A 144,179-nucleotide genomic window follows, 5' to 3' on the forward strand; every position below is an offset into this window, starting at 1 on the left:
TACACAAAAAATACAAATCGAGTAAATCGCCTGCAGACTACTCGGCTTTCTCTCAGTGTAGGGCGAGAGTAAAAATCGAGACGGCTCGAGCTCATGATCGGTATTGCGAAAGGATACAAAGCCATCTGGCGGCGGATCCGCGGGCCTTTTGGAGTTACGTGAAATCCAGGAAAAGCAATTCGAGAACAAATAAGTTAGTAAGAAATGGTCGGCAATTGACCGAGCTCGAAGCCGCGAATGAGTTCGCTCGATATTTTTACTCTGTATACAATCCGGAGCCGCCGGAGCTGAGCGTGGGGGCGGCGAGCGCAGCGGCGTCGTCGGCGCCGGGCGCGCACGTGCAAATCACGCGGCTAAGCCCTGGCGACGTACGCCGCGCGCTCGACCGCCTGCCGCCCAAGCGGTCGGCGGGTCCAGATGGTATACCAGCATATATTTTCAAGGACTGCAGTAGAGTATTAGTTGAGCCTTTGACACACTTGTTTAATACGTGTATAGAAACCGCGCAGTTTCCCGAGCGCTGGAAGCTATCGCGTGTTGTGCCGGTACCGAAAGGCCGGGGTGGCCCGGAACCCAGCGATTATAGGCCAGTGGCGATCCTCTGTACTCCAGCTAAGGTTTTTGAGTCGGCCATTCATCGTGACCTGTATACTCAGGTTTGTAGCCAGTTGAATGACGCTCAGCATGGTTTTCGTCCTGCGCGAGGAACGACAGGAAACTTACTGGACTTAATGACGCATCTAGTACCTGCTGTAGACGCTGGTGAACAGGTAGATGTGGCATACTTTGATTTTAGAAAGGCATTCGACACAGTCGACAATGACATTCTCTTGTCAAAATTGGCTGAAGCAGGTTGTGCCCCGCATACCCTGGCTTTCTTTGCTAACTATCTGCGGGATAGATGCCAGTATGTGGATTGTGGCGGATGCTTTTCTGAATCGTATTTCACGAGATCTGGAGTGAGTCAGGGCAGCAATTTAGGTCCTCTTCTGTTCATTTTGACTTTGAATGACCTACCTGAAGTTGTAAAAAAAACGATAGCCTTACTGTTTGCTGATGACCTTAAAATCATAATGAAAATAATAGAGGACGCTGATCACATAAAATTGCAGCAGGATATTGACAGGATTGTGAAGTGGTCCATAGACAATAAGCTGTACTTCAACACGACTAAGTGCTGCGTATTGTCGTTCAGCCGCGCTCGCTCACCTCGTCAGCATCAATACTGCATAGAGGGAACACCACTAAAACGTGTCACTGAAATTAAAGATTTAGGAGTCAGCTTCACATCCGATCTAAACTTTAAAAAACATGTAGTTGAAGTATGTAAAAAGGCTTACCGCAATTTAGGGTTTCTGCTACGGCAAGCGCATCACTTCTCTAACATCGCAGCTTTGAAAGCCCTCTATGAGGCTCTAGTGAAAAGCCACTTAGAATGCAATGCCGTCATTTGGTCCCCGTACGAAGACAAGTACATTAAAATGCTAGACCGTATCCAGAACAAATTTGTGCGTTTCGTATACCTCAAGAGGTACGGGGTTTACCCAGGTTACCCTTTACTGTATCCAACGCTATTTGTTCTGGGTATGGTCGGATATTACAAATTAGAAGCTAGGAGGGAAGTAGCTTTAGCTACTTATGTAGTTAAAGTTTTGCGCGGTGAAACGCACAATCCAGCTGTGCTGCAAGGAGCCAGACTGAGTGTGCCGGACGGGTACGCGGAGCGGCGGCGCCGACCGCCGCTACTGGAGGTGTCGCGCGCGCGCACCAACCTGCTGCGGATGGCCCCGCTCACGCGGGCGCTGCGGACGCTGAACACGGTCGCAAACACGGTCGATTTGTTTACGTGCTCATTGAATGAGTTCACCAAAGTCACATATTGTGTAGCAAGTAAGCTAGAATATAATTTTATGTAAGTAATAGTAACGCTCTATTGTATTAGGTTTTAACCTGTAATGATAGTTGTGATTTGTAATAAATAAATAAATAAATAAATAAATAAATAAATTTTAATAAAGGTATTATTATATTATTGAAGGTCCAATCTTTTTTTAGCTATATCTCCTTTATTTTATATTTTTTTACTAAAATGATAAGAACTAAATTTGTTGTAAATTTAATTTTCTACATTTTGAGATCTTACAATTTTCATTGTAAAATCAATATTTACGGAGATAAATGTAAAAAACAAGTCAAAGTATAATTTCGCTTGTATGTCAATTATTATCGAATTTAGCGAAAATAATTGTAAAAACAAAGTTGTAGGTTTGATCCTTATGAATTTTTTTAGAAATCAATATTTAAGCTCCTACACCTATGGTAAATGTACCGGGACCCAAGCGATTGGATAAAACTGAAATTGGATATTGCTGATCATGAATTAGACCTTTTAACAATTACGGCACAACCTACACCTGAATAATTATTAAAAAATGGCCAAGTGCGAGTCGGACTCGCTCATGAGGGTTCCGTACCATTATAAGGCAAAGATAGACAAAAATTTGTGCTTTTTGTATGGGAGCCCCCCCTAAATATTTATTTTATTTTAATTTTATTATTAATTATTAAAGTACAAATACAATTAAATATTTTATGCGTATTTTAATTAATTATCATAGTGCTGCTATTTTTGATAAAAAGCAAAAAAGGCGACTAAAATCCTGTTTGTTATATGGGAGCCCCATCAAATATTAAATATAATATGTTTTTTAGTGTTTGTTGTTATAGAGGAAAACAAAATACATAATATCTGAAAATTTCAAGTCTCTGCCTATCACCGTTCTTGAAGCCTGGAGACAGACAGACGGACAGACAGCGAATTCTTAATTTTAGTTGTGGTTAATGTAAAGAGCTACAAGTTTATTTCTGTTTTTTTTTCTGTATTTGACAATAATCGCGATACAGGTCGAAATTATACTTTGACTTGTTTTTTGCAGTTATTTCCTTAAATATTGATTTCACAATAAAAATTATAAGGACTAAAGTTGTAGAAAATCAAATTTTCGACAAATTTGATCCTTATCATTTTCTTGAAAAAATAAAGGAGATATAGCTAAAAAAGATTGGACCTTCAAACCAATATGGCGGCTAACGCACACGTCGTGGCTGGTCGAGTTTTCGAATTTAAGCTATTTGTGACTTCGTCTAAACACTGGTGCAAAAAAAATACTGACTATAATTAATTTAAAAAAAAAAATCTAACCTTACTGGGGTAACTGGCTACTTTTTATATTGATAACTGATAAGTGCATTTGTTAAATAAATAATAGTAAATTATTACAACTCGAGACTGACGGCGACCATTGTTTGTGCGACGGGATAGCGATGGACGTTGCCATGGTGCCATACGCATTAATTTAGTCACTTCAATAGTATGGGCGAAATACTTTATATGGCAAAACAACGTTGCCGGAACTGTTAGTGAATATTATAAATGCAAGTCTGTCTGTCTGTTACCTCTTCACGCTCAAACCGCTGAACCGATTTTGCTGTGATGAATTGTTTGATGAATTGTTAAATATAAAACCAACAAATAAACATCACAATTTATTTAGCGACTAACAAAACATAAAACATCTTTTATACAATTATTATTATTTAACTGTTTATATACAAAACAATGTGTATAGGGAAACAAAACATTGTATGACTATAATATTTCCCATGATGATTGATGAGACTAGCTTTATAAGTCCATGCGGTTTGGCTCCACAGTGATATCACAGGCAATAGTACGGTACCTATGTAAAGATTGTATACAGTGACATACACCTCCATTGTGGGTATCGCAGACAATAGATTTTCAATTGTTATACGGCAGCCGGCTGCCGCTTGGAGATTGATGGGTTAATAGCAGCGCGGTAATTAGTAAGTAATAGCGATAATGACAAGGTCAAAGATTAGCGAATTTTGTTTATAAAATAAAGAAATCACGGTAAAAAATAAGTGTTCCCAAAATTTCAGCTTGATAGCATTTGTAAGTTTTTTTTTTGTTATGCGCCTTCAAAGTTGGATATTCATTATTCAAGTCGAATTTTTTTTCATAAAATTTCTTAATATTTGTGTACCATTCGATAAATTATGCAATTAAAAGCAACTTTCGTTATGAAACAACTTTTATAAACGCAATATTTAATATAAGTCCCTATCGAACAAAGTTCTCTCCCGATGCGTACAAGCTACGAAAGAGTGACGTCATACTTTCGTAGCACTTTGTATGGAGCGTTTCGGGCAGGTCTATTTTATAAGATGTTTGAATTGTCATATCTTGGTGAATTTTTAAGCTATCAGAGTCATTATTTCAGCGATGTTTCTATTTTTACGGGTCTTTCAATTACCAATTAGAAAAAAAAATAGTCATCATGCCTATTGCTTATGATCTCGCGATGTAGCCAAAGCCAAACTTACATTTTTCATCTCACCTTTAGGCTTTAATAGTCATACAGCGTTATGTTCTCTGATAGGTTAGAGTTGGACTGACAAAGGCTAAACAATAATGTAACTAAAATATATGTACACACAGCATATCCCTTTTAATAAAAAAGGGTAGTCACAAACTTAAGCCTAGATATTTTATATTATAGTAGTGATTGAAATCGCATAGTTATAAATCTAAGCATTATCAATTTTTCATTACTTTAAATCTCAATATTTGGCTTTGAGAACTGTATTAAATACTAATAGAACTTCTGATACAAGCTTTCTGGTACAAAATAGCATTTAAATTTTTGTATGTCTATACAGCACAAAGCACAAAACACAAATAACATTAATATAAATGCTTTATTAGATATTCTAAGCTAGATGATGTTAGAGATCTTAAGTATGTACTTATATCAAACTTCTGGCACAAACTAAGTACAGTACTCCAAAATTAATAATGCGCATGAATGACCGTGAATAATGACCGTGTTACAATTAAAGCTACAGGAATATCACGACGAACTTTTACTAATACATGTATCTTAAACGCAATGCAATTAGAAAATGCAATATCGTCTACTGTCGCTCTGGAAATACGACCGTTGCTGAAAAATTTTGATAACTTCTATGCGCATTATCACTTTGGGAGCACTGTAGTTGCTGTTTAAAAATTCTAGTTTAATGCTAGGCTGCTTCTATCATGACAATATTATACATTGAGAATAATACAGTTTGTAATATAAAAATAATGTTTTAGTGCTTTAAAAACTACCACAAACGTAATATTAACATAATCGTCTCTGCATATTATTATTCACAAGATTAGTCAGGAGAAAAGAGGACTATATTATATTTCAGCACTCAAACAATATCAAAGATTGTTGGAGTGCCGTCACTCTGTTATTGTCTTTTTCTATCTTCGTACTGTATAGCTCGATTTTCAGAAATAATTTCCCTTTCTCTAGTCAATATTCCATCCAACTGGTTCGTGAAAGCATCGAAGGAGAATTTACTCTCAAACCTCTTCCTACCGGCTTCACCAAACCTGGGACCGAGCTCTGGGTTAATTATAAAGCTAGCCATCGCTTCGGCAAACTTTTCTGGATGAGGCTCGCACAGGTAGCCCGTTACTTGGTCTACTATTGTCTCCGTCGGTCCTCCACTATTGACTGCTATTACGGGCTTACTGTAATACATCGCTTCTAATGGGACTATACCAAAATGTTCATTAGACGGGGTATAAACTAAAACCTTGCAGTGATAAAGCAGCGAAACCTTCTCCACATCTTTCGGTGATTTCAGAAAGATGACTTTATCCTCTATGTCGAGTTCTGCAGTGAGATCTGTAAGCTCCATGAAATGCTCCATGTTTTCTAGATTTATTGGGTCGAAGCCCCCAGCCATTATTAATTGGACTCTGTCCCATTCAGGCTCATTTATAAGCTCTTTCAAATGGCTCAAAGCTTTTAGAGCTAAGCCTAGATTCTTCTTTCTCTCGTACCTATTGATTGAGAGGAACACAAACTTGTATGTACCCACTGGAACTATTTCCTTCAAGGACTTTGGTGGGGTAGATTTGAAAAAGTCTGTATTAATAGAAGGATAGCAGATGTCAGGGACATCCTTTATTTTCTGGAATGCATCTTTGTATACTCTAGCTGTGTATTTGCTATTCACGAGCACTTTGTCGGCATGAGACGTCGATAACTCCTCCAGCCAATTCAGGGGTGCTCTATACAACTTTTTTAAGAAACCACCTTCAGACGTCAGCAATTTGTCTGGATGATGACAGTAAAAGACTACTCTGAAAGACCCCCTAGCCAACTTCAAAAATGGAATGCACAGGGATATTAAATCACAGAATATAAGAGTTGGTTCTTCGTTTGGAATAACGTACCAGGCTAAGTACATAGCGGCATAGACCATACGAGTATAAGCGCATAGAGCCTGAAATCTTCCGAAAATAGAACGTGGTATCCAATCGCCTATAACGTTAACTGGAAAGGTCCCATCTCTTGTTTCGGCAAAACAGTGACCAGGATCGTGATGATTCGTATAAAAGGCTACTTCGTGGCCTTTGTTTTTAAATGCCAAAGCCGCATCAATAACCAACCGTTCTGCACCTCCTATACCCAAGTCGGGATGAAGAAAGAATACTTTAACCATTTTGCGAAACTTCAATACGCATAATCTTCAGTCATTGACCAACTCGAAGAAGGTAATACGATATATAACAAGTAAGAAATACAACACGTTGCTCAATATTTTCCAATGAATTAGGGATAATTTTCAAAATTTTGCAAAACGCAAACACGACCACGACTGACGAAAGATCAAATTTGACATTGACGCACAAGTCAAAGCATTGACGTTTATTTTTTTTCAAGTGGTTTTTTTTACTAACAAAACCGGAAAAGATCCGGAATCTTCACTAGCGGAAGCGGAATCTTCTTAGATATGTTACGCTCAAAGACCGAAATCGCTCAATGAGCGAAAAAATGGCTCACAAGCACAACGCGTTGTGGTCACAGAGAAACAGCCACGACGCGTTCTGGCAATCACAAAAAGACCATAACGCTAAATTCGTGTCGTGGCTGATATATGCTATTCGTTTTTCTTGATTTGTTCTTGATTGATTAATCGTCCATAGGTATGGAAGATTATATTTGAATTACCACGCGTACTACAAAATATTTTTTCCTTTACTGAATCACTGCATAACGTGTTTATCATGGGCGTACCCAGGTTCTGGGCCAGGGGGGGGCGACTTACCCAGTTTCTGGGCCAGGGGGGGGGGGCAAATTATGCAGATTCTGGGTCAGGGGGGGCAAATCAGATTTTTTATAAGCTAGGTGTTTAAGAATAAAAAATTAATAATTTTTAGTTTTAAAAATATTGTATTGCAAACAAAATAAATGGTAAAAACTCGTTTTATTATTTTAATTTTTATAGATGAAAGTACTAGATAATATACTTAGTAGGGACGTCAACATGATCCAGGGGGGGGGGGGGGCAGCTGCCCCCCTCTGCCCCCCCCTCGGTACACCCAAGTCCATACTATCCGTACTAATATTATTACTGTCTGTCTGTCTGGCGCAACGTGTTATTGTATTGTATCAAATAGTAGTATTATATTTAAAATTTAATAACTACGTTGCGCCATACATACAGTAATAATATTAGTACGGATAGTATGGAACTATGGATATTTTATAAATAATAATGATAAACACATTATGCAGTGATTCAGTAAAAGAAAAAATATTTTGTAGTACGCGTGATAATTCAAATTTATAATCTTCCATACCTATGGACGATTAATCAATAAAGAACAAATCAAGAAAAACGAATAGCTTATATCAGCCACGACACGAATTTCGCGTTATGGTCTTTTTGTGATTGCCAGAACGCGTCGTGGCTGAACCGCTGTGACTACAACGCGTTGTGAGCCATTTTTTCGCTCATTGAGCGATTTCGGTCTTTGAGCGTAACAGATATACTACTCACAAAGTCACCATTCACCAAGTCAAACATACAGCATACCGAACATTTAAATAAAATATTATATTTAGAAGGAAACCGTTGCGACTTGCGACACCCAGCTGCACCTCCTGCACCACTCAGGAGTCGCGTGACGCGCCTTTTGGTAATTCGGCGTATTCCAATTTCCAGCTACAATATATTTTACGAGATGATGCCTGTTTGCAATAATATTATTAATACTTTTCTCGAAAAAGCTAGAATATTCAATAACTTTGGCTTGGCCTTGCTCCAATAGTTTATCATTTCCTGCGAAGGAATAATTCGCTTTCGACCATCAGTGATGGTCCACTGACCATCACCAACCCATCAGGCCACTAATAGTCAGTGAAGTCCTTTTTAGGGATCCGTACCCAAAGGGTCAAGTAAATAAAAGCAATAATACGGTAGAAGAAACCAAGGCATTTATTTCTTATTACAACTCATCTTTTCTTTCAATCTTCACTAAGTCTACATGGAATGTAAGTGTTGCTGACTTTGGAATCTTGGGAGGTGCACCAGCTTCCCCGTACGCCAACTCCGGTGGAATCACTAGTTTCCTCTGTTCTCCCTCACACATACCAATCAAACCCTGGTCCCATCCTTTGATGACTTGTCCGGAACCAAGGGTGAATGTTAACGGGTTTCCCCTAGGGATAGAGCTGTCAAACTCTGTGCCATCTTGTAAAGTACCCTGTAAAAAATGTAATTAGCATCTTTTCAGTATATAACTACTTTTAAAAAGTTAAAGTTACAAAAATAATGTATAACCTTCGTGCGCGAGTCTAACTCGCACTTGGCCGACCAAGTGCGAGTTAGACTAGCGTACGAAAGGTTCCGTACCATTATAGAGCGAAAGTTAGAAAAATGCGGTTTTTGTATGGGACCCCTTAAACATTTATTTAATTTTAATTTTATTATTAATTATTAAAATACAAATGTAATTAAGAATTTTCCGAGTATTTCAAGTGCCTACATTTAGCCATTGTTGATTACAAGCAAAAAGGCCAAAAAAATCATGTTGTTTGTATGGGAGCCCCTAATAAATATTAATTTTATTTTGTTTTTAGGGTTCCATACTAAGACTTCAATGTCTGTCCGTCTGTCTGCCTCCAGGCTGTATCTTAAAAACCGCTATAATAGCTAGACTTCTGAAATTTGGACAGATTGTGTATTTCTGTTGCCGCTATAACAAATACTGAAAATAAAATAAAATAAATGTTTAAGGGCTCCCATACAATAAACCTGATTTTTTTGGCATTTTTTGCTCTATATCAACAATGGCACCAGGTAGGTACTTGAATTTTTCATAAAGTCCTTTATTATATGTGTACTTTAATACAAAAACACAATTTTTGGCCTATTTTTCCTTTATAACGGTACAGAACCCTACGTGTGCGAGTCCGACTCGCACGTGGCCGATTATTAGTAATAATTATTGTTATAGAGGCAACAGAAATACACAATCTGTGAAAATTTCAGAAGTCTAGCTATAGCGGTTTTTAAGATACAGCCTGGAGGCAGACGGACAGACATTGAAGTCTCAGTAATAGGGTCCCGTCTTTACCCTTTGGGTACGGAACCCTAAAAATATAATCAGAGCCTGCAGGATGTAACTTAGCAAATATTTTACATGGCAAAATAATATGTAATAATAATTATTGCTAACCGTATAGTGCATATGCAGAAGATCTCCCTTTTTGCTTTTGATAGGACATTCTGCCGGCCGCTTCTTCACTCCAATTTGCAGTTTCTTAGGATTAGTATTACTGCCTATCACAACATAATTGATAACGCTGAAAAGAACTATCAAGAACAGCAAAACTTTACAGTAGGTGTGTATAGATGGTGCCATTTCGATGTTAATTTCACAACAGTTATTAAGATTACCGTATTTTTGTATAACTTTCAATAATAAAAAATAATACTAATTTACTTAAAAATTAAAATAAAGGTCCTTTTCGCCCTTTCCTTTTGTAAACCACAGATTACTAGTCTATTGTTGTAAACCTACTGTTACTTGAACCTACTTTATAGAATTTATACGTCCGCTGTTCTTCGTTTCCTTCTTTTAATTTATTTTAACGGTCTGTTAAGCCATAGGGGCATATTACACTGTCAATAATATTTATGGTGTAAATTACACTTTTAATTTCTTCATTTTCATAACAGACTTTATAGCGTGTAGGTACCTAATTTATTATATTAGTATGTATGTGATGATGATTAAACTTAAAAAAATATTTTTTTGTAATATGGTACCTATTTAATATTTTTTAGTGTTTTACTATATTTTTTTGTGTTTAAATATTTTGTAGTAAATTTTTACGCAGGAATCTAGGTAATTTCTATTTTAAACTGAAAAATAACTCAAACAATATGTTAAATATTTTCGTATGAGAAAATGATTTTGGTATTACCGTATGTATGAGAATGTCGATGGCACCCGGCCCTTGTATTTTGTACGGTGTACCCATTTCATTTTGACCGCGCGCTTGCCGCTTGCTAGGGGGCACTAGGGTAATGTTTGCACAGGGGCGCCACATGTGCTAGAGACGGCCCTGGTCAAATAGCTAGTAGTAATTGATGCTAGGATGATATGCATACTTGATCCTAGTAATTATTGATGTAATCATCCAAATCGTCGCCATGGAAACTAAACTCTAAAGCCCACAGTGGGTGGAGACTAGAGTTAAATGGATAAAATGAAGAACTATCGCTTACTTGAAATTGAATAAAAAAAGTGTATCATTGAAGTCACTTGTCGGCTGTCAGCTGACAAAAATTGCCAAAACTGTCAAAATTGGGAACACATTTGTATTGTTTGTTGTAATTATTAAGTATCTAATTTGTTGAAAAATCTCATAAAATAACTTAAAATAATTCAAAAACGTATAAAATTATAATTCAAGTCAAGTGAGTCTATAAAATGCCCAACGAGGCGCTAAGTGGAGCGTCGTTTATAAATTCTGTCGGCACATCAAATTCCGAGGAGAGTAAACAAAATGTCGACAGTTCTTTAGAGATTCCTTTAATAGATTCCGAAATCAATAAAGTATGTTTATCACAGCACAGTGACACGGAAATACAGGTACATATAAATGCCGATGATATTATTTGGAAAGCACTAAAGATAAGATAGTGATGATTTAACTATAAATTATTGATTTCCTTCGACTATACTTGCATTTTGTTAGACCTAGCTCCTGCCCATGGTACATGTTAAGTTTTTACATAAGATCTTCGTGTTACGTTAGTAACATAGAATATCATTGATCTTTGTAGTAAACTAACCCAAACCACACAAAATATTGGTCTGAGTTACAGAATTTCAAACTTGGTTCTGTACATCCACAGATTTACTTGTTTAATTTTAAATTTGTTAAATTCAATTACGATTTGGAAATCTACTTGTCTCATTGCTATTTTGCCTCAAAATAACTGATAAAGACATTCATTTATCTATCTTATTGTCAAGCCACTTTTCTAACATAGTATCATCTTATAACATTGTGGTTCTTTTAAAATCTCAATTATTTTGTTACTTTAGTTTCAGATGGAAATAAAATTGGAACTAGAAGAAAATTATGAAAAGGAAGATTCTCAGGATGATTTTAATAATGTAGACTTTGCCTCCACATATTGTGATGTTGTGATAAAAGAAGATAATGAATGTAGTCAATCAGGTAACAGTTATTATATTAACAATGTTATTTTGTAGTATAAATGACTTTAAAATTCAATTATCAATTATATTAAATATTTATAGTGTACAATTCAAAATATATGACTAAATCTTGAATTTCAGATCCGAAAACAACAGAACATTGTTTGGAACTAAAAGAGTGTAACGGTATGGGGATAAGTAAATTACAATACATGATTGACGTTAATATAGTAAGAGAAGAATTAAAAAAGGAAATCAATAATGTTAAGGAGAGAACAAAAAGAAGAGAAAAATACAACTATTTGTGTGATATCTGTCCGTACAAAGCAAAAACAGACAATGCTTTGGCAAATCATAAACAGCTACATAGTAATCCCAGTGATGCTACATTGTTTACCTGCAAATTTTGTCCGTATGTTACAAATCATAGATCATACATCATTTTACATGAAAGAGTGCACACTGGAGATAAACCATTTGCCTGTAATATATGTGATATGAAGTTTTCACAGACCAGATCTCTCAGCCGACACAAAAGAGTCCACATGGGGAAGAAACCGTTTATTTGCGACGTTTGCAACCGCCATTTTGCTCAAAAATACAATTTAGTCAAACATTTAAGAACCCATACAATCGTTAAACCCTACAAATGTGATATGTGCAGATATAAATTTACGGACATTGATAGCTTAAACGCTCATAGGCTTACGCATACTGAGGAGCGGCCTTTTATGTGTGATCTCTGTCAACACAAGTTCACTAGGAGAAGTTGCTTGATTGAGCACATGAAAGTACATTCCGGAATAAAACCGTACCAGTGTTTGAAGTGTGGTTGCAGTTTCTCAAAAAAAGTGAATCTAGATAATCACAATAGGATACATACGGGGGAAAAACCGTATATGTGTGATGTATGCAAAAGATACTTTTCTCAGCGGAGTAATCTCATAAGCCATCGACTGAACTCTCATCCAGACGCTAAACCGTTCACCCCAGAAGAGGGCAAACTGTTCTTGCAGAGACCCCGAAAACCAAAGTCGAAGAAGCCTAAATTGCCACCTGACGTAAGACCTTTCCCGTGTGAAGTTTGTCAGCGCAAGTTCAGACAGAAATGTGATATGCAGAAACACATGCGGATACATACAGGTGAAAAGCCTTATGCGTGTGATATTTGTGACATCAGGTTCACTCAAAAGTATCATTTGGTTACGCATAAGAGAACACACACGGGGGAGAAGCCTTATACTTGTGATTTATGTAATCGGCAATTTACACAGAACAGTAATCTGAATGTCCACAAAAAAACACATGCTCGGGAGGTGGTCGAATTCTTGGAGAGTTTGTAGAATTTGCTCACCAGACACTAAGGCTGGTATAAATAGTCAGTACTTAAGATGCGATCCGGTCTCAAGACGCGATTCGGCTCTGTGATTGGTCCAAATTTTGATAGCCAACCAATCACAGAGCCTGAACCGTGTCTTGAGACCGAGATGTATCTTGAGTACTGACTATTTATACCAGTCTAAATGCTTTAACCCGTCAATTGTGGAAAAACGAGACACAATAGAATTTCTATTGTGTTTTGTCACCGCCCACCGGTGACCGTATGGGGCTTGATGAATTAAGCTAAGTAAGTTTATTCTGTTATAAGATCAAAAGTGGTCTAAAGAAGGGGTTTAAATAGACATTGTCATATTATTTTTAAGTAATACAAATAAGAATGGAATTTGCTTGTATTGGTTATTTAATTCTATAAAGTAAGTTATTTTTTAAGTAAGTATTTATATAAATACATTAAAATGAATAATAAATATTAGAAACATAATTGTCTTATTAAATTCTTCTATTAAACTTTTGAGTCCGGGGGTTGTCATTGATAGTTCATAGCATCTGCTTATTTATTGAATAAAAAAATTGACAATCTGCTTTGGCATGGGCCTACCCAGGTTCTGGGCCAGGGGGGGCAAATCAGATTTTTTATAGTATATGATCTGGCTTCCTCGACTACTGCTTTTATTGAGCAGAATATTAGTCATATTTTGAACGAATTGGAATATGTTCCAAATATTTCTTTAAATTAGATAATAAGACAATGGAGGAAATCTCTTGCAGAAATAAATTACCTTTAAATAGTCAAAATCCTACCAATTTAATAGATTCAAATATAGTAAGTGAAAATAATTGTAATTTAATTAATCTGGTGCATCAGAATTTACAAGGTATGGTAGGTAAAGAACTTGAAATTGAGTTATTTTTGAAGGAATTTAACATTGATATTATGTGTATATCTGAACATTGGTTTAGATCACATGAACTCATTTTCAACTTCAATGATCACCAGATAGCAAGTTCGTTCAGTAGAGAAAATGCCATTAGAGGCGGCTCTTTAATATTAATCAGAAACTCTGAATGAGTCTCTCTACTGAACGAATAATAGAAGTGGCCTGCATAGAGCTGAACCATCTAATAATTGTAAGCGTATACAGGCCTCCATCAGGGTTATACGAATCTTTTGAAGTAACTATGGAACAAATTTTGTCAAAAATATGTGCATCTAACAAAAAGGTTATTATATGTGGCGATTTTAACATTAATTTATTAGATTTAACCTCAACTACTGTTAGATTCACATCTTTATTTCAATCGTATAACCTTTACAGTTTGTTTCAGGAACCAACAAGGGTCTGTGAGACTACAGCCACTTGTATTGACAATATATTTACTAATCTTATTCCAGACAAAAAAGAAATAATTAATAAGCTAAGTTCTGATCACTGTGGACAAATAGCCTCTTTTAATATCAAATGTGACAGTGATGCGAAGAAAAATCTTGTGTTTATTCCTGTGACCACAAAACGTATTGAGCAATTTAGAAGTAAATTAAATTCAAATATCCATTTATTGGACAGCTCACATAGCTCTGATGAAGCTTTTAATAAATTATTTAAGGTGATAAGAACTCAATTTAATTCAATATTTACTTCTAAAACGGTTAGAAACAGTAATAAAAAAACTAAATTTATTAATTGGGCAACAAAAGGAATAAAAATAAGTAGGAAAAGATTATATGACTTATATGATGAAAGGTGTATTAACAATAGTGAAGTATTTAAAGCATATGTTAAAAACTACTCAAAAACCTTCAGAAAAGTTTGTAAAGCTGCTAAAGCCCTATATATAAAAAATAAAATTAAAAACTAAAAATAAAATCAAAACAACATGGCAGGTAATAGCGGGTGAGACTGGAAATGTCACCTGTCGTAGCTCTGATTTTGAACTATACTTTGAAAATAAAAAGATTACTAATGATCAAGAAGTTGCGACGGTCTTTGAAAAGTTTTTTGCTGACATTCCGGTCTCAACGACAAAAAATTTAAATTCTTCGTCTGAAGCTGCCGAAAAGCTACTCAGAGACAATGTAAAGGAATGTGATGTCAATTTTAAGTTTAGAGAAATTAACCCCAGAGATATTATTGATACCTTTAAATTGTTGAGTATCAAAAATACTGCTGATCTCTGGGGCATGTCCACAAAAATTATTAAATCAATAATTGACATCGTAGCTCCTCATTTAGCAATGATTTTCAATGACTGTATAAAAAATGGTGTTTTTCCTGACTTAATGAAGCATAGCAAGATTGTTCCTTTATTCAAAGCCGGAACTAAATCGGATCCCACGAATTTCAGGCCTATATCAATTCTACCGACCTTTAGTAAAATATTTGAAAAAATTATTTTAAAACAATTACTAGTACATTTTAATTCTAATAATTTATTACATGATAATCAATACGGATTTACTAAGGGTCGATCCACAACGGATGCTGGTATAGGACTCCTTTGCAGTATTTTTGAGGCTTGGGAGGAGTCGCAGGATGCCTTAGGTGTTTTTTGCGATCTCTCCAAAGCCTTCGATTGTGTTGAGCATGCTACATTGATCAGGAAATTGCGCCACTACGGAATTAAAGACTCTGCTCTCAGCCTTTTGACTTCTTACCTTAAAAATAGGACTCAAAGGGTTGAGGTTAATAGTAAAAGGTCCAAAGGAACCAAAATAGAATTAGGTGTCCCACAGGGATCTATATTAGGCCCATTTCTTTTTCTCATCTATATAAATAACTTACCTTATCTAGTTAAGGATAATAATAATGAGATAGTGCTTTTTGCTGATGACACTTCACTTATTTTTAAAGTGAAGCGACAACAGTCGAACTACGACGAGGTAAACAGTGCTCTCTCAAAAATAGTACATTGGTTTAATGTTAATAACTTACTTTTAAATTCTAGTAAAACAAAATGTATAAAGTTTACTTTGCCCAATGTTAGGCAAGTCCAAACCAATGTAGTATTAAATGATGAGAAGATGAATTTGGTAGACAACACTGTATTCTTAGGTATTACACTTGATAGTAAATTACAGTGGGGTCCTCACATTGTTAATCTTGCAGGTAGGCTCAGTTCTGCAGCATATGCAGTCAGAAAAATTAGGGAAATTTCTGACGAAGATACGGCACGATTAGTATATTTTAGTTATTTTCATAGTAGGATGTCATATGGAATCCTTTTATGGGGAAACGCTGCCGACATTAATACAATATTTGTGCTGCAGAAGCGAGCCATACGTTCTATTTATAAAATGTCTGCTATAGAATCTCTGAGAGATAAATTTAAAGAAATTGGTATTCTAACTGTTGCTTCTCAATACATTTTGGATAATGTAATATATGTTAGAAAAAATATAAGTAAATTTAAAGTTAAAAGTGACATTCACTCTAGGAATACTAGAAATAAGCACAAGCTAGATATGCCGGTGATCAGACTTAGTAAAGTCAGTAAATCTTTTAAAGGTCAATGTATACGCCTTTACAACAAAATCCCAGAAAACGTTCAAAATCTTTCCATTAATAAATTTAAAAAAGTAGTTAAAGAACGTTTGTGTGCCAAAGCCTATTATAAGGTCAATGATTTCATAAACGATGGCACACCTTGGGAGTAGGATGGCTTCTTGCAAGGCTACTTCTTCATTATTATAGGACTTACAATTATGTATATGGATATTGTATATAATATTTAGTTACAAAATTGTAAACTTTATTTTAAAAGATTAATTTTTTTCTCACTTTTTTTGGTAAAAAAGTGGGCCCCGTGCGAGTTTCTTACGCCGGTTCTTCTCGCCGGGTTAGTTCCCGAACCGGTGGTAGGCATCATGTAGGACTTTCTGAAAACATTTATTTTAAATTTATTCAGAAATAAAACAATTTTGATTTTTGATTTTTTTTGATTTGATCACCAAATGCATTTGGTGATCATATACTATACTTGGCGATCATTTACTTTATTTGGTGATCATTTAAGTATATTTGGCGTTCGATAACAATTTGAAGTGTAGCCGTGACTAAAATAGCTGGTTTAAGTAACTACATTTAAATGTAGTAAATGATCACCAAAATAGTAAATGATCACCAAAGCGAGCAAATCAATGCGATATTTCTGTCCAAATAAATCACTACAATTGACAAAACTGTGAACAAAAAAATTGGCCAAGTACGAGTTGGACTCGCGCACGAAGGTTTCCGTACCATTATAAACCAAAATGAGGCCAAAAATTATGCTTTTAGTATGTGAGCCCCCCTTAATTTTTAATTTTATTTGAATATTATTATTAATTATTAAAGTACAAATATAATTAAGAATATTGTGAGTAATTCAAGTGCCATTTATTATTGATTACGAGCAAAAAAAGCCAAAAAAAATACATTTGATATATGGGAGCCCCCTTAAATATTTACATATATTTTATTTTGTTTTTAGTATTTGTCGTTATAGCGGCCACAGGAATACACAATCTGTGAAAATTTCAGAAGTATAGCTATAGCGGTTCTTGAGTTACAGCCTGGAAACAGACGGACGGACAGACAGACAGACATCGAAGTCTCAGTAATACGGGACCCCCGTTTTTACCCTTCGGGTACGGAACCCTATAAAGTATAATAACTCCGTATTATGTTATATTCAGCAGTTTGGACCTGAAAAGATAACAGACGGACACCTACCCTTTCTAATAATTTAAAATAATATTAGCATGAATAATGAGAGTTTTACATACTACATAATAAAGTGATTATAAATGCGAAAGTCTGTCTGTTTGTCTGTACTCTGTAACCTCTTCACGCCCAAACCACTGAACCGATTTTGCTGTGGTATGGAGATACTTATACGTCTTACTGATTATTAAATTATTATTATTTATTTACGATAGTCAAATGACGAGTTGTAATTATTTGTTTCTCATTTTAAAATTAAAATATAGTTTAAATTTGGTTTTTATTATTTACAATTTCCCGGTTAGCAATATTTTTTTTGGTTCATTTTTCTTTAATAGAATAGCAAAATGGAATACTTTATTTATAATTTTACATTATAGTGCTAGTATGATGTTGGTGATCATTTACTAATTTTGGTGATCGTTTACTACTTTTGGTTTTAAAATTATTTATATTTGGAGTAATTTTACATAATTTATAGCATAGCGAGATGTTAAATCTTTGGTGATCATTTTACATTAAAATGCTAGTAATATAATGTTGGTGATCATACTATTTTTGGTTTTAAAATGATTTATTTGGAGTCATTTTACTTAAATAGGATAGCGATATGTTAAGTATTTCGTTATCATTTTACATTAAAATGATAACTGTCTGTATTTTGGTGATCGTTTACTATTTTTGTCTATGAAATGTTACTATTTCTGGTGATCAGTTAATTATAAGCCATTTTTAATGTGTAGTATTGGTCGGATCTAAGTGGTCGGATATTAACCATTAGATATTCGTTATCATGCACAAGTGTAGGAAAGTGATGCAATATCCAGGTAAACATGCTATTTTGTGTTCCCTCCAAAACTCCATCGAAAGTTTCAGTAAAGCGTCTACCACTTTACTGAATCGACCGACTAGACTTCTTGACTTTTACTTATGCTTGACTAGACTTTAGACCTGACTAGAGTTGTAAATTGACCGTCACGTTATATCTGACAGACGGTCAGATTCGTCATTTATGGTCATTTATTCATTTTGACCGTCATTTTTGGTCATTTATTGTCAGAAACGTCAAATATGTTTTTTCTTTGTAAGTTCTACTCTCTTCAGCTAAATTCTATAAAAAGACTGGTATTATGGTAAAAGACCGGTATTAGAATCTTTACATCATAACAGACGTCGTTCATCTCCTGTAATACACAAACACTGAATATAAAGTGGTTTTGGAAACAAGTCAGTGAGTAACATTTTTTCACCTTTTCAGCTTTTCAAGCCCTTTCATTTAATATATTATTATGAGTGGATGTGCTACAGCTTGGGTATGACTTACATACATTATTATTTTTTAACAAAAAATTAAAACCGACTTCCAAGGTAAAAACATAAGTAATATTCGTAAAAATAATCTAAAAAAATCAAATAATTTTTATTCCTTAATATAGTGCCGTCTTCAGACTTCGCCTAAACCTCAACTATTTTTGTACTCAATCTTCGTACTTTTGAAGTCGCTACCAGGCCGGAAAAGTTCTGAGATCCTTGATATAGAACTTACGCTAAGATAAGCTGGTACCGACTTCAAAAGTACGAAGATTGAGTACAGAAATAGTCGAGGTTTAGGCAAAGTCTGAAGACGGCACTATAATAAGGAATAAAAATTATTTGATTCTTTTTAGATTATTTTTACGAATACCTTGGAAGTCGGTTTTAATTTTTTGTTAAAAAATAATAATTTTACACTTTTTAGTTACCTATGAGACCACAAGGCTATATTACTTATAGCTTGTTGTCTTAGAGTTGTACAATGTACATATTATTACTAGCGGTCGCCCGCGGCTCCGCCCGCGTGGATGTCGGTTACGGCTGCAAAAAGCCTACCCAGGAAAGACTCGGTCAGCAAAATGATTCGGTCAATTCATAGACTCTAATGCTGACATCGACGACGCGGACGCATCATTATTCGAAGGGATGCCATATTACATATAGTGCACACTGCACAGATTGTCTTCCTCCCGCACGCGCACCCCCGCTTGGTGACGCCCACTATCGTTATATTTTAATTTCGCCATAATTTCAAAACTAAACGTCCGATTTTAATCATTCAAAGACCAAATGTTATCTACATTAACTGTACTTAGTGATGAAATAATTTATTTTCATAAGGATTAATAGCATAAGTAAAATAAACGCGTTTAAATGTAGCCCAAAAAAAACAAGATTTTTAAATAAAAAAATGGTTATTGTGCCTCACTCGACATATATAAGTATAGTGTGTCGCGTACTTTTTTGTAGATATTTATAGGATCTACAATTACTTAGAACATTTTATGGTTCTATCTTTTATAGTTCCGGCAGCGTACGCAAAATAAGTAACTTTTTTGGTTGATTTTACACCTGGCGTCCGAAAATCCCAAATATCTTACGAAACCCAATTTTTTCCAAAATAAAATTTACTTAGCCTATGTTCAGCAGAAATAATGTAGAATTCATTGGCTTTTGTTTGGAGTAGTTTAAATAAAGCCAAAATCCTCGAACTTGAATCTAAAAGGATTCAAAAGTTCTGTTGGGTAGCTTCGGAACCAGGGTACATCCTGGTGCAAAATCTTACTTTTTGGTAGTATATGCCTGAAACACATCAGAAAAAATCGCAATCACTATATGTTTCCATATAAATTTTGAGGAGTTCCCTCGATTACTTATGGATCCCATCATCAGGTCTCCACTTTTATGAACAAGGTACCAAATTCGAGTCAAACTCTTTACAACACAAAAAGAATTTTATAAATCGAACCACAAACGGCTGAGTAATCGTTGAACATACATAAAAAAAAAATAAAAAAAGATACATATAGCCGAACGTATTACCTCCTCCTTTTTGGAAGTCGGTCAAAAATGCCCCATTTTCTTTCAATGGTTTTCTATTGATATTCTATTGTCAAATTGCATAATCGGTTCAGCGGTTTCGGCATGAAGAGGTAACAGACAGACAGACAGGCAGACAGACAGACGAACGGACGGACAGATCAGACAGACAGACACTTTCGCATTTATTATAATATTAGTATGGAAGTAGGTATAATTTTTTTTCACTCTCACTTTCACTTTCACTATGGTCACTTTATACTAAAACGTACTGCACCTTAAATTTTTAACTGAAATTTTAATAAAAAAAATAACGGATGTTTATTGTTTTTCGTGTAATTCCGAAATAATATAACCCGCAAAGTCTTAAACGGTGGGGCAAAATTTAAAATACTTAGATAATTTAGAAGAAAATCCAGATGATTCCGACACAGAAACGGACTTCCTCATTTTTGCCGATGCCTTAGAATTTGAGATCCAAGGAATCGACAGGAGTTTATATATTTAGTTGCTAGTTACCAACTTAGTCGCTTTAGAAAGTTAGTAGGTATCATTTTACATTCATAAAGTTGTGAGTATGCTCAAAACTTAATTTTTTTACAAAATTATTGTCACACCAAGTAAAACGTACCTACTAATTATTATATCTGACCTATCTGACAATAAATGACTTTAAATGACGGTCACTTATCGTATGTGACGGTCAGTTTACAACACTAGACCTGACCATGACCTGACTATAAAGAAAAACGATGCTGAAAATTGTATGGTTAAAAGTGAAAAGTGGCCATGGTTAAATAACCGAAGTGCCATAATAAGAAAAAAACTCAGTACTGACATCTGTCATATGTCATTTTGACAACTGACAGCTGTCAAATCACAAATTATCAAATTCTCATTTCTCATTGCTGCTGTTTTTCATTGACAAATTTTATAAAAATACCTACGTGAAAAATACAGTGAATTAAGCGTAGCGCGCATAATTAAAACTGGAAACCATACAAGACATTCCACTTTAACATAATTTATTAGTTGATCCGGTTTTTGATTACGATATAATAGTAAGTAAAAATTTTAATTACTCATACCTACAGTATCTTTGTTAATTTTGTTATTGTTTAGATTTAAGAAGTGAATCATCGATTATTTTTTATATATGTTGCGTTACTTACATTTAGGTACTATTTATCCTATATATTATACACATTTTAATACTAGTTATGACTACAATAAGTGAAGCGTAAAAATTTCACAATGTTGAGTGTATTACTCATAACTTTCCGTTGTGAAGCTTTAATTGCAATTCCTATATCATTTACGCACCGCCACCAAACTTTTATTCATTATTTATTTTGTTTTAGCCTTATAAGAGGCTTTTATAATCTCATATTATAATTGAATACATATTTTTTTCAAAAAACTCTTATTACCCTCTTTTTACAGTAAATCTTTCACCATGGCTGAAAGAGAACCCATCAGTGGTTCGAGTCGAGATTATGGAGCTATAGCCGCACCCCCAACAGTGGGGTTCGCAGACTTTAGTCCCACTGAGCTATACAATCTGAGCGAAGGCATAGCAAGTAATGTCAGCAGTATACACAGTGGCCTGCGATCACTGGAGAAGATGATGAAACAAATTGGTGGTCCCAATGATAACTTGCAGCTGAGAGATAAAATGTGTGTGCATATTTATAAAGCTTATGTCATATTTCGTTTTTATTACATAATTTTTTAGCTCCATTATCAATGGAATCAATTCAGTGCCGTAAATAGGGCGGTGCCACCTGTGCCCAGGCACAGGGCGTAGACTCTGGGGGGCGCAAGAATGGGCAGGCCAGACAGATCCTTATTTTTTGAATTGCCCTGATAAGTTCCCGCTGCGTCCCAGAGATGTTTCCCAATGTAGTAAAAAAATATCCATAGCCGAACATATAACCTCTTCCTTTTTGGAAGTCGATTAAAAAACAAAGGTGCAGTTTTATAGAAGCTCGCACAGGGCGCAAAAAAGGCTATTTACGGCACTGAATCAATTGTGCTGCATTTGCAGTAACTATGAACTGTAGCTTTATAATAAGACTATTAATGCTATATTTAAATTCAGGTAAAAGCTAACTCGGAAAAGAACTCCAATTATCTCAAAAAAAACCTTAAAACTTTTCAGACATGATACACAGCAAAATGTCAATGGATCCGTGTCAGCCACAGCCCGAGATTTACAGAGACTCGGTGTTGTGGTGAGGAGAGGAGACAAGCCCCAGAAGTTGCAGGTGGAGAGGCTGACTCAAGTGTTCAGAGAAGCCCTCGCTAAATACTCATCGGTGCAGAAGGTATTGAGTATAATCTATGCATCTATACATCTATACATACATACATATAAATAAAATTGGAGTGTCTGTTTGTAATATTAAAATAACCGTTTTTTACTACATGCATATGAATATTTAGACGGTACTTACACCAAAATAACAATTTTTAGAATTTTTGTCTGTCTGTATGTCTGTCTGTTTGTTCCGGCTAATCTCCGAAATGGCTGGACCCAATTTGACGGGACTTTTATTGGCAGATAGCTGATGTAATAAGGAGTAACTAAGGCTACTTTTTAACCGACTTCCAAAAAGGAGGAGGATATTTTTTTACTTTTTTTATTTTTTACCTATGTATTTTACATTTTGTTGACGCGGACAAATTCGCGGGTAACAGCTAGTATTATATATATTTCTAAGGCCTCTTACACATTGCGACTTTTAACAGCGATGCAGTCGCGCGTTTTTGAAACGCGCGATAGCATCGCGACACCAGCAATATTTGTATCGATGCTGTCACGCGTTAGTATCGGTACAGTTGCGCGCTAGCATCGATACACACGCGCGACACCATAGATTTTTGCATTGATTTTGCTTCTGCATCGCGAGAGCATCACTACTGTGTCGCGACTATATCGATGCTTACAGTAGTGCAAGGGGAAAGGTGGACCATTTGCGACTGCATCAATGCTGCATCGCGACTGCATCGCTGATAAAAGTCGCAGTGTGTAAGGGGCCTTACTTTCACCATCCTTTCTAAGTAGTTTAATCATATTATGATGCAGACTATATATCTTTCATTTCATTTATCGTCGCATAAATAATTAAATGTAATTTTTTTTGTTTAGTTTTTCTATGCATCAACAATAAGGCTACTTTATGCCTGTTTTCACCAAGTGTCTCCTAAAGCTAAGTGGCCCTTAGCGGTATTTTAGGGTCATGTATCTCTTAATACGTTCAGTGCCACCGACTCACCTGGAGAGTTCACATAAATTTGATTCCAGTGCCGACGACTCACCTGGTGAGTCCGCCGTACAATGTAGGCGGCATCCGAGAAGACATCACGAAAATCGTAGTGGTAAAGAACATGTTAAAATAGACACATTTTTTACGCCAGGACATAAGTAACACACAAAAATTTGTGAAATCTTGAAGGATAAGTTCAACTCCCAAGCGGCCACATGCAATAACAATACAATAGCTGTTGTGTCTAGTTTTCCCACGATCGAGGCCAATAGGGAACACTTAGTTTTAGGAGGTAGTTGGTAAAAACAGGTTTAAATGAAATAAATCACCATAAAAATACATTCTATCAACATATTAAATATTTTTACTACTGCATTCGTTATAATATATTATATATTGCTAATTACTTTATATACAATAAACATAATCATTTACATATCAATTTCCTGTTTAAAATGTTTGTATGTTTTTTTATTGACCTAACAAACTAAAATTAGTTGAATACAATAGAAAAGGTTGATTGTTTATGGATGTAACAAATTAATTTGAATAATGTTATTTCCTTAGCCAAATTATTTTACACATCAGTAGATTATTTACACAAAAGGAACCATAAATAGGCTATTTTATATTATTATAGTATTATAGTATTTATATTATTATATTATAGTGTCTATAAAACAACATTTGATATTATACAAAAGTGAAAGTCTTAAGGTGTTTCTTCACAATGGACAATGCTGGCCTACTACAAGCCATCGCCATTGTGTAGACAGGGCAATGGTGTATGATGGTGGACGATTTCTAGTCGTGGCGCGCATTGGCGTGGTCTGCAGTGGCCCATCGTGGGCCATTGTGTACTGGCTACTTTAAGGCTGCACTGAGTGAGATTTATAATAATTTCCACACCGGTTTCAGTGACGGTGGCCGGCTTCATTGAAACCGGGCCAGCAGGAGTAACTTTATAGTGTCCAAGTGCACAGTACATAAGAGCACTCTCTATTTCTTTTACTCTCATAACCCAGTGGGACGGAAGACCGACACGACTGACGAGAGATCAGGCGCAGGACCGACTTTTTACATGCCCATCCGACGCATGGATCATCTCACTTGTCAGACAATCAGCTGATCAGCCTGCATTGTAAAACCAAACTTGGAAATAACATGTTTCCAACGCGGGAATCGAACCTACGACCTCCGAGTCGAGAGCCTCGCTCTAAACCACTGGACCACGGAGGCGTTCAAGTGAAATTTAAATAACGATATTTGTCATATTAGCTCCATACATTTTCTGACAAATACTTCAATAAATTATTATAATAGTTAAGTGATCATTAAATCAGATCATCTCTCAGTGCGGCCGATTGAGTTTTAAGCGGAGGCTCTATTTTTTGTTTCTCTTTTAGCAAGTGTCAGAGAAGATGGCGGCGCATATGCCGAAGCAGCGAGCACACATCGACCCTGAGGCACTGGAGAGGCAGGCCATAGCTGATGATGAGGAGGCCTCGTTGATAGCCAATCAACAGGCTCAGGTATGAATTATGATGAGTTGGTTACTAAAAACTCTTGTAAGCGTCTAAACACACCATGCCGAAAATACGCGGCTGAAGTTCGGCATGATTACGCCTGCAATGTATTTTAAATTATCGATGACATACCATGCCGAAATTAAGTCGCGTTATATTTGCTCACGTAATCATGTCGAACTTCGGCAGCATATTTTCGGCCTAGTGTGTTTAAACACTAGAGCTGTTTTAATTGTGAAAAAGCAATAGCAATATGTTGTAACTTGTAAAGAAATTTTTAGCTGATGATGATGAAGCATCCGTGGCTTAATGTACAGACCTTTGGTTCATACTCGTAGAGGGTGCAGGTTCGATCCAGGGTGGAGGCGTGTACCAATGAGACATTTTCTGATCTCAATACCCCAGCCGCCACGTTCGGTAACATCTAAAAGGCCTTCTAGCTAAATGAAGTTACTTATCACCCCCCCCCAGGTCTCTACACGACGCCGCCATTTTTTTCTGGGTCCCACTGCCCACACCTCTCCCCTGTAGGCCTACAGCGTGCACATTTGTTTATACGTTATCGCCCACTTTATTTTTATTTTTATGAACGCGCAAACGGGTCATCTGATGGAAAGCAACATTCATCGCCCATGGACACTCGCAATATCAGAAGAGCTACAGGTGCGTTGCCGGCCTTTTAGGACGGAATGGGGTAATAGGGTAGGGGAGGGTAAGGAAGGGAATAGGGGAGGGTAGGGAAGGAAATAGGGTAGGGGTTTGGGCCTCCGGTAAACTCACTCACTCGGCGAAACACTGTTTTGCGCTGTTTCACGCCGGTTTTCTGTGAGCCCGTGACCCGTGGGCCGAGCCCGTGGTATTTCTCGATCGTCGATCCGGCCCATTCGTGCCGAAGCATGGCTCTCCAACGTGACCTAATTGTATATTCTATTTCTAGGCTCGTCTAGTCCAATTTGAGACGAGTATGCTGTTGGAAAAGGAGGCTTACATGAACAAGATCGAAGCAGACGTGCTTGACGTTAACCAGATAATGCAGGAGCTGGCTGAAATGGTCAACACGCAGGCGCAGGTTGTTGGTGAGTTATGTTGGTTTTTTATATAGGTTGTAACAAAACTAAGCGATTTAAGCTTCAGCATAGTAAAAGGAGGGGAAGTACGGGGCGTAAGTAAGGGGCGGTACCAGCCTCTAAAACTTGCCGAGATTTTGTTGTGTGCCGTACGTGGCGACGCATTGATACTATGGCGCACACATACAAGCCGCGCGCGGTGCCTTTGTATGAACTATGAAGATAACTTACTTCCCTTCCTTTTACTATGGCTTCGGCTATACCTACGCGTCAATGACGCGGAACGCGGCTCGCGATGCGGGAGCGTCTGCAACGCGAAACTGAGCGTGCACACCTGCGTGACTACGAGGAATTAAACACGTCCACATAATTGTGGACGTGTTTTATTCCTCGTATTAATTAGACTTGACCATAATTGGTCAAGTCTAATTAATTTAATATCATGATTCATGACACAATCTATCAAAACGTAAACAAATTAAAATAATCATAAACTAAAGAGTTGTACAAAATAATATAAAAAAGGTTTTAAAAAAGAAGTCTAGTTATGTACTCTACAAAACACACGTCTGACCACTTGACGCGCACGCTTTGCCGATGCGACCATCTCGCGTCGCGGTCGCGCATGTGTGCACAGCGCCATAAGATTACATGGGATGGGCAGCGTCCGCCGCGCGGTAGACGCTCCCGCTTCGCAGTCGCTTTGGTCGCGTAGGTTTGTTCGAAGCCTTAGGCCGTTAGGGTATATGTGTCCTTAAATAAAGTTCACTGTGATCAAACAAGATCGTCTAGGGGCCCACTTACCATCCAGATTCAAGAACCAATATACAAATACTCAATCCTATTTCCAGACACAGTAGAAAGTCACATAGAGGCGGCCAGCACGACGGTAGAAGCCGGAGTAGACGAGCTCGCGAAAGCGGCAGAACACCAGAGGAGTTACAGGAAAAAGATGTTCATTCTGATGCTGATTGGTATCATATTAGGCATAATATTCATTGTATGGATAGTCAAAGCGTTCCGGTAGATGGGAATGGGCGCTTCCATTTTTGAAATGGACGCAAACGACATGTGAGAAGGACAGGGATGTGTACCTTTCTTGGTCATATTCCGTTATCAGACAAAGATATTGTAAAAAGGCTCTTATGTCTATACTCATAAGGGACATATAACGCTTAAATAGGTGACAAGGAAATGAATAATAATATATTGTATATTTACCTTGTCATTTTCCGATATTGGACAAAATTTTAATATTATACAAGCGCTCATAAATCCGACCCATAAAGGTGATTTGTATACACACATCAAACGACATGGGCCTTACAATTTACATAGGTGTAAGAAGGACATGGATATGTATCTTCCTTTGTCATTTCCTAAAATTTTGATATTGTAAAAGCGCTGCTATGTCCAAAGCATAAGGGTGTTTTACAACATCTATGTTCACACTACTGAAGTCTTATTTCACCTTTCACTGATGTATTTCTACGTAATAGGTAAAATAGTGACTGCTTACAGGTGATATTATTTATTTCATATCTGTTTTTATTTTATTTATGAAATTTTATTTTTAATTCTATAAAAACAATTGTTAAATAACGTGTCTCGAAATTTAAATAATTAATTTGAAGTAGACAAAGTGTACCGTTTAAAAATATTTTTGTGGTCGGCTTCATAGAACAAGCATTTGTGTATCTTGCTCAGTTTCTGAGGTTTTCTTGACAGAAGTTTATCTATTCAACAGCTTTGTTGATTGGTTAATATTATATAAAGATGTACTCGGGGAATCGAGACAGTAGCGGTCATTGAATCTTTGTCAAAAAACTTGTCATTTTCTATATAAACCGCGATTGAAGTGTCAGATGTTCCTAGTCTAGGGCAATATCGTATTTTGCATAGCATAGCATATCACTTCGAACTCATAAAAATAATAAAAAGTTAGAGTTGTAGTTCTAAGAGTTACCAAGAGGTTTTCCGATGAATCTGTAATAATCTGTGTCTTTAGAAAAGGTCAATTTTATTCTTAAATATTCTAAATGCAGTGCGAGCATTTTTCATTTAGCGCCTAGACTAAAAAAAGTCAATGACCGCTACTGCCACGTTTCGCCGAGTACAGTATAGCCAATTAAAATTGCTAGTGAATAGCTAAACTACAGCATGCTAACGCTAAATAACCTCTAAACCTGGACATAAGAAGGTATTTCGCTACTATTTGATCTGTAACAGTAGTTTTTTTTATTATTTAAAGTAGGTAGCTGTTTAACGAGACTATAAACAAATATGTAACAACAGTTTATTATAATATAAGGCCCTCTTACGCCAGATTATTTATTACTTATTAAAGACATGAGTGATTGAAGTGGGTAAGTGACAATTTGAAAACTGACATTTTTTTGCATAAAAATAGGATTGTATGTATTTAGATTATTAGATAGATGATGAGTAGAGAGGTAGTTACAAGGTTTGTTCGAATTGTAAAGGAAAAAACTTGAGAGGTGTCAAGGGATACAATATAACTAACAACGCTAGTTGACGCACAGGAATGCTATCAACGCCCTCTGTCCCTACTATGCAGGTACTAATAAAAACCGGTCAAGTGCGAGTTGGACTCGCCCATGAAGGGTTCCGCAGCAGCAATAAGGTTTATTTCTATGAAATTAACAGGTTTTTTATTTATTTTTATATTTCAGTTGATTTAATGAAAGTTAAATTAAGGTTTACCATTTATGACGTATAAAAAAAACTGCTCGTTCAAACCAATTTTCGTTGGTAGTTTTTATAGTAATGTACATCATATATTTTTTTAGAATTATCATACCCCTACTTTAGAACTTAGAGGGGGGGGACACACATTTTACCACTTTGGAAGAGTCTCTCTCGCAAACTATTCAGGTTAGAAAAAAATGATATTAGAAACCTCAATATGATTGTTGAAGACCTATCCATAGATACCCCACACGCATAGGTTAGATGAAAAAAAATATTTTGGGTTTCAGTTGTACCTATTGTTTTCAGTTGTAACAAAATCTTAATGCGGTTTCCAGACTTCATCTACTTACAAAGATTCAATAGTATAGCTCTTATAGTTTCGGAGAAAAGTGGCTGTGACATACGGACGGACAGACAGACAGACAGACAGACATGACGAATCTATAAGGGTTCCGTTTTTTGCCATTTGGCTACGGAACCCTAAAAAGTGTCGAGGTCAAGTTTCGTTCTGTCTCGCCTCCTTTCGCAACGCCGAACGCTCCATAAGGAACTTCGTTCCAAAAATGTGTAATTGCTTTTATGTTGTAAAATGTTAGTTACTTCATCCTTTCAATATGTCTTCAATAATTGTGGAAATATCATGCCTTCTCTTTCATACATATGAAGAACGAGAGAGCATGATATTTTGTCTGAATCTGGCGCAAGTAGGGAATAAGCATGTGCTTGGCCTCATTGGTTGTTATTTTTAAATTACGTAATTATAAAGTTTATGTGGTTATTATTTATTTTATTTTTAAGTATGTGCAATTTCTGACAGATATGTAACAGTGCTTGGCATAATATGATATACACTGTAAAATAATGATTTAATTTGTTATTTTAATGAATAATTAATTTAAAAATTAGCTGCTCGTCCACTTAATCGAAATCGGGCCGTGCGGAACGTAAGCTTTTTGCATTATATTTGATTTCTGTAATTGAAGACGTAAGTGGATAATTTTGACGTTTCTTTTTACATACGTGAAGGCTTATGGTCAATTTATACCAGCGCCGAGTCGAAGCGCATCGAAGCGAATTACCAAAACTGAACATAACAAATTCAACCTTAACTCCAAAGCGTTAACCCACACATCACATCTGAGAATTTAAAAAGTCGTGCGAATTCGCCCGAATGTTGATTGGTCTCGCAGAAGTAATGTGTGCGTTACGCTCTGGAGTTAAGGATGAATTTTCTATGTTCAGTTTTTGGGAATACGCTTCGATGAGCTTCGACTCTGCGCTAGTATAAATTGACCCTTAGGGCTGGGATTATTAAAAAAATATAGATTTTGTGTATACTTTAGCATTACATCATATTTTTCCGGCCCTAAATCTTCTATTTATAAAAAAGAAACGAATATTTAAAAAATGTTAGGCACTTCGTCCACACATGTCTTTAATTGTATGGTTACAAATCACAATACATCATCAAATCGTAAATATTTAACTAACAGCGCGTAAGGAGCATACGGCCCGATTTCGATAAAGACGCGTAGCAAGAACAGTATTTCGTTATAGGATTAAGCTATAAATATATTATAGCATAAATGTAGTAATATATAGCTAATTTTATGTATAAATGAGATTTTTGTTGATTTTGAATGGACGTATTGATTGAATCATATAACGGTCTAATTTAGCTAGTTTTTCATTAATAATTTTATGAAATAAAAATATTATTGTCATTTTTTATTATTTTTTACCTCCAATGGTGAAACAGCACAGAGACCACTTAATCATCGGTGTTTTATATCAAAACAGAAAAAATATGGATCAAGGAATGAAAAAAAATCCAATAAAAATTATATACATTTATTCTATTTAAGGCTAATTACACATCAGCCTCTTCAAATAGAATATACAGAGAATTGACAAAAATAAATAAGACTAAGGGGGTTCGCTGCGTTAAGCGTGCGCCCGGCGCGACCACCCGCGAGGCGTACTTGTTTCATCCTATAGAACAGCGCTGCGTCCGTGCGCCGGGCAGCCGTGCCGGGCACGCTCAACGCAGCGAACGCCCTAAGGGTCGCGGTGTGACCTGACCCTAACCTTTAAGACTCCGGTCTGTTTTACAATCATAACGACCACTTGCACCCGTCAGTCGTGCCTTCTCTTTCTAACATATGGAGATCGAAAGAGATAATATAATATCAACCAATACTGGAACAAGTGGCAAGGTAATTCTTATTATTTTTATTAATAAAAATCTTTATTTCATAGTTTATGCTGATCAATGCTGCTATCCTTGTCTTTCAAGAGGCTTTTCCAACGTCTGAGACAAAGAAAGCAATATGGATTAGCGTTTGTCTCTGTCACTTGACATACAGAAAGAAAGTGACAAAAGATTACAACAGGTTTATAGAACATTTAAACATTTGCTAGCTACGGTAACCGTTTAAAAAAAGATTATTTCCAACTATTTAAATCTGATTCCCAATCTGGATATTTCTCTCTTTCCTTCTCTGTCGTTTAATTGAAATAGAACGATGTTTAGTTATTTTAGTATATAATAATAAAACCATAACTTCAAATTACATAAAATAGTTAAGTATTATGCATCCAACATTACAATTCAGGTAGAATTATTGCTTTAATTTGCTGGGTTTTTTTCATAAAATAGTATTGTTGCTTTACATAAGTTATTCAAATATTGCTTTAAAGATTATATAACTCGTATTAAATATTACTAGCTATTTGACCGAGCTTTGCTCGGTATTCGATAAAACACGAATAAAATGACATTTTTTGAAAATGATTCCTAGCTAGATCGATTTATCGCCCCCGAAACCCCCTATATACTAAATTTTATGAAAATCGTTGGAGCCGATTCCGAGATTATATATACAAGAATTGCTCGTTTAAAGATATAAGATATAGAAGGGGTTGACATAAAAAAGTTTTCAAACTAAAGGGCCATTATCATTCTTACAATGTTTTAATTTGGTGTCAGTATATTCTATCTCGTTCACACATAAAGGATAATATAATGCGTGTGAGAAAGAGACATACCTAGCTTGGCCCTCTGACCCCCTACCAGATAAAAAAAAATTAAAAATCGTGTATACAGGATGTAACGAAACTTAAGTGATAATATTCTATACAGGCGACACATACACAATATGTCGCCTGTATACAATTCACTGTGAAAGTAGCAGCGCTGAATGAGCAACTTTTTTTTTAATTTTTGCATTATTAAATTCACGACACTGTGGCGCTTGCCCATACAAATCACTAAAATAAAATTGCTCTTTTAGCGCTGCTACTTTCACAGTGAACTCTATACAGAGGACACATACACACTATAAAGTATTGTAACTTTGTTTTGTTACACCTGCATAATATCCGCTTGTCCTTTTCTGACACATCGGAAATGTCATATAACAGAGAGAGACGGCTGCTATCTTTGTTAAGCAGTTACTATTTTTATTAGTAAGGGGATGAGAAAAATGCTTATTTTCACCTTTCTATTTAAACGCGTTGTATTATTTACCAATGTGGTAACAAGAATTTTTCAATTTACTTAAAATCTAATACAATTATTGTCAATTTACGAAAACGGAAAGATTGCGTATCGTAACAAATAATTTTTACTTATGGCAATTATATCTAAAATAATAATTTACATAATGTTCTTTTTTTAATATTTATGAACATTGTTACAGAAAAAATACGTATTTGGCCACATTTATGTAAAATGTACACTTTTATACAAATATTTGTTTGAAATTGATTCGTTGGATTCGTATCAAAATTTTAACGAAAGCTCGTCTTTATTGTAAAGCTATACAATTAATCTATTATATAAACTAAATGTAACAATAAATAAAAATGCATAATAGGTATGAAGATTCATATTAAATAAGTCTACATACACCAAAATTATATTTATTCGAGTACATTTCAAAATATTTGTCGTGGTCAAAAAATTTATGAATGTAGTGTATTGATAAATAAAGATATGCCCCGCCTACTTGGGTAGGTAGTGGGGAGAGTAGTAGTGATCGTCACGTAGGCGGGGCATATCTTTATTTATCAATACACTACAATAAAAAAAAATTACGAATGTTACAATATCCTATTGACTGCGCTATAATACCATTTTAAAAATATTGATACAAAAACTTAACAACACTGAAGAGAGACGAAGCGAATACATTTTTGAAAATATATTTTTAACTTTTTCAAAATATAAACAATATTTTTGTTAAAAATAATTAGCTGTTTAAACTTTTTTCTTTTCTTAATAAAATTAAGGGCCTAGATATCTTCTTTGCTTAAAGTAAAATTTGGTGTAGCCATTTCAAGAAAATAAAATAGGGTGGATATTCTCAAGGCGAAATTTAGTGTTGCCATTTTAAGAAAACAGATTATATTTTACTAAAGTACAGAATATACTATATATTATTATACATTCAAATTTCAATGTTTGAATTCAAAGATGCAGTTGGATATGGCAGTGTTCGTTTTTTAAGCTGTACTTATAAAATAACATAATATTATTCTTTTACTTTTATACAAACTATTGTTACTTTCAAATAAGATTAGTATTTTGTTATTTTACTGACCATTGTCATGGCAAGCTTATATTTTTACAAGTATGTTTAAAGTATTGTATTTGTTGTCTTATGCCAAAAGATGGCGCTATTCGTTGAAAATGTTTCTAAATTCTTAAATTATTATTATTATAGGAACTGGTGTGAATAGCAGAAAATAAATAAAAGAAAACATTTAATAACATTCCCATTTTATCTGATCCAACGACATTCTTCAAATTTTATATTTGTTTCGAAAATATTACGTTATAATATAGCAATGAGGATTTTTGATTCCATTTGCCACTAAGGCCAATTTAGACCGCAACGCAACGCGTACATGCATTCCTAAATTTGTATTGAATTGACAAATTCAACGCAACGGTGAAATGCAACGAATCTATATATTAATACGTCAGCCAAAAACTTTGTATCCCTTTTGACGAAAAATGGGGAAACGTAGGTGAATTAAATTTTGCACAGTTATAGTTTATATGGTGAACGAGTGCATTGAGCTAATATTTTTTTGAAATTATGCTTTATCATACATTTTTTTAACAAATAAAACATTACACACACTACAACACACACACTAGGAAAAATTACAGATTTTTGAGTGACAAGCCTATACATACGAATTATACTCTTTTATTTATGGTTGAAGTCTGTTGACAACAAGGTGACAAATTGAAAATGGATTATAGATTTTTTATTGAATCTTAGATACTATTGGACAATGCTTACACGGCCAGTCTGAGATCAGCTGAGTCCCAGAGACAAGAGTTGAAAAAAATATGATAAAGTCAATATTTTTTTACAAAATATAGGTAATGTCGTTGAAGCTAAGGATCGCCCAATGGTCGAATTTCGACCACTGGCCGATCTCTAGTTTGTATAATTCGTTGCGGTCTGAATTAGCCTTTAAGGTGGCTTTCAGATCTTTGCCACTAGGTTTTACGCCGTCGCCGGCGGCAGCGTGCGCGTGGGTCGATACACAAAGAGATACTCAGTAGAGATACCTATAGTGTGTGGCATAGAGTAGCATTTTATTTGACTTTTTATCAGTCGCGGTCGCTCGCGGCAAAGATCCCAAAGCCACATTAACGCCTCTACTCCACCGACGCTGCGAACTACGAAATATCTGCGAAACCAATGCGAAACAGGAATAGAGCGAGATGCAATATAACGCATTGTCGTGTGGCTGATAAGACAGTAAGTCGGTTCGCCGCTGTTTTGCAGTTCGCTGCGACGGTGGACTAGAGAGGTAAGGGTCTATCGTGTCAATTAGACATATGAGACAGCCATATTGTGACAGTAGTTGATGCTCGCATCACCGTTGCTCAGAAATCCGTTTATCGCGAGGAACTGTACATTTTTACGGGATGAAAGGGTTCGAAATTGTTCCAATCGGCCACGGAAGATCAGGCACCACGGCTTGCCGCGGTCGATGCCTGAGTGGCTTTCCCTTTAAACATGCGGTGTGTGCATTGCCCAGCCATAACCGATCACCCATTAGTTTTTAAGTAGTTCAATGTTGTATGTTATAGTGGGTCATGTCAATTTGTTGTTATTCTTCTGTGTTATAACCTCTGGCTGTGCTCTGTACTTGTATGTTTAATAAAGATGTTTTTATTTATTTATTTAATCGGAAGCCAATTCCAGGCTTTGTGATTGATATGATTCCAGACGAGCTGGTATTTAATTCCAGAGAATACTTTAGGCATGGTAATTTGTTAAAAATTCAAAATTTTACATATTAATTCCAGATAATATTTATAGCTTGGGTTCCACGCATTGTATATATTTCAGATAAGCCGGAATTTAATTCCAGAGAATTTCAGATTTAGGCACGGTTATTTCTCCAACTTTCGTAATATAAATCCTACCGTATACTACCGCAGTTTCGCCTGCCTCTGTTGCCAGACGACGTATTTTGCGCAGGCGGTGTCTATCATTTGGTTCATGTGTTTCGTTAGTGTCGTCGCTAGCGGTGACAAATCTCGGAGCATTTTTTCCTGCGACAAAAAATAGATATTAACAAAAAGCTTAGTGTTGAATATGTAAGAAGCGCCCCCATTACTAATAAAAATCGTCAGATATCGCATATTTGGTCCACAACAGACTTGTAAAAAAAATGTTATTAGGATTTGAAGGACTCCTTAAAAAATAGAAACATTGGTGAAATAATGACTGTGTTAGCTTAAGAATTCTGCATATTATAACAAATCACACAACGCAGACCTTCCCAAAACGCTCCATTCAAATTGTTACCCTAGCAATGACGTCAGAGTTATGTATAATTTGTATGTGTCGCAGTCGACTGGTTAAAATAGCCGTTCAATCAAATGGCTAGCCCTTTGACTGAACAACGCCCTTCAATAACACGGCTATACGTCGTTTAGCCGACTTGTTGACTGCAACGTTCAACACTACAGCTACGACGAAGCTTAGCTTTTTCTTTAATGAAGTAAGGGGGCAAACGAGCAAACCGGTCACCTGATGGAAAGCAACTTCCGTCGCCCATGGACACTCGCAGCATCAGAAGAGCTGCAAGTGCGTTGCCGGCCTTTTAAGAGGCAATAGGGTAATAGGGGAGGGAAGGGAAGGGAAGGGAAAAGGGGAGGGTAGGGTAGGGGATTGGGCATCCGGTAAACTCACTCGGTTTTCTGTGAGAACGTGGTATTTCTCCGGTCGAGCCGGCCCATTCGTGCCGAAGCTTGTCTCTCCCACGTATAAAAATAGCAAAATAACTAAGGTAACCATTAGTTTAGCGTTATTATTACAAGAGCGTAATGATAACAACCAGAATAAATTGTATTCTAACTCATTTTGAACACAATTGCAATAAATACCTTGGTGATGCATTTCATTATCCCGTAATATCTCCTTAAATATTTGTTTAAATTTTGATTCACTCGTATGTGCCCTCATAATTTCTGTCTCTATAATATCACTTGAAACGTATATTTACGAAAAATATATTAATATAACCACAAAACACCGGTTACTTGACGCCATATTGTAAACAAAACGCACCTAGCGCCGCAGTGGCGAGCACTGAACTAAATCAATCAAACGGCGCTTTTGAATTAGCTGTAGTGTTAAACGTTTTGGAGCGACGCTAATATTTAATTAAAAAGCTAGACGTGTGATTGAATGGCGTTGTTCAGTAAAAGGGCTAGCTGTTTGATTGAACGGCTATTCAAACCAGGTGGCTGCGACATATGCATGTTAAATATTGCATCTATGAAAGTGATATAAGTTGCACAAATTATCGAATGTGTGTATGTCTGTGTGTGTGTGTGTGTGTGTTCGTGCGTCGGTGTGTTTGTGTGTGAGAATGAGGCTTTTTTTTTTAATTATTGTCAACTCACCTCGAACGGCCGAAGCCTCACGTTCCTAAACCTCAGCAGGGCTTCGTAGAACTTCTCTGCCCGTTGGGCGGCGCCCTCGGGCTCCGGCGCGCCGGGCTGCGGGAAGCACCGCCACAGCTCGCGCAGGACTTCGCCCCCCGACAGATAGATTCGCTGCAGCTCGCTCTTCACGTCCGGTGGTATTAGTTCTGTGGGAGAAAATATATTCATAAAATTAAGGTAAGTATATAACAATCTCATTTGGAGACATATAAAGATTACTTAGCTTTAATTTAATGGCGGGTTTGTGGGAAAATGTGGAGTATGTGTCAAAATCTCCGTTAAAGTTAAGTTACTATTAAATATCTCTGTGAAACCGGTGCCGAAACGCTCTCAACTGTGGTAAATTTTTATAATTCCGCCATCTTTTTATGTACAATAAGGTACACTTATTGTACATAAAAAGATGGCGGAGGCACACAAGATAAAGAAAGGGCGTAAAATGGTGGTCGCTTACAAAATGGCGGTTCACCTACAAAATGGCAGACGCGTACAAGATAGCAGTCGTTTACAATATTGCGGCTGCTTACAAGATGGCGGTCACATTCAAGATGGCGGTTCCTTACAAGATGACGATCGCTTAGTAGATGGCGGTCACTTACAAGTTGTCAGCCGCGTACAAAATGGCGATCTCGTACAATATGGCGGTTTCCTACAAGATGGCAGCCGCGCACAAGATGGCGGATACTCACGCGCCATGCTCGCGGCGTGGTGGTGCCGCATGAGCGCACCGCCCGGGCTGAGCTCGCCGAGCGCCGCCACTGCCGCCGCCGCGCTCACCCGCGCCGGCCGCGAGCACTGCTGACCGCCGCTCCACGCCTGCACAAAGATGGTGGGCGTTTACAAAATGGCGGAAAAGGGTCAACAATATGGTTAACTTAATTTTTACTTACATAAGCCTTAACTATATTAACAGAGGAAACTAGCACTTTACAAGAGCTGCAGGTGCGTTTCCGGCCATTTAAAAGGAACTACGCTCTCTTCTTGTAGGTTTGCAGGTGGTATTGGTACGGTATCCTAAGAGCCTGTCCACACGGCGCGTTGCGTCGAGGCAACGCTGACGCAACGCGCCGTGTGGACAGGCTCTTAGGATACCTCAACGCAGCGCTGTTTTACATTCAAATAACCAAGGTGTTCACACTGCGTGCTGCGTCGTCGCAACGTACACATGACGGACAGCAGCCCCCGAGACGAAGCGGGAGGGGTTGATGTTAACGGCCGTTCCCAATATTTGATCTATCTCTGGTTTTGCCCTACTAGAGATAGGAATAGCTCACAATTGACATAAAGTCTAATGTGAGCTGTTCCTATCTCTAGTAGGGCAAAACCAGAGATAGATCAAATTTGGGAACAGCCGTAAGACTGCTTCGTAATAAGGCTGCGATGACGCAGCGCCCGTGTGGCTGGCTATGCGTAAAACGGCAGCGCGGCGTCGCCGCAACGCTGACGCATCGTGCCGTGTGGACTGGCTCTTACTTGACATATAGACACCAACGCTGAGAGGGGCGGTGGGTTACTCGTACTCGCACTGGATTGGCTGACCTGCGACGCCGGACCCAGTAGATACCTCTCCACCTGTAACAAAATGAAGTATTCCAATTTGACATGCGAATATGTCTTTGATAGCTACTACTTTTACTTATCGTCGTTGCGCCTGCCAAATCCTTTATATTAGGGGTTCCGAAACTTATTTTGTCTACTGCCCACTTTGAGAACAAATTTTAGCGCCCTCTTTGTCTTAATTTAAAATGAATCCAGATGAATTAAATCACCCCCCAAGCCTCTACATATTTTACAAGCTCCCATTTTTTTCTGAGTCCCACACCACCCCCCCTTGGACCTTCAGCGCCCACAAGGGGGCGTTATTGCCCACTTTGGTAAAGGCTGCTCTATATTATGTTTTTAGTCAAATTTTCAGGGGTAAACAATAAACTGTTTTATATAATTATGGTTGGTCTTATCATTAAATTAAAAATGCAGTATGGTGGCAAATCTTATCAGTTATTATGTATGAAGAGACCTTTAATTTATTGATAAATCCATCAATCATTCAAAATGTGCGCGCGTCACGTCGCCGTTAATTCGTGATAATGTGTAGTTGTTAAGTTTATATAATTTTTATGTATGTTAGTCATTAAGGTATGTATTGTATGGGCCTACGCAGCCTGATTTAAATAAAAAAATAAATAAAATAAATTAAAAAAAAATATTGTCTACACCTCAAATTTTACTAAAAACACATAGAGGATTTGGCAGGCGCAACGACGTTATATTACTTGTCATGCACTATGAAATGCCTGAATGAAAATTGTGACAATTAAAAAAAAACATATTTCATAGGCCCCTTACACACTGCGACTTTTAACAGCGATGCAGTCGCGATACTGTCGCGATGCAGCATCGATGCACAAATAGTCCACCTTTACACACTTGCGCTACTTTAAGCATCGATACAGTCGCAATGCTGTCGCGATACAGTAGCGATGCTGTCGCGATGCAGAAGCGGTGTAGCGATGCAGTATCGATGCAATCGCGATGCAGCATCGATGCAATCGCGATGCAGCATCGAATCTGTATCGCGTTAGCGAAAGTGTGGCAAACGTATTTTGGTCAGTCATTCGTTAACTACCACAGCGCGATGAGTTCGATTGAAACTGTTTTAATCACGCTCTCTGTATTATTACTTTGAAAAAAGAAACGTAAACGTAGAGGAAGTATTAAGTCCACCCATTTACAGTCCGCCCGCGTCTGCAATTCTGCATCGATGCTAACGCGCGTCAGGCCTGTCCCACTCGCGCGTTTAGGTATCAAGCTGTAAGTACCCCTTTAAAGGGGCAGATCACAAGGGACTCACAAGCGAGCGGTGACGCGCGCGCAAGATTTTTTCGTCGCATATATCTACGTACTGATTTAACCGCTGTGACAGAATCGTTATTAATCTGATAAATATGAACAATTGAAAAAAGTCAAAGAAATATTTCAATAAAGTAATTTAAGACTTTAAAATACAAAAAAAGATAAAAAAAATACACAAACAAAGCAAATAAACCAATTTGTTACAAATAAACCGCATACTACACATAAATAAACACAAGTTACTATGTTTAAGTTGTAAAAAATTCCTGACCAGCTCCTACACTATAATCAAATATAAAACTATCATAAAATATACGTTGGGTTACTAAAATTTGATTATTACTATATAAAAGTTTGCTATTAGTAGCTATAGTAATTAAAAGTAGATTATTTTATTTTATAAAAGGTGACAATCTTGATATCGTCAGAAAGGGTACCTCTTACGCGATAGAAAGGAAGCGCACATGTAGGCAAATATAATTGTAGGCACCTAGCACTGCGCGGTCGGAATTTGAACTTTATAGTATCGTAGCATGAGTTGTTATTTTTTTAAACGGGTGTCACGAGTTGGAATTCTGTTGGTACTACTAATATATATTCTGTGCGCGCGTCTGCATCGATACTGTCGCGCGTGTGTATCGATGCTAACGGGCAACTGTATCGATACTAACGCGCGACAGCATCGATGCAAAAATCTGTTCATTGCTGGTGTCGCGCGTGTGTATCGATGCTAACGCGCAACTGTATCGATACTAACGCGCGACAGCATCGATGCAAAAATCTGTTCATTGCTGGTGTCGCGCGTGTGTATCGATGCTAGCGGGCAACTGTATCGATACTAACGCGCGACAGCATCGATGCAAAAATCTGTTCATTGCTGGTGTCGCGCGTGTGTATCGATGCTAACGCGCAACTGTATCGATACTAACGCGCGACAGCATCGATGCAAAAATCTGTTCATTGCTGGTGTCGCGCGTGTGTATCGATGCTAACGGGCAACTGTATCGATACTAACGCGCGACAGCATCGATGCAAAAATCTGTTCATTGCTGGTGTCGCGCGTGTGTATCGATGCTAACGCGCAACTGTATCGATACTAACGCGCGACAGCATCGATGCAAAAATCTGTTCATTGCTGGTGTCGCGCGTGTGTATCGATGCTAACGCGCAACTGTATCGATACTAACGCGCGACAGCATCGATGCAAAAATCTGTTCATTGCTGGTGTCGCGCGTGTGTATCGATGCTAACGCGCAACTGTATCGATACTAACGCGCGACAGCATCGATGCAAAAATCTGTTCATTGCTGGTGTCGCGCGTGTGTATCGATGCTAACGCGCAACTGTATCGATACTAACGCGCGACAGCATCGATGCAAAAATCTGTTCATTGCTGGTGTCGCGCGTGTGTATCGATGCTAACGGGCAACTGTATCGATACTAACGCGCGACAGCATCGATGCAAAAATCTGTTCATTGCTGGTGTCGCGCGTGTGTATCGATGCTAACGGGCAACTGTATCGATACTAACGCGCGACAGCATCGATGCAAAAATCTGTTCATTGCTGGTGTCGCGCGTGTGTATCGATGCTAACGCGCAACTGTATCGATACTAACGCGCGACAGCATCGATGCAAAAATCTGTTCATTGCTGGTGTCGCGCGTGTGTATCGATGCTAACGGGCAACTGTATCGATACTAACGCGCGACAGCATCGATGCAAAAATCTGTTCATTGCTGGTGTCGCGCGTGTGTATCGATGCTAACGCGCAACTGTATCGATACTAACGCGCGACAGCATCGATGCAAAAATCTGTTCATTGCTGGTGTCGCGCGTGTGTATCGATGCTAACGCGCAACTGTATCGATACTAACGCGCGACAGCATCGATGCAAAAATCTGTTCATTGCTGGTGTCGCGCGTGTGTATCGATGCTAACGCGCAACTGTATCGATACTAACGCGCGACAGCATCGATGCAAAAATTGCTGGCGTGTAAGGGGCCATAAAGCAGGCAAATCATATTATTATGCTATGACTTCACGGTTACACGCGACCCATAGCTTGAAAATCCCTGCCCTAAAAGAACACACCTTAGACAATTTCAAGTCCTGCTTAGTATCAGTGTCCTTGTCGCCCAGGTCCTCGTAATGTATCTTCTCCAATATCCTCTGTTTCTTGTTGACCGGCTCCGACTCACTCTTCTCTTCTGTGTGTCTTTTCTCTACACCATTGGTATCTTTAACACCATTCTCTAATTTCTTGTTACTATTACTACTAGTGGAGTTTTTGTTTTGACTAGCTTTGAGCACCTGAAAAACAAGATATGGCTTTTATATTATCACTAGCGACGCGCCCCGGCTTCGCACGGGTATAAAATATAATATAGCCACTGAAAAAATGATTTAAATCGATTCAGCAGTTTTGATTTATATTCATTATAACTACCCGTGGCCCGCATTGGTCGGTACCGACGCAAAAGCTACGTCCCGCAATTTTTAAATCTGTAATATCTTCGAAAATATTCATTTGAATCATATTATGTTGTAAAGGGCCATAAAGATCTACATTAAATCAATAATGTATTTAAGGTATTTGGATAAGGATTAATGCTGTATTTATAAAAATTGCTTCGAAAATTAGCCATTATTTGTAGTAAAAAGTAAATGACAAAAAATGTTATTGTGGGATATCCATAAAAGATATAAGTACCATCGCGGAGTTTTCTGTAGACCTTTTCAATGTGTACAATATTTGGTACATTACTTTGATAAATCTCGTAGGGTTCAGCCTGAGTTTGCAATGTAAGCGGAAAAAAATGTAATTATTTATGACATCACATTAGAAACCCTAACAATAACAGTATTTCTCCACTATTTAACGAATGTTATTATACTTATAAACCTTCCTCTTGAATCACTCTATCTATTAAAGAAAACCGCATCAGAATCCGTTGCGTAGTTTTAAAGATTAAAGGGAACAAAGGGACATGAGAGGGAACAAAGGGCCATGAGGGAAACAAAGCGACTTTGTTTTATAATGTAGTGATGTATAAACATAAACAATAAACATGTATAGTAACACTAGGCCTTTGCATCCGTAGTGGATGATTTATAAAGTATTTTCAGAGCGAAGTAACCACTCCTCAAATACTGTAGTGCCTACTGCCTGCAGGGACAAGATTTAAATGTCCGTATGGTTGCCCAAGCACAGACGACATTCTCGCATCATAGTCGGCCTAGTCCAGAGGAAAGAACTAACACGTGTGGGACCAACTATGTGCGGGTTTCCTCACGATGTTTTCCTTCACCGTATGAGCGTCCGTATTATGTACCTGAGATCTGAAAATGTCTCATTGGTACACGCCTCCACCCGGGATCGAACCTGCAACCTCTACGTGTGCGAACCCACTAACACTCACGTTTTGCCGGCGACATGACTCGCTTCGTTCCGGAGTCTCCCCCGGAACCTCCGGTAGACCACATCCATCGGCCAGACTCCGGCGCCTCGAAAGTCGACAGACGATTCGTCGGTACTCTCACCACAAACGAGCTAAAGCTAACCTTGTGGTGATGCTGCAGACGCTCGACCCTAATGCTAAGTACTCACATACGGTTTTGCTCGATAGTTTTACTCGAAATCGAGCAAAAACCACCGTGTGGACCGCAAAACTCACAGCTCGAAGCTTCGCATCGAGCCAGTTTGAAGGCTCGAATCGAGCCGGCTTGACAAATTTTTGACACAGTCTCTTCCTTAGTTTTTATTATTCGTAGCTAATTTCCTTCGAACTGGAGTAAAACTATCGAGCAATGCTGAATGTGTGGACGAAAGCCCGAGCCGCGGTTTTTACTCTACGTGATTGCTCGATCGAGCAAAACCGTATGTGAGTACTTACACTATGGCGCAGTGTCGTCTTCTTCTGATAAACTTACCATTATAGAGTGTTGGTTGAACCGTTTGATCATGCTCCGGGGGATGGAGCAACCGTCTTTCTCCTTGTCTGTGGGCTCATCATCAGGCAATAGAGGAACTGGTTCTGTCATGTGCGGTAAATCCACCTGTAAATATATACAAAAAATAAATGCTACTTGCAATTACATATTTTGGTAGTCATAGAAAATAGGATGTATAAAAAACAAATAAACAAAGATCTGTTTTTCTCCCTAAAATCTGTGATTTTTAGGGTTCCGTACCCAAAGGGTAAAAACGGCACCCTACTACTAAGACTTCGTTGTCTGTCCGTTTGTCTGTCTGCCTGTCTGTCGCCAGGCTGTATCTCAAGAACCGCTATAGCTAGACTTCTGAAATTTTCACAGATTGTGCATATCTGTTGCCGCTATAACAAAATAATATTAATATTTAAGGGGGGCTCCCATACAACAAACGTGATTTTTTTGGCCTTTTTTTGCTCGTAATCAATAATGATAAGATGTAGGCACTTGAAATTTTCACAAAGGCTTTAAATATATGTGTACTTTAATAATTAATAATAATATTTAAATAAAATAAATAATTAACGGGGGCTCCCATACAAAAAACACAATTTTTGGCCTATTTTTTCTCTATAACGGTACGGAACCCTTCGTGCGCGAGTCCAACTCGCACTTGGCCGATTTTTTCTATTCTTTAATATTTCTACTTTAATTATACTAAGCCTTCAGGTATTGATAGATATTGTACAGTGTACATATTATATGCTCTTATCCCTTAATTCGCCAAGCGATCTAAAAGTCGTGCACGTCTATAACTTACCGTTAAATCTAAAGTAGTGTGCTTCATGGCAGATGCGATGGAGTGGTCGTCCATTTTTGCACATTCCCCAAACAAGTCTTTACTAGATGAAGAGGCTATGCGATCCCTGGGCAAAAAAAACATCAAAATGAACATAAACTGAACAAGACAGTACTTCATATTTTTAGTAAAAGATGGCCCCGTGCGAGTTTCTTTAACAGCGTTGCCAGAATGTTACTTTTGTAACATTTTACGTTACTTTTGACCCTTGCATGTTACATTCATGTGACATGACTAAAGATGTTACTTTTACGTTCCTTTTGGTACTTAATTGAAAAAAAAAGATGTTTGAAACCAAAAATGCGAAAACGGAACACACTAAGTTTTATTGAGTTTTGTCGTTACAGCTGACAAGGCTTTAAATGAACGTGGCAAAAAAGGAACTAACGCTGCCATCATACAAAAACGCCATTTTTGACAGTTCTCCTTTATCAGCAACGCCCCGCCCACGTTTATTTAATTAAAGCCTTGTCGCACCTTAGTTTTAAGTTTTGTTTATTGATCTTGTTTCAGTTCATCTCTATATTATTTATAGTATGTTTTCGTGTATTCTGGATCACCCCCCCCCCCCCCCCCCCCCCCGGCATTTTATTATATATAAGTAATACGAAATGTTACTTTTCCCCTCATTATGTTACTTTTCGCATGACAATATGTAACTTTCGAACATACAGTTCTGGCAACACTGGTGGTAGTTTCTTCGTTCGACTTTCAAAAAGTGTATCATGATACCCATTTTGAATAAAAAGATATTTTATTTATTTATTTATTTTATATCTCAAAATAACAGGCTATAAGGGTATAAAATGGCCTATACCAGCTAACATTGACAAAATTTATTTTTTGCACTCATTATACTTTAGCTATAACTAAATATTGTGCTTTTAAGACTATTGTGTAGTGCCGCGAGCGTAGAAAATAGGTATTTGGAAAACCATTCTCTGTCACCACAGCGCTCGGCCCCCGCGCAAACGTGCGGTAGAGAGAGTTGCAGCTCGGCTGTGATTCTGGGTATTTTTAGACAAAAATCGCGTTTCGGGGCATAACGTTTTGCATCTCCTACACTGTACTAAAACTAATATTTTTTGGTATCAATCTTTTCAGCAGAATCTAATCTTCAAAACCTAGATTTCAGAAGCTCGTAACTTTCAAACTAACAAAAATTTTGATAAAAGGAAAACATAGAAGCATAGTTTTCACTAGAGGCAATAACATAGTGAAAAATCGTTGAAATCAGATAAGTTTTAGGGGTAGCAAAACGTTATGGCTTTTTAACAACAAAACGTTACAACAAACTGAAAAGTATGATTCACTATAACTACTGAGGATCGACTACCGGGTCCATCTACATACGTAGATGGACCCGGTATTCGATCCTCAGTAGTTGTGTTGAGGCTTGAGGGTTAATTTATTTATCTGGGTGCATTTTAAATTAAAACAAAGGGGCGCTAAAACATTATTTGTGTACGGAGATCCAAACTTATTTTGTTTACCGCCCAGGTAGACAAAATAAGTTTGGATCTCCGTGCCAAATTTCAGCAAAATCGGTCCAGCGGTTTAAGCGTGACAGACAGAGAGACACACTTTCGCATTTATAATATTAGTATGGATTTTATAATATTTGTGGTTTCGGATATTATGATGGAGGGTCGACTCACGGCACCCCTCTTGTGTACCAGGGCGCCGCGGCGCACACTTTGGGAACCCTTGTTATAGAGCATCTTTAGCAAATAAAAGATTAATATTATTTGTTCTTTAAATCTACTCTTGTAATATAGTATTCAATTTGAGTTGTGTTAGCCTATAAAGTTTCTGAGATATTTCATATAGGAATTGAAAATGTATTCTGTAATAATAATAAGTATAAAAATTACCTATGAAAATAATGTGATTGAAAAAACTTTGTCCAAAACTCGGCTTCCGTCATTTTGTTTGGAACATAATCTATGTGTTTCTTCCTAACTGCTGGGTATGTTTTGAATATCGCATCTATAATATCTTGGGTTAGGTTATATTTTAGTCCGTTACACCCATCTGTCTGTGGCTGTATGTCCGCTAGAAATGCTCCTGAGACACCTAGAATTAAAAAAAACTTTTAACACTAAATTAGAGTCCTTTGCTAGTGTAAAAGTACACTGTGAAACAAAATATGTATCGGTTACTACATTAAAACCATATAATGTTACATTTGACATTCTAGTACCCCTACTAGAGCCCAGAGTGCTATTTGTGTAGTAACCCGAGCGTCATGGAGATCTATTAGGTTTTTTAGATTAGGTGAGACTAATAAAATAATAAGAGCGTTTTTTTTATTTAAGAGGTGAGGTCAGAAACTGCAGCTATTTTAAAGTTATGAAAAAGAAAATATATTCAGAAAATTGCTTATTTAGGTAAATTATAACAAGATTTTAGACAAGGACTAAATCATGTTCCCTAGATCAAAAAAAAAATGGTTGACTATGGAACCCTAACCAGTTATATAATTTAAGAGTAACATTGTCCTACAAATAGAACAATCCATATTTTAGGACCATCAAATCAAAATATGTATTAAATCCTTTCTATCTGTTAGCTACCACTTTCGAGAACTTTCGCAGAGGAAATTGTTGTTCGTCTAATTAAAATGAAGCTACTCACGAAAAATTAGCTTGATAGTAAATAGTAATTAAAAATAATCTTCTAGGGAACCTGTACTATTTAATTGAGTGCAACAAAAAAAACTAGTTAGGAAAATATGAAGTTTTATTTTTCTATATTTTAAAATGTCTCTAGTCTCTACAGGCCCACCTTACCTTTAAATCCTCAGTGCTTTATGTGGTTACCCCAATGAAGCTCTTTGGGGTATGCTTAACATCTCCTATCTTAATCTGACAGATCAGATGATTATTCAATAATATTTGAAAATAACTTTTTTTTCAACCCACCACGTTAGAAATCTGATTTCTATACCATGATAACTAGACAATGTCGGAAGTCTATACAAGCTTAATCTGACATGCTCGAGCAGGTCGCGAAATCCATTCTTGGGCTCCCCTACTATTCCTTTGTAGACTTTATATATATAAATAAAATAAAAAACTTACCAGCCTCTTGTTTAACATTAGTTGATTCAGTATAATGTTTCAAAGTTGGTGTATTCCAGTATTCTTCACTATTTATTACTTTTGTTATAACTAAATCTTCATACAGGTGCTTCAGTATGGGATGTAATGACAATAACCTAATATCAGAAAACAAAAGATTTAGGTCACATTAAATCATTCAAATGGTAAAAAAAAAGGCTTTGAAATGATTGGCGATAACTAACTTAAAGCTTTAATACCTGGGACCGTACCACGAAAACGTTTTGAGACTCAAACAGTCGTACGAGAATTCCACATCCTGCTCTAACAACGTCATTTCTTGTTTGCTCGAGAAGGACGCGGCATTCTCATTTGATTGTTTAGTCTCAAAACTATTTCGTGGTATGGCTCCAGGTTACAATAACACATGGAATCTGTGTATAAAATTTAGAATTAATACACGAAATAAGCATTTTTTTTTTGATAATAGGGTTAAAAAATATCTATTAAAAATAAATTATTTAAAATTCATTTGAGTCCATATCTTAAACATGGCGTCATCTAAAACTTAGTTTAATCCTTCGATCGTTGATTCTTGTAAATCTATTGTTATTCTATTGTGTCTTGTTCACTAGTGAGCTTATGGAGCTTGGTGGGTTAAATCAACATCAACATCAACATAAATATATATAATATATATTTTTAAGATTTCATAATAGGCAAAATATATAGAACACAATCAAAAAAGATTTTTTTAAAATATTTGAACAGCAAATACAGTATTTAAATACCTGGATTTCATCTCCAGCTCCCCATCAATCTGTCTTTTGAACTTTGGCAGGAGGTTCTGAAGCAGCATCTTGACCTTGTCACGGTCACTGGACTGTGCTTCAGCCCCTGCGGGATTAACAAAGTGGAACGTGGAGCATGTTCCATCGTGTAGGACCACTTGTAATTGAATCTTCGGTTTTCCGGCTGGTGAGATTTTTTGAGCTGGAAAAAGTTATTCCATAAGTAATATACACTGTTTAAAGTTCTTCCACTTAAAAGTTCTTTAGGTCCAGCATTACTGGGCCTGTACCACGAAACCGTTTTGAGACTCAAATAATTGAACGAGAATGCCGCATCCTACTCTAAGCTGGAGCTGGACGCGGCATTCTCGTTCATTTGTTTGAGTCTCAAGACAGTTTCATAGTAGGCCACCAGTTTACAACTGCAGTTGTGAAAAACCTTTAAACAGTGTTGACATAAAAGAGCAATAAAGTAGATTATGGTATTAATTCTCTACAATTTAAATAACATGTTTTTATACTAAACAAGAACCTGTTTTATGTAATTTAATGAGATTTTAATAAACTTTTTGCACTTTAACTGACTCACCCAGTCTAACTGATTTATACTAGTACTTACTTTTAATATCAGCATATTTGTGTGAAACAGCTACAGTATCACGGTTTTCTAACATCCAAGCTAGCCTTTGGTTCATAACATATAACGTCCCATCACCTTTCTTGTACCTTACATGGCTAACACTCAACAACACATCTTCCGAAGATGTAGTCATGTTGTGAAATTTTAATATCTCTTATTTTAAACAGAATTTTTTACATTAATATTCCACAAAAGTAAGTAATTGTTTAGTTGTATGAAAAACTTGTAGTGAAAGAGTTATATGAAACCCATTTAGGAGTACTTTAAACTCTTAAATACAATACTTTGTTATTTTCAACAAAATACAGAAAAGCTTTAAACATAAACAGCTTATTTGTTAATATTTCTGTATTATTCTGTAAAACTGAAATCACAAAAAGCACATCGTCAGGCAAACCATTTGCGGTTTCGCTGCAACTGACACAATGTCAATGTCAAATTCGCCAGGCAATTTTTTTTAATGCCACAGTAAAAGTTAAAACTAGAACTTTTCTGTGCAAAACATTTTTTTTTGTGATACACATAAAAAATACAAATACAAATATATACAATGTTATAATAATAAAAAACTCAAAGCAGATATGTTACTACCGCGTGCGTTTTGAAGCTTCAAATACGACCCAATTGGGTCGTCTTTTATTTAGTCTGTCTCTTTTATGTAAATGGCATTTCGTATCTTTTGTTTTACTTATCTGTCAAATTTGTCAATGCTGTTCGGAAGAGATTTAAGCCGGAAAATAGTATGAACGTAACAGATCTGTATTTAAAGTAGAATATCATTGAATATATATATGTCTGTCAAGAAAGTGAAGAAATTAAAAAGAGGCAACATCATAGTGTCCTTCCTTTCTTCTTAGCGCTTTATTCCACTTGTCCTAGCTAGGATCCTACATAGGAGACTAATTAGAAGCTTCTTATTCCACTTGTCCTAATTTAGTGACTAAATTAGTTGTCATTTTGGTCAGACGTCTTCTTAATGGCTCTCTATCAAAGCAACAAAAAATTGGTCTTCTCATAGGCTTAGCTGTTGGCTCAATGAAAATTAAAATAAATAAAAGGCGAAAAAGGTGGTTGAAAGAATTTTTGCCCCACGTAAAATTATGAATTATGAACTTTCTGAACTACTTGGAACCAGCAGACTTAAGAAATTACAGTCGGGGCAATTTAATAGGCCACATTTGACATCTGTCAGAATAATCTCCATAGTGAGGTAAGCTGCTTAAAAACATCGACCAAAACGAATAAATCGATACGGACTTGAAATAAAATATTTGAATTTTATATGTTATTTATAAAACCAAAAACGAATTCCTGTCCTATTATTACTTTTTCTTTTGTAAATTCAAGGAGCAAAATAAGACAAGTACATAATTTACTAGAAAAATTGCATTTATTCACTTGAAATATCAAAACTGTTAAATTTTGTATTATTATTATTCATTTCACATGAATATGTGTTACTTTTCACAACGTGGTTATGAATTTATGGGGATATATCGTTACAACTAATCAATGCATCTGATTCTACTTATTCGCTTTCGATTTTTAGAGTAACATCCCTAGAGTTTAAAAAGAAAAAAGGTCAGCTGACGTAACATTGTACCGACGTTTAGTTCTTTAAATCATAATTTGTTTTTTATGTTAAAAATTGTTTATCAGTGAAAATAAATAGTAAAAGAACTCGTATTGGTTATGTTTATAATAAATATGTAATCGTTATTAGAAAAAGTGAATAAATTGTGCAGTAATAACAATGACAAAATATTTATTTTTTTATGGCGTCGTTACAAGGCTACCAGGCTCAATTTTGTTGAACTGTCAAATGTGGCCTATTAAATTGCCCCGACTATACCTACAAATGGACTCCAATTTCCAGATCATAAAACATAATATACAGTCTGTCAAAAAAGTAATGAAATTAAAAAGTGGCAACATCTGTATCGTAGTGTCATCCCTTTCAAATCCATCAGAAAAAAGGGATGACACTACGATGCTGCCACTTTTAAATTTCATGACTTTTTTGACAGACTGTAAATTTTGTGATAGGTTCAGCTAAATAAGAACTACAGCTTGGACAGGATAGAAATTATAATTATTAAAGTTTAAACAAATAGAAAATCTGTACAATATTATGTAGGAAGCAAAATAATAAATCATAAGAGACAATGTCAGATTACAGATAGCAATAATAGACAAGTAAAAACTGCAGCCATTCTCAATTTAAATAAACTATAAAAAGGTATTCGTGCCGTGTTCGTCACAAATTGACTTTAGATTTAGCAGTCCCCACTACAGATAAAAGGTTGAAACCATCTGGCAGCACTGATTTAGTCAGTTAGAAGCCACATTTTTTCCGATTTAGAATCCTAGCTACAATCCTAGCTTTCCAAATGTTATTCCACTTGACTAAATTTTTTAGGATCCTAGCTAGGACTTCCTAGCTAGGATCCTAAAAAGCGCAGCCTAAGATTGAAGGTCTGTTAAAAAAGTGAAGAAAGTAAAAAGCGGCAACGTCGTAGTGTCAGATCGTTTTTCTGACTGACAGAAGTTTCCTTAGGACTTTTTATTATTCGTACATGAAACATTTAAGTATGAACGTAATGATGTACATGCATATCATTATGTTCATATTTAAATTATGTATTCAGTAATTAAGTTATTACTACAGACGTATAATACTTCACAGTTCACACCCACGCGAGACGGCTCAACAGGCCACGGCCCACGGGCACGGGGCGGTGCACTGTGCACGCCGCATGGGCCCACCGCGCCTCACTTGCACAATTTTATTCCTCCATAAAAATGAACGCACTATTTGTGAACGCATGTTTAATAGACCGCCATTTTAATTTTTTATGGTGGCAACATCGGACATTGACAATCCAAAATGCAATCATGGCGCACGGGGCACTGTGTTTGTAGAATGCTGAGAAGTTTTTACGTAAACACTTCGTTGTTTTGCATCGAAATTGTTAAATGTCTTACAACAACTTATCCATAATTTTTAACATTAATAGTTATGTATACATGTGTGACCCAAATACAAAGTTTCCACTTGTTCGCAATATCGTCTCTGTACCATTAGACACTTGCAGGTAAGAAAATCATGAGATTTGCTGTTTTAGCTTTTGTATCGTATTTACAGACGTGTACTTGATACACGATCATGTTCAGTGCCATCAGCAAATTCTAGAGGTTATATTTAAACATGGTTATACCCGTTTGTTATTGATATATACGTTTGTTCCAGATAAGTTGCTTGGTGTCATAATGTCAGAGGCGTACGCCCGTGAGATACTGCGAAGGAATGTTGCGCAAATTTGTCAAACGATAGGATGGAACGGCATAAACTCAACTCCACTTGACATTCTAGTACATGTATTAGAAAAATATATCAGCACATTGGGGACCCAGGCCAACAGATATGCTGAGCAATTTAATAGAACTGAGCCAAATTTACATGACCTAGGGCTAGTGTTTCGTGATCTACACATCCAGTTGCCGGAATTGACTGAGTACACCCAGTCTGTGCCTCCTGTACCACCTCCAGTCAAAACTGAAAGGTTTCCTAAGTATAAAGAATCTAATCTAAACTTTCTCAAACCAGGCAGTCATGAAGTTGTCACGAGACCTATGCACGTTCATGAGCACCTCCCTCCCATGTTTCCTGAAAAGGAAAGGGACACCCCACTGGTTGCAGGTACCGTTGAAATTAGGCAAAATGGTATTGATAATGGTGAGAATAATACTAGTTGTACAAGTCCAGAAATATCAGTTACGGACAGTCCAGAAAAACCAAAAGACATATTTAAGCGACCCACAGATCCTGTCTCTTTGCCAAATAGCAAGAGGCCAAGGTTACGAATGGATGAAGAGGAGAGAACTAGAGAAATAAGTAGTGTCATGATGACCATGTCTGGTTTCTTATCACCTGCACGGGAAGGTAAACTGCCTGAAGCCAAGCCTCCTACCATTATATCTGAAAAGCACCACGATAGACATAAGGTAAATTCACATTCTAATCCTATGAAAGTGCCCCTAATAGATAAAAGTGACAAGAAATCTAAGAAGAATAAATTATTAAATGGTAAAGTAATGAAAAGTAAAAGGAAAGATAAAAGTCACAAAGGTGAGAGTAGTAAATCTAAGGATAATAATAAATTGGACAGGTATCCACCTGGATATCCTATTAAAAATAAAGATGTACATCCAACACATCATAATCATGTAACAATGCCAGCGCCACGAGTGCCTCCTACGAAGTCCATGCCTCCTCCGCCGATACCTTCTATATCTACAGTACCAGAACCATTAAGACCTGTGATCAAACAAGAACCAATTGATGACTTGCGTCATGTATCAAAAATCTCAAAATTGGCAGAAGATGCCATACCTGTTCCAAGGAAAATACCTAAATCAAAATCTCCTTTGGTAGCAAATCCACATGCAACATATAAAACTTTACCTCAACATCCAATTTTACCTGAAGTGGCAATAAATAAACAAGTCTTGGATGAGGAGGAAAAGCTGGCGTCTCAGCCAGATAGATCAAAAATCAATATATTTAAAAGAATATCGAACAAATCAAAAGAAGACAAAAGTGTTTCAGAACCTGTCTCAGATAAATCACAGTCTGAATCTGCTATTCCAAAGGTTCACAATTCTTCAAGTGAACCACAAGATAGTCAAAGATTAAAAACAGCGGAACCAGTAATGAACAACAATAATAGTCCTGTAGATTTGTCCAAAGAAATAGACATTAGAGCTCATGAAGTGATTGATATTGACGATGATTCATTGGATATGCATCCTGTTCCACCCAGACCATCTCCAGCTGAATTCAAACCTGGATTAACCATAAACAAATCTTTGCAAGTACCTTTTCCCAAAGATGTAGCTAGTGTAAGTCCAAAAATAAAAAAGGAAAAGAAGCATAAAGAGAAAAAGGATAAAGCAGCAAAATTGGAAACTAAATTGAAAAAGCAACAACAACAGCTTGCATACGAAATGGTTATGTCTGACAAAAAGAAATCTAAATTAGCAAATGAGAAGGTACCAAAACAAGGAAGACCAAGAAATGAGTCAAAGTTGCCGCAAATGCCTCCTGGTTTTCCATTTTTCCCTGGAATGCCCTCTGGAAGAGGGTTAATGCCTGGTCCTGGGCTAATTCCTGGAAACGACTTCCTAGCAAATTTAACCAATAATCCTGCATTAAGAGGTTTGCCACCACATAATTTATTAACAAATCCTTTTGCATTAGGTGCATCTGGCCCTGGTCTTATACCAGGACCAAGTTTTTTACCGGGTATTCCCAATCATCTCATGCCTATGGGTAATTTTCCTCATACATCTCGTTCATCATCCGAAAAGATATCTCCAATGTTTCGCCGCCCTAGCTTAGAAGTTATACCTGTTGATAATAAGGAGGATAGGGGTATGCATAAGCCAACTTTAATGAATAGGGACAGAGACAGGCATGATAAGCACAAATCGGCAACCATTCCAAATATTTTACAAAAACAAAAGTTTAAATCAGGTAGAGACCATAAATCTATGTACAAAATGCCACCAGTGCATCCTGATATAACTATAGAATTAAATCCTCCTAAAGTAGAACCCCCTAGACAGGAATTACCTAAACAACCTATTCCAGAACCTGCAAGGCTCCCATCACCTCCTCCTAGAGAAGTCTGGCAACCTATCCAAGCTCCTGAACCTGAAAAAGAACCTGAACCCATACAAGTTCCTCAGCCACTGCAAATAAAAACAGAAAGTCCAGATGTTTCCCATCACAGAAGAGAAGACGAAGAACATTCAGAGAAGAAAAAAGATAAATCACATAAAAAAGAGAAGAAGGACAAAGATGGTATAAAAATTAAGAAGAAAAAAGACAAAAAGGATAAAAATAAAGATAAATCAGAGAAACGAAAAGATAAAGAAGAAAGGCAAGAGATAAAAGAAAAAATTAAAAAAGAGAAAAAGGAGAAAAAGAAGGATAAATCAGCTGATGGTTTAGTGCCCAAGCTTACATTGAAATTGGGTTCATCCAATTCTAATTCGCCGATGCCACCCAGTTCCCCAGATATCTATAAATTAAACATTAAACCCGTGGTCAAAAAGGAGGATGAAGAGAGTTCTTCTGTAAAGGATGAACCAATGTCGAGAGAAAATAGCAGATCGCCTGAACTCGCACAGATATCTGCTTTAGTAACGAGACCACCCAAATCTAAACATTCGAAACACAACCACACATCAGAAGCTGATGTTCCATCATCGTCACCTCCCTCTGGGTCTCCGCCAAGGAAAAATCGTCCTCCATCAAGTCACTCCAAGTACAAGAGGATATTATTCAAACCCCTGTCAAAGAAGGGTCAAGCAGAAAATCTTGATGAGGAGACGGCTTCAATATCGGAAGAAAAACCGGCGGAGCCACTGCCCACACCTTACTATGTGGACGAGCATGGAAACAAAATTTGGGTGTGCCCACCATGCGGGAGACCGGACAACGGCTCTCCAATGATTGGTTGTGATGGTTGCGATTTTTGGTACCACTGGGTTTGTGTGGGTATCACTGAGGAACCCGGCGTCACGGAGGATTGGTTTTGCAAATCGTGTCTTGCGAAGCGCGCCGCAATGGTATTGGCGGGCGTTACCACCGGCAAGAAGCGGGGCCGAAAACCAAAAGGTGAAAAAATCAGAGACTGTCATTGACCGTCGGAACATTTTGTTGTTACTGCGATTAGTTTTAATATATCTGTTCAGTGGACATGGTGTAAATGGATTGCAATTGTTGATGGATTATTGTTGAATGATATCATACAGATACGTTTTCATCTTTCATAATGTTATATTTAGGCTAGAATTAAGTATAGATAATATTTGAGTATTGACATAAAATGTTGAACATGATAGTGTAGGTACTTGTAATAATTACCATCATTTTTTAATTATTGTTAATTTACTTTTAATTTCACATTCGTATAGATCAAGTTCGCGATAGGGGCGTGTTATACACGACTCGCTTGTAAACATAGTTATAATATAAGATTCTTTTTATATTGTACAAAAAACTGAATTTACTTAAGAAATTGGTGATGTATAAAGTAATGTAGTGAATATTTAATTACAGAAAGAAGGCTGGATGTTTCTTCAGCTAATATTTGAATATTTTCATATTATAATTTTAATATAACCCTGTTTTTTTTGTTGTTGTTCCTTCTAATTGATGTACAGGGCTAGCACAATCTCCCATTTTTTTAGCATTACAAACTAAATTATAATTATGCTCGGACAAAATCGATGGAGTGATGGTGCTCGTCCTAAGTGGATACATGGAGAGGAGGAAAATGTAAAATTTGATTTAGCCAGTGGCCAATTAAATCTATTGGTACTCTAAAATGTAGTGAATTATTTGAATCCTTACTGTGTTAAGTGAAAAACTTTAGTAGCAGAACATACTTTTATTTAGAAAAAAGCTTACACAACAAACAAATGCAATCAACGTTGTGATTGAAACTGATTATAAATATATTTTTATAATACAATTCAATGTCTACTATTGTAAATTACGATCCTATCATTTTCAGACTAAAACATCAAACACCCTTCAATAATCAGAGGTATTCTTTACATAAAATATTAACAGTGAACCTTAATGTACATCAGTTTTTACTAGGGACAGTAGAATCGTCAGGGTTACTTTTCGGCTTTTCTTTGTTCCAATCTTTAAGACCTTCGGGTAGAGTTGTATCTTCATCTAAGGAACCAGTGCCTTCAACAAATTCTTCATATGTACTCTTCTCTGGGAAGGGCCTCGCTCCTAAAAGTTCAATCATGTCATCTCTACTTAAAATCTCTTGCTTTAGTAATCTCTCAGCTACTTTCTCTATATCTGCTCTATGTTTAGTCAGTAGGTCCTTTGTATGTTGGTGAGCTGAATTGATTAATTCCCTCACTTCAGAATCTATAAGCTCTGCTGTTTTTTCCGAGTATGGTTTATCAATCACCATTTCACCCGGTTGTGGCATATCAAAAGATACATTGCCAACCTTGGCGTTCATACCATAATGAACAATTTGTGCATATGCACTCTGTGTAATCTTCTTCAGATCATCCTGTGCACCGGTTGTAATTCTGCCAAAGAAGATTTCTTCGCTCACTCTACCACCTAACGTCATGCACATTCTGTCAAATAGCTGTTCCTTGCTATATAAGTATTGTTCTTTGGGTAAGTACTGGGCATAGCCGAGCCCTTTTCCACGGGGGATGATCGATACCTTCAGTAGTGGGTCAGCATGCTGCAGAAACCAGCCTGCAACAGCATGACCTGCTTCATGGTAAGCTACAATCTTTCTCTCATCAGGCTGGAGTACATTAGATTTCTTCTCCATACCGGCTACCACTCTTTCGATGGCTTGCTCAAAGTTTTTCATAGTGATGTCATTTAATAACTCCCTTGCAGCAATCAAAGCAGCTTCATTACAAACATTTGCTATGTCAGCACCTGTGAAACCTGAATACGATATACAAGTCAAATTATTAAATAGAAAATTACATTATTTAGCCAAATTTTATGAGTACTAATACTAAAGTAGTAAAAATGTTTTAGTTTGTTATTCAGTATTCAGGTATTACATTTTTGTTTCTATAGAATACCTGTTTAGTAAAATATAAGCACATGATTTATACAGCAATAAAATGTTTTTATTGACACAATGATATATTAATTTATAAAAAGTACCTGGCGTTAAGGCAGCCATTTTTCTGGCTAAGTTTTCTTTATTTAATGTTGTCTTTAGTGGTTGCAAATGTACTTTGAAAATAGAAGCTCTGCCTTTTATATCTGGAGCTGGCACAAAGATTTGTCTGTCAAATCTGCCAGGTCGGAGCAATGCCTTGTCAAGGATATCCACACGGTTGGTTGCTGCAAGCACAACAACATTTGTTGTCGTGTTGAACCCATCCATTTCAACGAGGAGTTGATTTAATGTGTTCTCCTGCTCAGAATGACCTCCAAAGCTACGTCCTCCTCTCTTCCGTCCCACAGCATCAATTTCATCAATGAAGAGAATGCAAGGTGCATGTTTCCTGGCCATTGAGAACATGTCTCTCACTCTCGATGGTCCAACACCAACAAACATCTCCAAAAACTCCGAGCCAGATACTGTTATGAATGGTACATTGGCTTCACCAGCTGTGGCCTTAGCCAGCAGGGTTTTACCTGTTCCTGGAGGGCCTGTTAATAGAGCTCCCTTTGGTATTTTAGCTCCCAAATCTATATACTGTTGGGGGTTCTTTAAGAAGTTAACAAACTCCATAATTTCAATCTTTGCTTCCTCACAACCGGCTACATCTTGGAACTTTACACCAATATCAGTGGGGTTGACCACTTTAGCAGTAGATTCCATGACACCACCAAACAGACCACCCCCTTTTCTGCCCCCACCACCCATCATATTTGCAGAACGTCTCATCATATAGATTAAAAATCCAATGATCAACAATGTAGGCAAGATTCCCGTAAGACTTGATGCTTCAACTTCAGTCTTATAAATAACAGGTACAAAGTTTGGTGGGTCCACATTGATTTCGATTTGTGCGTTTTCTAGGTTCCTTTCAAATGAATCTACACTTCCAATAGCAAACCAGATTATTTTTCCTTCTAAAACGGACCCCGGTTGTAGCCTCACTCTGACCCATTTTTTGTTGATCACCTCGAGCCTCTCTACGACACCTTTGTTTAAATACTGGTTCACGAAATCTCTCCAGCTTATTTCTCTGTACCTTAATTCGAAATAGGCTAGGGAACCGAGAAGAGCCATCACTCCCATAGCACCAAACATCATCCACTTTTCTCTGTCTGGGCCATCGTATCCACTCCTACTCGATCCTCTGCTCCCTCCTGTGCCTCCAGAGAACATATTGTTCATATTCCATTTGTCCTGCGATAAACTCGGCTTCGAGACAGGTGGTGGTGTTTTCGAAGGAGGCGGCTGTGCATCTTTCTCTGGTGCTTTTGCTTGTTTCTGACTGGCGCCCGGCTGAAAATATTTCTCAAATCCTTTCGGTGGCTTCTTACAGAACTCGTACCATTGATTCAAAACGGAGTCTAAAGCTGGTACACCGACAGGCTGCAGTTTATGTCCTTTGAAATGTAATTTCGACAGTTGGGACTGTGTTAATCTGAGCCCTTTCCACATCTTTATAATATATTGTATTTTTAATAAATAATTTTGTAACTTTTGTTTCGCAACAAAAATTTTTATTGAGTCACAAAAATTGTCTCGAATTTTTATTTTTTATCCATCCAATAAAAACATGGTTAGGCTATGGTTAGGCTTCGGTAATCTGTCAAAGTCACAAGTCACAGAACGTCATGGATTAATATGTACAGAATGTAGGCTTATGATGCAGAACGTCTAGGTACCTGTTTCATGCAGAGGGACAGAAAACGTTATCAAAAATTTACCGTTAAATTTACCAAAACATTCGTTCCGTTATCGTTACAAATTACCGCTACTTTTTTGGTATCGTTAAAAAGTATCGATACTGTTTACCGGTATATTTATCGTTATTTCTTAACGTTACCATTGCTCTAAGCGCGACGTTGCCAGACTTCTGTGGTGGCAAAGTCGCGCCTCGCACAACGTATATGTCAATACGCTTATTCTATGGACTCGCGTACTGCATCGGGATTCGGGACACTCGTCGTCGTCACTCACCGTACTGCGCGGAGTGCAGACACGGGACAAGGAACTTGTAAAGCAAAGAAAGCAAAAAGTTTGTTTCTTTTTGTTTTGAGAGTAATAGTAAGTAATCTATAAAATTTGTCCTGACGGTTAAAACTGTTAAAGTTACAGCCACGAAATTTTGTGATTGGGGTTGTTTTATAAAGTAAACACTTAATAAGAAATGAATTTTGGAAACTTTGACCCGAAGGGGGTGAAATAGGGGTTGAAAATGTGTATAAAAGTCCGTCATTTCTCAAGTTAGAAACATGAAACTTTATTTTTGGGCTACTGATTAAAAATGAATGAATATATATTTAAGCGTTTTTGGAAATTCTACCCCTCCAAGGGGGTGAAATTGGGGTTGAAAGTTTGAATGAAAATCCATCATTTCTTAAGCTACCAACTTGAAACTTTATTTTTGGGCTACTGATTAAAAATGAATGGATACGTATTTAAGCGTTTTTGAAAATTCTACCCCAAAGGGGGTGAAATTGGGGTTGAACGTTTGAATGAAAATCCGTTATTTCATGAGTTAGAAATATGAAACTTTATTTTTGGGTTACTGATTAAAATTACATGGATACGTGTTTAAACATTTCTGGAAATCCTCCCCCCAAGGGGGTGAAATAAGGGTTGAAAGTTTGAATGAAAGTCCGTCATTTCTTAAGTTAGAAACATCAAACTTTATTATTGGGTTACTGATTAAAATTGAATGGATATATTATCTATACTAGCTGTTGCCCGCAACTTCATCCGCGTGAATGTATGTTATTAAAATCGAGATTTAGAAAATTGAACACCCATCTACGACTATTTTATTTTAATATCGTATGCGACATCAGATTTACACTGTAGGTTGTCTAGCATTGTAGTTCTTTCGTCTTGGCAGAAAAAACTCTCCCAGAGAACATGATGAGAGGTTTATTCAAACATACTGCCTTCGGTAGTACATATTCTACCATTTCTACCTATGTGCTCGAAAGATGCTAGTAACTTAGATCCTTAAAGTTTGACTTTAAAATTTCCATGGCCGGTAATGAATTGAGAATTTGAGATACACAGTGGTCAATATCCATCCAGGGTTTGGATAATCGCTTACGAATATTAGGAACAGTTTTAAAGATCGACCTTTGCTAGAATTGGTAATCACTTTGGTTGTTGTTGTAAATTTCGAGGAGTTTCTTCAAACCCATTACTTATCAAGTTACCGTTTATAGGGTTCCGTACCCAAAGGGTAAAAACGGGACCCTATTACTAAGACTTCGTTGTCGGTCCGTCTGTTTGTCTCCAGGCTCTGGCTCTAGCTAACTCTAGCTATAACGGTTCTTGAGATACACTCAAGAACCGTTATAGCTAGAGTTCTGAATTTTTTACAGATTGTGTATATCTGTTGCCGCTATAACAACAAATACTGAAAACAAAATAAAATCAATATTTAAGGGGCTCCCATACAACAAACATGATTTTTTTGGCCTCTTTTGCTCGATATCAACAAAGACAACAGGCAGGCAGTTGAAATTATCACAGAATCCTTAATTATATATGTATTTTAATAATTAATAATAAAAATAGAATATAATTAAAATTAAAGGGGGGCTCCCATACAAAAACACAACTTTTGGCCTTTTTTCTCTATAACGGTACGGAACCCTTCGTGCGCAAGTCCGACTCGCACTTGGCCGATTTTATTGTAAACATGGTATCAAATTCGGGCGATCTATACAACAAAAAAGAATTTTGAAAATCTGACCACAAACAGCAAAGTAAACATTAACTCCTCCTTTTTTTAAAGTTGGTTAAAAAAAGTATCTAAGAAGTAGACCAGGGATGTAAGGTATCATCATGCAAAATTTCATTGAAATCGGTACAGCGGATTCAGAGATTAGCCTGTACAAACAGACAAACAGACAGAGAAACAAAAATTTCAAAAACAGTTAAAATGTGTTCTACTACTCTTCTAACATGCCCCTGACATAGGCATACGTACAGTCACTCATTTACGCATGCCTATGCGTACACTCACTCATTTACTTAAAGGTGGAAGTTTATTTCGCAGAATATTGCTAAAAATAATAACAAATTAAATTTTAAACTATGGATTTCCGCAAAGTAACGCCTGATTCCATTAACTATCGTTTTTTCAAGTTTATTTTCAATAGTGACTGGTGAGTTTTTTGTCGCTGCTTTTTCCACAACTACCCAGAAAAAATTGTAATGTCAAATCTGTTTGACATGATTTTGACAAAAAGTAAATAAAAGGAGTCAAAATTTCACTTTTTACTTTGTCGTGGTACTACCTATCTTTAGTTGAAATAAAGTATTTGATAATATCATAAGCACCTAAAGTTTTAATAAATGCGGTTATGACTTGGACAGCAGTGTTAAGGTGTAAGAAAATAGTAACAGTGTGTTTGTGAAGTATCATTATGGATCCAGAGAGACCTGGGACTAGTATTAATCACGGAAAACGATCACGACCTATACTCCTGCAACCGAGTCCAAAGATCCCGAGACTGTCAGCTTACGCCGGTTCAACGTCGAGCGCCGTACTCAAAAATTCAAAAAAGTTCGGTCCAAACTCGCTGCAGAAGAACCTTGTAACATATAATACGAGTGACATTCCTGCCCCAGGGACTGTAGTCCCGGATAAGCACGTTCGAAAGGCTGGCCCGTACTTACTTGGCCCCAAATTGGGTCCGAGTCCTGTGAAAAGTATCGTACAATGTTTGGCCCGAAAAGAAAAAACAGATGAGTTTTATCAGATAAAAATTTTGACGCTCAGACATGAGGGCCAAGTCGAAACTCAGGACGACAGGCAGGGCAAGATGCTGCTGCATACAGAGTATTCATTGTTGTCGTTGTTGAAAGACCAAGATGGGGTTATCCATCATCATGGCCTTTTTAAGGTATGGACATCTTCTTGCCATTTTGCATCATCATAAAATTATGATTTATTCATCAATCTTTCATAGTAAAATATAATCTATAATAGCACTTTTTTACATACATGTAATACTAATAATATGTTTATTGATATCCCAAAAACTTACATCTTGTTGTATAGTATGCTTACATTACTACACATTTATATATTCTATACATGTAATATGTATAGTATAAAAGTATATATATATTTCTGTTGTGTGGTACCTGTAACACAAGTCCTTTAGGTACTTAGCATGGGGCCAGACTGAGATGATGTGAGATGTCCATAGTTTATTATTATATTATTATTTTTATTCTGACTTCAAGCTATAGAATGCCTGCTGAAGGTCAGTTAAATGCTCTTGGCAAAGCACTCCAGCCTTTTCTACTCTATTCTGTCTAGTGCTATTCTTCTCCAATTCATCAATCTCATCAAATAAATGTTGAAATTCCCCTCTACAAATATTACAATAATCAAACAGATGTTGTGAAATTGCTTAGTATCTTTTAGTATGGTGTAACACAACACAGTCATTATTATAATTTGTTTCAATTTATATTTGTTAAGACATTATCATAAACTTTGTCAGTACAGTCATCTGATTAATAAATATTTTGAGTTTGTATATATCATAGTATATTGATAATATTGACTGCATGTTCTTTATGTTAGTTCATTGTAGCTCATAATAGTTTCACAAAATTATATCATATTATGTATGAAGCAGCTGATTGCTAAGAGAAAAAAAATGTACTTAAGGGTGTAAAGTTATATCACTTAGTTTTGTTACACCCTGTATCTTATATCTTTAAACAAGTAATTCTTGTATATAAATATATAATTGTAATCTCAGAATCGGCTCCAACGACTTTCATGAAATTTAGTATATAGGGGGTTTCGGGGGCGATAAATTGATCTAGTGAGGAATCATTTTTAGAAAATGTCATTTTATTCGTCTTTTATCAAATACCGAGCCAAGCTCGGTCAAATTGCTAGTTTAAATTAATAAGTATAATATTCTATATTTCCCTACACAAATTTTGCCCAATGTTATGTAAATACAACATAATTTTTTAACCACTGTCAGTCTCTTTCATAGAAATATGTTCTAGTCCAGGGCTTCCCAAACTGTGCGTCGCGAACAATGTCGCATGTCAACACAACCAAATTAAGTTAGCGCTGCGCGCATTATGTCAATCATACATCCCGTGATTTCCGGGGAGTCTAAATCCCCGGTTTCAGAAGCTATGCTCAGAAAAGCAAACACAGGTTTCACATTAGCCAGCCTTGCTGTCTTTAATATCGTTCATAAATATCTCTTTTAATTTTTATACTTATTGTTTTGATTTGATCATTATTTCCTAATAAAAATATAAATATCCAAATAGTGTTTATATGATAACCTATGTAGGCTGGTTCTAAAATTAGAAAGCATTTTTGAAGGCTGGGTTGAGGGGCGTCGTAAAGAAATGGCAAAGTCCCAAGGGCGTCACAGTACTAAAGATTGTGATTTGGCGCCCCTAGAGGATGAGGCCCGTGTGCATTGCACACATTGCACATGTGGTAGCGGGGCCCTGTCTAGTCATTACAAACTGTTTCTCATTTTTCAGGATCATGCTCTAGAAGAAATGCCAAATCCAAATGGCCCAGGCTGCGTATACACTGGTAGAGTAAAACAAAGACTGTTTTTAGTATTAGACTGTGTTACCTCTCACCAGTTTAGTGAGAAGGGTAATGAATTGATCAACTTACAGCAATATGTTACTAAAGTGAAGAAAGTTCCAGAGAAAGAGGCCATACTAATATTTTATGATATTGTGAGGGTCGTGTCCAATTTACATAAGGTAATTCCTATTGCTTCCCATTTTGCTTATTCATGTTTTAAATGTTTTGAAACATGCATGATAATAAAACTACAATGCTAGGTTTTTTTAACTGCTCGCCATTTGTACTGCAGAATTTATAAGAACAATATATTTAATATAGAAAATGGTGAAGTAAATAGAAATATATAATCAACACCAAACTCATTTTGCAGGCTTAGCATGGCTACCATAGAAAGGTTTATTCTTAGGGTAAAGTAGACAAAGTGTTAAATTAAACTGTCAACAACTGTGTTCAACTGTGGCAGTGCATAGCCCGCTGCAGGCTAAAAAAAATTCTTTAAAGTTTAATATTAATATTTATATCAATTATTTACGTTTCAGAGAAATATAGTGCACAGAGATCTTAAATTAGGTAATATTGTATTGAACCAGAGGACTGGCCGGGTTGTGATAACGAATTTCTGTCTCGGCACCCATTTGGGTAGCGATAGAGATTTGTTGAAGGATCAAAGAGGTATGTTAAATTTTTAAAATATAGTTACACTAAGTTACACGGCCGTTGCGTCATCGTTGCGTCGACGCAGTGCTGCCGTTTGACGCGTAGCCGGCCACACGGGCGCTGCGTCATCGCAGCATTATTACGAAGTAGTCTTAACGACGTCGCTGCGTCGACGCAACGCTGACGCAACGCGCCGTGTGGTTTTTTTAGCTAATTGTTTGCCTTAAAAATCCCTTTCGAACTGTACATTTTACTGCCATATGTAAAAATGAATTGTCATCTATACTAAGTAGGTAATATTATAAAGCTGAAGAGTGTGTTTGAAATCTTTCAAAGTACTGGACCTATTTTTATGTAATTTGGCACAGATGCAGAGTAGACCCCGGGGAAGAACATAAGCTTCTTTAGCGGGAAAATGTACGCTTTCCGCGTAATTCCTTTGGTGGGCGGAGCCGCGCAAGTCAGCTAGTCATACAACATGTCTATAATTTTTTACGCCTCCGTGGTCTAGTGGATAAGAGCGTGGCTCTTGACTCGGAGGTTGTGGGTTCGATTCCCACGTTGGAAACTTGTTATCTCCAAGATTGTTTAGGTTAGGACAATGCAGGCTGATCACATGATTGACAAGTAAGATGATCCATGCGTCGGATGGGCATGTAAAAAGTCGGTCTTGCGCCTGATCTCTCGCCAGACGTGTCGGTCTTCCGCGTCACTGGGTCATGGGAGTAAAGGAATAAAGAGGGCTCTTGTGTACTGCGCACACACTTGGGCACTAAAAAAATACCCCTGCGTCAATGAAACTGGTCACCGTCACCGAAACCGGTGTGGGGGTTATTATTATGACTTATGTATATTTTTTTCCTTCATTTCAGGGTCCCCAGCTTACATATCACCAGATGTGTTGATGTGTAAGCCGTACCACGGGAAGCCGTCTGACATGTGGGCGCTGGGAGTGGTGTTGTATACCATGCTGTACGGACAGTTCCCGTTCTGTGACACCAGTCTCGCTCAGCTGTTCAGTAGGATACAGGCTGCCAATTATAATATTCCGCCGTGAGTACTTTCCTTACTAAATTTAACAAGGTACCTATAACAAAACTAAGTGTCAGCATGACATAGATAAAAAGATGATTTTACAATAAAACATTTACTTACTAAAGTTTTTACATTTAGTGCTTATTAACTATACTGTACTCGGCGAAACGTCGCGGTAGCGGTCATTGACTTTTTTAGCCTAGGCGCTTAATGAAAAATGCTCGCACTGTATTTAGAATGTTTAAGAATAAAATTGACCTCTTATAAAGCAAGCGCCCCAGCGTAACGAGATTCCCCATACGAAAGTGAAAAAAATATTGGTCTTTCAACGCTACTATTTTTACAGTGAACTACGAGGAACACGTACACACCCTAAAGTACTATCGCTTAGTTTTGTGACACCCTGTACATATGTGCGAAAAAGCGTCTGTCACCTTTTCACGCTTAAACGGCTGAATCGATTTCGATAAAAACTTGGCGTAGAGATACTTAGAGATACGCAAAAGGGCATAGGATAGTTGTTGTTGCGAAAAATAAACGGATGTCGCGATGAATGAATTTCGCGGCAACATAGTTGCAGGCGCCATCTTGTTACTTGTATAAGTTACTCGATGTTGATCGCACTGTAAGTTGTAGCCATACATTTTACCCCAATAAGAATCCGATATCCTTTTCCTGGCCTTAAAGGGTAGGGTAGGGGAGGGTAAGGGAGGGAATAGGGTAGGGCATTGGGCCTCCGGTAAAATGTGTGATTGTTAATATAAATCTTGATCGATTTCAGAGATGGCAACTCCGTGCAAGTTAGTGACAACACAGTGTTTTTAATTCAGAGGCTGCTTGTGAAGGATCCCAAACATAGATTGCTGGCTGATCAGGTATTTTTTTTATAATACTACGCACATTTTTCACAGGTCAGTTAATAAAGGCTATATCACACATATCAACTTGGAAAGGCATTGTAATTAAACTAGGAGTGTTTTTTAAAATGTCAGATACTTTAATTTGTATCTGGAGATTTTGTTGTAATCTAGTTGAGCCTGTCCTCACGGCCCGTTGCGTCAGCGTTGCGTCGACGCAGCGCTGCCGTTGCGTTGTTTTACATAAAAGTAACCAAGGTGTTCACAACGTACACATGACGGACAGCAGCCCCCGAGACGAAGCGGGAGGGGGTGTTGACGTCAAGACTGCATCGTAATAACGCTGCGATGGCGCAGCGGCCGACGGGTGTCACCGACTATGCGTCGGCGGTAGTCGACGGCAGTCGACGGCATGTGTCGGCGGCAATCGACGGCAGCCGCTGACAGTTTATGACGCTTGCAGGGGGCCTACCACGACCTTTCCCCCACGATTTTACAACAAAGTGTTCTGGAAATATGATAGATTATAATAACATTACCGTAATTTAAATATAATTTTACTAAAAGAAAACAGTAATGTAAAACATTGTTAAATCCGCTGTGAAATATCAACTTTTTTTATGATCGCTAGCTTGACGTTAAAGTAATCTTATATCTTTAAACGAGCAATTCTTGTATATATATATATATATATATATATATATATATATATATATATATATATATATATATATATATATATATATATATTTGGAATCTCGGAGTCGGCTCCAACGATTTTCATGAAATTTAGTATTTAGGGTAGGGTTTCAATCGATCTAGCTAGGAATCATTTTCAGAAAATGTTTTTTTATTCGTGTTTTATCAATAATCGATAAACTGAAAAATATGACTCTTCCTGACATCTATTGGCGAATAATAATACTATTATGTGAGCAACTAATTGTTTTAACGACCAGCAGATGGCGTTATTAAGTAACACGAAGTCAATGAGTGTTTGCTATACCGAGCAAAGCTCGGTCACCCAGGTACTGAATGCTTATCTGTCAAACGGTGTCGCATAGGTAAGCGTCCACAGGTCGGTATTGTACGCAACGGACGTCTCGTATAAAACTGATAAATTTTTCACAGTACGTTCGCTGAATCGGCAGCGTACGAATTTCCGGCTAGCCTAGTAAATGAATGCTCAAAAGGGGGATGTGGATAGAAAAGTCGAAAGCAGTAATTTTGACTTCTTAACCTTGTTTGGACTAATTGGAAGATAAACATACTGACTAGTCAGTATTCCGTACGCTGCCGATACAGTGGACGTACTGTAAAAAAAAATACGTTTGAATCGATCAGCGATCGAATCAGCGACCTTGACGTACGCGCGTATATTAATGGTTCCCGTATCGATCAGCTGATTGGCGTAGTTATTGATGTTTATGCCTACATTGCCGTCTTTACTCTATGACATGCACAGATTATACACAATACGTCAAAACGATAAAAGCTATGCAGTAGCTTATCAATAATAACATTTCTAGGTGCTAGACCAGCTGTCCAGTATAATAGCGGGGTACGTGACGGTACCCAACCCGCCCGAAGACCTGCAGGTGGTGCCGGACATCAAGCTGGACGAGGTGGACAAACCCAAGGAGGAGAAGGTGGAGCAGCTACCCACCACACCCGATAGTAACGAGAGAACGCCTAATTCTAGTGTGAGTTTCCATCTTCAGTCAAATAATTGAGAGGTGTCAAGGGACACCCGGATGGAACGAAGTTATATAAAAACGCCATCTATTAACGCCCAGGAATACTAACAACGACACTTTTGTGGAATTGTTATAAAATTTATTTAGACGTCCGGTAGATGTCGCTGTTTATTTTTAAAAACGTCATCTAGTTGTACAGGAATACTAAGTACCACTCAATATGCTTATCAACGCCATCTGCCCCTACTTCGCAGGTACTAAAAAGTGCCGAGGTCAAGTGTTGTTCCGTCTAGCCTCCTTTCGCAAAGGAGAAGGAACTTCGTTTAAAAAAATATAGTATACACGCTTCAAAAAGGGAGTTACAAACATACATCCAAAGCGTGTTAAAAATGAACAGCAGAATTTGATGTTAGGCTCTTAAATTTCGAGAACAGCTGAACCGATTTCGAAAATAATTTTTTGTTGTGTTTGTTATCGGACGCTTTTTTCGTCGAGATTTGCGCGTTCGTTTTCTGTTGAGATTATATTGTAATTGTAGAGAAACGTAGTTCCAAGTAGCTGGCGGCATCCGCTCAGGTGTGCTCATTGCTTTATAATAACATTTCTCCATATTTCTGTGTTGAGAAAGTCACAATAAGATCATGTTGACTGTGTACGCTACTATAGATGGCGCTTCACGTATTAAGCAGCATGTTGAAGCAATTCGCTAATACTAGATGGCGCTTTATGTACCGTAATATTATAAATTCCATAAAATACCAGATTATGTCCATACTTCCATACTAATATTATAAATGCGAAAGTTTGTCTGTCTGTCTGTTACCTCTTCACGCCCAAACCATTGAGCCGATTTTGCTGGGATGGGTATACTTTGAGTCCCGGGAAAGGGGACATAGGATACTTTTTATCTCGAAAGTACATATTTTCGAGATAAAAAGTATCCTATGTCCCCTTTCCCGGGACTCAAAGTTTTCGTGTGATAAACGAATTCTGATGCAACGGAGTTGCGGGCGTCATCTAGTTAAATATAATAATTATGTATTAATATTATGACATAAAATAACTTCCGAAACCTCCTATACGCCTTGCTCTGACACGATCTTTGTTATTTACACTTTCTAAACGAAAGTATATTTCCAGGACGAGCTCGGTGTATACTGCGTGCCGCTACCAGACTTTCTGGCTCTGAACTTTCCCTCGCAGAACCGAAGTCAAAGCATGATCATACCCACCAGCACCGAATCCACCAACCAGCGGCAGATCACAGTCCAACGAATCGGCAGGGACGGCAGACCACTGCTGCCATGCGAGATAGCCAGATACCAACACATGTTCACGAATAGGGAGTCAAGAAGTGAGAGGAATTCAGTGCCAGAAAACAGTGCCCGTCCGGAGAATGTCAGACTTAGGAACTTAGCTCAGCGGATACCCAGGTTGAATACTTCCAATGATATCAGACTTATACCTATGGAAAGAAGAGACCGGTTAGACCAGGAGTATGTGCTAAGGTTGCCGCTTCTAGACATCTCCAGGATGCAAAACAATAGGATAATGAACCCCGCTCCGGTGCATTCTGTGAACCCTGAAGCGGTTGTCAATAACCCTAGACCACCTGTAGATAATGTAGATATGGAGTATAACTGAAAGTATAAAAATTATTTACTATAAGATAAGTTGATTCGTGTTGGCGGACCTATGTTATTTGGTCGGACTACGAAGTTTGACGGCCTCTGTGGCTCAGTGCTCAAGCCGGTCGTGGATTCGGATCCCGCCGACGGAACAAATGTTTTCAATGTTTCTGGATGGATGTGTCGTATAATACAAATCTTAAATATATTATGTAAAAGTATTAAATATATTTCCGTTGTCTGGTACCCGTAAGTCGTAACACAAGTCCTTCAAGTACTTAGCACGGAGGGAAGCGTCCATACATATCACATTATTATTTTGTCAAGTCAAAAATAATCATGATCTGTCGGCTGGATTTGACAACCAAATCACGTAGATCAACTGTCTATGACCCATAAAGTTAATATACCTAGCGGAATAGAGAAACAAAGGCCTGAGCAAGAGAGATGTCACTATCAGTAACACTGCGTGGTAAAAAGAGACCTGTGATACATGACAGCAGCACTCTTTTTTTTTGACGTCCAGTCGGCACGTGCCGCACGTTAACAATTTTATTTCATAGAAATCATGTTCAATAATGCTTGTGTAAGTGTATACGTACACATATTTTTACACACTGATGAAACCAATTTCGGTTTCGTTTGACAGCTCGAGATTGTTGCTCTATAATTCCGCTAGGTATATTAACTTTATGCTATGACCTTAAGTGTCTAAACACACTAGGCCGAAAATACGCGGCCGAAGGTCGGCATGATTACGTCAGCAATGTGCTACGCATACAATATAACGCTACATAATTTCAGCGTGGTGTGTCATCAGTAATTTAAAATACATTGCAGGCGTAATCATTCCGAACTTCGGCCGCATTTTTTCGACCTAGTGTGTTTAGACACTGTTTCTTTGTTAGTCTTATCAGAGAAGTCGATTCATAGGCAGATGGAGGAACTACGTTTACCACTAAAATTGATTTGACATAACCCCACCAAATAACATAGCTTCGCTGTAGATTCATTTCTTTTTGATACTATCAGAGAAGTTGATTCATAGCAGACTTCAGGCAGATGGTACCAACGCGACGTAACTTGATTGTTTTATGTCAACAACCGACAGATTACGACCATAAGGCATCCATTACACGCTCATGCAAGCGACTTTCAATTCCGTCAATCATGAATTATGTTTGACTGATGGACGGACGAATGGTATTACACGGTCACTCAATTCTTTTCAGTTTTATGTCAGTCAAAGCCAAAATTTTCAAAGGTATATGTTTCTATTTTTTTTCCAATTTTGTCAGATGTGACAACACTCACTCAAAATTCGTGACTGATGGTTGCATGAAGCAAAAATCAAGATATCCAGTTTTGCGTCAATCAACTTCATGCAACCGTCTGTCACGCTCTTACACGGTAGGATATCAATCGGTTACAGCCATGACTGTGGTAAAACTGACAGCAAAACCTACCGTGTAATCACTGACCTCCATACAAGTTGTATAATGGAGGTCAGTGCGTGTAATGGTCGATTTACATGGGCAAGTCACCAGTCGAATCGCCTGTCCACGTCGAATCGCCACCCCATTTACACGGGTGACTAACGGGTCGATTTTAGTCACCCGGCAAGTCACAAGTCAACAGAAGTATTCGCAGCAAGCGATCGCTTGCGACTGAGCGTTTGCACGGTCGATTTTAGTCACCAGCCGCATGCGGCCATTGGCCGCACGACTTTGGGGCTTGCGACTTTAGCCGCATGCGGCGTAGTCGAATTGCCATTTATACGGTCGATTTTCGCCGTGCGGCGGAAATCGTGCGGCTTTAGTCACCCGCGTAAATCGGCCATAATGGATGCCTTAAATTGACATAATCTGACCAAATGACGTAGTTCCGTCAACTGCATGTCTGCCTGTGAATCAATGTCTTTAATCGTACATTACGACCATCTTGCTAATAGTCCTCGGCTAAGGTATATTTGATTGAACCGTAGTAATCTGCACAGATCTAGGTTAACATTAACCCTGAGTTAACCCAGACATAACAAGTGGGTATATATGCCAGACTGGGCATATTTGTAATTGTTTTGAAATATGCCTTCTCTTTTATACGAATAATCAGAGACTAACTGCAGCGCTCAGACACAATAATGAAATAAGAGACTTTAGGGCCGGGACACATAAACACGATACGACGTCGTGTCGTACCACGAAGCGACGTCGCGTCGTAGGAATCTATGACGAGCATCTTAAAAAACTACGTCGCGACATCGTAACGTGCCACGATACACGGCACGACGTCGCGTCGTAGAAACTCACGATGCGTCATCTTTGAATTTTGAATATCAACTGTGACACTGACACAGAAACGCTCGTCGTAGATTTCCCACGACGCGACGTCGCATCGTGGTACGACGCGACGTCGCATCGTGGTACGACACGACGTCGTATCGTGTTTATGTGTCCCGGCCCTTAGTGATGATTAAACTTCAATTTAATAAACATAAAAAGTTTAGTTAGAGCTGGCGCGCACAACGACTTTTTGCCGCGCGATTATTTTACCGACCTACAAAATTTCAAATAAAATGTCACTTTACGACATACGCTATAGGTTTCATTTTGCTCTACGCCACTAAAAAGCAGCGGTGGCATGGGTTGCTAGATCAATGTCGGTAGAAAATGAAACCTATAGCCTATGTAATAAAGTGACATTTTATTTGCATTTTTGTCGGTCGGTAAAATAATCGCGCGGCAAAAAGTCGTAGTGCGCGCCAGCTCTAAGTCGTTTCTGAGTGCTGCAGTTAGTGTGACATTTGATGTGTGATTACTGATTAGCTATAATCCAGATTTAGTGCCTCGTTTACTTGTTTTTTAAAAGCAATAAAAGTAAATGAATGCCAAAAATATATGCAATTTTATTCGTTCTTGGTATGAATTAAAAAGAAGGCATATTGTTTTGACTAACGATTAAGAGGTTTTGTTGAAATTGGCCTTCTTACTTATATAAGTAATTCATACACTGCCACCAATATAAGATTTGTAAATAAGTAATAAGATTAAAATGCAAAATTTATACATAAATACTGCAGGTCAGTTAACTAAAGCTGGCACGATCAACACATTTACATATTGCGCTTGAGTAATGTCTGTGAATAAGCGCGTGGCGTGACTTTGTACTGCATACGCATCATAAAAAGTCTGCCCGTCGCTCTCGCGCGCGGTCTATCTTATGAGCGTGAAGGGGACAGTTGTTGTTTTTCATTTGCTACTGTTTATAAATACAGCGTGATGTTACAAGTCAGTCACGTGTGATAGGCGCGCGGGCCTGGCGTTCGGAACCGTACGATAATTATCGTACACATACGATAATTTTGTGCCTACGTACGATGTACGATAGCATATTATTATCGTACGCAGATTGTACATTTTTATCATGATGCAAACATATATATTTTTAAACATACTGTATAGTGAAATTGCATAAGTGTGAGTACTGTGAACGTGCCAGCTTTAGTTAACTGACCTATAATCTTAGTAAAAAAATTGTTTAAAAACGAATACTATAAGTATACTTACATCTTTATCTGACTATAATAAGGTTGTAAAAAGGGAATGGTTTGTTTGTTTGCTTCCATCCGAAAATACTGGTAAATTTTGATGCAAATTGACACAAATATCGGGGAACAAATTTGAATTCCTGAAAAACCACGATATCCGTGGGAAAAGATTACGACGATCGCGAAAAGCATCTAGTATTTATAAGGTCCATGAGCCTCCGTGGTCTAGTGGTACAGAGCGCGGCTCTTGACTCGGAGGTCGTGGGTTCGATTCCCGCGTTGGAAACAATATTATGTTACTTCCAAGTTTGGTTAGGACAATGCAGGCTGATCACCTGATTGTCTGACAAGTAAGATGATCCATGCGTCGGATGGGCATGTAAAAAGTCGGTCCTGCGCCTGATCTCTCGCCGGTCGTGTCGGTCTGCCGTCCCACTGGGTTATGAGAGTAAAGGAATAGAGAGTGCTCTTGTGTACTGCGCACACACTCGGGCACTATAAAATTACTCCTGCGTAGTTGGCCTGGTTTCAATGAAACCGGCCACCGTCACCGAAACCGGTGTGGGGGCTATTATTATTATTATTTATAAGGTCCATGAAATCAGATTTAAAAAACCGAAAGACCTATTTTATTAATGTAAGTATGTAATTATATTTTTCAATATTTTTAACATTGTTTAGGGGCATTATTTTTATGGACTAAGTTTTTAATTTTTCATCACCGAGAATAATGTAGCTTTTAAATTACAATTGTATAATTAATTTCATTAGTATTGTTTTGTTTAGTTTTAGGTATACTCGAATTTATTTTTATTTTATGTAAGTAGTTAACAATATAATCATGTTTTCTTGATTTCATTTGGAATTTTATAAATTTTACGTAATAACATCATGAAATTGAGATAATATACGGGGTGTAACATTAAATAGTGATATTATTTTAGGGTGTATAATATTTATACAAATGAAAAAAAAATCTCTTTCAGCGCTACTACTTTCACAGTGAACTCTATCTAAGGGTCACATAAACACCCTAAAGTATGTATTATCATTTATCACTATTTTTTGTTACTCCCTGTATAGCCTGGTCAATGAACGCATAGAAGTTTGTCTATTAACCTATCGCTACTTGTCTCTTTCTTGCACATGCGAGAATATATTCCTATCTCGCTTCTTAAAACCTGTAGAATGGAGATAAATAATATTCGGGTGCGAGTAAATTTCTGAATGTTTAGTGCAGGCGCGGTCCGAAGGGGGGGGGGTCATGGGGGACATGACCCCCCCAAAACCTAAGGTCAAATTGAAAAATCTCAAAATCTTGCAAAATAATGTAAGAAAATTTCTAGCTATCCCCTAACCACCACTGCGTCCGACCTTAGACAGCTGTCAACCCAGAACCGTCCGAAGGCGCAGATAAAAAAATAATAATTGGTGTAGTGACTAGTGAGTGACCCCCCCCCCCAAAATTTCAGGCTGCGACCGCGCCTGGTTCAGTGAGTAGTGACCAAGCTATACCTAATTATACCGTGGCGTCTATTTTAACGAATTAAGATTTAAATCTTAATTCGTTAAAATAGTTGTTCTTTTACCGTTTTATACTGTGTGTCAGGACACCAGTGTCCGATCCTGATGAAGCAATAATATTCTTGTGAATATAAGAGTAATATGTAATTAAAATATGATGTGAATAGCACATGTTTTGTAAAGTCATCTAGCATTTTTTCTAAATAAAGGCTATATTTGATCGAATTTGTTTAAATGTATAGCGGTTAGAATAAGTAGACAATTTTTGTTATTTGTTAGACATCCAGTATGAAAGATATTACATTTATACTGAAACTTGTGGTTTTATTTTAAACATAATGCAATAATTAACAAAATATTATGAGTTATTCGTAAGTTCGTAACTAACAAACTAGGGTAACACAAAAATATTAATTAAAGAATGTCTTTTTCTTGCATGTTTGCATTGAAAAAAAAAACCTTTGATAGACTTATACTTTTATTATTAAGAGAGAGAAATGAAAAAAAAGTACGTGTAATATCTATATAGCTGTCTCCCTTACCTCAAGCCTATACCGCAGAACGCGATAGAGACAATTGCAGAAAATCAACGATTCGTTGTCCCGATTCCTTCTCCAAAACTTAACCGATTTAAGTACTTTTTCATTAAAGATTAAAGAAAGGCTTAAGCTGTGTTCCTATGTTTTATTTTTTTTGTATAATCTAGCCAAATCTGTTTTCTGGATGTTTGAACACAGCGGAAAATCTGGCCATTTTTTTGGGGTTTTTGAAAGTTCATATCTTATTTAATAATTAAATTATAAAAAAAAGAAAACATAGGGACATTGTATTAATGGCCGTAGATATTCAGGAAAAAAATTATAACTCTACTAGCATTATCCAGGGAGGAAACAGGGGACAACGTTTGTATGGAAAAAAGGGCGGTGTGGACTCCTCTTAAGGCGGTCAGTAGATAAAAATAAAAAAATTAAAATTGCGCGCTTATTTTCATCAAATTCGCTACGTATCTACTGCTCCAAATGTTGCCTGGTTCAACGTATGATCATGGTCATTTTGGTATAAGTCTCAACAGAGATAAAATATACACCATTAGATAGCTCTTAGTCAGTAGGTAAAAAAGTTACATGGCGCCCAGCCTCTAGCAACTGTACTTTTTGAAATATGTACAGTCAACGTACAAGGCCATCGTTACCGACGTGGTTTTTGTCGTCTATGTGGTAAGATTTAGTTGCGCTTATAAAGGTTAGATACGAATGTCTTGTCTGAGATATTGCACCTTAGATTTACGCTCACAGCTGTAGTAGTTAACCCCTCCCTCATACCCTCATACTGCTCACCCTGGCTTGGACGGCGGAGCAGGTAACGATGACAGAACAGAAAATATAAATAGAAGATAAGTGTGTAGACATAAGACTGTTTAAGTGTATAAATTGTTTTAAGAACTTAAATCCCTTAACTTAAAATCAGGGATAAGAGCATTATTAAAAAAAAAAACATCCCCGTTTGATGTGTAGGGACTAGGGGAGGTACCTTAAAAATATATATATTTTAAAGATCTTAAACACCATTTTGTCGGCATCATTAATATGTGCATTCGTGCCGAATTACAGCTTTGTAGGTACTATACTCTCTGAGAAAAACCGCGGACAGACAGACGGACGGATTGGCGGACAGATGAACGGACGGATAGACGGACACACGGATGGACAGACGGACAGACCGAAACTATAATATAAGGGTTCCTTGTTGACTACGGAACCCTAAAAATAATCATGTTATAATGTTACGTGATGTAAACAGTATGAAATGTATGAGCGCTGATGTCACTTTTAGACCCAATTTCACCAACCTCTGTTTGTTAAATCCTAACAAGGCATTACTTAACGGACCTTGGAAAATTAAACAGACTGTTAAAATACTTATGTCCCACAGTATAAATTTAACAGCGGATTAGTAAAAGCAATGATAAGTGAACAACTATCAATTCATTCATTCTTGTTATAAGGCGACGAAATTGCAATGTACAAGATTAATACGACATGTTTGCTGCAATGTAGTTGCGCCGTCATTGTACACGCCTACATATCGCGATATCGTTTGCGACAAGGAGCGTCAGGCGAAGAGCGCCCGTATGCGTAATATTAATTCGGGTGGATTTCGCAGTACGCAAAAATGTTCGATGGGCCATGTTGCATCGCAAGTATCAAACACTGATACGATATTATGTAGTAACGACACGGGGTTTAAAATCGTGGAACGTAAGAAACGCAAACCTAAAAACTTAAATATGCGCGGTACTTCTGTATCACAATGCAAAATCCAAGTTGCTGATCCCGAGTGCTCCATATACGTTTCGCGGGCTTTAAAGTCTGTCACTGAAAGTAACATTGAGGAATATATTAGAGACATGGGGGAAGAATGCATCAGCGTGGAAAAACTGGCTCAAAATAGGGAGACTTCCTTTAACTCATTTAAAGTGAGGATACCTGCTAGTAAAGCAAACACCTTTTTGGACGCAAAATTCTGGCCTGCGGGATTAGTATACCGCCGCTTTAAAGAACGTTTCCTAAGTACCGCTGCTTCGAAGAAATTATAATATGATGGACAAGGACATAACGTTGGCTACTTTTAACTGTCGCTCCGTGAAGCGGTCTGCTGAACAAATACGTACCCTAATTGATCGAGTCGATATCCTAGCTATCCAGGAGACATGGCTTCTTCCTCATGACCTGGGATTCATAAATGAATTAAGTAACAACTTCAGTGGATATGCGAAATCTGCTGTGGATACGTCGGTCGGTGTTTTGACGGGCCGCCCGGGTATTGCGCTAATCTGGCGAAAATCACTGTTTCCTAATGTGTCTATTGTATATTGCGCTAGTGATAGATTAGCAGCCATACGAATCAAGCTGGACAATCGTCACCTGCTCATCATCAGTGCCTACTTACCATATGACGAAGGAACCGAGGAGAGCCTGGCGGACTTCATTGATTGTTTAGGTGGTATTGAAGCGATCATAAGTGACAGTGATATTGAGGCTGTGTTCGTGTTGGGGGACTTTAATGCCCATGGTGACAGTAGGTTTGGCCTTGAGTTATCGGCTTTCTGTGCTGATCACTCACTTGTATGTGTCGACACGGAACTGCTGCCGCCAGACTCCTTTACACATATAAATGATGGAAGTGGGGCCAAGAGGTGGCTAGACCATTGCATTGTGACGGCGGCAGCGCGTGAGATAGTAATTTCTGCTAATATCGAGTATGGAGTGTATTGGTCTGATCACGTCCCTTTACTTGTCAAGCTTAAACTGTGCAAACTAACACAGAAAATTGAAGATTCTCAGGCTAACAATCCTCTGTCTGGTGTCTACTGGGCAATAAAACTGCTGATGAGATCAATAAGTATAAAAAACTTTGCTGTGATAATTTAAGTAATTTGAACCTGTTATCTAATTCTAGTCATATTTTAAACTGTGTAATCTGTAATGTTAGTAATTTATTTATTTGTAAAAAACATATTTATGTGCTTGATGAATTTTATGATAGTATTGTAAAATGCCTACAAGATGCTGCCAGACAGAGTAGAATACGCCGCGATGCACCGTTCAAGGGTAAGAAGGTTATAGGGTGGAACCACCATGTTCGTGAACTCCATCAAAAGGCACGGCATGCTTTTAACTGTTGGCTTTGGAATGGGAGGCCTCAGTCTGGGCCACTCTATGATAATATGACTAGTAGCCGGAAGATTTTCAAAAATAAATTGAAATGGTGCCAAAACAATGAAGAACAGATAAAGATGGATATTATGGCATCTCAGCACTCAGCCGGTAACTTTTCCAAATTCTGGAAATCGACTAAACGCCTAAATTATGTACAAAGCAGACCAGTAAGTATCAATGACGTTCAGAATCCATCTGAAATAGCTGATTTGTTTGCTCACCACTTCAAGGTAGACCCATTGCCTGTTTCTGATGACGTAGGGGATACTACACCGGTTGCTAAAAATGACGAAGAATGTTTCTCTGGCTTCAATTCTGACGACGTTGCTAAGGTGATCTTTAAAATGAAAAAAGGCAAATCTCCAGGTTTTGATGGACTAAGCCTAGAACACGTCCTATACGCAAGTGATAAGATAATCCCTATGTTGACAGATCTTTTTACAATCTGCGTCAACATAGGTTACCTGCCGAAAAATTTAATGAGGACTATGGTGGTTCCTATCCCGAAAACCAGAACAGGTGACCCTTCAAACCCTAAAAATTATCGACCTATATCACTAGGAACTATCATTGGGAAGATTTTAGAAAGGCTGATTTACCCTAATGTAAATAGGAGTGCTAAAATTGATGACGCGCAGTTTGGTTTTCGTCCCGGTCTCTCAACTGACTCGGCAATCTTTGCCCTTAAGTCGACAGTTTTATATTACAAAAAACGTAACACATCCGTCTATGCTTGCTTTTTAGACCTTAGTCGCGCTTTCGATCTGGTAAACTATACTGTACTATGGCGAAAGCTGCTGAAGTCAAATGTTCCATCAAAAACTGTGAGTCTGTTGAGATACTGGTACGAAAACCAAACTAACTTTGTAAAATGGGGCGACGCAACCTCTAATGACTTTATATTAGAGTGTGGGGTGCGCCAAGGGGGGTTAACCTCTCCGGACCTATTTAGCCTGTATGTTAACGACCTGATTGAGGAGCTCAGGAGCACTCGAATAGGTTGTCACATAGGTGCCACGCCCGTTAACAACCTAAGTTATGCTGACGATATGGTGCTTCTGAGCCCCTCAATCAAGGGGCTAAGGCGGTTGCTAAGCATTTGCGAGGACTATGCTATGATGACCATGTCTTAGACATGGTCTTAAGCACAATGTAGCTAAGACGCAAATGATGGTATTTCAGGCTGGAAAGGGCCCGCAGAGGGTCCCATCGGTTAGCTTAGACGGACAAGAGGTAGAAAGGGTCGAGCAATTCAGGTACCTGGGGCACATCTTAACCGAGGATCTCTCAGATAATGAGGATGTAGTACGCGAAAGACGGGCACTGGCTGTACGGTGTAACATGCTTGCACGGCGTTTTGCGCGCTGCAGCGTTGGGGCAAAGCTGACGCTCTTTAGAGCATACTGTCAATGCTTCTATACGTGTCAGCTTTGGCTCAACTGCTCCAAAGCCACGAGAAGCAGTATCAGAGTTCAGTACAATAATGCATACCGTACCCTGATGAGACTGCCAAAGTACTGTAGTGCTTCGGGCATGTTCGCCGACGCCGGAATCCCGGACTATTTCGCAATTATCAGGGCGCGTGTCGCAGCATTTTGGTCTCGCATCCGTTCTGCAAACAATGAGATCCTTTCTGTGTGTGCCGGGTGCCCGGAAAACTCGATCCCAGCCTACTGGCTTTCGGTGCATCGTGGCAGTAACCAAAAGTGATAATTTTAGTTTTTAACATTTTAGATGTATTTTAATTTTATCACTTTTTAACTTTTATTTTATTTTATTTATTTCTTTTATTTTTAACTTAAATTATGTTATTTTATGGGTCTATTGCCTGAATTAAATGATTATTTATTTATTTATTTAATGTGTCACTTTCTTCCATAGTAGTATAATAGTAGATAATGCGACCAAATTAAAATATCACTGATCGCTTACATTTGTAACGCTATAATAGTTCTTCTTAATTTACCAGGTTAATAATTATTATCTATCAAAGCTGAGACAAGAACGTGAATCATAATACAAACTTTTATTTACATATTTCGCTTTGGTAATTTTGATACAAGTTAGTATATTTGCAATGTCAAGGAAAATCCGAGGCTGAATTTTTGGCAAAGTGAAAATAAATAATTATTCTTAACTATGAAAATAATTAATAATAAGGACGTAGCGGAAACATGGCGGAAAGACTCAAAAGTCAAAACAGATTCTTTTATTGATATTGCATATTATTGTCTTTGAAAGTTGTTATTTTGACTCATATAACAGCCTGTCAAATATTTAACGGACCTCCATAGCAGGAAACACCGTGTTAGGTGATTTAACATGACATTAGGGCATGTTGGAACGCTCGATAGCTCTAACAGGCCATTAACTGATTTAATACGCCATTATTTATTTAACATTGCTTGATGAAACTGGGTCTTAAAAAGTTGTTGTTTTGACTATTATAACGGCCTGTTATATATTTAACGGACCTACCCAGCAGGAATTAAAATTTAACACCGTGTTAGGTGATTTGACATGACATTAGCGTATGGTGGAACGCTCGATAGCTCTAACAGGCCGTTAACTGATTTAACAAGCCGTTATTTATTTAACATTGCTTGATGAAACTGGGTCTTAACATGGCTTTACTCAAAAAGTACAACGAATCTTGACAAGCGCCCTATTGGTCATTAATGTACATGGGTATACCTTCCTAAAAATATACAATCCGTTCCTGTTGAGCCCAATACCAGAGCTCATACATTTTTGCCCATCATCATTTATGCCGCGCCGCGCCTCGCCTCGTCGCGTTGCGTTCTGAATTGACCCTGACCTAGCAGGATTAATCTACCCCATTTATTGTCTCCACGACAATATCCATACTAGTAATATTATAAATGCGAAAGTGTATATGTTCAGTATGTATGTGTTCAGTCTGTTACCTTTTCACGCCCAAACCGCTAAACCGATTTTGCTGAAAATTAGCATAGTCTCAAAGTCTAAAGGACATTAGGTGATTTTATAATTTATATCCTTGAAATATTCGTAGAAGTCTAGGGAAGGTTTATATTAGAATTAAGGAGTGAAGTGATATGAAATTCCCACTCGTGTAGTACCTATTTGGAATTTAAAAAAAACAACCTAAAACTTATGATATTTTAATTATAGTATTCTTGATAGCAACGACCACAGTGTCCACAGATATAGTTAGCAACATAATAAATAACGCTATGATTATTCTGTCTATCATAGGCATGTATTTTTCCAAAACTGTCACGATTTCGTACATTGTATACATTTTTTTCTCCAGAAAAATGTCACAGGGTCTCTCCAGTAGAGCAAAAGGTATGGATATACATAGTAAAAATTCGATTAAGGACATGACAGACGATACGAAAATGTCCAAACGTGGGTTCGGAGTCTTTAAAGTAGTCGTGTACAGATGCTTCGATTTGAACCTTCGAGAAAAACGGTCCTCGTTGCCCGCTAGAAGTTTGTCTCCTAGGCTGTTTAGAATTCTGAAATAAATATAGGTAAGATAAAAGCACTAATGGTAGACTCGGAACTAATAGATGACACTTACGACAAAAATAGGTACCATAAAAATAAGAATTAGTCTAATTTTTTCTCAACACTATAAATTTTATAAGCTTCTCAAGCTATCTGTTGACGTAAAAAAATATATGTATTAGGGACGCCTTCGGGAACAAAATTTTAAAATGGGATCAGTTTTCGTAAATAATGTGACCGCGTCAATACGCGCTCGGCAGTTTCTTAGCAAATAGGTTAAGGAAGGCGAAATTTTGCACGTACTAAGTTTTGAATACATTTATTTGATTTTTTGTAATTTCTATTGATTTCATTGGATTAATGGTTATGTTGTTTACACCAATTAATGTTTATTTATGATTTTTTATCCATTTTCCCTAACAATATAAAGGGTGTCTACTATTAGTTCTTGAAAATGTAAAAAGCCTAATAGATGACATGGAACTCATACTTATCATCATTTTTCAATACATACTAAAGTTATTTTGTAGTTTATTCTACTGCAAATATCATCAATATTCTCTGAAAATATAATTCTATTAACAAGCTAACAAATTAGAACTACTGTACCTAAAAATTGACATATAAACCTTATCTGATCTAAAAATCGATTGCTTTAGTTTTTTATCAGTAAAAAGAAGAAAAAGAAGAGCTGAGAAAAGAACTAAAGAAAAAAGAAGAGGCAAGAGAAGCATGGAGACTAAAGACGTACGTGGGAGAGCCATGCTTCGGTACAAATGGGCCGGCTCGACCGGAGAAATACCACGTTCCCACAAAAAACCGGCGTGAAACAGCGCTTGCGCTGTGTTTCACCGAGTGAGTGAGTTTACCGGAGGCCCAATCCCCTACCCCATTCCCTTCCCTACGCTCCCCTATTCCCTTCCCTTCCCTACCCTCCCCTATTCCCTTCCCTTCCCTACCCTATTCCCTCTTAAAAGGCCGGCAACGCACTTGCAACTCTTCTGATGCTGCGAGTGTCCATGGGCGACGGAAGTTGCTTTCCATCAGGTGACCCGTTTGCTCGTTTGCCCCCTTATTTCATAAAAAAAAACCTTAAAAATAAATGTTTCGATCCCTATCCATACTAATATTATAAATGAGAATGTGTCTGTCTGTTCATTCCCAAACCGTTGAATTAATTTTGCTGTTTGGTATGGAGAAACTTTAAGTCCCAAGAAAAGATCTAGGATACGTCTTTTAAAAATGTACAGTTCCCACTCGATATACGAGTTTTGACGCAATGGATTTGCTAGAGTCATCTAGGTATATTAACTAAGTTTAACCACCTACAATTTTGTGAAAAGTAAAAAATGACTTACCCTTGCAATGCTAATCTGTAGAATATCATTATATTATTTTTTTGTTAGTAAAAAAGTTATAACATAAATATATAATTTTCTCCAGCGAAACGTACGAAACTAAACATGGACGAAATGCAAATGTCATTTTAAGTCACAATTACTTAATTAATTTATGTATCTGAATTCTGACCTAATATTCTATCTATTAGTTTACTTGGTACAATATTAATCGTTTTATAATGGCATACCGTCCATATATTAGCTTGTTTAAAAATAGTTTTAGTGTATAAAAACGTAAGCAAAATACATAATGTTGATGGAATTTGGCATAGAGAGAGAGAGGAATCAGGTGTCCTACAGGGATCCGTGTTTTTCCATTTCCATTTCTCGTTTATTCTATCTTAGTTGTACTAAAATAACTAGTTGAACAAAAATTAAACGAACGCGACGTGAGAAACTGTTTTTATCATTCGTTAAGAATAAGTCTGATTGTTACAGATTTCTGGTAGTAGATTTCTTTTAAATGAAATAAGGGGACAAACGAGCAAACTGGTCACCTGATGGAAAGCAACTTCCGTCGCCCATAGACACTCGCAGCATAAGAAGAGCTGCAGGTGCGTTGCCAGCCTTTTAAGAGGGAATAGGGTAATAAAGGAGGGTAGGGATGGGAAGGGAAGGGAATAGGGCCTCCGGTAAACTCACTCGGCGAAATACAGCGCAAGCGCTGTTTCACGCCGGTTTTCTGTGAGAACGTGGTATTTCTCCGGTCGAGCCGGCCCATTCGTGCCGAAGCATGGCTCTCCCACGTATAAAAGATAGAAGGAAATAATTAAACTCAAACTGAAAATTTTTTATTCAGAATAAATTTTTTCAAATATTCTCTGAACGTCGGGGCTACACAGATGCCTACCACCGGTTCGGGAACTAACCCGGCGAGAAGAACCGGCGTAAGAAACTCGCACGGGGCCATCTTTTTCTAAAAAGATGGAAAATTACAAAAAATATATTATAAAATAACAGTGTCATTAATATGACTAAATAAAATACAACGAGTGTACAATTATTATACATATTATAATGAAACAGCTCTGCAGGGGGCGACCTTATTCCCATGGTGTACTATCATTCATGAAATCAGTAACTTTATAGTACGCTTTGGTACACAAACGTTCTTTAACAACTTTTATAAATCAAAATAATTTTTTAAACGTAAATCATGTATAATTATTTACGGCTGACGCAGACGTAAACGTGTCACGTAAGTCAGTATGAAGAGGAGACAATAATAATTACAATGATTGATGATGACGATACTGCGAATTTTACATCTACCTACCTATATCTGAAAAGTTTGTTCAAACGCACTAAGGGCCAACCCACACGTACCAGTTACCACAACCACACTCGGACAACCGCGACCACACCACGTTGTCGGGCGTATATTTCATATTGTAAATAGGGAATGCAATCTTGGACCAAGATTCACTATTCAAGATCTTGGCGTCTTTTTTCTGAATCAGGATTGGTCAGTTCGAGATCCTGTTGAGATTCGGGTCGAGATCTTGGTCGCGAATCAAGATTTTCGGGATTTTCGAGATTGAGCAGAATAATTGAAAAAAATGCGTTTTTTTGCTGCAAATTGATAGTGACCAGTATTTTAATATTAAGTAATACATTAAGTAATGTTTCAAAGAATTTGCTTTTGAGAAAATTGGGTATTGTTATATAAACTAAACATAACAAACTCAGTTTTTACAAATTCAAGTTTTTTGAAACATAAAAATCTGACAAGTTAAGGCGCAGCGCAGACGTCAGACTATCTATCCGTGACGTAGTAACGCACACGATGCGCAGCGCAGACGTACTGCATATAATTTGGCAATTGCATAGGTTCTACTTCCACGGACTAAAAAGTGCGTCACGGATAGTCTGTCGTCTGCGCTGCGACCTGCGCCTTAAGTATCTGATACACGGTCGTCAACGGCGGTTGACGACCACGCAATATTATGTATGATATACTTTGGTCGACAACACGTTGACAACAGTGTGGCTGGCAACGCGCATACTATTTTTTGCTGTTGACGACAGCCGTTGACGACCGTTTATCAGATACTTTATCCTATCCTATACCATACAACAAACACACATACGCAGTATGCACCTGTGAAGTTTACTTGTTTTAACTACAGATGGCGCTAGATCAAACCACAGGATATAGATCAAATGTTCGTTTCGTGAGCCGTCAAACTCTTCTAAGACGCTTATCTGTCTACTACAATATATACCCTAAACTGTGGTTCGCGCTTTGCCGCGCAGGTATGAACAATCTGAAAATCTCGAAATCTTGTTACAATCTTGAACTATTTTGTCAAGATCGCAAACAGGATTTCGAAATTCAGGATTGATGGCTTCCAAGATTGGATCTTGGAAAATCACTCAAGATCTTGGTGGAATCTTGATCTTGCAAGATCAAGATTGCATTACCTAATTGTAAATGAACTGGACTATTCACACGTACCACATTTTGCAGTTGTTGTCGATCACTTATGTGTGATACCGACCACATCGCAACCACATGCGAACTAGTGGCCAACCACATCGCAACCACAACGCTGCGTCGATGCAATGACAGTGCGCGCACACCGCCCGCGCTCTTTCCCCCCTCCGTTTCATTGACGTACGTAACCACATCTGACATCGCAGCTACTGGCGACAACTCAACCACGTCGACATTGTCGGTACCACAACGCAACTATAAAAAGCTGCAGCGACACCATTCACACGTAACCACTGCTTGACGGTATTTTGTCGTTGCGGCGTGGTGTGGTTGTGGTACGTGTGGGTTGGCCCCATTGACTTGGCCCTAATACCTACGAACTACTGGACCAATTTTTATGTAATTTAGGTGATATAATATAGAGTAGACCGCGAAGAAAGCCATAAACACCTTTTTGCATAGGGTTGCCATCCGTCCGGATTTCCCCGGATTTATCCTAGTTTGAAGGGCGTCCGGGGTGCGGGTTTTTGAAAAGTGTCCAGACACTTTTGATGAGAGAAATTTAACTTTTAAGTCATGCGGCAATAAACGAAAGATAAAAACTCGGCAATAAACGAAAGATAAAAACACGGTTTCTTGCACGGACTTGAGTTAGTCAGATTGGCAAGACGTTATCGTAAATACTGTTTAAGAGGTGTCCGGAGAAATAACCACATTTCGGCCAAATGTCCGGGAATTTTGTCGTGCCTGACCGGCAAAGGGAATTTGGGTGATGGCAACCCTATTTTTGCAGGAAAGTGTAGTTCGCGTTTTGTCCGTATAATGAATTCCTTTTATTACTCTAGGTTCCACTTCTATAGCATTTCTTAAGTACCCCGTACACGGTAATTCAGCATGACCATTCATTTACGTGAATTACATGCTGCATGATGAACGCTCATTTTTCATCATGCAGCATGATAATTCAGGAGGATAATTCAAGAGTATAATAATAATGTTATTTACTAAACTAAAAAATACGTGGGAGAGCCATCCTTCGGCACGAATGGGCCGGCTCGACCGGAGAAATACCACGTTCTCACAGAAAACCGGCATGAAACAGCGCTTGCGCTGTGTTTCGCCGAGTGAGTGAGTTTACCGGAGGCCCAATCCCTTACCCTATTCCCTTCCCTTCCCATCCCTACCCTCCCCTCAGGGGCGTCTTTCCCATAGGTGCAACGTGTGCGGTGCACACGGGCGCCGCGGTCCTAGGGGCACCGAGCGCCGCTCGCACTTGGCGCGCGCCCGCGCTGGCCGGCCGCCACGGCCCACGCTTTATTGACCAACGTAAAAAGAACTCCAGTTTGCAAACATTTTTGGGTAATTTTTTTTTAAAGAAGGCAGGTCTCTGTAGCCCTGACGTCACTGCGACCCATGAGGATCTATTGTGACTCCTTCGCACTAGAGTATCATCCCCAACCCTATACTGCTCATAAATTGAACGATATGGTTGGGGTTGGTGCCACGAATTTCCTCTGTGGACGAGTATTCGTGGCGACCAAGGTGCCTGTTCCTGCTCTGTAGTAGAGCAGGGCAGTCGAGGAGAAGGTGAATAGGTGTTTCATCCTCCTCTTCACAGAATCTGCAAGTCCTAAACAGAATGGGTATTTGTAGCATAATTTTGGTGTAATATCCGAAGCTCTTCTTATATTTGTAGAATTACAGCAAAGCAAGGCGCGCCATTAGCGGCTCGGCTTTTGCAATATAAATATTATAATCTTTATTTTTCAACGTGAAATTAACCTTAAATGTGAAAAGCACAGTGTTCTAATTTAGAAAACAAACTGTGCCATGCTGGCTCTTCGGATGTAGAGAAGTTAGAGCTCTTCAATGAAATCGAATAATGAAATCGAATTAATACCGATGTTGTGATGATGTGATGTTTAATAAGTATATAACATGAAATTTAAAGTAAAATTGAAGTACTTAAGCGATATAAAATTTATGTTTTGGGGTTAAGCTTGTTAGGGTCAGTCAAGACATCATGGTCAAAACCGAAAAAAACTTCAATCTACAAACAAATAACAATAGAGTTTGTTATCTATTTATATTGGAGAAATTTGACAGTACCTATACTAACTTGATGTGCTGTTATAGTTCGTCTGGTGGAACGAAGGAAGCCACCGCTTAGAGTCCTCACCCTCAAACGGCCGGACAAACTGTACTTTTACTTTGTACCCATTTCATTTTGACCGCGCGCGCGCATCTTTGGGGGCGCTAGGGTATTGTTTGCACACGGGCGCCACATGGGCTAGAGACGGCCCTGCGGCTCCCCTATTACCCTATTCGCTCTTAAAAGGCCAGCAACGCACCTGCAGCTCTTCTGATGCTGCGAGTGTCCATGGGCGACGGAAGTTTCTTTCCATCAGGTGACCCGTTTGCTCGTTTGCCCCCTTATTTCATTAAAAAAATATACAAAATTTTAATTGTTCTCAATAGTTTATAATTTATATTATAAACTATTAAAAACTAATTATTATAATTTATGTTATAAACTATTAAAAATAATAATTAAAATTTAGTGCTGGTGTCTGTACACGGGTGGCGGGGCTTTTGTCATAAAAAACACACTCGTGTTAATAACAAGTTAATTAAAACTAGCGACCCGCCCCGGCGTCGCACGGGTAGGTATAAAATATATAGCCACTAAAAAACTGATTAAAATCGATAGCCTATGGAAAGTGTATAATGGACGTGAAGGAGTCACGTGGGCTACTTCTTATCTGTGCCAAATAACATAAAAATTGCCGCAGTAGTTCGCGAGATAAGCCCTTTCAAATTATTTCCTCCGTTTTTTCCGCATTCTTCTATTAGTCTTAGCGTGATAAAATATATCCTATAGACTTCCTCAATAAATGGACTATCTAACATTGAAAGAATTTTTCAAATCGGACCAGTAGTTCCTGAGATTAGCGCGTTCAAGTTAGCCCTTTCAAATAATTTTCCACATTTTCATCTATTTCTTCGCTCCTATTAGTCTTAGCGTGATAAAATATAGCCTATAGCCTTCCTCGATAAATGGGCTATCTAACACTGAGAAAATCATCAAAATCCGTTGCGTAGTTTTAAAGATTAAAGGGAACAAAGGGACATGAGGGAAAAAAAGCGACTTTGTTTTATAATAAGTACTAGATGTCCCGGCAAATGTTGTTTTGCCTGTTTACCCAGTTTTCCTGCTTTTCTCTTGAGGTTTTTCTGTTTTTTTTTTGTTTTATAAACCTCACGGAGCCCGAGACCTTTCCAACGAATGCAAAATCGTGGAAATCGGTTCGTGCGTTCTGGAGTTATACCGTCAGGAAGGAAACCCCGACTTATTTTTATATATTAGCTGTGATATTAGATAGATACAGATATGTATTGAAAGAAGTTACATATTAAAACACTATATTGAACAATAAAACTAAAACGTAAATTAATAAACTAATAAAATGAAATAAAAGAAATGCGAAAACAAGTTACCGCGTGGAGCTCGGAAAATTATCTCCTTCTCTATTCTATTATTAAATTTCGAAATTCAGAACAGAAGAAAAAAAAACACATAAGTACCTATTATATCCGATAAGTATATAAGTATTTTTTAAATTTATGTTTAGGCACAGAATATATATTAGTAGTACCAAGTTTAGGTTAAACATTTTAAGAAACATTTCAGTCTAAACTCTACTCTGCCAAAAATTAAAAAAAAATAAAATAGCTCGAATAAATGTATAATTTCACTAAAATATTTCACACACCATAATAACGGAAAATAAACAAAAAAAACTTGAGAGGTGTCAAAGGACACCCGGGCTTAGATAGGTATTATTTCTTATGTAAGTAATAAAAACCTGTATAGGGGAACTGAAGGCAAAATTGTATATTTAAGGCAAAACTCGTCTTACATCAACAAATATAGCTTTACTATTAAATTTTTTATAGAATATCTTTATTATTAATCACTCTACAATTCCTATTAATCACACAGGCCATTTTGCCTGCGTGTGAAGGTAAAATGGACCACGGTAAAGGGCAAAATGGTCCCAATGCATATGTCATTTGGGGAATACCTGTTACAAATAAATGTTGTGTACAACTAAACTACAATGTGCCTAGAGGAGACAAATCATGCACTGCACCCGTCTTTTTTGTTTTTAGGTTCTCATGAATAAATGTCACATTTTGAAGTTAACCGTTTTACCCCTTTCATTCTTTACATACTATATTAAAGTTAAAATCATGCAGAACACTGTGTCATATCAATAAATAGAAAATATTAATTACAACAAATGTGCGGACTGGTCAAAAATTGTGTTTTTTTACATCAAAATGTGAAAAAAATCCGCTGTTCCGTATGACAGTTTCGCCGGCAATGACCGAGAACGGGAAGGGCCCGAGTAATTAGTAGCGTTACCTAGCAAATAGATGGCCCTAGTAGGTTTCAAGTAATTTGACCGTTCCGTTTTGCCTGCATGGTCCGTTTTGCATGCAGTTCCCCTACACTCAAAAATAGACGTCGCTTCACCACACTGTTCAATGCCAGAGAGGGGGAGAGAAACAAGCACTATCGCACGGCTTACAACTATTTAGCATTTTTGCTATAGTTGTTAAAGTAACTAGTATAATATGTAAACTGGACCTTCGTTCCATCCGGGTGTCCCTTGACACCTCTCAAGTTTTTTATGATGATAATCTTATTCATTGCACCTTGAATAAATTATTGTACAAATATTTCCGGTTTCCCACACCGGTTTCGGTGACGGTGGCCGGTTTCATTGAGACCATCCCACAGGAGTAATTTTATAGTGCTCAAATGTGTGCACAGTACACAAGAGTAGGTATACTCTCTATTCCTTTTACTCTCCTAGCCCAGTGGGCCGAAAGAACGACACGACTGGCGAAAGATCAGGCGCAGGGCCGACTTTTTACATGCCCATCCGACGCATGGATCATTACTTGTCAGACGATTAGGTGATCAGCCTGCATTGTCCTAACCAATCTTGGAAATAAAATATTGTTTCCAACGCGAGAATCAAACCCACGACTACGCTAAACCACTGGACCACGGAGATCACGATACGTTCTTGTAAATACTTACCGACGTTTTTTGTATAAATTAAATTGAAAAAGTTATTTCATCATCATCATCATCATATCAGCCTATATTCGTCCAAAAGTTATTTATTAGCAATAAAATATTATATTATGGCAAAATATATTATTTGATTTATTAATTTTGCGCACATTAACAGTTTGTATGCCCTGTTCAAAGAAACGCATAATTTTTTTAAGTGTTCGGGAGCACCACCCTGGAACTGAGTTGTCCCATGGGCATGCCGATGACATGCCGATCGCGCGATCCGCTGCATTATTGCATGACGAAAAATTAAACCACTTGTAAATCAATGTACAGCACGTAGTTTGCATGTCATTCGCGTCATTCACTACAATAAACGATCATGCGTGAATTACAGCACGTAACTCATGTCGTGCTGAAAAATTAAAGAAGTTGTAATTCAATGTACAGCACGTTGTACAGCACGTAGTTTGCATGTAATTCGCATCATTCACTGCAATACACGATAATTCGTGCATTACAGCACGTAATGCATGTAATGCAGAATTACCGTTTAGCGAGCGCATTAGTGTCTTCATTCTATTGTATGTTATATTATCTACTATCGTTATGTTAGAATATGTTGTGAACATCGTCAGAGATCGTGGAAGGACAGAATGCGTTTTGCATCCCGAAATAGTTGGAAGTTTCTTGTTTTATTCCTATCATTGTGTTAGTTTTTTTTTTAATGAAATAAGGGGGCAAACGAGCAAAAGGGTCACCTGATGGCAAGCAACTTCCGTCGCCCATGGACACTCGCAGCATCAGAAGAGCTGCAGGTGCCTTGCCGGCCTTTTAAGAGGCAATAGGGTAATAGGGGAGGGTAGGGAAGGGAATAGGGGAGGGTAGGGAAGGGAATAGGGGAGGGTAGGGAAGGGAATAGGGTAGGGGCTTGGGCCTTCGGTAAACTCACTCACTCGGCGAAACACAGCGCAAGCGCTGTTTCACGCTGGTTTTCTGTGAGAACGTGGTATTTCTCCGGTCGAGCCGGCCCATTCGTGCCGAAGCATGGCTCTCCCACGTGTATCGATTGTTTTATTCAATGTGGTCCTCTTTTGTCTTTATAGAGTTAAGTATCGAGTGTATACAGTTACTGTAATTAAATTATGTTAAGTAGTTAAAAATTTAGAATACAAAGGCAATTTAATTTCTATTAGGTACACATAATTTATTGCTTTCAACTAATCAGTTTTTATTATGACGTTAAATTCGTATTAAAATTAATATTCATTTATTTTGAAACAACATCGAAAGCTGCGTAGTAAATTAATTTAAACATTGTCTAATGTAAACTTATCGACACACTATTTTTGTATAATTTCTTATGTATCTTTTGTTATCTATGCAAACAATCTCACCTTGACCCTTAAAATTATTATGAAACAAACAACAACAACAAACAACAACAATGGATAACCCATCATTTAAGTTACTTAATTGTGTTTTCGTGATCATAAAATTGCAGTAACATCGATGTATACCGCTAGGGTACATAATTTCAACGTAATTGGTTAAGGGTTAAATTAGAAAGTAAAGTTACTGTGATTTTACTTAGTAAAATAAAATGCCTGACGACTTGAGTTATTGACCAAAGAACATTCAACGACACGCACGTTGTAGCTACAATGAATACTTTAAAAAATGAAAATATCATAATTGTGAAAGAAGTTAACACTACATCAAAAACAGAAAATGTAACCCAAAAACGATACAATACGCCTTATTCGGCGTATTCAAGGAATCTCTATTTATTTTTTCTGTTTGTTCAATTTTTCTTGTCTCTAGATTTTGGATTTATGAAATGTCAAACTCGCAGACAGAGAATTGTCGTTAAAATATTAACGACCATTCCTTCTGTACTGATGCTGGCCGGCTTTATTTACAATATTATGGTGACCTCACATGGAGTATCGTTTATAGTTTGGTTTTCATACGTATATTTACAGTATGGGTTAATGGTTGTCTCTACCATTTGTTGTGACAGACAAAATTCATTTTGTGCTTTATTGGAAATCCTATCCAATATTGACAGAGAGATGCATATTCAGATAAAAGGAACTGAATTAAAAATCATTGGAGTTGAATTTCTCATTTTGTTTTCAAGTTTTTTTTTTGCTTATGAGCATTGCACGCTGGTGCCGAAAGAGTGTATATTTGAAACTGTTACTACCAACTTAGTATTTATAGTTAGTATAGTTGCTGATTTTCCGCTTATTCTGTATTCTCTGAGTTTCCACATTGCTTATTGGCGCGTCAAAAACTTAAAGGATATTGTCAGTAATTGCTACGAACCTCTTTCCGTACATTTTATCTACAAGTATTTGCTGGATGGAATAGAGAAGTGCAAAAAATGCTTTGATTTGTTGGTAAGTATAATACGAATAGTATTTACTAGCTGTTGCCCGCGACTTCGTCCGCGTTAGCATAATTATTAGATCACATCCCATGCATTGTTTATTGTACAAAAATATTCAATGTACAGAATTGACTTTCCTACGATTTTATTATATAATAGATGTTCCACGCGGCTTTGCTTGCGTAATTTAGGAATTTCACGCAACCGTTTAGCCTTTGTCCCTTCACGTGGTATATTCTTCATGTTTGCCAAATAACATAAAAATGGCTCCAGTAGTTCTTAAGATAATAAGCCATTTCAAATAATTTCCCTCCGTTTTTTCCACATTTTCCTCTATTTCTTTGCTCTTATTAGTCTTAGCGTGATAAAATATAGCCTATATAGCCTTCCTCAATCAATGGGCTATTTAACACTGAAATAAGTTTTCAAATCGGACCAGTAGTTTTTGAGATTAGCGCGTTCAAATAAGCCCTTTCATATAATTTCCCACGTTTTTTCCACATTTTCCTCTATTTCTTAGCTCCTATTAGTCTTAGTGAGATAAAATATAGCCTATAGTCTTTCTCAATAAATGGAATACCTAACACTAAAATAATTTTTCAAATCGGACCAGTAGTTTCTGAGATTAGCGCGTTCAAACAAACAAACAAACAAACTCTGCAGAATTATAATATTAGTATAGATATAGATTACATCCATGACGTTAAGAAGTGACTAGTATTTTAGAAACACAATTATGCATATTTTGTCTGTATTTCAGTACGTAGTAGCTCTGTTCTACAAAATTCCTACAGCATTGGCTATTTCTTTCGCCGCCATTAGAGACATAAAGTACAATGTAAGTAGCTCTATTTTATTTACATGAAATATACTAGCTAAGTAGCTAAGTAGTATTTAAGATTCTGTTTGTTGGATATATACTTCTATTGTATATTTTATCTCTCTATCATCTATATGTCGTAGATTATTTATTTTACTTAATCTGTAGATTTATTTTCTAAAGAACCGGAAGGAATTTTTAATTAATTTTAACGGGTGTTAATTATTATATTTGATTTGAGTTCCGGATGTTAATTTAATTAATTTTAATATTCACCGGAAGGAAGTTAGTTTAAGCGAGCACCATGACGTCACATCTTGTGGTGGTTGCGGCATGTGGACAGAGTCAGAGTGGTGGTCAGTGGTGAGACTTCTCATTTTTGTTGGGCAGAGTTATCGTAACCGTAGAGAAGTGAACTACTTTGCTCCAAAACTGTCGGTTCGCATAGTTTAAAATAAATTAAAGTGATTTGTGCACCAAATAATAAATCAGTGTAAACAATTAGTGCTGGAGTTTGTTATTTTCAAAATGAATCCCGATTTTCCTGCTGTCGATCACGTCGATTCACGTCGTGATCGGATCCGCCATCCCTGACTCCGTCATAATATTATATAATATTTTTGTGTTTGCAGATAAAATCTTTCGATTCCTCAATTGTATATATATATTGGATATTCCAATTATTGATCAGTGTGATAGTGCCAGCTGTGTTGGCATCACGACTTGCTCACGAGGTCGACAAAATTAAGATAATACTGCACGAGAAACTATTACTAGAAACTGGTAAGCATTTAGCATCGGTTTTATATCTAGAACTGCGGAAGTGATATGCAGAGATAAACACACTGGATATATCCATACCATCCAGTTTTCAGAAGATTTTAACATAAAGTCCTAACTGATCATCATCAATAATTATTAAGGTACTAAATGACACGGCAAGCAGGTTTTTTTTAAATGAAATAGGGGGCAAACGAGCAAACGGGTCACCTGATGGAAAGCAACTATCGTCGCCCATGGACACTCGCAGCATCAGAAGAGCTGCAGGTGCGTTGCCGGCCTTTTAAGAGGGAATAGGATAATAGGGGAGGGTAGGGATGGGAAGGGAAGGGAATAGGAGAGGGTAAGGAAGGGAATGCGGTAGGGGATTGGGATTCCGGTAAACTCACTCACTCGGCGAAACACAGCGCAAGCGCTGTTTCACGCCGGTTTTCTGTGAGAACGTGGTATTTCTCCGGTCGAGCCGGCCCATTCGTGCCGAAGCATGGCTCTCCCACGTAGAAAAGGCACGTACGTACTAAAAGACACGGAAATATATTATATTATATTTCCGTTGTCTGGTACCTGTAACACAAGTCCTTCAGGTACTTAGCACGGGACCATAATTATAAAACTAAGTAGCTTTTTTCCCACATGTCCCTTTGTTCCCTTTAATCTTTAAAACTACGCAACGGATTTTGATGCGGTTTTCTTTAATAGCTAGGGTGATTCAAGAGGAAGGTTTATAAGTATAATAACATTCATTAAATAGTGGAGAAATACTGTTATTGTTGGGGTTTCCAATGTGATGTCGTAAATAATTACATTTTTTCCGCTTACATTGCAAACGCAGGCTGAATCCTACGAGATTTATCAAAATAATGTACCAAGTATTGTACACATTGAAAAGGTTCACAGAAAAGTCCGCGATGGTATATGTCTATCTTCTGTGGATATCCCACAATAACATTTTTTTTTGCAATTTTCTTTTTACGACAAATAATGGCTAATTTTCGAAGCAATTTTAATAAATACAGCATTAATCCTTATCCAATTAAATAACTTAATTTAATGTAGATCTATATGGCCCTTTACAGCATATTATTTAAATGAATATTTTCGATGATATTATTACAGATTTAAAAATTGCAGGACGTAGCTTTTGCGGCGGTACCGACCAATGCGGGCCACGCCGGGTAGTATTCAATGAATACAAGTCAAAACTGCTGAACCGATTTTAATAAGTTTTTCAGTGGCTATGATATGTATATTTTATACCCCATGCGAAGCCGGGGCGGGTCGCTAGTTATTTTTTATTTATTTATTTGTATGAAAATTATGTATCGGTAAGCTATAAAATATTTAAGGTCAATATATTTACAGCTGTGGGCAACAAAGCGGTGGCCATCAGGAACTTTCTCCTGTACATCGACGCGCGTCCCATGAGGTTCTACATCTGCGGCGTCGTCCCCCTCAACTGTTCCTTCCCCTTCGTCATTCTGAACGTTTTCGTCACTTACTTGATTGTCGCCGTGCAGTTCTCGCACATTTACTAAGATTAAAATCTTTCGAACATTTACTACAATACTACGAATAATAAAAACTAAGGAAACGTAACTCCTATACTTGAACCGTTTTGAATTTGGTTCCTTTTCGCACACTAAAATGTGGCAATAGCAACGAAACACCACTCAAATTGACGAAATAAAGCCGTTGAACTTAATTATTATTGTCACTTCTATATTTAGACAAAATTGTGTACCGAATATATCTTCGATAACATATGTTACATAATATATTATGTGATCGAAGGAATACATGCATAAAGAATGCATGTACCTATTCGGGTCACATTTTGTAGACTCGTGAACATTAATTTTGACAGGTACTCTTCCTTAGTTTTTATTATTCGTAGCTGCAATAGCTATTATTATAGCACCTACTATGTTTTAATTGCGATATAATTGTTATTAAATAAATACATATTTGTGATGTCATAATGTTATTTATACTTGTAGCTTAGTCTATTCAATTTATCAATAGCAATTTTGAAGGAAAATTTTAATAGTGTTTAGGTTTTTCCATTGACATAACAAATAGACCGTATAGGTCTTAGGGTTTTTCTGAAAAATACCTGTCTAAATAATAATAATAATAATATAATGTGTTGGCAAATCTACCTTCATTAGCATCTTCATGGACCAGTAGCTCTTCCAGGTGTTTTCAATTCGACGATTGACTTCCTTTCCTAGTCTAATGTTAAAGGAGACTATCTGGCCCAAGTAGATATACTCGTCGACATATTGTAATTCTTGCCCATCTACCTCGACCCTACGTTTTCTGCTATTGGTCATTATTTTTTTGGACCGATTCATCACTAGCCCCACCTCGAGGCTTGCCAATCTTCCTGAAACGCAGACTCGTCGATATGTGTATTCTGCCCATCCTAACCTACGGTGCTCAGAATTGGTCATTGACTGAGTCGCAAAGGTCCCAGCTCGGGGTTTATCAAAGAGCAATGGACCGCAGTATGTTAGGTGTAAGACTAGCTGACCGAATAAAAAATAGCACGCTGCGCTCCAAAACAGGTGTTAAAGACGTCGGCATGAAAGCTGCAAAATTAAAGTGGGACTGGGCGGGTCATACCAGCCGCATGCATCCTGACCGTTGGGCAAAGGTCACCGTAGAGTGGGTACCAGTGGACGGACGACGCCGCTGTGGACGGCCTCCAAAAAGATGGCGAGATGAACTGGATGCCTACAAGCCAGGCTGGCCCGCGGTGCTGTTGGAGCGAGACAGATGGAAGACCTTGGGGGAGGCCTTTGCTCAGCAGTGGGATAGCATAGGCTCATAAAAAAAATATATATAATGTGTTACTTGTACTTACTTTGTACATCATTTGCTTGTTTGTAATTAGTAGAATTAATTTGTGAAACGAACGAATTTTTGACTAGGTAATTACAAAAATACAAAATACAAAAATCTTTATTCACAAACTTAAAATACAATATAATAACAGTGTTTGAGACCCCCTTTTACGTAAGGTCACAGAGTTCACATTAGTTTAACAAGTAAGGTTACCTGTGTTAGGGGAATCTCGCTCTGCCGAAAACATATTTTGGAAGTAAGTACCGTATATTACAGGTATATTAAGTGAGGCCAGTAATTATTACAAAGAGAAATATAGAGTTAGTTCATGGAAGTATAAAAGTTTACTATTTAATTATTTTCTTTTTAAATGAAATAAGGGGGCAAACGAGCAAACGGGTCACCTGATGGAAAGCAACTTCCGTCGCCCATGGACACTCGCAGCATCAGAAGAGCTGCATGTGCGTTGCCGGCCTTTTAAGACTGAATAGGGTAATAGGGGAGGGTAGGAAAGGGAATAGGGTAGCGGATTGGGCCTCCGGTAAACTCACTCACTCGGCGAAACACAGCGCAAGCGCTGTTTCACGCCGGTTTTCTGTGAGAACGTGGTATTTATCCGGTCGAGCCGGCCCATTCGTGCCGAAGCATGACTCTCCCACGTATTTTTTTATCTATTATAATTACTAATATTTTAAAAGCTACTCGGAAAGCGAACTCGTATGTACTTCTGTAGGTGAAATGTGGGTGTGAGTGTTGTGTGTATGATATAATTAGAATTTTCAATCAATTTTATACGTCGTCCTTTACAACGTAGACAACCGGCAAAAATCAAACGTAATGCTTGTAGTTAATACAGATGCGTAAATTGCAGCAGGAATATGAGTGCTGTGACTGCGAAGAGCATGTCTAATGCCAACTAGAGATCCGTCCATGGGGTGTAAACTCACCACAGTCGCCCGCATCGGCCGCCGCGCTTCTACATGCGAGTCAGCTGCTTCAGAGCCTGTTCACACACTTCTTCTGAAAATTAGTTATTATTAATCTTCAGTATATGATAATCTAGATTTTACCAGTGGCTTCATCCATGTAATGTCCTATGGGTACTACTTGGGATAAAAATACAGATGCATTATTTCAGGACTTAAAGTAGTTTCATCAAAATTAATTTTATAACGCTAAGTAAGTTCGTGAAACAACATATTTTATGTCTATCATTGTGTTAGTTCGATTTGTTTTGGTCCTTATAGTACACAGTAGTAGTTAAACATTTAGAATACAAAGGTAATCAAATTTCTATTACACATAATTTATTGCTTTTAACTAATAAGTTTTTATTATGACGTAAAAATCTTATTAAAATTAATAATATTGTATAAGTTATATAATTGTATAAGTTATCCGATGTATAAAAATAATCCATAATACTGTTACGTGCTAGGACTACTAGGGTTCGAAGGATTTGGAGAGAAAAACCTGCTTTTTTTTATTAATGAAATAAGGGGGCAAACGAGCAAACGGGTCACCTCATCAGTCATCAGGCAGTTGCTTTCCATCGAAAGCAACTGCCGTGGCCCATGGACACACGCAGCATCAGAAGAGTTGCAGGTGCGTTGCCGGCCTTTTAAAAGGGAATAGGGTAATAGGGGAGGGTAGAGATGGGAAGGGCAGAGAAGGGAATAGGGTAGGGGATTGGGCCTCCGGTAAACTCACTCACTCGGCGAAACACAGCGCAAGAGCTGTTTCACGCCGGTTTTCTATGAGAACGTGGTATTTCTCCGGTCGAGCCGGCCCATTCGTGCTGAAGCATGGCTCTCCCACGTCAAAAGCTGCTCACTGCTGAGTCTCGTGAAGACTTTATTCACTAGCACTATGTCTAACACAAAGCACTAGGTCCTAAACACTAAGCACTATCACTGTCCTAAATCATAGCCAAGTCGAGAGTTTCACTGGTTCACTCATTATTGATCACTTGTATTCACTCCGAAGTCGCCTTGAAGATCGCAAGGGCTGAACTGGTGCCTTACTCCCGAAACTGATATCGATTTCGATTTTCGATTTCAACGGTTTTTTGACATTTTTTAGCCATATTTTAGATGGCTAATGTGTCAAAAAACCGTTGAAATCGCAAATCGAAATCGATATCAGTTTCGGGAGTAAGGCACCTGATTCTACCGGCACGTCTGCCTGCGACTATTTATATTATGGGCCCAGGCGAATCTCAGAATGTTCCGGAACATTCCTTTCTAGAATAAACCCGATTCACGTAAACAAGTGTGGTATATTTCTGGAAGCCTAACGCCATCAGCTAGTATCGAATAGCGGATTTACGCTTTCTGCGTTTCCTCGATAAGCTGCGCTGATTTGACGTTAGATGGCTCTGTGTGTCCGTATTCGTAACACTACTAATAATATTATAAATGTGAATATGTATCTGTCTGTCTGTCTGTTACCTCTTCACGCCCAAACCGCCCAACCGATTTTGTTGAAATTTGGCACAAAGATAGTTAGAGTTCCTGGGAAGGACATAAGATACTTTTTGTCCTGTAAAAAGGACGGTTCCCGCGTGATAAACGAGTTTTGGCGCAACTTAGTTGCGGGCGTCATCTAGTTGTTTATATACTACAAATACTGATTCTAGATATGGATAACCCATCATTTAAGTTACGTAATTGTGTTTTCGTGATCATAAAATTGCAGTAACATCGATGTATACCGCTAGGGTACATAATTTCAACGTAATTGATTAAGGGTTAAATTAGAAAGTAAAGTTACTGTGATTTTACTTAGTAAAATAAAATGCCTGACGACTTGAGTTATTGACCAAAGAACATTCAACGACACGCACGTTGTAGCTACAATGAATACTTTAAAAAATGAAAATATCATAATTGTGAAAGAAGTTAACACTACATCAAAAACAGAAAATGTGACCCCGAAACGATACAATACGCCTTATTCGGCGTATTCAAGGAATCTCTATTTATTTTTTCTGTTTGTTCAATTTTTCTTGTCTCTAGATTTTGGATTTATGAAATGTCAAACTCGCAGACAGAGAATTGTCGTTAAAATATTAACGACCATTCCTTCTGTACTGATGCTGGCCGGCTTTATTTACAATATTATGGTGACCTCACATGGAGTATCGTTTATAGTTTGGTTTTTATACGTATATTTACAGTATGGGTTAATGGTTGTCTCTACCATTTGTTGTGACAGACAAAATTCATTTTGTGCTTTATTGGAAATCCTATCCAATATTGACAGAGAGATGCATATTCAGATAAAAGGAACTGAATTAAAAATCATTGGAGTTGAATTTCTCATTTTGTTTTCAAGTTTTTTTTTTGCTTATGAGCATTGCACGCTGGTGCCGAAAGAGTGTATATTTGAAACTGTTACTACCAACTTAGTATTTATAGTTAGTATAGTTGCCGATTTTCCGCTTATTCTGTATTCTCTGAGTTTCCACATTGCTTATTGGCGCGTCAAAAACTTAAAGGATATTGTCAGTAATTGCTGCGAACCTCTTTCCGTATATTTTATCTACAAGTATTTGCTGGATGGAATAGAGAAGTGCAAAAAATGCTTTGATTTGTTGGTAAGTATAATACGAATAGTATTTACTAGCTGTTGCCCGCGACTTCGTCCGCGTTAGCATAATTATTAGATCACATCCCAAGCATTGTTTATTGTACAAAAATATTCAATGTACAGAATTGACTTTCCTACGATTTTATTATATAATAGATGTTCCACGCAGCTTTGCTTGCGTAATTTAGGAATTTCACGCAACCGTTTAGCCTTTGTCCCTTCACGTGGTATATTCTTCATGTTTGCCAAATAACATAAAAATGGCTCCAGTAGTTCTTAAGATAATAAGCCATTTCAAATAATTTCCCTCCGTTTTTTCCACATTTTCCTCTATTTCTTTGCTCTTACTAGTCTTAGCGTGATAAAATATAGCCTATATAGCCTTCCTCAATAAATGGACTACCTAACACTAAAATAATTTTTCAAATCGGACCAGTAGTTTCTGAGATTAGCGCGTTCAAACAAACAAACAAACAAACTCTGCAGAATTATAATATTAGTATAGATATAGATTACATCCATGACGTTAAGAAGTGACTAGTATTTTAGAAACACAATTATGCATATTTTGTCTGTATTTCAGTACGTAGTAGCTCTGTTCTACAAAATTCCTACAGCATTGGCTATTTCTTTCGCCGCCATTAGAGACATAAAGTACAATGTAAGTAGCTCTATTTTATTTACATGAAATATACTAGCTAAGTAGCTAAGTAGTATTTAAGATTCTGTTTGTTGGATATATACTTCTATTGTATCTTTTATCTCACTATCATCTATATGTCGTAGATTATTTATTTTACTTAATCTGTAGATTTATTTTCTAAAGAACCGGAAGGAATTTTTAATTAATTTTAACGGGTGTTAATTATTATATTTGATTTGAGTTCCGGATGTTAATTTAATTAATTTTAATATTCACCGGAAGGAAGTCAGTTTAAGCGAGCACCATGACGTCACATCTTGTGGTGGTGGCGGCATGTGGACAGAGTCAGAGTGGTGGTCAGTGGTGAGACTTCTCATTTTTGTTGGGCAGAGTTATCGTAACCGTAGAGAAGTGAACTACTTTGCTCCGAAACTGTCGGTTCGCATAGTTTAAAATAAATTAAAGTGATTTGTGCACCAAATAATAAATCAGTGTAAACAATTAGTGTTGGAGTTTGTTATTTTCAAAATGAATCCCGATTTTCCTGCTGTCGATCACGACGTGAATACGGATCCGCCATCCCTGACTCCGTCATAATATTATATAATATTTTTGTGTTTGCAGATAAGATCTTTCGATTCCTCAATTGTATATATATATTGGATATTCCAATTATTGATCAGTGTGATAGTGCCAGCTGTGTTGGCATCACGACTTGCTAACGAGGTCGACAAAATTAAGATAATACTGCACGAGAAACTATTACTGGAAACTGGTAAGCATATAGCATCGGTTTTATATCTAGAACTGCGAAAGTGATATGCAGAGATAAACACACTGGATGTATCCATACCATCCAGTTTTCAGAAGATTTTAACAAAAAGTCCTAACTGATCATCATCAATAATTATTAAGGTACCAAATGACATGGCAAGCAGGTTTTTTTTTATGAAATAGGTGGCAAACGAGCAAACGGGTCACCTGATGGAAAGCAACTATCGTCGCCCATGGACACTCGCAGCATCAGAAGAGCTGCAGGTGCGTTGCCGGCCTTTTAAGAGGGAATAGGATAATAGGGGAGGATAGGGATGGGAAGGGAAGGGAATAGGAGAGGGTAAGGAAGGGAATGGGGTAGGGGATTGGGATTCCGGTAAACTCACTCACTCGGCGAAACACAGCGCAAGCGCTGTTTCACGCCGGTTTTCTGTGAGAACGTGGTATTTCTCGGGTCGAGCCGGCCCGAACGTTCCCACGTAGAAAAGTCACGTACGTACTAAAAGACACGGAAATATATTATATTATATTTCCGTTGTCTGGTACCTGTAACACAAATCCTTCAGGTACTTAGCACGGGGCCATAATTATAAAACAAAGTAGCTTTTTTCCCACATGTCCCTTTGTTCCCTTTAATCTTTAAAACTACGCAACGGATTTTGATGCGGTTTTCTTTAATAGCTAGGGTGATTCAAGAGGAAGGTTTATAAGTATAATAACATTGATTAAATAGTGGAGAAATACTGTTATTGTTGGGGTTTCCAATGTGATGTCGTAAATAATTACATTTTTTCCGCTTACATTGCAAACGCAGGCTGAATCCTACGAGATTTATCAAAATAATGTACCAAGTATTGTACACATTGAAAAGGTTCACAGAAAAGTCCGCGATGGTATATGTCTATCTTCTGTGGATATCCCACAATAACATATTTTTTTTGCAATTTTCTTTTTACGACAAATAATGGCTAATTTTCGAAGCAATTATAATAAATACAGCATTAATCCTTATCCAATTAAATAACTTAATTTAATGTAGATCTATATGGCCCTTTACAGCATATTATTTAAAGGAATATTTTCGATGATATTATTACAGATTTAAAAATTGCAGGACGTAGCTTTTGCGGCGGTACCGACCAATGCGGGCCACGCCGGGTTCAATGAATACAAGTCAAAACTGCTGAACCGATTTTAATAAGTTTTTCAGTGGCTATGATATGTATATTTTATACCCGATGCGAAGCCGGGGCGGGTCGCTGGTTATTTTTTATTTATTTATTTGTATGAAAATTATGTATCGGTAAGCTATAAAATATTTAAGGTCAATATATTTACAGCTGTGGGCAACAAAGCGGTGGCCATCAGGAACTTTCTCCTGTACATCGACGCGCGTCCCATGAGGTTCTACATCTGCGGCGTCGTCCCCCTCAACTGTTCCTTCCCCTTCGTCATTCTCAACGTTTTCGTCACTTACTTGATTGTCGCCGTGCAGTTCTCGCACATTTACTAAGATTAAAATCTTTCGAACATTTACTACAATACAACGAATAATAAAAACTAAGGAAACGTAACTTCTATACTTGAACCATTTTGAATTTGGTTCCTTTTCGCACACTAAAATGTGGCAATAGCAACGAAACACCACTCAAATTGACGAAATAAAGCCGTTGAACTTAATTATTATTGTCACTTCTATATTTACACAAAATTGTGCACCGAATACATCTTCGATAACATATGTTACATAATATATTATGTGATCGAAGGAATACATGCATAAAGAATGCATGTACCTATTCGGGTCACATTTTGTAGACTCGTGAACATTAATTTTGACAGGTACCCTTCCTTAGTTTTTATTATTCGTAGCTGCAATAGCTATTATTATAGCACCTATGTATTAATTGCGATATAATTGTTATTAAATAAATACATATTTGTGATGTCATAATGTTATTTATAGTTGTAGCTTAGTCTGTTCAATTTATCAATAGCAATTTTGAAGGAAAATTTTAATAGTGTTTTGGTTTTTCCATTGACATAACAAATAGACCGTATAGGTCTTAGGGTTTTTCTGAAAAATACCTGTCTAAATAATAATAATAATAATATAATGTGTTGGCAAATCTACCTTCATTAGCATCTTCATGGACCAGTAGCTCTTCCAGGTGTTTTCAATCAGACGATTGACTTCCTTTCCTAGTCTAATGTTAAAGGAGACTATCTGGCCCAAGTAGATATACTCGTCGACATATTGTAATTCTTGCCCATCTACCTCAATCCTACGTTTTCTGCTATTGGTCATTAATTTTTTGGACCGATTCATCACTCCTCGAGGCTTGCCAATCTCCCTGAAACACAGAATCGTCGACATGTGTATTCTGCCCATCCTAACCTACGGTGCTCAGACTTGGTCATTGACTGAGTCGTAAAGGTCCCAGCTCGGGGTTTATCAAAGAGCAATGGACCGCAGTATGTTAGGTGAAAAACTAGCTGACCGAATAAAAAATGGCACGCTGCGCTCCAAAACAGGTGTTAAAGACGTCAGCATGAAAGCTGCAAAATTAAAGTGGGACTGGACGGGTCATACCAGCCGCATGCATCCTGACCGTTGGGCAAAGGTCACCACAGAGTGGGTACCAGTGGACGGACGACGCCGCTGTGGACGGCCTCCAAAAAGATGGCGAGATGAACTGGATGCCTACAAGCCAGGCTGGCCCGCGGTGCTGTTGGAGCGAGACAGATGGAAGATCTTGGGGGAGGCCTTTGCTCAGCAGTGGGATAGCATAGGCTCATAAAAAAATATATATAATGTGTTACTTGTACTTACTTTGTACATCATTTGCTTGTTTGTAATTAGTAGAATTAATTTGTGAAACGAACGAATTTTTGACTAGGTAATTACAAAAATACAAAAGTCTTTATTCACAAACTTAAAATACAATATAATAATAGTGTTTGAGACCCGCTTTTAAGTAAGGTCACAGAACACACATTAGTTTAACAAGTAAGGTTACCTGTGTTAGGGGAATCTCACTCTGCCGTAAACATATTTTAGAGTAAGTATATTATATTACATTTTATTATTATATTACCGTATATTACAGGTATATTAAGTGAGGCTAGTAATTATTACAAAGAGAAATATAGAGTTTACTCATGGACGTATAAAAGTTTACTATTTAATTTATTTTTATCTATTATAATTACTAATATTTTAAAAGCTACTCGGAAAGCGAGCTCGTATGTACTTCTGTAGGTGAAATGTGGGAGTGAGTGTTGTGTGTATGATATAATTAGAATTTTCAATCAATTTTATACGTCGTCGTTTACAACGTAGACAACCGGCAAAAATCAAACGTAATGCTTGTAGTTAATACAGATGCGTAAATTGCAGCAGGAATATGAGTGCTGTGACTGCGAAGAGCATGTCTAATGCCAACTAGAGATCCGTCCATGGGGTGTAAACTCACCACAGTCGCCCGCATCGGCCGCCGCGCTTCTACATGCGAGTAAGCTGCTTCAGAGCCTGTTCACACACTTCTTCTGAAAATTAGTTATTATTCATCTTCAGTATATGATAATCTAGATTTTACCAGTGGCTTCATCCATGTAATGTCCTATGGGTACTACTTGGGATAAAAATACAGATGCATTATTTCAGGACTTAAAGTAGTTTCATCAAAATTAATTTTATAACGCTTAGTAACTTCGTGAAATAATATATTTTATGCCTATCATTGTGTTAGTTCGATTTGTTTTGTTCAATGTGGTCCTTATAGGGTTAAGTATAGAGTGTACACAGTAGTAGTTAGAATACAAAGGTAATCTAATTTCTATTACACATAATTTATTGCTTTTAACTAATAAGTTTTTATTATGACGTAAAAATCTTATTAAAATTAATCTTCATTAATATTTCGTAACAACATCGAAAGCTGTGTAGTAAATTAATTGAAACATTGTCGTAAACTTATCGACATACTATTTTTGTTTAATTTCTTATGTATCTTTTGTTATCTATGTAAAGAATTTCACCTTGACCCTTAAAATTATTATGAAACAATGTTAAATGAAATTACAACACTGTTGAGTTAGAATAATCCACGAGAAACTAATTATAAAAAAAGATACTTTTGATGTTAGCATCGAAACAATATTGGTCCATTTGAGACAGATCGGCAAGGTATAAAAGCTTGATAGATGGCTGGGTACCCCACGTATTAATACTAACTACAAATACTGCTTCTAGATACGGTTAAGCAAACATTTAAGTTACTTAAATGTGTTTTCGTGATCATAACATTTCAGTAACATCGATTGTCCACCTCTAGGGCACATAATTTCAACGTAATTAATATATTACGTAATATTATAAATTTAACCCTTAATATAATTAATGGTTAAATTAGAAAGTGAAGTTCACTTAGTAAATTAAAATGCGTGACGACTTGAGTTATTGATCAAAGAACTTTCAACGACACGCACGTTGTAGCCATAATGAATACTTTAAAAAATGAAAATATCATAATTGTGAAAGAAGTTAACACTATATCAAAAACAGAAAATGTAACCCCGAAACGATACAATACGCCTTATTCGGCGTATTCAAGGAATCTCTATTTATTTTTTCTGTTTGTTCAATTTTTCTTGTCTCTAGATTTTGGATTTATAAAATGTCAAACTCGCAGGCAGAGAATTGTCGTTAAAATATTAACGACCATTCCTTCTATACTGATGCTGGCCGGCTTTATTTACAATATTATGGTGACCTCATATGAAGTATCGTTTATAGTTTGGATTTTATACGTATATTTACAGTATGGGTTAATGGTTGTCTCTACCATTTGTTGTGACAGACAACATTCATTTTGTGCTTTATTGGAAATCCTATCCAATATTGACAGAATGATGAATATTCACATCAAAGGAACTGAATTAAAAATCATTGGAGTTGCAATTTTAATTTTGTTTTCGAGAATTTTTTTTGCTTATGCGCATTGCACGGTAGCACCGAAAGATTGTATAGATGAAACTGTTACTTCCATCATTATGTTTATAGTTAGTACAGTTGTTGATTTTCCGCTTGTTCTGTATTCCTTGAGTTTCCATATTGCTTATTGGCGCGTCAAAAACTTAAAGGATATTGTCAGTAATTGCTACGAACCTCTTTCCGTACATTTTATCTACAAGTCTTTGCTGGATGGAATAGAGAAGTGCAAAAAATGCTTTGATTTGTTGGTACGTATAATACGAATAGTATATTTGATTACATCAATGACCTTAAGAAGTGACTAGTATTTTAGAAAAACAATTTTGCATATTTTGTCTGTATTTCAGTACGTAGTAGCTCTGTTCTACAAAATTCCTATAGCATTGGCTACTTCTTTCAACGCGATTAGAGACATAAAGTACAATGTAAGTAGCTCCATTTTATTTACATGAAATAATACTAGAGCTTCTGTTTGTTGGATATCACTTTCATTGTATCTTTTATTTCCATATCATCTATATATAATATTTTTGTATTTGCAGATAAAATCTTTCGATTCCTCGTTTGTATATATGCATTGGGCATTCCAATATTTGTTCATTGTGATAGTGCCAGCTGTGTTGGCATCACGACTTGCTCACGAGGTCGACAAAATTAAGATAATACTGCACGAGAAACTATTACTAGAAACTGGTAAGCATATAGCATCGGTTTTATATCTAGAACTGCGGAAGTGATATGCAGAGATAAACACCCTTGATATATCCAGACCATTCAGTTTTCAGAAGATATTAATAAAAAGTCCTAACTGATCATCATCAAGGTACTAAACGAAGTCCGCAACTCTGTTACGCCAAAATTCGATTATTCCTCAAGTCTCAAACTATTACCATACAAAATTTCAGCAAAATAATTTCAGAGGTTTGGGCGTAAAAAAGTCATACAATATTTGTATAGATATTTATCGGTAATTTAAATTTTTTTTAAGGTTAATATATTTACAGCTGTGGGCAACAAAGCGGTGGCCATCAGGAACTTTCTCCTGTACATCGACGCGCGTCCCATGAGGTTCTACATCTGCGGCGTCGTCCCCCTCAACTGTTCCTTCCCCTTCGTCATTCTCAACGTTTTCGTCACTTACTTGATTGTCGCCGTGCAGTTCTCGCACATTTATTAAGATTAAAATCTTTCGCACATTTACTGCAATTGTTACCGTTAGAATGCAGAATACGTTAAAGTGTGATATGTTTAAATAAAAAAGTTTATATTTGCACTTTACCTAGGTAGTTAGTTTTCATTCTCTTCCTTCGTAAAAGCCCTAAACACTTTAGCTTAAGCTAAGACTGTTTTTGTTTTGATTGCTTTTTTTCTAGTTGATACGATCTGGGGGGTGAGCCAAAATCTTTTCGTTTTCGCTTCGTTATAGAATCGCCGATGAAAATTCATGGAATTGACATAAGCGTTCGTTAATATGACGTTGACGTTCGACTCGTCTTATGTCAATTCCATACATTTTGATCGGCGATTCTATAACGAAGCGAAAACGAAAAAGTTTCGGCTAAATGGCCTGTTATATTTGATTAGTGCATCAGAGTAATATTTTACTTAAAATTTAATTATTCATTCTTTTGTTTATGAATTATGTCCAAAACATTATATAAAATAATTATCTACAATATTAAATAACAAGTTTTATTCTAACAAGAACATGTTTTAGGTAATTTAATGAGAATAGAATTAACTTTTTGCACTTTAACTGACTGACCCAGATAATCTGCAGAATACCTTGTTAATCTGCAGTCTAACTTATGTACGCACATTAACGGTAACACAATAACTATTGTTAGCACCTACTATTATATTATGTAATTGTGATTAAATAAATACATATTTGTGATGTCATAATGTTATTAATAGCTTAGTCTGTTCTCGTGATTACTAATCACCTGCACTTATCACTAATCAAAGTGAATTCAGACCATTGTTGCCTGAGTTCGTTATATTAGGCACTAGTAAGTAGGAATGGCATGAAGGCAAAAATCTAACAAGAGTTTTAGTTGTAGATTTTTTTACGAAATAAGGGGGCAAACGAGCAAACGGGCCACCTGATGGAAAGCAACTACCGTCGCCCATGGACACTCGCAACATCAGAAGAGCTGCAGGTGCGTTGCCGGCCTTTTAAGAGGAAATACGCTCTCTTCTTGAAGGTTTGCAAGTTCGTTCCAGAGTTTTACTGTGCGTGGCAGAATTTTACGCGAGAAACGCACGGTGGAAGACTGCCACTCATCAAGGTGATGAGGATGGTATATTGGTATGTAGTTATTTATTGTCGTCTGTGACTGCGAAGCTGAGCATATCGGAAACTAGACATCCGTCCATGGGGTATAAACTCACCACAGTCACCCACATCGGCCGCGCTTCCATATAAGACAGCCTTTTTCAAAAGTGGGCGTTAACGCCCCCTTCTGGGTGCTGCAGGTCTAAAGGGGGGTGGTGTGGGACCCAGAAAAAATGGGGGCGTTGTGTAGGCTTTGGGGGGTGATTTGTAATTTCATTTCATCTAGATGCATTTTAAATTTAAACATTGGGGGGCGCTAGAATATAATTTGTTCTCAAAGTGGGCGGTAGAAAAAATAAGTTTGGGAACCCCTGATATAAGAGATCAGCTGCTCCAGAGCCAGTCCACACACTTCTTCTGAAAATTAGTTATTACTCATCTTCAGTCTATGACAAGCTAGATTTTACCAATTGCTTCATCCGTGTAATGTCCTATTGGTAAGTACTACTTGGGATAAAAATACAGATGTATTATTTCAGGATTAAAATTAGTTTCACCAAAATTAATTTTTCAACGTTTAATAACTTCGTGAAATAATAGCAAACATGCAACAGCTCATATGCAATATTATGTTAACTTATGTTTACATTTTGCAATCAAAAAGTAAAAAGATTAATGTATGTACCTGCGCCACATACATTATTGTTCTGTTACAACTGACGCATGTTCTGTAAACTGTGCCGTCAGTTTACAACTGGATCTCATGCTGCTGCAGATGGTGGTCAACTTCTGCGCTGAATACATTATTGTTCTGTTACAACTGACGCATGTTCTGTAAACTGTGCCGTCAGTGTACCACTGGATCCCATAATTTGGTGGTCAACTTCTGCGCCACATACATTATTGTTCTGTTACAACTGACGCATGTTCTGTAAACTGTGCCGTCAGTGTACCACTGGATCCCATAATTTGGTGGTCAACTTCTGCGCCACATACATTGTTGTTCTGTTACAACTGACGCATGTTCTGTAAACTGTGCCGTCAGTGTACCACTGGATCCCATAATTTGGTGGTCAACTTCTGCGCTGAATACATTATTGTTCTGTTACAACTGACGCATGTTCTGTAAACTGTGCCGTCAGTGTACCACTGGATCCCATAATTTGGTGGTCAACTTCTGCGCCACATACATTATTGTTCTGTTACAACTGACGCATGTTCTGTAAACTGTGCCGTCAGTGTACCACTGGATCCCATAATTTGGTGGTCAACTTCTGCGCCACATACATTGTTGTTCTGTTACAACTGACGCATGTTCTGTAAACTGTGCTGTCATTGTGCCACTGGGTCCGGTGCCAGGTGGTCAACTTCTGCGCCACATATAGGTGTAAAACTTAGTGATAATACTATATAGGTTGTGTATGTGCCTCATAGATAGAATTCACAGTGGAAGTAGTAACTTTGAAGATTTTTTTTTGAGATTTATATGGGCAAGCGCCACTTTGACTTTGTCCATACAAAAGTTACTCTTTCTGCTGCTATAAATTAAGGTATTATAAGACGTATTGTTTCGTAAAGAAAACAAGCGCAACTTTATAATTGCATTAATATTTTATTTGGCAAAAATTTAAGTGTTGCCTTTACATACCTTTTACAAACTTCTGACTTCTTGGTTCAGTGCTACTCAAAGCTAAACGCATATCGGCAGTGGCATCCAACATTTCGATGCTTGTTTTTAATAATCAGGACCGTCGAAAACCTCTGCCTGCATAGATGCGTCGATGAAAATAAAGTTAGGTAATGTATAATAGCAAATAGCAATGAAAGAATGGAACGAAACCGCCGCCGTCCGCCCTCGTGTACCACGGTTCGCCTCTGGACTTGGTTTACATTGTTTTGACTCGATTCATTACGTCACGTCATAGGATTTGGGCTAGCCTTGCGGACCACTTAAGAATGCCTCCAGGGAATACCAGTGGTCCGCGAACCACCGGTAAAAACCACTGCCCTAAAGTATTGTAATATGTTTTGTTACACCTTGTATATTGTTCTATTATTTTAACTGAAGTGTGTTCTGTCAGTATTTGACTGTTTGCTTTCCGTTGGTAACTTCTTCCTTCAGCAGCACATTTAATATTTAAGTTCTGTTACGACACATATTCAAATTATATTAATAACTAGCGACCCGCCCCGGCTTCGCACGGGTATTAAATATATTATGGCCTATGTCACTAAAAAATGATTAAAATCGATTCAGCAGTTTTGATTTTAAATAATTTATATTTATTACTACCCGTGGCCCGCATTGGTCGGTACCTGCTGCCGCAAAAGCTACGTTCCGCAATTTTTAAATCTCTTATAATATCTTCGAAAATATTCATTTAAGTATTTAAATCATTATATGCTGTAAAGGGCCATAATCAATAATAATGTATTTAAAGTATTTAATTAAATAAGGAGTATTGCCGTATTGGTTTATACGTGGGAGAGCCATGCTTCGTCATGAATGGGCCGGCTCGACCGGAGAAATACCACGTTCTCACAGAAAACCGGCGTGAAACAGCGCTTGCGCTGTGTTTCGCCGAGTGAGTGAGTTTACCGGAGGCCCAATCCCCTACCCTACTCCCTTCCCTACCCTCCCCTATTCCCTTCCCTTACCATCCCTACCCTTCCCTATTAACCTATTCCCTCTTAAAAGGCCGGCAAAGCACCTGCAGCTCTTCTGATACTGCGAGTGTCCATGGGCGACGGAAATTACTTTTCATCAGGTGACCCGTTTGCTCGTTTGCCCCCTTATTTTATTATAAAAAAAATTGCTTCGAAAATTAGCCATTATTGGTAAAAGTAAATGACAAAAAAATGTTATTGTGGGATATCCTTAAACGTATAATATACCATCGTAGAGTTTTCTGTAGACCTTTTCAATGTGTACAATACTTGGTACATTATTTACATGAAGAATAGACCACGTGAAAGGACATAGGTTTCTTTTTTGCCGAAAAATTTACGGTTTCCGTGACATTCCGAGGGCGAAGCCGCGCGGAAGGCGGAACATCTATTAATTAATGTATAGTGATACCCTTCCCGCGAGCGCACCCCCGCATTGGTACCTAGCGCCCATTTCGAAACGGGCGTAAATCGCAATATTTTAATTTCGCCATAACTTCTAAACCAAACGTCAAATTTTAATCATTCAAAGACCAAATATAATCTACATAAACTGTACTTAGTAATGAAATAATTTATTTTGATAAGGATTATTAGCATGAGTAAAATAAATCCGTTTAAATGTTGTCCAAAAAAAAATCAAGATTTTTAAATAAAAAATGGTTGTTGTGCCTCACTTGACATAGATAGGTATAGTGTGTCGCGGACATTTTTGTAGATATTTATAAGATCTACATTTACTTAGAACATTGTATAGTTCTATTTTTTATAGTTTAGGCAGCGTACGCAAAATAAGTAAATTTTCTGGTTGTTTCCGAAAAACTGAAATATCTTACGGAACCCTATATTTTCCAAAACAAAAAGTAACCTATGTTACTCGTAAATAATGTAGCTTTCGAATGGTGAAAGAATTTTTAAAATCGATCCAGTAGTTTTTGAGCCTATTCATTACAATTAAACAAACAAACAAAGTTTACCTCTTTATAATATTATAGTTTAAACAATCTATATTGGTTGTTTGATTGCTCTACTTGTACTAATATTATGTATTCTGTGGCTCTACTATAAAGTAGTAAATGGTTATGACTTGTAATTAATTATGTGCCTATGAATCAACTTCTCTGATAGTACTTACAATTGTATAAGATACGATGGGGTTGTCATACACTAATGTATAAAAACCTCTAAATAAAAAAAAAACAACATCTTCTGTAATATACCTAAATAGAGTAGGCTCAAGTAGTCAAGAAAATGAAACAACTATTTTTTCTTTAATTTTTAATACAGATGTGACAATTGTAGTGCTATTATAAGATAGGTCACAAAAATGTTGACCACAGTAAAAAGTAGGGATACGTTGAAGCGTATAATGTGGTATATGGTGAAGTTGAAAGGCCGCGCGTCTATATACGCTATGAATCTTTCGATTTCTTCATTTGAACCTGAAATATAATAAATGTTTTTCAATAAACTTGACACACAATAAAAAATGGCTACTAAACTATAGGTCTACCAGGAGCTGATGGCAAAAAGTGAGAAAAGAAATTGACTAACAATACCGGGGTAATTGGAATAAAACAATTTGATTTATTCCAATTACCCCGATTACACCCTTTTTTTCCCTTATAGCGGCTGATTCTGCGTATGAAACATGCAATTATAAAATTTATCCAATGATCAAGGATATTTTTTGAAAATCTACCACCCAAATTTGCCATCAGATCCTGGTAGACATATATACATCTATTACGAGTAGTAAATAGTTAAATGGCTAAACTTGGCTTGAATTAAATATATAATATTAGTAGCTATATATATTATATTGTGTTTAAATTACACAAATGCACCGCGATCACTCTGAATGTGTGTGTCACAAGAAGCTTATCCACCACAGAACACTAAGGGTCAATTCAGACCGCAACGCGACGAGGCGAGGAGAGGCGCGGCGCGGCATAAATTTGTATGGATTTGACAGATTTCAATCGCGTGAGGCATCTTACGAATCTGTCAAATCCATATAAAGTTCGAAATGCATTTACGCGTCGCGTTGTGGTTTGAATCAACCCTAGTACTCCTTGTTATCCACACATACACAATATAATTACTCATTACCCATAGATACACATGATCGCAAAAACCTGACAGCACGGTCTAATAGTGCTTTTCTTAGTAGCCAACTATGAGAAGCTATGATAATAATCTTCGGATCAGACCGAAAGCCGACCAAAGCTTGAAAATAAATTTTCTCCGAAATTCGCTATCGTATATCGTACTCACGTGACAAACTTCGAAGTTCGGAAGGCACGTCACAAACTACTGTCGGGCCAAATCGGGGCTCAAAGTATCTAAGTACATACACAATTTCAGCAAAATCGGTTCAGCGGTTTGGGCGTGAAGAGGTAAGAGACAGACAGACATACTTTCGCATTAATAATGTTAGTAAGAATGGATATTTTTTACTGACATATTGTGTGTGGCGACCCATGCCGCCGCCGCTTGTGGCGTAAAAGCTATTCGGGTAGAGTAAAATGAAACCTATAGCCGGTCGCTCGTGGCACAAATCCGTATTATAATAAACCTTTACCGTTTGTACGAAGCTTGTCGTGCAACATAATTTTCATTTCGTTGACTTCGTACGACAGACGTGTGGCGAACAACGTGGGAGTAAACACCACAATGATGTAAAGCAGAATCCACAATATTTTGATGATCAACTGATGCATTTCGTTTTTCTGAAAAAACAACACATATTGAATAGAATTATAGACGACTAGATGACGCCTGCAACTCCGTTGCGCCAAAATTCTGAGATAAAAAGTATCCTATGTCCTTTCCCGGGACTTCAAGTCTCTCCATACCCAGCAAAATCGGTTCAGCGGTTTGGGCGTGAAGACGTAATAGACAGACAGACGGACAGACGGACAAACAGACAGATAGTTACACGCTTTCGCATTTATAATGTTAGTAATATAAATTAGACGATCTGCGCGGCTCCGCCGGCGTTAATAGGGAATTTCATGCAATAAAGTAGCCCGACCATCCTTGATATTGTTACGGTACATGGTATACGGACACGTGGTGCCATCTAGCGACAAACCAGCGAAGCTTACCGAGGGAGCACAGGCAACATAAATCCCCTACTCAATACTAGATGGCATGAGGTACGCAAGTACATACTCGAACCTTCTAGAAAGGTCCAATGTTTGTTTACGTGTTTACCGTTTATTTGTTTGCGTGTTTACGTGTTTTAATTTAGACCTTATTACTGAGTCCATAAGGTCTAAATTAAATTCAACTTACTGCACTTATCGTAAGGACGGCAGTTTTATTGTCGTACATGCTCGAGCCTCCTAGAAAGTTCCCACGGTTGTTTACTTGTTTACGTGAATCGGGAACTTTCTGGAATTTGTCTCGCCATATAAAAAGCCGCAGGCAGGCCCGGCGAGTCAGTTCGTTTCGAGCTATCATCAAGGCGATTTCAGAGTGACAACAAGTGATTAATAGTGAGTGAACCAGTGAAACCTGCGACTTGGCTACGACCTAGGACAGTGATAGTGCTTAGTGATTGGACCTAGTGATTAGTGTTTGGAATTAGTGCTAAGTGTTGTGACCTAGTGTTTAGTGCAGTGTTAATAAAGTCTTCAAGAGAGTCACCAGGTCTTTCTCTCCAAATCCTCGAACCCTAGCACGTAACAATATCTTGGCCAATTCGTCCTGTAGTTTGTGAGATTTAAAGACGCTATCACAAAAAATATTATTAAATTTAACATTAAAATAACATTCAATATTAGCGCGCCTTGTATAGTGGCGGTTACGACGCTCGCCGCGTTCTTGATAGGGCGAAAATGTATGAAGAAATTTGAGAGCGTTTCTTATTTTTCTTATAAATGGAAAAGCTATTTATTTTTATATAAAATATTTAGCTATTCGTACAGGGGACTAAATAAGCAAATATTTTTTTGTATATTTATATTCCTTAGTTTAGTGTATTTAGCTATAATGGTGCCTAATCAAACCCCATTTTTTTTCATCTTTTGTGATTATTGTGATGGTCAAAACGTATTTATATGAATTTTTTTTGATGTAGACGTAGAGATGAATATATTATCTTTCATTTGAAACCAAAATATCCTCGCAGTGTGACTCCTACTTCTTTCAAATGGTACCTGAAAATCGCTGATATTTGTGAATTAATGTGATAGCGTCCTTAAAACAAACAATTATTATTATTAAAAAAAAATAACTCGACTTCCAAGGTAAAATCGATATTCTTTAAATGATCTAAAAAGTATGAAATAATTCTCATTCTTCATAAGTGCCTTTTTCCATATTCGACTAAACCTCAACTACTTTTGCACCCAATTTTCATTCAGATTTTGAAGTCGGTACCGGCTAAGTTCTATGTCAAGGATTTCAGTTCTGAGCTGGTAAGTACAAATGGTACCAAATTCGGATTATACCCTATACAATAGCGAAAAAGTCTTGAAAATCGGTCAACAAACGGCGAAGTGATCGCTGAACATACAAAAAATATATATATACAGACGAACATAATATTACCTCCTCCTTTTTGAAAGTCGATTAAAAAAGGTGAATTTTCCATCTTTTCATGGAAAATGTATCTTTTTTGTTGGTGGTAGGCACCTTAGTAGCCACGTTCAGCAAACATTTGAAAAAAAAAAATTCTGAATAAAAAATTTTGGGTTTGAGTATGAAAAAACAAAATTTTAGCATATAATATTATGTAAAACATAAATTACGGACGTGTTATTAATGTGCTAATTTGTATTAATTTGTTTTATTTTGCATAAAGATTTTATCAATCATCATTCATAACCCAATGTGAAGATCTTCGCTTCTTGTCAAGTGGCATTTTGTTCAATCAATAATGCAATCCATATAAATTTAGAAATGCGTCGTGTTGCAGTCTGAATTAACCCGCATTTCTAAATTTATATAGATTAGACAGATTCGCAAGACGTCTAACGCAGTTGAAATCTGTCAAATCCATACAAATTTATGCCGCGCAGCGCCTCGCCTCGCCTCGTCGCGTTGCGGTCTGAATCAACCCTAAGTCGTAAAGTAGCATTTTATTTGACTTTTTGTCGGTCGCGGTCGCTCGGGGCAAAGATCGGAATGTCACCTAGAGTTTTGACTTTTGGCTTACCTCGTCAGTTTTTATTTCACGTATAATTTTGTAGCTAGACAACATTACGTCAGGCATCCTGTAAACTAATGTAAGCATGAACTGAAAATAAAAAAGATGAACATTATTTAAAAAGGTCGCATTTGATAGCTAATCACGTCAGACTACAATCACACAGACATTTAAGCCCGGCCGCACATTGTCCGAATTCTGATCAGAAACAGTTGAATTTCGCCAGACCGCCACCCCGCACACTATCCGAAATATCCTTCCGGCGAGTTTGAGCTCACTCGGCTCAGTACAAAATGTAAGGGACAGCGCGGACGTTCAACTGTTTCTGATCAGAATTCGGACAATGTGCGGCCGGGCTTAAAAGTTTAATTTTCGTGGAATTAAACATAGAAAAACAAAAGTTTAAGGAAAAAAGTTTGGGTTTTATTGTGGCATTTTTTTGGTTTTTGGCTTTTTGTGAAAAATAATAAACTGGTTCTTTAACTTCCAAACTATTTTACTATGAGCAAAGAAGTTAGAAATTTGTTCTAGCTTATAACCTCCTCTATCTTTTAGCATTAGAATCAGTTTAATTATTTAATACGCTAGATTTTTCATAAAAACCCAATAACCAAAATAATATACAAGAAAACTAAACTTGCGTGCAAAAAAATCGACCCACCTCTCTCCTTATGATTTAAACGGTAATAACTCAAGAAATATAATAAGTATTAAATAAATGTTGGTATCGTTTTAAAGGTTTTAATTATAAGGATTTAATTAATGCCATAGTTATTGTGACTGTAAATTGTTTGCTAATTCTACAGCCCTAAAACAAAAACCGGTCAGTTTGGCATAACATTTCAGTAGGCGATTAATGACATCTTTCTTGTAAAAAACACTAACAAATTGATTTCAATAGCTCGTAGCCTACTTACCCATTACCCACCCATTACGTACCCATTACCCTAATTCAGGTTTCCATCCGAGTTTTCCTTGACCTTATCAAAGTTATGATGAACTCCTGAGCGATATCATGCCGATCTTTTTGTACAGCCACCCGGAGGTCCTGAAGGGTATCTGCGGCAAGAGTCCGGGCCCTGACCCTCCTTTTGAGTTCTCCCCATAGGTGCTCAATAGGATTAAGGTTAGAACTCCTTGCTAGCCAGTCCAAACCCGAAATTTCGACGTCGGAGAGATATTGACGAACTTTCGCAGCAACGTGCGGTCGAGCATTGTTCTACATCAATATGAAACCTTCATCAACAAAACCAGCGCATGGCACCGCATGTTGTCCCAGTACGCCCTAAATGCAGCGATAGGTACTCAAAGTGCCAAGGTGCGGCCCGGTTACGAACTCAAGATTGGTTTTGCATCAAAATAATTCTCGCCCCATACAGTCCCCGAACACCTACCAAATGGAAGCCTTTCGTAAATGCACGCCTGCGCAAATCATTCTCCTTACCTACGGTATGCTTTTCTGCGACCATCATTACCATAAAGACTGATTTAGCTTTCATCAGAAAAGAGCACGACCCGCCATTGCTCCAATGAAAATGAACATGAGAACGTGCGAAACTAAGCTGCGCTTGACGGTGTGCTGGGGCTAATTTTGGACCGTTAGCAAGTTTTTGTGAAGTCAAACAGCTGCCTGCAAGTCTTCGTCGTACAGTCTACTCAATTACTGTAACTCATCGGACTTCTCTTGGCCGTCGTTGCACTTGAACTGAAATGAGATGTCGATTCCGCAAGGACGTTGACACCTTAAAACGGTCATCACATTCAAATGTAGCCCAATGTTTTCCTGAACATGGTCGCATGGTAAAGTTTAGTCTTTAGAATACTTCGGTATACTCTTGTAACCGAAGTTCGACTTAAATTAAGACTTCTAGCCGCAACTCGTTGCCTAAATTCAGTTCTTAGCAAAGCGCCTGCTTGAGAGGTTTTATTCGGAGTAATATCCATTTTGCCACTAAGAAATTACGTTTAAAATTAAGTTCAATGAACAATAAATCAATAAAAGTCAAGACAAAACGAAAACAATAAGATTTGACCGATTTTTCATACAGAACGTAACCGTTCAATTAATGATTAAAAAACTGAGCGATGGGGGTGTTTAGTGATTTGTGTCGTTTGTAGTCAAGCACGTTGGTTTTAGAAAATGTAGAGTAAACGTACACATTCCCTATCATATTAACTCGCATTATTAATAAAAATAAATAATAAATAACTATAACTTTTTAAGATATAGCGACTTCAACAGAAATGCGCGGGGTGGGTCGATTTCTTTGCACGCAAGTGTATACAAGAAACTTTATTTCTTTTACTAAATTTATTTTTCTATGTTATATAATCTACGAAAATTAAAAGTAATGTTTGTATGATTTATAGTCTACGTGTTTAGCTATCAAATGCAACCATTTTATGTCCATAGGACATATTTTACATATTATAACGTATTTGCCAAATTAGTATAAGACCCCTAGTAAAAAATAAAATGCCTACCTTTACTAATCTGAGAGAGAGAAAAAACGACAGTATATTATAAGTTTATGGAAAAAAAGAGCTATTTTGTCGATAAAATATACCATATTTCAAACCATCATAGGATCTGACACCGGTGTCGGGACACATTATATACTATGTACGGACCTACGTAATTAGGTTGTGTTATGACTTATGTCAAACCAAGCCAACAGATTACGATTCACGAGTCACGACCAACATGCATAATCCAACCAAGTGACGTAGGTCCATCAACTGCCTATGAATCAATTACCATGATGGTACATTGTACTTAGTTATAATAATAGTTATTAATAAAATATAAGTAAATGTATTATTACCGGGCCACGGCAAAACAAAGTCTCGGAACCATATTGTAACGGGCCACAATCTTTCGTATTGTCAATATTATCATGTTATATTTCTATGAAACTTTGTGTCTCGTCTTATGGTACAAATTATATACATACCAAAGGATCAAAGGATGTTTTGCAGGTGATCGTGGCTTCGTACAATTTTTTATACAGATCCTGAGCCGACGCAACTTTAAAATTTGATTTTTTTACCACTTCATGAATATTTTTTATACGACAGCACAGGAGATGAAATATCATAGTGTACAGTACCAGTGGGATTTGAAAACTCGCATTAAAAAGCCACCCTAACAAAATATATTGCGGGCGAGAAAAGTCCATAGCGAAATCGTAAAAAATATTGATGAAAAATTTAGTGAAAATTAAAAACAAAACAGAAAAAAGTATCTTGAAATCCGATCTCCAAAAGCCCAGATATATTTTGGTCTCACAATCCACTTCGAATAAATTCTCCAGAAAAGAGCGAAACGAATATTGCCCGTTGCATACGATCAGAATAAAAACAACCATAAAATATTGCAACACTTGATATAGTGACCAGAACCAACTGAAGGTTCCCGGTTGTAGCTCAGACGCCCTTTCGCATGTCAAAATAAACGTAGCAACGACGGGCACAGCAGTGAGTATATAAAAAAGCATCTTCCATATCTGCGATTTACATCTAACGAAACCGAAATCGAACGAAAACAATATTTGTATTAGAGCAAAAAATGTACAGAGTGTTCTAGAATAAGCTGCATGGTTGCCCGTAAAATTATTTGCTATCACTGGTCTTATCATTTTGTTCTTCAACTCGACTGAATGTACTTAATTTACCTTTATTATATAAATTAATATCGTCAAAAATCAATGAAATACCATCAAGTAATGTGATGTATTGTAATTTAGTAATGTTTTTACATTAGAGATACGATGTACTCGTAAGGGTTGATTCAGACCGCAACGCAACGCGTAGATGCATTTCTTTTGTATGGATTTGACAGATTTCAATTGCGCGAGACGTCTTGCAAATCTGTCAATTCAATACAAATTTAGAAATGCACCAGCGTTGCGGTCTGAATTGACCCGTCGTAACATGATTGTAGATACCAGACAAGTCATACTAGAACTTACTGTATTGGTATATAGTAGGACTAATCATTTACATGTTATCTATATCTATACATATTATAAAACAAAGGGACATGAGGGAAACCTCATGTCCCTTTGTTCCCTTTAATCTTTAAAACTACGCAACGGATTTTGATGATTCTTCCAGTGTTAGATAACCCATTTATCGAGGAAGGCTATAGGCTATACTTTATCACGTTAAGACTAATAGGAGCGAAGAAATAGAGGAAAATTTGGAAAAACCGGGGAAAATTATTTGAAATGGCTAACTTGAACGCGCTTAAATCTCAGGAACTCATGTCACAATGTTAGTCACCGTACTCATCCCAAACGGCTTTACTGATTTTTACCAAATTTTATATGCATATTCAGTGGGTCTGAGAATCGGCTACTGGGTACTTTTTATATTGATAAGTGCATTTGTTCATTAAATAATAGCAAATTATTACAACTCGAGACTGACGGCGACCGATGGTCGTGGCCATGGTGACATACTTATTTAGTCACTTCAATAAAGTAATATGGGCGAAATACTTTATATAGCAAAACAAAGTTTGCCGGGACAGCTAGTATTATTATAGAAATCGCAGACTCATCTAATTGTACATAATAAATAATAATACAAAATATTTGTAATAAATTTATTTTTATCTAAGATAATCCTAACTGTTCTAACTTCTATGTTACATAAATGATTTTCCTGATATAATAATGTATAAATCTATTCTTTTCGCAGACGATACTACAATATTGATACAAAATAAAAATAAAGACACACATGAAGCTGAAATAATTATAACACTAAAAAGAATAATAAACTGGCTAAATTCAAGAAACCTAACACTAAACCTTGCAAAAACAAAAATAATTCAATTTCAATCTCACAACACCAAAAACAACAATCTAAACATTTCACTCGATAATAAAAATATAGAGGAAGTAAGATCCACTCCATTCCTAGGTATAACTGTTGATCGCCACTTGACCTGGAGAGATCACATTGATAAAGTATGTCTTAAATTAGAGAAATTTGTATACGTCCTAAGAAATGTAAGACATACTGTGTCCGAAAAGGCTTCAATTTTAGCATACCATGGTTACGTCGCGTCAGTCTTGCGCTATGGTCTAATAATTTGGGGTAATTCTACCGACTTCGATCGCGCTTTTCGAACACAAAAAAAATGTATTCGTTCTGCCTGCGGAGCTCATTTCTTAGATAGTTGTAAGCCATTATTTAAAAGACATTCTATTCTACCCCTACCCTGTCTCTACATACTAGAAATCTGTACATTTGTGCATAAATATTGTGACGATTTCTATGCAAAGAAAACCGAAACAGCAACCAAAAGCTGCAGACACCATAACAAAATCTGCATTCCTGACCAAAGGTTAAATATCTGCAGCAAAAATGCTTATTGTTTTGCTGTTAAAATATATAATAAACTTCCAAAAATATTAAAGGACCTATCTTTGAGAAAATTAAAAATTGAACTTTTTAAATTGCTACTATCTAAAATGTATTATGACGTGAATGACTATTTAAACGACAAGAAATTAGCATTATAATCTAAACGACATTGACATAAATTAATATAACTAATATAGTTTACTTCTTACAATAATTATTATTAATGTTAAATTATGAATTATTAGGTATACCTCTATAAGGAATAAAATGAAATAAACAATTAATTAATGGACTTATTGACATCTACTATTATTAAATATTATGATTACTATTATTATTGACATTTAAATGACAGTGAATTTAACATTATATTATTATAATATAGGTATAATTATTATAGTTTGACATTATTTATCTATCAGAAGTCAGAACTTAAAAAGAATATTAATAATAATAACAATCATATTGAAATAAATTATTTAATGAATCCACTTTATTACTTGACTGAAAATTGTATTGTTTATTTTATGAATAACGACAAATTGATGATGTTACTAATGATATTATTAAGACGTATGATATTAAATTAGGAAAATAATAATTGAAGACAAAAAAAAAAAATGAGTTGGAATGTATAATTATAACTCTTAATTATTTAGTTGTAAGTTACTTGTAAAATTTGCACGCCCCATTCAAAGGCAAAATAAGAAAACTGTTTACCCGACTAACAAAAAAAGATATAAGATAAATTAAAATATTTCTTACTCAACTTGAAACAAATGTTTTCAGTACCGTATTGTTTTTTTTTCAATAAAGGCACAATAATTATAGTCAAAATATATATTTAAATATTTTTAAAAACAAAACGACCAAGCCAAATATTATAAATAATAAAGAAGACAATATTAATTTTATTAAAGCTTTTTTGTTGGTTGAAAGATATTATTATCGCTAGATAAAATCTCAATTAAAATAATTAACTAGTACTGAATGCAACACTCTACACAGTATTAATTACTGTAAAGCAGGATACAAAAAAATCGGTAAAAATATATTATTTAGGTCTTTACAGTCGATGTTTACTTCGCTACTTGTTCGCAACTAATAGTAACGTCCATCATGGCTCCAAATAAATCAGTGAACGTTTTGACAGATAATTTTATAACTAATACTAAAACTCCTTCGTCGAAAACAACATTGGTTTTCTTTTTAATTTTGCAATTAATTTTTTGTGCTGACTATGGTTTTTCATATGATTTGAAATATTTCAATTTTAAAATATTAACATCGATCGAAATAGTTATTGTCACAGTTTTGTGTTCCGCCTCAGTCACACTTACTGCTATTAAATTTTCTGATACCATACCAGATCTTATGTCCATTTCTGCGGTAAATTTTTTAACCATTGCTGAGTTTTGTATAGCTTCATTTGTTTTGCTGTTCTCATCTCAATCGAAAACCTTATTTTCGTATCTAAAACACATAAAAATTATTCTGCGCAAAATGGGAATTTCGGGACATAAAATTTACCTAAAATTGATTTTCTGTGTATTGTTTTATGTTATTATTAGAATAACAAAGTTAATTTTGACGACAGTTGACATGGAATGGTCATTATATGAATCATATTATTACGCGTTAATTATAATACCAAAAATATTTGTAAATCTTTCACCAGTTTTACTCTCTTTTGCATTTTATTGTGCTCATTATTGCTTGCGGGAACTTAATAATCGCTTAAAACATAAGAAAATATGCAACTTTGCTTTCTACCAGGAGACCTATATGTCTATTTACAATGCAGTGACCATGATAAAATATTTATATGGATATGTTGTCAGTAATTACTAATATCAATTTTATGATCACACGCTTCATATAACTTGATGATATTTAAATAAAAATATATTTTCTTGTTTCAGTATGTTTTATCTTTCTTAACTTTTCCGAGGACATTGATAATAATTTACGTAAAAATTTTAAGCCTGATACGCCTCCAGGTACATAATTATAGTATGTCCATTAAAAAGTAGAAATTTAAGCTTAAGAAAACGTAACCTACTAAATTTTATTTCAATTTTTCCATTAACAAAAATGAAATATCTTTTACAGAGACTTGACCGATATGCATCAATTATCATCGCCATATTATTTTTTGACATAATATTTGCTCACTTTTTGCCTCTTGTATTAGCAGCAATGCTTTCCAATGACTCGTTCGCAATTCAAGTTAACTTGCAAGATAAACTTCTGTTTTCTTCAAGTAGGTTTAATTTTATATTTCCGTTTTTATTTTAGCATAATTTATTCAGAGACCAAGTGTCCGTTGTTAGTATATTTTGTAATGGAGCATCAATTTCCCACAAAAGCAATTATTTTTTCTTATACGAGTATATTTTTATTTCAGATCCCCTGGAGTCGTACAGGATCAGGCGGTTCATAGAGTGTGTCAAGGGCCGGCCCTTCCGGTTCCGGGTTCTCCTCAACTTCCCGCTCGACCTGAGCCTCGCCGCCAGCATTATGAGTTCTACGGTCACTTATGTTATTATGTTATTGCAGATCAATCATGTGTATTTGAATTAAATTGCAACACTCGCTTGTATGGTTTTTGTGCAAGGTAGTTTAAATATAATTAATATTCTCGCATTCTATATGGTCACTTACGGCATCTTTGATTTTCAAATTCTTTATATTTTGTATTTCTATTGTATATTAATTTTCGTAGATCGTCAGTATTTAGGTTGCTTGTTAATAAAACTGCTTCGTATTTTATTGCATTTATTTCCTTATCACTTACTTCAAGGTATCGTTTAGTCACAATAACTTTTACTACAGGATAATCTTTTAGTCTGTCAAGCTTAGATCAATATAGGTGTGCTAATTGTATGGCGACAATTATGTATGTAATACAAATGTTTACGATGATAAACGGTAAATTTGCATCTAGCGGCACCACGTAAAAGAGGCGATACTTCAACGGACGAGCTTCTATGTACGATATTAACCTTTTAATGTCATTTGAATCTGTAAAAAAGCAGTAGCACTTGGAGATGTGGATACTGGATAGTATGAGGAGACATTATAATTATCTTTACAATAATCTACACATATTTTACTCTGCGTTATATGTTAATTTTCTCAAAAAAAAAAACAAGAAAATCTTATTAATCAAACACAATAATTTAAAATTCATTTCTTAGCAACATAAAATACTATATATCTGTAAACGATATCAAAAACATTTACCATTTTCAAGCAGTCTGTCGTGTAACATTATCTTTAGCTTAGTCACTTTTTCTGCTAAACGTGAGGCGAATACCATCGGTGTAAAGTTGATTATGGCATACAGAACAATCCATATTATAAAAAACGTTTGTTTATCTAAACTTACCTGAAATAGATAAATAAAAATTATATTTCGTTCAATAATAAGTACGATGGTCTTTTTTTCGCTTGCATTGAAATCCTTTTACATATTGTATTGTAAAAGGATTTTGATGACGGTTTGCGCTACGCCAGCTAAGTATGTAAAACAATTTTAATGCAAGGTACTTTTTTTATTTATTTTTATTTTTTTATTTGGCCCATATTTATATCTTGGCCCATATTATAAATACCTTATAGACTAACATACATACAATTATACTAAAAACTAACACTAACACTAAAACACTAAACACGTATTGTCTGCGACGTGGGGGCTGGGGTGCGACGTGTTCGAAAGTCGTCCTCGGAACCTCCTGTAGACGACTCCAACCGGCCAGAACTCCTCCTTCTCGAAGGTCGGTAGATGGTGCGTCGGGACTCTCACCACAAAGGAACAAAAATTCACTTTGTGGCGAGACTGCAAGCGCTCGACCCTCAAGACGAAGTGGGTCTTGCTCCTGATGTAGTCCACTTTTGGTAACCCCCCCCCCCCTCCCTTTTTGTTGTTCCTTAAGCTGTTACGTAATAATATTATGTGGATGGATCTCTTGCAATAAACATACCGCTTTCTTACCTTTCCATTTTTAATATCGCTGATGATCAAATAGATGCAGGCCATTATGTCCGGGATCTTGAATGACAAGATTATGATGAACTACAACAATCGACAATATTATGTTTAAGATAATGATTATTATCATTTTCGTCATAATTATTGTTTTAATTAGGTAAACTGTGCTTGCTTGGTAATTTACTACACTTTACTAGGAAGAAAACAAAAAAACTTTTAATTGAAGTAAACTAATTTACAATATTTTTGATTCATTCGAAAACAACGATTTACCATGACTATATTTTGGTGTACCTACCAGAAAATCAAAGGATTTTTTGCAATCCTCAATCGCCTCCACTGTTTGTTTGTATACTGTTTGTGCAGTAGAGATGTTTATAATTTTTTTATCAATGGCATCATGAAGATTGTTTACTCGACAGGAGACAGAGTAGAAAACAAATGTATATAATACGCTGGGTATATGTAGACTTGCATTGACCACGTACATTATAAAGTACGCGCTATCGTTGAAGTAAGGACAGTCACTGGGTAGGTTAAAACAATGAGTATACAATGTTATAAGTTTTAAGAAAGATACTAAAACAATAAAAGCGATTATTTTTAAATCGTTTCCCCAATTCATGTAAACGTGTATTTTTTTATCTGCCAAGTTTAAGTTTTTCAAGAATGTGCTAAATGAGTATTTAGATTTATTTATCAATAAAAAAATGGCGATAGTGAGATATTGGCTGGTTAAATATAATATCCAAATGAGAGTTTCAAGTTTTGCCCCTGATTTCGAATAAATGAAACATAGGAATAGTAACAAACTGGCAGGCACAAATGTTAAGGCCTTTAAAAATATCGCTATTAAGAGCCGATTAGAATTTATGAAACCAAAATCAAACGAAAAAACAAACTGTAAAATAATAAAAAAATAACGAAGTGTTTTAGAGTAACTATATTTTTTTTCGCGAGAATACCACATCGTTTTTATCATGTTTAACTTTTATCGCACGACGATATTCAAGTGATCTATTAGAAGTCCACCTAAAAGCTGACAGTATAATGAAATTTTTGTAATATTTTCTACTAATCTGATAAAATTTCTGCCACAGCACTAAATTACCTTTTGTTAGTAAATTAAATCCATTAGCGTAGCCATTAGCATATTGAATGAAACACGTTTTAGATACAATGTGTTTATTTTTTATAAAACGTTATAAATTCACAAATCACAATGTAAGGTCTATGGTTTGGACGTGCAGAGGTATCAACACAAACAGACACATAGAAAGATGTATAGACAGGCAGACAAACTTTCGAATTTAAAATATTAGTATGGACATGGATTGATCAAATAAATATAAAAATATTGTTATGAAACCAATCTGGTAACTTTCTAAAATTGCAAAATGTGAGTAAATGACTATAACGCTTCCGACTAACTTAGTAAGGAAAGAACATACTAAAAAAGTAAATATTGATAAAATGTAATATATTAAAGTGCTATAATACGTCTTTAAGTAAATCACTTACAACGCAACCAAATACGCGTTTGATCTGGACCACAGAATCATTAAGAGATTCATACAAGTATTTATATAAAATTAAATTGCATCGTTTTTTACTATGACTGTGATTCAGAACCTGCATGTAAGAAATTCCATTTGTATGAAAACGAGCGTGCCACTTTTTTCCTACCTACTGTGACGTACCGATGCGATGATAAGAAACGTGTCCGTTATCTAGGCCAACGTTTCTATTCGAATTTCTACAGCTCAATACGGCAAAATTAGGCATTTTAAAAATTCCGATTGACGTCCGATTCCGATAACGGTGGAGCGCAGACTAAAGAACAGACTTTCGAAAGACGAGTATTGCTCGTCGTTTGGGTACGCGACGGCACGCGGTATATCTATCTTGATCTATGTCTGTGTTCTAAATAATATAAAAATAAATTTAGTTAAAACCTTTAAAATGTTTTAAGTACCTAATGTACTTTCTTCTTTTGAATTTCAATTCGACCAATTTGATTCGATCTATAAATTCATTGGAATTTCGTAAAAAAAATATTTTCTTTTTATTACAATGTCACAAAATGTTGCTTCATTTTACAATGTGTGCTTTTTGTGTACAACGTTTACGTTTGTTATCTTAATTTTAGATATTGCCTTGACCTAGCCGTTAATAATATATTTTACTAAAGTAACAACGTTGGCCTGTAGGCATCGTAGCAATACATTGTATTATTAAATTAAGAAATTAAAAAAAAAAACCCCGCCAAACAACTTTAAAAAGTAATGAAATAATATATTTTACTGACTTTAAGTTTAAATAATTCCTAAGTGTAAAGTGATATTTTAGTCCATAAAACAATTATACACGGTGTGTCGGGGGACCGCCAACTGTGTCTTTTGCATTTTGTATCGCCATGTCACTGATTGTCTCGATACTATAATGTTTTGTGAAATCAAACATCTACATTAGTGGTCCCTCGACACACCTTGACAACAATTATGGACTAAAATATCACTTTACACTTAGGAATTATTTAAACTTAAAGTCAGTAAAATATATTATTTCATTACTTTTTAAAGTTTGGCGGGGTTTTTTTTTTTAATTTCTTAATTTAATTTTATTTCATGCTTTTTAAACTTGTGTTTTTTTTTTTAATGTAATAAGGGAGCCAACGAGCAAACGGGTCACTGATGGAAAGCAACTTCCGTCGCCCATGGACACTCGCAGCATCAGAAGAGCTGTAAGTGCGTTGCCGGCCTTTTAAGAGGGAATAGGGTAATAGGGGAGGGAAGGGAAGGGAAGGGACTAGTTGAGGGTAGGGAAGGGAATAGGGTAGGGGTTAGGGGATTGGGCCTCCGGTAAACTCACTCACTCGGCGAAACACAGCGCAAGCGCTGTTTCACGCCGGTTTTCTGTGAGAACGTGGTATTTATAACGTTAGTATAATAGATCACGTCCCAAGTATTATTTATTGTACAAAAATATTCAATGTACAGCATTGACTTTCCTACGATTTTATTATATATAGATGTTCCGCGCGGCTTTGCTTGCGTAATTTAGGAATTTCACGCAACCGTACATTTTTCCACAAAAAAATAGCCTATGTCCCTTTCACGTGGTCTATTCTTCATGTTTGCCAAATAACATAAAAATTGATCCAGTAGTTCTTAAAAATCTTAAGATAATAAGCAATTTCATATATTTTCCCCCGTTTTTTCACATTTTCCTCTATTTCTTCGCTCTTATTAGTCATAGAATAACAAAATATAGCTTATGGCCTTCCTCGATAAATAGGCTATCTAACACTGAAATAATTTTTCAAATCAGACCTACTGGTCTGGAACTACTGTTCCTGAGATTAGCGCGTTCAAATAAGCCCTTTCATATAATTTCCCCCGTTTTTTCCACATTTTCCACTATTTCTTCGCTCCTATTAGTCTTAGCGTGATAAAATACAGCTTATATCCTTCTTCGATCAATGGGCTATCTAACACTGAAATAATTTTTCAAATCGGACTAATAGTTCTTGAGATTAGCACGTTCAAATAAGCCCTTTCAAATAATTTCCCTCCGTTATGTCCACATTTTCCTCTATTTCCTCATTTCTATTAGTCTTAGCGTGATAAAATATAGCCTATAGCCTTCCTCGATAAATGGGCTTTCTAACACTTTAAGAATTTTTCAAATCGGACCAGTAGTTCCTGAGATTAGCGCGTTCAAACAAACAAACAAACTAACAAACTCTGCAGAATTTTAATATCCTCGATCAATGGGCTATCTAACACTGAAAGAATTTTTTCAAATCGGACCAGTAGTTCTTGAGATTAGCGCGTTCAAATAAGCCCTTTCAAATAATTTCCCTCCGTTTTTTCCACATTTTCCTCTATTTCTTCGTTTCTATTAGTCTTAGCGTGATAAAATATAGCTTATAGCTTTCCTCGATAAATGGGCTTTCTAACACTGAAAGAATTTTTCAAATCGGACCAGTAGTTCCTGAGATTAGCGCGTTCAAACAAACAAACAAACAAACTAACAAACTCTGCAGAATTATAATATTAGTATAGATTTTATTTTTCATAGAGTAAAACTAAGGGATAAATGTTTTATATTTAGACATACATAAAAGGTGTAACAAAACTAAGTGATAATACTTTTGGGTGTGTATGTGTCCCTTGTTATAGAGTTCACTGTGAAAGTTGCAGCGCTTAAAAAGCATTTTTTGTGATTAGTATGGGCAATGTCAATGTCATCATCAATTTTTTCACAGTGAAAAAAGTTTCTCTTTCTAAAATATTATCACTTAGTTTTGTTACACCATGTATACACAATTTAAAAAAACTATTCAAAAACTTTTTAAATTACTAAAAAGCACCCAGAGCTAGTTAATCACAAATAATATGCATCACAAGTGATTAACAATCAAGGGCGGATCCAGGGGGAAGTGGGGGGGGAAGACCCCCCCCCCCCCAGGGCGCGACAGGCTGGGTCGTATGTGGCCACTGCAATTTGATCTAATTTTATTTATAAATCTTTCACGTTCCTTAATAAAATTAAGGGCCAGGCCACAACAATGCGTTGCGTTGCGGCGTCGTATCGCAAAAACAACATCGCACAGAAATGCCATGCGTTGTTACAACGCAAAAATTTCATGGGAAATGTCGCTAACGCATCGCAAATTTCCACGATGCGTTCTGCGACGTCGTAGATTTTTACGATGCGGCACCGCAACGCTTGTTGTGTGACGTTGTTGAAACTGCATTAACCAATATTTTAATATACCTACAATTCTTCAGTATAAATGGGACAGTTGCAGTGCTATAATGAGGTAAGTCACAAAAATGTCAATCATAATAAATGATAAGGATGCGTTCAGTGGAACAACATGGTATACAGTAAAGTTGTATGGCCGTGCTTCTATGTACGCTATAAACCTTTCAATATCTTCGTTATAGCCTGAAAATAATAAGAAAATAATATTAAAAAAAAACTATTTATCACATTAGGAACTTATTAAATTGTTCTTTAAGCTTACCATTCTCATACATTTTGTCGTGTAACATTGTTTTCATTTCATTGACTTCATGTGACAGAATCGTGGCAAAAAATGTGGGAGTGAACACAACAGTAAAATACATAATGATCCATGTAGAATAACTTGTATAATCTATTAGTTCCGTCTGTAAAAGAAATACTCTTTAGCTGAAACGTTAATGATTTCATTCATTATGTAAATTATTATTTTTAACAAAAAATTAAAACCGACTTCCAGGGTAAAAACAATAATAATTTATAATGAACAAAAAAGTGTTAAATAATTCTTACTTTTTAATGTGCCTTATGCATAACTCTCCTAAACCTCAACTATTTATATGTACACAATCTTCATTATTTTGAAGACGGTACCAGCTAAGAATGCTGAGTTCTATGACAAAATATTTTTAATATTTAAGACTGGTACCGACTTCAAAATAATGAAGATCGTGTACATAGAAATAGTTGAGGTTTAGGAGAGTTATGCATAAGGCACATTAAAAAGTAAGAATTATTTAACACTTTTTTGTTCATTATAAATTATTATTGTTTTTACCCTGGAAGTCGGTTTTAATTTTTTGTTAAAAATATTAATTTCACTCTTTTTAGTCATATTTAAGCTGGTTTTTTGTAAACGGCGGAGTAATCGTTGAACATACATAAAAAAAAAAAAACATATCCACAGCCGAACGTATAACCTCCTCGTTTTTGGAAGTCGGTTAAAAAACATATGACAGCTGTGTTATTGAGAAATTAGCAATAGGTATTTATGGAAGTGAAAATTTCTTTAGCGGCGTTGAGCACTTTTGTGGGATGGGTAAAAACTGTGAAACTCGCGTCAGATTCTCGTGCTGATCGAAAAACCGTAAGACGGTTGAAGAGTAGTGTTGTAACATGGAAATCGATTAATCGAACAATCGATTGTTTTTTTTTCGATTGTCGATATTTTTTAATCGATTGTAAGGGATTCGATTAGTAAAAAAATCGATTTTTTAAAATCGATTTTCATAAAAAATGGGTTAAAAATTTAATCGATTGTAAGGGTTTCGATTAATTTAAAAAAAATCGATTTAACAAAAATCGATTTTCATAAAAAATGGGTTAAAAAAAATGCACAACGTTAATAATCAAGTTTTCACTTCTGCAGGCACTCCCGGAGTGCAAGCCGTTTTTTTTTTAAACTAATCGCGCCGAAACTGCGTTGAGTCATCGCACCAGCGCTCCTTTTTACAATGCGTCACTCTGAATACGATAACAGAAACGCAACGGCTCTCCCGTTTCGTTTCTTGTGATTTTTTTGTTTCTTTTCTATTGACCTGTTAAGGCATCACGTCGGATAATGCAACGTGTCAAATATCATAAAACGATCAATGAAACTCAATGTACCTAATTAGAATATTTTGATTACTTACCTCTTCCGTTTTCAGTTTACTTATTACTGAGTAAGTCATCACCATCAGATCAGGTATCTCGTACACCAATGACAATGTAAACTGCAAAATAAATTATTTTAAATTAATATTTTTGTAACTTATCATGTGAATTCGACTATATTTTATTTTTGGATGTAATTAAGGAAACCGTAGTGTGTATGAACACAATTTTTTGGCGCAGAAAAGACTTATGTTTTTTGGGGTTATGCTAAGTTATGTAATAACAACCACTGTGTAGCATGTTTAATGTAAATGAATAAATAAATAAGCCCATACAACAGACTACGAACTTAGACGACATATAATCTGACTAAATAATAGGACGACTATGAATATGTACCAGGGCATCGAAACATTTTTTGCAGGTCACCGTAGCATCATACATCCTTTTATAAAATTTTTGCGCCAAGCGAACGTTTAAATTGTGTTCCTCGATCATTTTATGTATATTTTTTATACGGATACACAAGAAATGAAATATGAACGCGAATAAAACGTTTGGGACTTGAAAACTTGCATTCAAAACCCATCCGACAAAGAAAGCCTGAAGACGACGAAAATCATCTCCTCGACGTCGTAAGTAAATGTGATAATGAAGAATGACCCTAATTAGAAATGTGAGAGAAATAGAAAAAATAATTTTGAAATCCGATCTCCAAGAGCTTAAATAAACATTGATTTCACGATCGATTTCAAACAAATTGTTCATAAAGGAGCAGAATGAAAATTTCCTGCTGCATATCAACAAAATAATGACCACGGAAATATACTGAAGAAGTAAGTAAAGCGCCCACGAAGGTGCAGCAAATGGATTGATAACATATTTTATAAAAATCGAAATAAATGCCATAGATATCGGAAACATCGAAAAAATATAGACAATAATCTGCACTTTCCATGATTTGCATTTTATGAAACCGAAATCGAAAGAAAATAAAACTTGTATTAATCCAAAAAATATACAGAGTGTTTTCGAATAAGCTCGATGTTCGATATTATAATTGTTTGCGGGAATAAAAGCACTTCGTTGACTTAACATTTTTTTACTTCGCCAACACGACAGTTCAGTTTGAGATATGAAATTGTTTGCTTCTCAATCCAATTTGGTTTATCTATCAAAGAAATCGTCATTACTCAATTGAAACGATAAAAATTAAATAAAAACATTACTGAAATTGTTGTATTTATTTTCCTTATTGATATTAAATTACTAACATTCAAGTTATTAATATCCTCATAACAATTATAATGAGACGTTATTTCTAATCCCGGTTGCTGCAAGCAGTGGGAAAACCTCCTTTATTTTCCATAAACATTCTCCACGCTACACAAGATAAAAAACGGTCACTTACTTCAATAATTAAAAACAACTGCTCCACTATTATCAATCACACTGTCCATCATCCACTATCGATTAACCCCCATGATAACCCACTCCGGCATCTAACCATTTCGCATAGTTCAACACATAAAATCGAATCAAAGATCAGTGACGGAGACCTCAAAGGCGCTGCCAACCTGCTTTTCTCCAACGATTCAATAGCTCCGTACGATGAACATACCCTTGAAGCTCTCCGCCATAAACACCCCTCACTTCCTCCACCCACCATACCACTTCCATCCAGCACCATTGTAGAACCGGTACAGGCCTCAGTAAAAGACATAAAGTAGGTTATGTCTTTCAGGACAGGATTGGCCAGTGGGTACGATGGCCTAAGTCCGCAGCACTTGAAGGACCTAATCAGTACTACAGGAGACTCCACCGGAGCACTTCTAGCAGATCTGACAGACTTAATTTACGTCATGCTATCTGGCAAGGTTCCCTATAATGTCACAAATATCTTATATGGCGCCAATTTGTGTGCCTTAAGCTGTCGGCTGCACCTACCGAAGAATTCCAAAATCTGCTGTAAATATATTTCGCGTAAGCTGACGGACACTCTTCAACCTGTTCAACTCGGTTTTGGTAGTAAGGGTGGCTGTGAGGCTGCCGTCCACGCCCTCCGTACATATATAAAAGCTAAAACGGGGCAAGTAGTCCTTAAAGTTGACGTAAAAAATGTTTTTAATTCTATCTATAGAAGTGCTCTACTGAGAGAAGTTCAAAAACACGTGCCAGAAATCCAAGAACACATCTTACAATGCTATGGTACGGATTCATCACTTCTATATAGGAACGATCTTTTACTTTCCTCTACCGCTTGCCAGCAAGGTGATCCTCTAGGCCCAGCTATTTTACCCTCACCATACATTCGATCATCACATCTCTTTCTTCAGAATTTAACATTTGGTACCTAGATGATGGGACCCTCGGTGGAAACGCAGCTCAGCCACTTTGGAACTTAATTTCTCTAAATGCGAGCTTTTTATTAATAATGATAATCCCGTCGTTCAATAACCCGATACGATATCAAAATTTTATAATTTGGCCTCTAACATCAAAATTCTTAGTAAAGAGTCCCTCCGCTTCTTACTAGGTGCTCCCATTTTTAGCGACGGATTTAACACCTTTATTTCGAAACAAAACAACCAATTTTTACAATCATCCGACAAACTCATGACAATAAAGTCCCATAAGGCGTATCAAATTCGTTTCTGTCTGTTTGTGCCCAAATTAACATTTACTCTAAGGTGCTGTCCTTTATGGGAGTATTCAGATTCACTGTCTCAACTAGACCAGACCCTAAGAAACACACTAGTGATTAGTCAATGTTCTTAACTGCCGAATCTCCGATACCTCTTGGTTTCTAGCTACTTTACCCATCCGGTTCGGAGGCCTGGGTATTAGAACGGTAACTAGTGTATCTCTGCTCGCGTTCCTTTCATCACCCCATAGCATCAATTCACTTTTTTTAAAAATCGTCGCAAATTCATAAGGCAGCGTTGGTGACTTCTTAACCGAAGCTATAAAAACATGGCGTGAAAACTGTACGGCGGAAATCCCAGTCAATGCCAACATCCAAAAACATTGGGATGAACCACTACTAAATTTAGGTAAACTCGACTTTTTAAATTGCTCGTCCGCCGTAGACCGTGCGCATCTCTTGGCGTCCGCTGAGCCAGAATCGGGATATTGGCTCCAGGCAATCCCATCATTTAATATGCCAAGATGCCTGAATTAAATAAATAATATTACAGGCACACTTTTGGACAATAACACCTTCAACGTTTCAGTCGGTTTGCGTATAGGTCCTCACTCACTCGGCGAAACACAGCGCAAGCGCTGTTTCACGCCGGTATTCTGTGAGCCCGTGGTATGTCTCCGGTCGAGCCGACACATTCGTGCCGAAGCATGGCTCTCCCACGTCAAAATTGTAATTGATATTATAAAATATGTAAATTTATAACGTCTAAATTATTAGTCCTAGTATATAGCAATACAGTTAAATCCAGAACTTTACTTATCTGTACGAGTATAACGTATTCCTATTTTTACATTACAAAATTAAAATACATTACATTACTTGATGGTGTTTTATTGATTTTGTCATTATGAATTTACATAATGAAGGCTTAAAAATTAAATACATTCATGAAACAAAATGATTAGACCAGGCAGCAAATAATTTTACGAGCAAAATAAATATATCATGCAGCTTGGGTGAAGCCAAACGAGCGTAATAATTTGTGAGTTGTGAGTCGCAGAATTTCGGTCGCGTAAATATCTTTTCATACAAATCATGACTCACAAAAATACGCTCGTGTGAATCAAACAGGACTTTTGTATGAAACAGAATGCAGCAGAATTACTGCCAACCGAATTTTCATACAAAAGTTTCATACAAAATTCCTGTTTGTAAATGAGCGTAATTTTGTGAGTCACGATTTGTATGAAAATATATTTACGCGACCGAAATTCTGCGACTCACGACTCACAAAATTACGCTCGTTTGGCTTCACCCTAAGTGTGTCAAGACTCAAGTGTATGTAGCAAAATAGATGTACTAGATGAATTACGCAACTTCGTTGCGCCAAAATTTGTTTATCGCACGGGAACCATATATTTTGGGAATTGGGAAGAAAAGTATCCTATAGTCCTTTTCGGGGACTCAAAGCATCTCCATACCAAGCAATATCAAATATATCAAGTAAAATCAATTCAGCAATATCGGTTCAGCGGTTTGGGAGTGAAAAGGTAACAGATAGACAGACACTCTTTCTCATTAATAATATTGATGAAGGATATGAATGTGGTAAATATTTTAACCCATCAATCCCCAAGCGGTACCCGGCTGTCACATAATAGGGATGATGACAAGGTCAAAGATTAGCAAATTTTCTAAATAAAATAAAGAAATCACGGTAAAAAATAAGTGTTCCCAAAATTTCAGCTGGATAGCATATTTTGTATTTTCTTTTGTTATGAGCCTTCAAAGTTGGATATTCAAGTAAATTTTTTTTTCAATTAAATTTCTTAATATTTGTATACCATTCGATAACTTATAAAATTAAAGGTAACTTTTGTTATGAAACCACTTTCATAAACGCAATATTTACTATACCTATCAAACAAAGTTGCGTACAAACTACGAAAGAGTGACGTCATACTGTCGTAGCACTTTGTATGGAGCGTTTCGGGCAGGTCTATTTTATGAGATGTTTGAATTGTCATATCTTGGTGAATTTTTAAGCTATCAGAGTCATTCTTTCAGCGATGTTCCTATTTTTTAAGGGTCTTTCAATTACCAATAAGAAAAAAAAAGACATCATGCCTATTCCCACGATCGAGGTTCAAAACTGGTTATAATTAATATAATATATTTGTAAGCAAAATTTTAATACATCAAGTTGTAAACTGTTGCAGACGGGGCTGCAATTTTTCAGTGTCAAAACCCGGCATCTTCGTGTCAGAGTAAAACCCGGTTTCAATGGAAACTAATTTCAATTTTAATGCCGAGCTGCATCCAAAACTAATATTAATCGCGCCACTTAAATGCACGAGAAAAATACGGTTTTATTATGCGAAAGATTTCAGGGCTGTGCTAATTTTTGTTTTGATATTTTGCCTTGGAAAATAATTTTTTTCGTGGTAGAGCCATGCTTCGGCATGAATGGGCCGGCTCGACAGGAGAAATACCACGGGTTCACAGAAAACCGACGTGAAACAGCGCTTGCGTTGTGTTTCATCTCCTAATCCTTCCCTACCCTCCCCTATTCCCTTCCCTACCCTCCCCTATTACCCTATTCCCTCTTAAAAGGCCGGCAACGCACCTGCAGCTCTGGGCGACGGAAGTTGCTTTCCATCAGGTGACCCGTTTGCTCGTTTGCCCCCTTATTTCATAAAAAAATAGCGACGCAAAACGCTACCGGTATAAAATTTTATTACTTTTTCATAAACGTAGCATGTTTTGAAAAAATATTTAAGAATAAGAATAAAACATTTTGTCACCTTTTTTTATTAGAGGTCGCCATCTTGCGGAGCTATGATGAACTAAATAGCATTTTACCCCACTGATAGACCCTACTAAAACAACGCCCTCTACCAATACGCGGTGTGTTAGTAGGGTGATAGTAAAGTAGATGGCAGGATTACGCATAATATTTTAATATTATGCCTATCTTGCCATCAACTATTAGTTTGGTTAAAAATAAAAATTCAAAGAATTTTCTAAACAAAATATTAAAGATATATAAATATTTTAAAAATGTTATTGACATCTTAATTACATAAGTTAATGTACGTTTACGTTTTAACATACGCTTCAACACTTTTATGCTTCGATTGTCAGCTGTTTTAAGAGCTATCATAACGTCGCGCGAGTTTGGAGTGATAACCCTAATTTTGCAATTTAAAGTTATCCGAAACATAAAGTTAATATACCTAACGGAATAGAGAAACAAAGGCCTGAGCAAGAGAGATGTCACTATCAGTAACACTGCGTGGTGAAAAGAGACGTGTGATACATGACAGCAGCACTCTTTTTTTGACGTCCAGTCGGCACGTGCCGCACGTTGACAATTTAATCTCATAGAATTCATGTTCAATCATGCTTGTGTAAGTGTATACGTCATTATACGTACACATATTTTTCACACAGATGAAAGCCAATTTCGGTTTCGTTTGACAGATTGTTGCTCTATTCCGCTAAGTATTAATAACTTTATGATCCGAAATCGTCCCCATACTTACAATAATAATGGTACTTGCATGTTGCACAAAAACATAGTATACCAATGCTCGTTGCTGCAGATAGAAAAAAAAATAGCACGTCGGTTACAATGGAACCTCTGGAACATTCGGAGCCAATCAGATGAGATAAAGCTTTTCAATACTCGCAGATGCCCCGCGGTGATTGGAGGTTGCTACGTCGCGAGTAGAGTCACCACAACTTGGGAGAATCCAAGGATTTCAGAAAATAACAAAAGTAGAAGATATTTACACTTATTCTAAAAATATATTATGTTTTAATTACCTTTTAGGCTTACCAAAATACTTTTGATGTAACGTTTATAAACTAAAATACGTACATTTTATAAAAAAGACAAGCATTTCAACAAAGTCTATACCTTTGTAGTCTATGTCTAAGTCTTATTATGTAACTATATTTTTATCCTTGTATTACATTTTTTGTAGCTTATATGCTAAGTATTCACATACGGTTTTGCTCGATAGTTTTACTTCGAATCGAAGGAAATGACATATATTTTGACATATTTAATTCCATCGAGCCGGCTCGAAGCGAGCCTTCGAGCTGTCAGTTTCGCGGTCCACACGGTGGTTATTGCTCGATTAGGAGTCAAACTATCGAGCAAAACCGTATGTGAGTACTTAGCTATACATCACGAAATTGGACTGTTTTTTGTTTTGCATCTTAAAACTTACGTAATATTTCAAAATAACTTGAAGTCTACGTGTATTATTATTATTTATAGATTACTGGACTCTGTGGATAATAATGAAGAGCTCTTTATCGCATGAAAGTAAAAATAAAAAATATTTTTTTTTTCAGAAAAATACCAGTATTATTATAAAAATAATGTCTTATGTTATTCCTAAGCTTGGTCACCGCAAAAAACTCAGCGGATTATTTTTTATTTACCATCGCGTACGAGTCTTATACTGGGTGTATTGTGATACCGAGGGGCCGATACAGGGAGTTAGAAAATGTTTAGAAATTAAATTATATTTAATTAGAAGGGATATACCTCAGCTAATAGGGCTCGATGTTGACAATAGTTTAGGGTTAGACTGCCTAAGGGCATTTATCTATTAGCGCTTAGAAAAGCTTAGGTTTTATAGTCAAGTATTAGTTGCTGACGTTAATTAAAAGCTCTTGTGTTATCGAAAAATATAGGAGTTGTGCTAAAAGCTCGTACCGAGGGAATAAACCCAAACAAGTCAACCCTTGTATCTTAAAAATAAATGACTCAATATCTACATCATTTTTTAATTCATAACAACAGCAATAATTTTGTGATATTTCTAATATTGTCCTTTCTATAAAAATAAAGAATCTAACAAATACAGATTTTGAGTTTTCAAACCTTGGTCGCAACCCCTAAATAAAAATATAAAAAAAATTACTGAAATAGTTTCTTATGTACTTATATAATTAAATTACGTAGTGCGCCGCAAAATTAAAGAAAAACATTTTTTTTCTTAGGAATAAGGACCACCCTAATTTGTATAACTACCATTATTACTAAGTTTTAACACCTTTTACATGTACCTGCATTTCACAAATAAATAATATTCTATTCTAATTCATTCTATTTAAAGACTCTGTACTCATATGGGTAAATATGAATATATTTAGTATATAATATATTTGGAGTCCAAAGTTACTGTAGTCACTAATTTAGGTGAATAAAAGTGAGTGAATCGTGCCTACAATATAATATTAAAGTTGACGTCGCAAAATTTGACTCTGAGCCCAGATATTTATTATCTGTTTACACAATATACTTTAAATAGCGAGATTTACAAAGGAATAGATATAATAAACCGTCTTTCAAAAAAGGCGGAGATAGATTCACCACCTCTTTTTTGAAAGTTATTCGGCTGTAGAAAAATATCTAGACACAGCTATTACTCTTCCAAGGACCAAAATTATAGTTTTCCACCGAAACAATTATTTTCATTCAAAAATAGAATTTTTACAATTCCACTATGGAATACGGTGAAAATATCCTTTCAGGTATTAGCATATTAGGCGGCGCCCCGGGCTCTCGGCTTTTGTCAGCGAATCTCTGTACATGCTGCTCCTTTTTTATTGCGAGTCCGTTCGACCAGATTTCGAAAATAAAAGGAGTTCAATTGTTTTCGTTTACAGGCACATCGGTGCTTTGTGTTTTAAGCTGCTTATTTTTTGGGAATGGGAATGATTAGGGAATGTATCAGGTGGACAGGTAATAATTTTTTATGTAATTGCAAGCAAAAATATTAAAAACGTTACAAATACGAATTATTATCACGCTTGAGTCATAATAACAAACATACAGTATTTATTTCAAATAAATAAATAAATAAATAAATAAATAGTTTATTGCCATCAGAAAAATAAATACATAACACGATAAAAAGACATATATAGCTGTTATTACATAGAATATCTTGTTATTTGCGCAGCCCCTACACTAAGAAATTCTTGTGCTGTAGGGGTTGCCTGCCAATTATTAACATAAATTATGAAGACATATTATTATAAAAGACATCAGAAAGATTTATTTAACAATTCAATAGGTATATCTAAATTATATTTTATTATAAGTACAAATGTCAAGTTATTATATTTACTTATATGAATTCTTAGTGACAATTTTGATACATTATTATTACTTACTTATTTTTAATTTATGAATTTATCTTTATTGCATTAGAGAAGTTAGCTTAATTTTATTGTTATTATTATTAAATCTAATTGTTTCTGTGTGTGTGTGTGTGTGTGTGTGTGTGTGTGTGTGTGTGTGTGTGTGTGTGTGTGTGTGTGTGTGTGTGTGTGTGTGTGTGTGTGTGTGTGTGTGTGCGTGTGCGTGTGTGTGTTTTGTTCACTCTTGATAGGTAAGGTGTTTTTATTTCGTGATGTGTATTAGATTTTCAGTTTCGTCATATTTAAGTGTGATTAGCCAGTTGTTCACCGCAAACTTGGCATCTCTAGTGTTCATTACGTTAAAATTCTTTATAACTTTGCTGACATTATTGTATAAAAATGGTCCTAGGAAATATTGTTGGTGTTGGGCCATTGCACTATTAGTTTTAGGTAGTATGCATACTTTGTCCTTCCTTCTTTTATTACAAAGATTTTTAGTTAATTCTGTATCACTGGTGTGGCGATGCTGTGTCAGTATTGATTTTCTAATAAACAGTTGTCTGACTGTCAGTGTGTTGGTGAGTTTGTAGAGTTCATCTGTCGGAAAGTCGTAAGGTTTGGATACAGCTACTTTCAATACTGCTCTTTGGGCTCTTTCTAACTGTATGATTAGCGTTTTGCAGGCTCCTCCCCATACTGATATACAATAGGTCAATATTGATTCACATAGAGCACGGTAAACTTCAAATATTAGTTTTTTGTCAGCGAAATTACGTAATTGCTTAAAAATGTAAATTAGTTTACGTACTCTTTTGGTAAGCGCTGATATATGTTCTCTCCAGGACAGGTGTTTGTCTATTATAACACCCAGATATTTGATGTTTGGTACTTCTTGTAGCTTGGGACAGTCATTACAGAAGTCGTCCTTGCAGTTTTTATGTATAGCAAGATCAATAGGTGCTATCCTTCTACGGTTGGCAGTAAATTTTATAAATTTTGTTTTACTAACATTTAGCGTAAGTAGATTTT

General features: G+C 36.8%; 9 protein-coding genes and 1 long non-coding RNA gene across 12 annotated transcripts; 6 read left to right on the forward strand and 4 right to left on the reverse strand.

The window, feature by feature from the left end:
* Positions 1-5,028: 5,028 nt before the first annotated feature.
* On the reverse strand, positions 5,029-6,744 carry LOC121736123 (alpha-1,3/1,6-mannosyltransferase ALG2). The gene has a single exon (XM_042127181.1). It carries the CDS (start codon positions 6,586-6,588, stop codon positions 5,323-5,325), a length of 1,266 nt encoding a protein of 421 aa, XP_041983115.1. The 5' UTR covers positions 6,589-6,744; the 3' UTR covers positions 5,029-5,322.
* Positions 6,745-8,344: 1,600 nt separating this feature from the next.
* On the reverse strand, positions 8,345-9,945 carry LOC121736125 (peptidyl-prolyl cis-trans isomerase FKBP2). The gene is made up of 2 exons (XM_042127184.1): positions 9,611-9,945; positions 8,345-8,635 (listed from the first exon to the last, which is right to left on the reverse strand). Exons 1-2 carry the CDS (start codon positions 9,794-9,796, stop codon positions 8,378-8,380), a joined length of 444 nt encoding a protein of 147 aa, XP_041983118.1. The 5' UTR covers positions 9,797-9,945; the 3' UTR covers positions 8,345-8,377.
* An 818-nt stretch (positions 9,946-10,763) lies between these two features.
* LOC121736122 (zinc finger protein 2 homolog) lies at positions 10,764-13,019 on the forward strand. Of its 2 annotated transcripts, none has more exons than XM_042127179.1 (3): positions 10,764-11,032; positions 11,492-11,627; positions 11,750-13,019. In XM_042127179.1, exons 1-3 carry the CDS (start codon positions 10,871-10,873, stop codon positions 12,949-12,951), a joined length of 1,500 nt encoding a protein of 499 aa, XP_041983113.1. In that variant the 5' UTR covers positions 10,764-10,870; the 3' UTR covers positions 12,952-13,019. The 2 variants fall into 2 exon arrangements, with proteins under 2 accessions (XP_041983113.1, XP_041983114.1); XM_042127180.1 differs by having other exon boundaries at positions 11,498-11,627.
* Positions 13,020-21,402: 8,383 nt separating this feature from the next.
* Positions 21,403-28,134, forward strand: LOC121736124 (syntaxin-12). Of its 2 annotated transcripts, none has more exons than XM_042127183.1 (6): positions 21,403-21,563; positions 21,937-22,179; positions 22,664-22,829; positions 25,178-25,303; positions 26,235-26,373; positions 27,216-28,134. In XM_042127183.1, the coding sequence occupies exons 2-6, from the start codon at positions 21,959-21,961 to the stop codon at positions 27,389-27,391; spliced, it is 828 nt and encodes a 275-aa protein (XP_041983117.1). In that variant the 5' UTR covers positions 21,403-21,563; positions 21,937-21,958; the 3' UTR covers positions 27,392-28,134. The 2 variants fall into 2 exon arrangements, with proteins under 2 accessions (XP_041983117.1, XP_041983116.1); XM_042127182.1 differs by having other exon boundaries at positions 21,946-22,179.
* A 1,729-nt stretch (positions 28,135-29,863) lies between these two features.
* LOC121735946 lies at positions 29,864-36,871 on the forward strand. The gene is made up of 3 exons (XR_006036945.1): positions 29,864-29,873; positions 34,650-34,656; positions 36,434-36,871. It is a non-coding gene; the product is annotated as an uncharacterized LOC121735946 (long non-coding RNA).
* LOC121735945 (general transcription factor IIH subunit 1) lies at positions 34,848-49,599 on the reverse strand. The gene is made up of 11 exons (XM_042126949.1): positions 49,179-49,599; positions 48,560-48,761; positions 47,790-47,926; positions 46,581-46,782; positions 44,668-44,773; positions 43,848-43,973; positions 42,009-42,227; positions 38,537-38,635; positions 37,753-37,879; positions 37,022-37,209; positions 34,848-35,662 (listed from the first exon to the last, which is right to left on the reverse strand). Exons 1-11 carry the CDS (start codon positions 49,330-49,332, stop codon positions 35,540-35,542), a joined length of 1,683 nt encoding a protein of 560 aa, XP_041982883.1. The 5' UTR covers positions 49,333-49,599; the 3' UTR covers positions 34,848-35,539.
* Positions 49,600-52,073: 2,474 nt separating this feature from the next.
* On the forward strand, positions 52,074-56,597 carry LOC121735741 (transcription initiation factor TFIID subunit 3). Its single transcript, XM_042126657.1, has 2 exons — positions 52,074-52,294; positions 52,450-56,597. Exon 2 carries the CDS (start codon positions 52,470-52,472, stop codon positions 55,908-55,910), a length of 3,441 nt encoding a protein of 1,146 aa, XP_041982591.1. The 5' UTR covers positions 52,074-52,294; positions 52,450-52,469; the 3' UTR covers positions 55,911-56,597.
* Positions 56,598-56,644: 47 nt separating this feature from the next.
* LOC121735742 (AFG3-like protein 2) lies at positions 56,645-59,553 on the reverse strand. The gene is made up of 2 exons (XM_042126658.1): positions 57,940-59,553; positions 56,645-57,711 (listed from the first exon to the last, which is right to left on the reverse strand). The coding sequence occupies exons 1-2, from the start codon at positions 59,396-59,398 to the stop codon at positions 56,861-56,863; spliced, it is 2,310 nt and encodes a 769-aa protein (XP_041982592.1). The 5' UTR covers positions 59,399-59,553; the 3' UTR covers positions 56,645-56,860.
* A 2,646-nt stretch (positions 59,554-62,199) lies between these two features.
* LOC121736030 (serine/threonine-protein kinase 40-like) lies at positions 62,200-70,448 on the forward strand. The gene is made up of 7 exons (XM_042127063.1): positions 62,200-62,835; positions 64,466-64,699; positions 65,063-65,195; positions 66,053-66,233; positions 66,997-67,090; positions 68,602-68,775; positions 69,910-70,448. The coding sequence occupies exons 1-7, from the start codon at positions 62,356-62,358 to the stop codon at positions 70,411-70,413; spliced, it is 1,800 nt and encodes a 599-aa protein (XP_041982997.1). The 5' UTR covers positions 62,200-62,355; the 3' UTR covers positions 70,414-70,448.
* Positions 70,449-108,600: 38,152 nt separating this feature from the next.
* Positions 108,601-109,634, forward strand: LOC121736176. The gene is made up of 4 exons (XM_042127263.1): positions 108,601-108,705; positions 108,805-108,882; positions 109,000-109,150; positions 109,462-109,634. Exons 3-4 carry the CDS (start codon positions 109,030-109,032, stop codon positions 109,632-109,634), a joined length of 294 nt encoding a protein of 97 aa, XP_041983197.1. The 5' UTR covers positions 108,601-108,705; positions 108,805-108,882; positions 109,000-109,029.
* The last annotated feature ends 34,545 nt before the right edge of the window (positions 109,635-144,179 follow it).

This window comes from Aricia agestis, chromosome 18 (assembly GCF_905147365.1).
Source record: "Aricia agestis chromosome 18, ilAriAges1.1, whole genome shotgun sequence".
Classification (NCBI taxonomy): Eukaryota; Metazoa; Arthropoda; class Insecta; order Lepidoptera; family Lycaenidae; genus Aricia; species Aricia agestis.

Coding starts and splice junctions, on each gene's coding strand:
- LOC121735945 (XM_042126949.1), bottom strand. CDS start 49,332: ATGACTACATCTTCGGAAGATGTGTTGTTGAGTGTTAGCCATGTAAGG. Junction 44,774..46,580: donor CAATCACATTATTTTCATAG/GTAATTTTTATA, acceptor TTTTTTGCCCAG/GGATCGCATAGCCTCTTCAT. Junction 37,880..38,536: donor CGTTGGTGTCTATATGTCAA/GTAAGAGCCAGT, acceptor ATCTTTGTGCAG/GCGTGGAGCGGCGGTCAGCA.
- LOC121735742 (XM_042126658.1), bottom strand. CDS start 59,398: ATGTGGAAAGGGCTCAGATTAACACAGTCCCAACTGTCGAAATTACAT. Junction 57,712..57,939: donor AATGGCTGCCTTAACGCCAG/GTACTTTTTATA, acceptor TATCGTATTCAG/GTTTCACAGGTGCTGACATA.
- LOC121736030 (XM_042127063.1), top strand. CDS start 62,356: ATGGATCCAGAGAGACCTGGGACTAGTATTAATCACGGAAAACGATCA. Junction 64,700..65,062: donor TCGTGTCCAATTTACATAAG/GTAATTCCTATT, acceptor TTTACGTTTCAG/AGAAATATAGTGCACAGAGA. Junction 67,091..68,601: donor ATAGATTGCTGGCTGATCAG/GTATTTTTTTTA, acceptor TAACATTTCTAG/GTGCTAGACCAGCTGTCCAG.
- LOC121736123 (XM_042127181.1), bottom strand. CDS start 6,588: ATGGTTAAAGTATTCTTTCTTCATCCCGACTTGGGTATAGGAGGTGCA.
- LOC121736124 (XM_042127183.1), top strand. CDS start 21,959: ATGGCTGAAAGAGAACCCATCAGTGGTTCGAGTCGAGATTATGGAGCT. Junction 25,304..26,234: donor TAGCCAATCAACAGGCTCAG/GTATGAATTATG, acceptor TTCTATTTCTAG/GCTCGTCTAGTCCAATTTGA. Junction 26,374..27,215: donor CACGCAGGCGCAGGTTGTTG/GTGAGTTATGTT, acceptor TCCTATTTCCAG/ACACAGTAGAAAGTCACATA.
- LOC121736125 (XM_042127184.1), bottom strand. CDS start 9,796: ATGGCACCATCTATACACACCTACTGTAAAGTTTTGCTGTTCTTGATA. Junction 8,636..9,610: donor TTCTGCATATGCACTATACG/GTTAGCAATAAT, acceptor CATTTTTTACAG/GGTACTTTACAAGATGGCAC.
- LOC121736176 (XM_042127263.1), top strand. CDS start 109,030: ATGCATTGGGCATTCCAATATTTGTTCATTGTGATAGTGCCAGCTGTG. Junction 109,151..109,461: donor GAAACTATTACTAGAAACTG/GTAAGCATATAG, acceptor ATATATTTACAG/CTGTGGGCAACAAAGCGGTG.
- LOC121735741 (XM_042126657.1), top strand. CDS start 52,470: ATGTCAGAGGCGTACGCCCGTGAGATACTGCGAAGGAATGTTGCGCAA.
- LOC121736122 (XM_042127179.1), top strand. CDS start 10,871: ATGCCCAACGAGGCGCTAAGTGGAGCGTCGTTTATAAATTCTGTCGGC. Junction 11,033..11,491: donor ACAGTGACACGGAAATACAG/GTACATATAAAT, acceptor TTGTTACTTTAG/TTTCAGATGGAAATAAAATT. Junction 11,628..11,749: donor TAATGAATGTAGTCAATCAG/GTAACAGTTATT, acceptor CTTGAATTTCAG/ATCCGAAAACAACAGAACAT.